The 144179-nt window shown below is 32.5% G+C and overlaps 1 protein-coding gene and 1 long non-coding RNA gene across 3 annotated transcripts; one reads left to right on the forward strand and one right to left on the reverse strand.

Moving 5' to 3' along the window:
* The first annotated feature begins 6862 nt into the window (after positions 1 to 6862).
* Positions 6863 to 95552, forward strand: LOC118762536 (cyclin N-terminal domain-containing protein 1-like). Of its 2 annotated transcripts, none has more exons than XM_036501216.1 (10): positions 6863 to 6930; positions 20768 to 20946; positions 29483 to 29586; positions 32977 to 33151; positions 34702 to 34864; positions 35959 to 36103; positions 37883 to 37979; positions 82401 to 82494; positions 93882 to 93926; positions 95459 to 95552. In XM_036501216.1, the coding sequence occupies exons 2-8, from the start codon at positions 20782 to 20784 to the stop codon at positions 82491 to 82493; spliced, it is 942 nt and encodes a 313-aa protein (XP_036357109.1). In that variant the 5' UTR covers positions 6863 to 6930; positions 20768 to 20781; the 3' UTR covers position 82494; positions 93882 to 93926; positions 95459 to 95552. The 2 variants fall into 2 exon arrangements, with proteins under 2 accessions (XP_036357109.1, XP_036357110.1); XM_036501217.1 differs by having other exon boundaries at positions 32977 to 33142.
* On the reverse strand, positions 89967 to 102539 carry LOC118762537. The gene is made up of 3 exons (XR_004998292.1): positions 102373 to 102539; positions 93223 to 93225; positions 89967 to 89977 (listed from the first exon to the last, which is right to left on the reverse strand). It is a non-coding gene; the product is annotated as an uncharacterized LOC118762537 (long non-coding RNA).
* Between the last annotated feature and the right edge of the window lie 41640 nt (positions 102540 to 144179).

Here is a 144179-nt window from a genome sequence, read left to right on the forward strand (position 1 = left end):
TGGCTGGAATATATTACGTCTTAGTTAACTTTAAAAATATTAAAAATACACGTAATGCTACAATTTGTACGTGTGTCATGTATTGTAAATAAAAGACAATGTTTCGTTTCATTGTTTTAGAAATTTGAATAAAAAGGTGTTTCTTTTTTCACTGATATATAAAGCCATCATACATAAATTGTGTACAAATCATGTAATAACTGATTGAAAATATTTTTTGCTTTATTAGTTTGTTTATAATTTTTAAAGAAAGCGTGACACTCCTTCCGAAAGTCGTTGTGAAAATCTTTGTGCTTTTGACCATAGACCTGTTCTTTCAGGATTGAGATGTGGTTAAACAACTTTTAACAGTTCTCCAATATAATGAGGTAATTTGAACTCAGCACATACAGAGATGTCACTAAATATTGGTTTCAAATTTTGGCACAAGGCCAGCAATTTCGGGGAGAAAGTAAATTAATTACATCGATTCCAATGCTCAACTAGTACTTATTTTATGGAGCGCAGAATGATGAAAGGTAAACTCGACGTCGGCGGAATTTGAACTCAGAACATAAAGATGAACAAAATGCTGTTAAATATTTTGTCCGGCGTGCTGTCGGTTGTTAGCTCGCCGCTTTGATGTCACTAAACATTGATTTCAAACTTTGGCACAAGGCCAGGGGTGACATCGACTCCAGCAATCAACTGGTACTTATTTTATCAACCTCGAAAGGATGAAAGACAAAGTCGACCTTGGCGGAATTTGAACTCAGAACGTAGCGGCAGACGAAATACCGCTAAGCATTTTTCCTCGGCGTGCTAACGATTCTGCCAGATCGTCATTGAATATTGGAAATGCGTTTAGTGCAGCGTTATTACATGTCTTCGCTACTCCACAGACAATTATTTTAATGATAACGAATGAAAGTGTAAATTTCCAGTGAAAAATCTTCAAGTTTATAATCAACCATTATTGCACTTTAGGGACATGTAAAGCTTGATCTCAAGAACAGTATCTAACAATGACATCAAAATAGCTATTAGATCAAAAGAAACAGTGATATAGATACACACACACACACACACACACACACACATATATATATATTACACACACACACACACACACATATATATATATATATATACACACACACACACGGGTACAAGGGTACGAACAAGGACAGATAAACGGATTAAGTCGATTATATCGACCCCAGTGCGTAACTGGTACTTATTTAATCGACCTCGAAAGGATGGAAGACGGATCTTTTCGGTTTGAAAGGCAGTTTTTTTCTAGCGGTGTCATATGAAATTGTCACCCATAATTATGACCCTAGTATCGATCTATTGCATTTCAATCTGTTTTAGGGTTAGGGTTAGAGTTAGAGGTGGGGGAAGGGTATCTTTTTTTCTTCACAAATGTAAATAAACCCAATCTGTTTCTTAAACGAGGGATATATTCATACGACACAGAATGTTTTCACCTCAATAGACGTCATTAATTAGTTGAAATTGCAGAAATTGAAGAAAAAAACAACAAATATCTTACAAACTATAGAATTTTCTCAATAAAGCCAAGAGAAAAAGATGATTTATAAACACATTCTACCAGTATACGAAGTTTAAAAGTGTTTAGTTACGTGGAAATTATTTTAAAAAACTGCCGGTCAAACCGAAAAGATCCTGAAAGACAAAGTCGACCTCGGTGGAATTTGAACTCAGAACGTAGCAGCAGACGAAGTACCTATTTCTTAACTACCCACAAGGGGCTAAACATAGAGGGGACAAACAAGGACAGACAAACGGATTAAGTCGATTACATCGACCCCAGTGCGTAACTGGTACTTAATTTATCGACCCCGAAAGGATGAAAGGCAAAGTCGACCTCGGCGGAATTTGAACTCAGAACGTAACGGCAGACGAAATACCGCTAAGCATTTTTCCTCGGCGTGCTAACGATTCTGCCAGATCGTCATTGAATATTGGAAATGCGTTTAGTGCAGCGTTTATTACATGTCTTCGCTACTCCACAGACAATTATTTTAATGATAACGAATGAAAGTGTAAATTTCCAGTGAAAAATCTTTCAAGTTTATAATCAACCATTATTGCACTTTAGGGACATGTAAAGCTTGATCTCAAGAACAGTATCTAACAATGACATCAAAATAGCTATTAGATCAAAAGAAACAGTGATATAGATACACACACACACACACACATATATATATATATACACACACACACACACACATATATATATATATATATACACACACACACACACTTATACATATAAAGAGGGAAAGAAATACACACATACACACAAAGACACACGAATGTTTGTGCATGTATGTATACACACCCGTCTTCGTCATATATATATATCAAGGGAGAGAGCGAAAGAAATATACGCAAATATTCAAACATGATATGATACTCTTTGTGAGCCTTCCTTTCATCGTCTGCAATACAAATTCTTTTGTGATTATTTCTATCTCTTCAGATTTATCTGTCACTATTTTTATTATCTTACTCTTTCTTCTTTTAGTCTCGCCGACTTTATCTTTTTTTTCCTTTCATCGTACAGTCTATTGTTGCATTTGAGAGTTTTAATTGCCGCGTTACTTAGTGTTACTCAAGTCGGTTGTGTGTTGAACTAAACCGAATAAAAGGTTCGGGGTTTCATTTCCTCTTATCGGCTTTGGTCAATATTCGTGAACGAAGAAACGTAACATCTGCTAGTTAATAACACTTAAAATACCTACTACGTATACAGATATTAAAGTTACTAAATTTAAGTCTCAATATTTTTCATTTGATTAAGGTAGAACCGTTAGCCCGCCAGTCAAAATGCAACGGCAGTAATTTTATTCACGCATCATTGATTGGTTGAAATTACCGAAATACGACAACTTTAACAAAAGATAACTTCCGAAATACAGAATTTTCTCAGCAACGCCAAGAGTAAAAGATGTTTTATGTGACACATTCTACAAGTATACGAAGTTTGAAAGTGTTTAGTTACAAAAAATTACTTTATAAATCTGTCGGTCAAAAGGTAAAGATCCCTACATAGGCCAATAAACCTTCATCTCTTTTTTTCTTTTTCTAAGACTGTGATGTAGAGAGAATTTGGTTGCTGTTTCTAGCAATTCCAGTGGCGGCGTGAAGGTTCTCTCGTCGAGTCGTCAAAATATGAATTGTACATTGAAATATGTTGAAAACTCAATGTATAGGCACAGGAGAGTGTGTGTAGTAAGTAGCTTGCTTACTCACCACATAGTTCCGTGTTCAGTCCCAGTGTGGCACCTTGGGTAAGTATCTTCTACTATAGCTTCAGGCCGACCAAAGCCTTGTGAGTGGAATTGGCAGACGGAAACTAAAAGAAGCCCATCGTATATATATATATATATATATACACGTGTGTGTGTGTGTTTATATGTTTGCGTGTCTGTTTGTTTCCCCAACATCGGTTGACAACCGATGCTGGAGTGTTTACGCCTTCGTAACTTAGCGGTTCGGCAAAAGAAGCCAATAGAATAAGTACTAGGCTTATAAAGAACTAGCAGTATCGCCCGGCGTTGCTCGGGTTTGTAAGGGAAATAACTATATAAGCATTTTTAGAGAGTTACTTCCTTTATAGATGCCAATTCGGGCTTTCTTAGCCATTTCTGTTTTGGTGTCTTCAAGCCATGAAGTCGTTGTTCTAAAAGAACGCTGGTCTCCTTGACAACGCTTTACGACGTTGATTTCCTTAAACTCCCTTCCCCACAGCTTCACGAGGGAGGGAAGAAGGGGGAGAAGCAAACACAGGTGCAGGTGTTTGAGCGTGAACGCCAACTCCGCCGCCATCGACACACGAAAAATTATGCATTAAAATGGAATAAAAAATTATGTTAAATTATTTTTAAAATCGTAGACTCATCGTAGAAGCGCGCTAATAGCCAGACGGGCTCGATATTAGTCACGACAATAAGATACCCGAATTTGGTTAAACTGCACCGCAAAATGTGGGAGGAGTTAGGAATCTAAATCGTAGGAGACAGACATTCACACAACTACAGTTTTATATATATAGATAAGTCCTGGGGTCGATTTGCTCGACTAAAGGCGGTGCTCCAGCATGGCCGCAGTGAAATGACTGAAACAAGTAAAAGAATTGGCGCAGACATGACAGTGTGGTTAAGAAATTCGCTTCGCAACCACGTGGTTTCGGTTCAGTTCCACTGCGTGGACTCCTTGAATAAGTGTCTTCCACTCTATCTATCTCTCTTTTTCTCTTTCTCTGTATATAAATATATATACAGATCACACATCAGAAACAAAACAAAAAAAAAAAAAAGAATTACACAAAATTCCACTGTGTAAGCGTCTATAAATATGTGGAAACAGCTGATTCAAGAATTTTCCCTTCTACAAATGCCCAAAAGTTGAGCTCATAGTACCGGAAGGCAATGGAAATATATTTCATCAAAAGATTCTTACCTAAATAAAACACATTAAAAAAAAAAAAAAAAAGCATGAGCATATGACATATCCTTCCTTAAAAGTTCTCATTACTGTTACTAAAATAATTGGGAAAATTTGCTTAAACAACTAAGACACACAACACACACACACGCATACTAGCAGTATCGCCCGGCGTTGCTCGGATTTGTAAGGGAAATAACTATATAAGCATTTTTAGAGAGTTACTTCCTTTATAGATGCCAATTCGGGCTTTCTTAGCCATTTCTGTTTTGGTGTCTTCAAGCCATGAAGTCGTTGTTCTAAAAGAACGCTGGTCTCCTTGACAACGCTTTACGACGTTGATTTCATTAAACTCCCTTCCCCACAGCTTCACGAGGGAGGGAAGAAGGGGGAGAAGCAAACACAGGTGCAGGTGTTTGAGCGTGGACGCCAACTCCGCCGCCATCGACACACGAAAAATTATGCATTAAAATGGAATAAAAAATTATGTTAAATTATTTTTAAAATCGTAGACTCATCGTAGACGCGCGCTAATAGCCAGACGCGCTAGATATTAATCACGACTATAAGATACCCGGTTTTGGTTATACTGCACCGCAAAATGTGGGAGGAGTTAGGAATCTAAATCGAAGGGGACAGACACTCACACAACTACAGTTTTATAGATATACAGATCACACATCAGAAACAAAACAAACAAAAAAAAAAAGAATTACACAAAATTCCACTGTGTAAGCGTCTATAAATATGTGGAAACAGCTGATTCAAGAATTTTCCCTTCTACCTAAATAAAACACATTAAAAAAAAAAAAAAAGCATGAGCATATGACAAATCCTTCCTTAAAAGTTCTCATTACTGTTACTAAAATAATTGGGAAAATTTGCTTAAACAACTAAGACACACAACACACACACACGCACACTCTCGCTTTCACACATACACACATTTAATGACTTTCTAAAACAATTTTGATAGGGTAATGTTTTCTACGGCTGGATAACATGGCAACTGCCCCCCCCCCCCAAAAAAAAAGAAAGACAAAAATACAATGACTAAAAGAAATGTGACCCCTTGAACTTCCATCAATTTCAACCATCTCAGAAAAGACCCATTCTCTTTCTTCCTTCTAACCGAGTCTCTAAAAATTGCCCCCCCCCCCATACACACACATAGAAGACAGATTTTCTCTAAAAAAAATCATCCCTAATGAATCTCTGAAATGAGATGAAAGAGCTAAAATTATCATCTAAAATTCTGACTAGCTTCCTTTTATTATTATATGTGTGCGCACGTGTGTATGTGTACCTATGTTTGTCCCGCACCACCGATTGACAACCGGCGTCGGTGTGTTTACATACCCGTAACTTAGTGGGTCGACAAATTTAACCGATGGAATAAGTACGAGGCTTAAAAGAGAAGTACTGGGAATCGACACACACACACATATACGTACATTATATATATATATATATATAATATAATATATATATATATATATATATATTTATATATATATGCATGGCATGTATACTTGCATATATACACACGCACGCACACACACACACACACATACACACACACACACACCAGTTTCTCTTCTTATTTACCTAAAATTTTATGCTAATGACACTAACATCTGATCTCTTTTCTTTCACAAGTGACAGACTTAATTCGTTCATTTTGGATCAACAAATAATAAGATTAAAAAGTTATCTGCTGAAATAAAAAAAAAGTTGCGTTGTTATTAAATGTCCATTACTCCATTCTAATAATTGTGTAGTGCAATCACGTCTAGATACAAAGTAGGTATTCGTTCACACAAGTCCTGTGTTAAACAGAATTATAATTCGTTGGACTATCTTTGAGAATTTATTCCCTTTAATCCCAAAGACACTGACATCAATCAAGAATTGACTAAATAACCTCTCGTACATGTCTACAAACACACATACTTATGTGTATTTATGTATGACCGTACACTTTTTTATTTGTATGTGTACATGTATATGTGTGTATATACATGTGTATGTATGTATGTATGACCGTACACTTTTATTTCTGTGTACATGTGTGTATATATATATATATATATATATATATGTGTGTGTGTGTGTATGTATATACATGTGTGTGTGTGTATGTGTATATTCATTGATCTACATTGTTATATGTATGTACGTATATGTGAACATATAGATGTGTTTATGTTGTGTATTCATTGATCTACAGTTACTATTTTTTTGTTTAGATACAAAATTAGAGTCTATATAATCTTATGCAAACAATTGAAATATTTAAAATGGTTTTAAATGACATCTTGACTATTCTTTATTATTTTTTTTGATTATTATTAATTTTTTTAATGTATATTTGTGCGAAAATAAATCTTTTAAACGTACAATCGTCTGCTTCATTGATATTCTTCTGCGTGTCGAATGTCGGTTGATGAAAACTTATAAAAGCAACATTTGGTAAGTATTCACTTTAAATTAGATACTAGAAACAACAAAATAATATTGATATTCCAAAACACTCCTTATATTGAAGATATTTCTACTGTATTTTTGTTAAAAACGTTTCAATTTTATTTTTGTATATCTTATTTCAAATTTCTTGTAAACTTAAAACGTTGCTGCAACACGGTTTGGGGATATAAAGTATTTTGTAAATAATATACTGTTATCTATTATTATTATTGTTGTGGTACTGTTTTTTTGACAAACGAAACGCTTAATCGGACAAAATTTTTTGAATTGGATGAAGATATCTATAATTTCATTAAAAAATGTTGACTGATTAAAACTCCATTTTTATCACGCCGTGATAAGTCTGCAGATGAATATAGACAACTAAATCCCTTACACAACTAAACTGGTCAAGATACCAGTCATCTATACAGTTATAAAAAGTATTGACTCTTTAATTTTATCCGATAAAGCTATATTTACAGAAAAACACCCCAACAGTTTAATACAACATAAGCAAAAGTAATGTATTCTACGACATATTTCAATATTTTGCGTATGAGCGTCATTGTTGTTGTTGTTTAACACCAGGCCAGTTCTGATTGTCCTGATCTGCGATCAAACAAGTTCCTGATTGGATCATCATTTCTTATTGTCAGACATAATACCTTTAAGACTATATTATTCAATGTTTTTTTATTTTTATTTTTATGACGGTACTGTGTGGTTTGGTGGCGATTTGGCTGCTATCTCTAGTAGCTACAAGCGACTATGTAATAGTTTTTTTTTTCATTGGCATCAGCGTTTGTTCACCTCACAATGACCTTTCCCGAATCAAACCAATTCTTGTAAGATAGAAACTGAAATCGCATCAGATGGACTGAAGCCTTTTCACTGTGTATATATATAATTCTTTTTACAATAGTGTTGACAGTGACTTCGAAGTTTCGGTCTAGCCTTCATGAGACAGTCTGATAATGAAGCCGGCCGAAATTTCGAAATATATATGCGTGTGTGCTTGTTCCCCATCACCACTGGTTCGACAAAAGAGACCGATATAATAAGTGCCTAGCTTAAAAAAAAAAAATTAAGTACTGGGGTTGATTCATTCGACTAATAATTCTTCAAGTCGGTGCCCCAGCATGGCCGCAGTCTAATGACTGAAACAAGTAAAAGATAAAAAAAATAATAACTCGACATCAACAAAACTGTATACACCTCTCTCTCTCTCCAAGTTTCAAAATCGTGGTTAGTTTTCAATTTATTTGTCTGACATCCTCCTCCATTTCGGTTTCACCAATCAAATTTTGGTGGTCGGGAAACTCGCTTACTTAGAAACTCTGCCATTCCCTCCTACCCATTTTTGCAATTTTTATTTTCTATATCTATATATATAAAACTCTAGTTGTGTGAGTGTCTGTCCCCTTCGATTTAGATTCCTAACTCCTCCCACATTTTAACCAAATTCGGGTATCTTATAGTCGTGATTCATATCGAGCCCGTCTGACTATTAGCGCGCGTCAACGATGAGTCTACGATTTTAAAAATAATTTAACATAATTTTTTATTCCATTTTAATGCATAATTTTTCGTGTGTCGATGGCGGCGGAGTTGGCGTCCACGCTCACAGCTGCACCTGTTTGCTTCTCCCCCTTCCCTCCCTCGTGAAGCTGTGGGGAAGGGAGTGTAAAGAAATCAACGTCGTAATGCGTTGTTAAGGAAACCAGCGTTCTTTTAGAACAACGACTTCATGGCTTGAAGACACTGAGTCAACGATTTAAAAAAAAAATTATCATTTTTTATTCCATTTTTAATGCATTTTTTTGCTATAACTCTCTAAAAATGCTTATATAGTTATTTCCCTTACAAACCCGAGCAACGCCGGGCAATACTGCTAGTACCATATAAACATGTACATCTTTTAGAACATTGTCATTTTATAAGATTTTGTTGGCAAATATTTCAATTCACATAAACATTTATTTACATGAAAGAAAATTACCGGAGAACTTTCATCTACTTCTTCCAAATCCTTCTGTTAAACTGTACTGAAACCATTAAAATAATAATAATAATGAAATTATTGTATACAGTGCTCAGGTGCACCACAACTTGTCAGAGTATATGCAGTAATGTACAAATGTCTGGAAAGCGAACAATGCATGAGTCAGATACATGCTTGTGTGTGTATGGAGGGGAGAAAATCAGGTGTAGTGTTGGCGAATCTCAGAAAGCATGGAAGTTTTGAAGGATGCAGTGCTCCGACAACTAACAACTGATGCCGGCAGTTTGTTCCATGCTTCAGCAACTCTCAGCGTGAAAAAATGTTTCCTGAAGTCATGGGAGCTGTGCTGTTTTCTGACTTTGTAAATATGTTCACGAGTGTTAGATGGGTGGAGTTTGAAAAGGTGCTCAGAGTTATTGTTATTAGTGGGAATATTTTATCACCACAACTAGTCGCACACCACAAGGTTTAACGGACCATACTAAAGCAAGCCAGCACGCCCGTAGTACGTAGTATTACTACGGGCGCCGTAGTACGTAGTATTACTACGGGCGACGGCGAGGCTAAGGCGTTGGGAAAGCCAAGCGTCCTCACGGCCATCACCTGACACCACGGTGAGGCGGGCTGCCAACGTCGACAAGAACTTCACGATTAGTGGCCCACTCCGTCCGAACGTCTCAAACGCCGCAGGTTGGAAGGGATAGTTCACTGTCAGGTCCCGATACTTCAGGGTTTTCTTCCGTTCGGCTACGGAAATAGTGACCCTCCCATTAATTGCTGCATCCAGTATATGGGAGGGAGCAAAGGAGTCGCAGACTGTGACGTCCCAAATGAGCCACCTACCTCTAACCCGGGACTGAGGGTAAGACCATTTGGCTTCTTTCCATACTTCTGGATAACCCCGACGGCTCCAGAACTGAGGGGGTATTAATCCGAGCCTAGGCCTGCTTAATGATTAGGTTTAGCTCGGTGTGACGAACGAAGTCAACAATGATAGGGGCAATAATACAAGCTGGGGTATACTTTTGCAATTGATTTTTTACTTAGAGATCCTGCGACGGCTTCCCGAAACTGGTGAGGTTAGTCTGGTTAATATTCATTTTCAACGACTGATAATCGACGACTGCAAGACGGAGGTGGGGGAAGAAAAAAAGGAAGACAAAGCCGGTCAAGAAATCCAGGATGTTAATGCTTTGATGGATCGTAGGACCTCATGATTGCATAGATAATAAATAAACGTTTTGTTACTTTCACCAATGAGAGAGTCTTTACATAGTAGTAGTAGCCAACTCATCACCAAATCATACATACAACTATCTTATGAATGAGAAGGCACATTGGATAATGAAGTTTTAAGCCATAAAACTATTATGTCTGGAAATAAGTGAACGATTGAAGGTAATAATGATAGGGGCATTAAAGGCAATGAATTGGCAGAGTCGTTAGCCGCTGAACTAGAAGCTTAGCAGCATTTCGTCCGGAATTTTAATTCCGCCGAGGTCGACTTTGTCTTTCATCCTTTTGGTGTCGGTAAAATAAGTACTAGATAAGCACCAAGATAAATGTAATCGATTCCCTACCCCACCCGAAGTTGTTGGCCTTATACCGAAATTTGAATTTAACAATGCTAGGGGCAATAATACAAGCTGGGCTATACTTGTAATTGAAATGGCGAGCCTTGACACTCACTGCGTTTTGTTGATTCTGGTTGAGGCATTATTTTAAGGATACAAATGTCTGGAATTCTGTTATAATTCAGTGAATAGTTGGTATTGTTGATCGAAGATCAGGAACATTCATCGTCCAAAATCAACTGAGTATCCATTAAAAAAAAAACATAAATTAAAAGATAATTGCACAACGATATATTACTTATTAGATATTCAATTTTAGGCAAAAAAAAAAGTGTGAATAGGGGACGGTTCTCCCAAATGTTAAATCGTTCTTTCTTTTTGCTTAGACTGGAATAAAGTAAAAAAAAAATGTCGACATTCGATTGAAGCAATTTGTGTTGGAAATCCTTTGATGATAGGGCTGTTCTGATCTACGTAGTCGCTCAACCTGCTGGAAAGAATAGTTGAATAACAACTCACACGCTACCATTTTAAAACGTATGATGTGATTATTTTTATTTGATCAGTTTGCAGGAAAGAACATTGCCCACGACCTACAAAGTTCCTTTAAAAGACCGGTGAGACCGATGTTATTAATGTTTTTGTTGAGCCTCTGTCAGTCAACTCCAGTGGAAAAGGCATGAGCAAAGAAGATTTCTAGAGGGTCGATATACTAGGAAGGAGTGGACCTAGTAAACAGGAATTTAGGCAAAAATGGCACAAGTGAAAAAAAAAACAGGTAAAAATAGCACAATAAGCTTACTGAAATATACACTTTTGGCCCATAGTCCGTATTTTACCAGTTTCATTCTTTACTTTATGCATACATACATACACACATATATATATATATATAGTTAATCCAAACAAGAAAGCACAAAAAACACAACAACGCGTGGACGTGGAACAAATATAGTATTATTGGACGCTCAGGAAAGTAGGAGGGTTTAACGTTTCGAGCGGAGCTCTTCGTCGGAAACATAGGAGAAGGAAAGATCCAGAGAAGGGAAGACACAGGAAAAAAAATCGCCAACGGTACACACGCGGTCACATTTTGAAATATATATATATATATATATATATTTGTAAAAAATGAAGTTCGAAAATGCTGCTATATTATACAATTTTTAATTTTTATATATACATTATAACATGTTTCAGTTCCTGAAATGAACCTTATCAAAAAAAGTTATATATAAAAAAAGACAGCTCATGCCGTCAAACACAAGAAATTCATTTATAATACACAACGGAGTCAGACATCTTAGAGTTCATGTATAGTTGATATATAGTTTGAAGTAAGTTCATTCATGCTATATGTTCAAAGTGTTCGATGCAGTGGCCCACGGTGGCGATACGTATTCAATACAAAAAACAGATCAAAGTGGTGGAAAGCAGTCAATACAGAAGATTGATGTTTCCGAAAGAGCGAGGAATTCATTTTTACCTTAAGCAATTGTGATGACCCATGGTGGGTGTTCGCTGGGTGGTTCTAGTGAGTCTTGTGAAGTGCTCGGTTTTATAATGCCTGTTAGGTGGTCAGTCCAGCGTAGCGTGACGTCATCAATGTTTTGACCAATCGTTTCATTAGGTGGCTTTAGTCAAGCAGAACGGGACGTCATCATCATTTTGACCAATCGCTGCATTATAACTGCCTCTTGTCTGTTTCCTGTTTTGACCAGTCGCTTCGTTAGTCAAGCAGAACGGGACGTCATCCAGATTCTGCCCAATCACGACTTATAGCTACATTAGATCTGCCCCCTGTCTGTACTTCTTAGGTGACTAGTCAAGCAGAAAAGGACGTCATCAATATTCTGACTAATGACTGTCCCCTGTTTGTATTCTGTCCATTCTAGCAGAACTAGGCGTCATCATATATATATAGAATAACAATGTGGAGGCGCAATGGTCAAGTGGTTAGGGTAGCGAACTCGTAGGATCGCGGTTTCGATTCCCAGACCGGGCATTGTGAGTGTTTATTGCGCGAAAATATCTAAAGCTCCACGAGGCTCCGGCAGGGGGTGGTGGCGAACCCTGCTGTACTCTTTCACCACAACTTTCTCTCACTGTTTCTGTTGTACCTGTATTTCAAAGGGCTAGCCTTGTCACTCTGAATCTCTCTGAGAACTACGTTGTGGAGTGTTCAGCCACTTGCGCGTTAATTTCACGAGCAGGCCGTTCCGTTGATCGGATCAACTGGAACCCTCGTCGTCGTAATCGACGGAGTGCCACGATAATATAATAATAACAATTTGAAATTTATAGAAAAACAAAAGACGAAGACATGTGTATGAACAACAACCAAGTGTATTAATTTGACGCTCAGGGAAAATGGAAACGTCTTTTACGTTTCGAGCCTACGCTCTTCAACAGAAAGGAATAAAAGAAAATAAATAGAGAGTGAATATATATATATAGATAGATGTGCTTCAAATAAAAATCTCAAATTCACAACTTGCCCACTTTACAAATTCAGTGACAGCGTAACCTTCACTCAACGCCAAAATAAAGAACTTTATTTCATTAGAAAATTCGAACCAAGTTTGAACATCCTGGGCCAGGAACATTAAAACAATACATTGGTCTTCCGAAAAGAAAAATGGAATTCTACCACTACCACGACGATCACTACGACTGCTGCTACTATTACTACTACGATCAACAGTCCTCCACTGCTGCTGCTACAACCAATGAGCTGCCGCAACCCCAACCACCACCACCACGGTTACTACTACTACGACCAACAGTTACTGTTGCTACTGCCATTTCATCCACTGACCATTCGGACACACAAGACAGCTAAAAACAACCACGTGGATTCTGTTGAGACCAGTAAGAAACAATTATGAACTTTTTTTTTATTACACTTAACTTTAAATTCACAGCTATTATGCTTACTCCCCACAAAACACCACCACGTGGATTCTGTTGAGACCAGTAAGAATTAATTATGAACTTTTTATTACACTTAACGTTTAAAAATATTTTTGATAAGGTTCGTTTTTTCAAGAAGAACCGAAACATGTAAAATTTCTCAAAAAATTAAAATTTATCTTATATAGTGGCGTTTTCAAACTTCTTATATATATACACACAGTGTCATATAAACATGTACATACATGTTTAGGTGTGTATACATTTGGTGAATGCCTTTCTGTATACGCCCATATATATATATATTCACAATGGGGAAGAGAGAGTGTGTGTATGTACATATCTGTGTGTGTGTGTAGTATATGACGCTATACATTCATATATCCTGATATCTGAATGTAGGTTTGTATATGTATATTTGCATGTATATTTATATATACATAATAAACATATACATACATATGTTTGGGAGTGTGTACAAGTAATGATTGTAAGCTTGTTTAAGCCGGTGTGTATGTATACATATACAAACTACTATGTAAATACTCTCTCATTGGTGAGCTACGCAGTCACGAGATCCTGCGATCCATCAAAATCTATATAAATGGTGACTATATGCAAAGTGTCATATAAACATTTACATACATACGTAAAAACTTCTTTTGCCAATAGTGTATATTTCAGTAAAGGGAAAGTTCACGAAAAAAAAAACATAAGACGAAGACAGGTGGTGTACAAAACAAACTGATGTATTAGTATAACGCTCAGGAATAGAAAAAGTCATTTACGTTTCGAACCTATGCTCTTCTACAGAAAGGGACACAGAAAAAAAAAACAAGGAGAGAAAAAATGTGTATATATTTCAGTAAGCGTATTGTGCCATTTTTACCTATTTTTTTGCGTGTGCCATCTTTACCTGTGCCTTTATTACCGTTCGCCAGTAAACAGTGCATGGCCCTGGTATGTGTGAGGGGCACAAAGGTGATGAGAAGAGGAGAGACGAATGGTTCGAGAAGTTGCGTGAGCCCAGTCAGTTCCGAGGATTATATGTCATTATTATAATAACAATGAAAATTGCAGAGAGGAGATAACACATCTGTGGGGCAGAGACTGAAGCTCGTCTGTCAGTGATTCGATGCTAGTCATATAGATGGTTCTCATCTGGATGGAGTTCAGGAAACCTGTGTGTGCTGCTGCAGCAGCACCGTTCCAGATGAGAGCAATACTCCATTGTGGGTTTCACCTGATTTTTGTTGAGTGTCAATAATTGTTAAGGGTGGATGGCTGATACATTCTTTTGGGCCTGAAGATACGCCATGTGTGAAAATGAAAAGATGTGATAGTCATGGCTGGAACATCTTTAAATAAATGCCAATTCAAGGCTGACCTGGGTTTAAATAACAAAAAACTAATTTTGCTCATAATCATTTAAATTTTAATGTCGCTTAGATATAACATCTTACGCTTGAAATATGCTCGCTATTAAATTATCACTATAATCCTGGACTAATATCCAACGTTTTCAAAATATAAGATGGCAATTTAAAAATATATGCATATTTATTTAGAATTCTGTAATTCATTTTCTTAATTTCATCTAGATATAAACGAGTTACTTGAATTCTAGAACTACAAAATATTAAATGTTGAAATTGACGATTATCTATTTTGAAGTAAAAAAAAAAAATTCATCTGTTTATTTAATTTGTTAGTGTGCATATGTAGGCAACATATATATATATATATATATATATATATATAGATAGATAGATAGATAGATAGACACACACACAACCACACATATATAGAGAGAGGGAGATATACGAAGAATGTGATTCTGTGTGTATGTATGTATGTACATATGTATATATAATCTTATCCAAAAGTAATTCATTATTTTGCATTATCAAAGAAATGCGCATATTATGTATGTATATGCGTATCTCCTCCACCGCCTCTCCCACTCCCTTTCTCTCCTCCCTCCCTCTCCTCCCTCCCTCTCCTCCCTCTCTCTCTCCTCCCTCTCTCTCTCCTCCCTCCCTCTCCTCCCTCCCTCTCCTCCCTCCCTCTCTCTCTCCCTCCCTCCCTCATCTATCTATCTATCTATCTATCTATCTATCTATCTATCTATCTATCTATCTATCTATCTATCTATCTATCTATCTATACATACGCATAGATAAATTAATGGATATGACCGACGTTTCTGCGTGTGCGCACGCGCACTGGGATATTTATTTGCATATATATATATATATATATATATATATATATATATATAATATACGCTCACACACGTATGTATGTATGTATACACTTATCTATCCATCTATTTATCTAGCTAATTGAAAAGTAACACAAATACATACGTAAGTACGTATGCAGGCATGGATGTATATGCGTGCACGCGTATGTATGCGTATGAGTCTGTGTATTCTTGTGTTCCTTTTCAGTAAAATGATGTGTGCCATCATTAAAGAAATCTAAATAAATTGGATTTTCTTCGACTTTGATATTTATTTATATATTTATGCCTTTTCTCTTACTCACCCCAGTTTATTATTTATTTTTTTTAAATTTCATGTCTTGTAACTCAGTTACACAAAAAAGGACATATTTAGACATCTCTGTCAATTTTTAGAATTGTATCTGTTTTGCAAATTTTTCTTTTCACTCAATATATATTTTTCCCCCTTTTTTTACTGTTTAAGTTTTTAATATATTTCAAGTCTGAAAGTATTTTAATGAGATTTCCTTAAACTTCAAGAATTCAATAAATTTTTAGTTTGTGTATATTCTTTTTCTGTATTTTTTTTTCCTTTCTTGATTTCTTCATCTTTCTGTCCGTTCTTTCAATAAGAATTGTGACATCTCTTCAACATTTTTCTCAATCGAAGAAATATTACTGGTTTATTACTCCTGTTGTCCTGGAGCAAATAAGGTTTAAAGCATACAACACAAATGAATACTGGTTCTGTGTCTAGTTATACATTGGAATTTATCATGTAGCTGTCTTCATGTCAAAATCCTCAGGGACTTCTTTCTAAATAAAGGTTTGCAAACATACAGAGGAGTTGGTTACACACAAACACATGCACCCCTCCCCCCATTTGTGTATATAATTCAAGCATTATGTTTATCGAAAAAATGAGTACTAAATGTTATAGACTATAGAGTTTACAGCAACAATACATTTATCTTGCAACTCGAGGTTTCTACTGCTGCAAAATTATACATACATACATGCATGCATGCATACATATATGCATACATACATGCATGCATGTAGACATGCATGCATACATACATGCATACATACATACATGCATGCATACAAACATGCATACATACATGCATGCATGCATACATACACACATACATATATACACGCACGCACGCACATACATAGGGGGAGAATTCACAAAAAAACAAAAGACGACGACAGGTGGTGTCGACAACAAACAGATGTATTAGTTTAACACTTAGGAAGTGAAAAAGTCTTTAACGTTTCGAGCCTACGCTCTTTGACAGAAAGGAACACAGACAGAAACAAGGAGAGAAAATAAAGAATGTGTAGTGGCTAGCATTCTATCATAGCGAATGCCAGACAGAAGGGTCACACAGGAGAGCTAGGAAGAAGGGGATATATATATATATATATATATATATATATATATATATATATATATATATACACTACAGTGTGTGCCGCCTGGGGTGACCCTCCCACTTGCTGCCCCTGGACCCCTCAAAAAACATTTTGTCTACAGTAAACCCAAAATGTGGTGCCCCTTTAAAAGTGCCGCCCGGGGTGGACCACTCCTACCCACCTAGCTACACTAGTACATATATATATACATATATATACACACAGATATACATATATATATATATATATATATATCCACATATACATACAAAGTATGGGGGTTTAGTTTACAGGTGATCTAAATGATTAGGCACACTAGGTAAGTGCTTAAATAGAGGTACTGCTTACTATGGACAAATAATTCCTCGACATCTCGCTCAAGGATATACCCATTTCATCTCAGAAAACTTTTCTCCGACTATCACAGCAAAACAAATGATTTTATCCGAGGAATGAGATGGAGGGCCTTCTTTTACGATAATGACCACAAATAGGATGAAAGCGATGTTAATAAATATAACCTTAGGTCATACCAAAACTCTACTCACAACCTCCACTTAGATAAATTCGATACTGATATCCTTTTCCCTCTTTGCCTCTGATAACAGAATATCCCATACACAGAGATATCCTAGAGACAGCTGTAAGACTTTGAATTTTTTCCAATAATAATAATGTATACGACTTGAGATGTTACTCTTGCCTTAACGTTTGTTGTCCTATTTAACAATTATATATGCGTGTGTGTGTGTGTATATACACACACACATATACATATACACACATATATATACACACAAACACACACACACACACACATATACATATATATACACACACACACACATATATATATATGTATATATATATACATATATATCAGGTCATCCCATGATTTCTGTCCGATTTTTACTTTTTTAAAATTGAATCAAATTTAATAGTATTTTAGGATGTTTAATGGAATTAAAAATTGTTTTTATGCATTTGCATACATTTAAACTAATTAAATATTATTTTACAGATTAACAGAATTAAAATTTCTTTGATTAAAACCCTTTCTAACATGGAAATATCCAAAGAGCATTTGAGGCACATAATGCTTTTTGAGTACATAAAAGGAAATTCTGCAACCGAAGCGACTCGAAACATTCACTCAGTTTATGGGAAAGAATGCTTGAATCAAAGAACTTGCAGAAGATGGTTTGTAAAATTCAGAAGTGGAGATTTCAGCCTTGAAGGTGAAGATTGAACAGGACGTCCAGTTGAGTTTGATGATAAGGTCTTAGCAAAGAAAAGCAAGTTTCAAGATGACATGTAATTTGATGCTCATTCAGTTCATGTGGTACCCACTTGTCTAGTTTCTTTACCTTGCGAATTTATTTCAGATGGCCCAATACAGTTGGAATCGAAAAATCAAACCTTGCTGCTAACTCATGCATAGTTTGAGATGTATCTACTTCCACTAGTTTCCAGCTCATCATTATCCACCTTGGTCTCAGTACTACAGGATTGATTTTCAAGAGTAAAGTCACCTGACCAGAACTTCTCAAACCATCAACGTACAGTGCATTCATGTACCATATCTTCACCAAATACCTCATTGATGTTTTGAGCTGGAATGCATTGGTTCCATGACAGAACTTATTCATAAACAACACAAATTTTTTATCTATCCATGGGTTCACAAAAATTCCTCACAATATAATCAGACACCATGAATTGCATTTTGAAAAGTGATGATGTAACTCTTCAATGTTGTAAAACAAAGAATTGTCAGGAATTAAAAGGTTTTTAAGAAATGTAAAGGTGGTTTATGAGATAAAATAAGAAAAGCTGGCAACACATGTAACTCAGGAGTTATGCTGGCCGGTAGTAAAACAGGACAAGTATAATAATTGAAATGTGGTAGTGGAGGCCATGAGTGAATGAAGAGATGGGAGTTATGGCGTGGGGAAGATGTAAGAATCTGTTTCAACACATTTTTGCATCAAGAATCTTACAAAGTAAACACAAAAAGCAAAATTATGAACATATAAACTTTGTTTTTTAGAGACAAATATAAAAATATGTTTTACACTTTGAACTGTTTAAATACTTTTGAAGTTGATGATTTTCATCGTTGTTGCCTTATTTTCATTGTTTTTCAAATATACCTTAATTTATTTTCCTTAATACATTTATATCCCTATGTAACGTGATTTTTGTCGTTGGGTAGCAACAGTTATTTCCTATTTGCTTACCACAAGAAACTATGTAAGATGGCTAATATTTCCTCTAAACTTTGCTTTCGTTACTTTTATTCAGACCCCAGTGAATCCCTCTCAATATATTGCTATGATACTCCCTCTCTACATCTGCTCATGACCAGAGATGCACATATTGACATGCTCAAGTGGTTAAGATCAAGCAACTAACAAGCAAATTTGTGGTATTGAACAGAATATTTGCTATAACAATATTACTGCTTCAGTGCTGAATATGTCTGAAATGTAATGGAAAATAAGTCAGTTTCAAAACATTGATGTTCAGGTCACAAAAGCAAAGTTTGAAGGGAATAGCAGTCATCTCCTTTGATTTCTAGATAGAAGCAAATAGGAAACAACGCTTACTGAGCAAAAACAAAATGAAGATAAAAATTTTGTTACACAGTGTAATTGACTATCTCTATTTATTTCTCTACCTTGACCTTCTCCCTTAATTCCTCTCTTTGTCCCCTCTTCCTTTCATTCCTTCTATTTTATTTTATAACTTTTATTTCTACCTTACTTTTTACACTTTATTATACAGTTCTGAACTGTTTTGTTTTCATTTTTTTTTGTCTGTCTCTCTCTAACTACTTGTCATTTATTCTTTCTCCTCTTCCTCTTTCTCTTCCTCCATATTCTTCCCTGTCGGTGATTCTTTCTCTCTCACTGTGTATGTGTGTGTAACATTCGTCACTCATTGTCTGCAACCAAGCCAAGTATGTGCACTCATCCTGCATGTTTTATGTTAACTCTCTATAGCATAAGAATTAACTTAAGATGTTTTATTCTCTCTCTCTCTCTCTCTCTCTCTCTCTCTCTCTCTCTCTCTCTTACCCCCTCTTGCACTGTGATGTAAAACATGACAGGAGAAGCCAACCAACCAACCAGCATTTATATTTGGCTATCATTTTATATGCTTACACATTTGTTTTTGTATGTATGTATGTATGTATGTATTTGTATGCATGCATGCATACATACATACATACATACATGTATGCATGCATGCATACATGTATGTATGCATGCATACATGTATGTATGTATGTATGCATGCATGCATGCATACAAATACATACATACAAACATACATGTGTGTGTGCATGGAAACAGATTTATATGGATATAATCTACATGCTTATGAAAGTGTATATCTGTATCAGAATAATTACATGTATATATGGGCCTACGTATGTTTATGTTTTACATAATGTGTATAAATTTATTCAAATTTACATTTGTCTGTACACACATATATCAGATTCTTTTTACTTCATGTTCTCAATTTGTTTTCATATCAATCATTTAATTCTTCTTCATAATTATTATTTTTATCTTGTTTATTTTATAAACAATGCACTCTTCTCATCCTTTATACTTAAACCTCTATTTTTGCATATTCCTTTATGACATGTGTATATTAAAATCCATCTATATTTGCTATTTCTTAATTTAGAATGTAAAGGAAATATGTCTGTTTCAAGAAGAAATGGAAGTGGAAATATATTTGGAAGTTCACCTGATATCTATTTTCAACACAAAATAACTGGTGTTACTAAAGAAATCTTGCTTGAATGGTTGTCCTCTCTTAATGATGAGAATGAAAAGAATATTTCTGATTGTTACCCATCAATGGTATATTTTTTTCCTGTTGTATTATCTTTGAGTATTTTGTTAATTATTAGTACTAAGTACTAATCTTAATGTAAATAGGGTTCAGGAAAAAATGGTTGTTTTCCCCAAGACATACTACATGGAAACTAAGTCTTCAAGTCATATCTCTTGAATCCAATAAGAGCAGTTATGGAACTGAAATAATTAAATGCACATTAATACAGAATAACAATCTTTTGCACATGGTACAATTGTTTATCTTATCATCAAGTTCAGCATTACCTAAGCAGGATTACTTGAGTGGTTACTATATCTTCTGTGAGACATAGTGGCATATATATATATATATATATATATATATATATATATATATATATATAGTAAGTCCCAAAAAGAACAAACACAAAAAAATAAAAAATTACATTGATTGTGTGTGTGTGTGTGTGTGTGTGTGTATGTATTTATGTATGTATGTGTGTATGTATGTATGTATATATATGTATATATATATGTATATGAATGTATGCATGTATATATATGTATGTATGTATGTAGGCGCAGGAGTGGCTGTGTGGTAAGTAGCTTGCTTACCAACCATATGGTTCCGGGTTCAGTAATACTGCGTGGCACTTTGGGCAAGTGTCTTCTACTATAGCCTCGAGCCGACCAAAGCCTTGTGAGTGGATTTGGTAGACGGAAACTGAAAGAAGCCCGTCGTATATATGTATATATATATGTGCGTGTATGTTTGTGTATCTGTGTTTGTCCCCCCAACATCGCTTGACAACCGATGCTGGTATGTTTACGGCCCCGTCACTTAGTGGTTGGGCAAAAGAGACCAATAGAATAAGTACTGGGCTTACAAAGAATAAGTCCCGGGGGCCGAGTTGCTCGATTAAAGGCGGTGCTCCAACATGGCCGCAGTGAAATGACTGAAACAAGTAAAAGAGTATGTATGTATGTATGTATATATAAAAGTATATATATGTATGTATATATATATGTTTGTATATGTATATATATATATATATATATATATATATATACGACGGGCTTCTTTCAGTTTCTGTCTATCAAATCCACTCATAAGGCTTTGGTCAGCCTGAGGCTATCATAGAAGACATTTGCCCAAGGTGCCACGCAGTGAGACTGAACCCAGAACCATGCGGCTGGTAAGCAGGCTACTTACCACACAGCCACACCTGCTCCTATTATGTGTGTGTATATATATATATATATATATATATATATATGTATGTATGTATGTATATATGTATGTGTATGTATATATGTATGTGTATATGGAAAATAGGGTCGGTGCCAGAACCATAAACAACTGGAACGTTTCCATCAGATTTGCCTCAGACGGATCTATGGCATTAAGTGGAAGGACCGCATCAGTGATCTTGAAATATTGGAAGGCTCTTGGTGTGAAAGTATAGAAGCTCTTGTGTTAAAGCAAAGGCTCAGATGGAGTTGTCATCTGGTCAGGATGAAGGATTCAAGGATGCCAAAACAACTCTTTTATGGAGAGTTAGCTAAAGGAGAACGACCTCCACATAAACCAAAAAAGAGGTATAAGGACTTGCTGAAGGCTTCCTTAGGAGATGCTTGCATCTCTCCTGACACATGGGAAGGCATAGCTATTGATCGTAGCAGGTGGAGAAGGATTGTGCATGAGGGGACAGCCACTTTTGAGAAATCTCGAGTTGCACATGAGAAAGTAAGGAGGGATGTCAGGAAGAGCATCGCTATTACACTTCCAGAAGGGAAGGGTCTTCCTTTGATGCTGACATGCAATGTCTGTGCAAGACTCTGCCTCAGTAAAGCTGGACTCAAGAGTCATCTTCGTAGTCATAAATCAAGACAGATGAGTGACAACCTGGCCACTGTTGGTGGTGGAACACACCATACTAATCATATCTGCCGGGCATGTGGAAGAGAGTGTAATTCGGCAGGAGGACTTAAACAACATGCAAAGGTACATGAAGCCCAGTTACAACTACAGCCGGCTATTACCGGTAAAAGTTTTAGTTGCCAATTTTGTACAAGACATTGTAGATCATTAGCTGGGCTAAAAAGTCACATTCGATCACAGCACCAGTAACAGTTAAGCTTCATGCAATGGCCATACTCGATAACGAGGGGGCAGCCATAATGTGTGTGTATAATATGTATGTATGTATTTATATATATGTATATATAAGGTATTTGAGGACATACCTTTTTTGGGTCAATGCTGCATTTTTTCTAACTCTGTCATACTGTTATTGTGGTTATAAAGGCTGAACATAGTGATCTATAAATATCTTGAATTTTAAAAGTTGCTAGAAGTTTCATCTACAAAGCTAAAGACTATGGAAAAGTATCACCAGTATCAAAGCATAAAAAGCATTCTAAACACTCTGAAATCATCAGAACACCTGAATTTATCCAGTAAGTTTAACAGACATTGATTACAATCCCAGAAAGTCCATGAGGTCAATTGCAAAAGATCACCATGTGTCAGAAGGAACAGTCAGAAATGGTGTCCACGAAGACATCAGATGGAAGTCATATATGATGAGGAAAGGTCAATTTGTCAGAAAAGCAAAAGAAAATCACTACATCAGATCTAAAAGGCTCTTAAACAAACTGAAAAATCCAGCAGATTTGATTTGGTTTTTCTCAAATGAGAAAAGCTATGACCAAGAACAAAAAGTTAACAGAAGAATTGACAGATGGTTATGTGCAGACCCTTTTGAAGTTCCAAGTGTTATGCATACAAAATTTCCTCCAACTGTCATGATTTTAGGGGTTGTCAACAATGAAGGACATGTGATGCCTCTTTACGTCTTTCCACAAGGCCTTAATGTTAACTCTGCCAGCTACATTGAGGTCCTGGAAATAATTGTTAAGCTCTGGATAGGCAGTGTATGCAACGGAAGGCCATATGTGTTTCAGTAAGACTCTGCACTATCACACATGGCTGAAGTAACACAGGAATGGATGGTTGAAAATTTTCATGATCACATAACACCTAACATTTAGCCTCCTAATTTCCCAGATCTCAATCCATTGGACTATTACATGTGGAGCATTGTTGCCATTGAGTAGATTACTAGAACTTTGGCTACTATGACTAAACTTGGGTTGAATACGGGATTGATTTCCCACTGCCTTCTCCAAGCTGGTGGGATTTGAACTTAGAATGTAGAGAGCTGGAATATATGTCATGAAGCATTTCTGCTGACATGCCAAATAATTTTGCCACCCTTCCACCCACAGAGCAACATGAAAGGAAGTATTTTGCTCAAGAACACAATGCACCACCCAGTCCAGCAATCAAACCCGCAATTTAGCAGTCATAAGTGCAACACCCTAATCACTAGGCCACGCACCTTCACACACACGTTAATTAGATGGAAATACATTTTTGAGTTATTTTTATGTTTAATTCTATATTTACAATTTTATAATACATGCACTGCATATACCTCAAGGTGGAAAAATCCTGGCATCTGTTAGTAGTTAAGGGAGGCTGTGAAGAAAATATAACATCTTTATAGAGAATAAAGGAGATTGAATTGAAGCAAGATCTTGATTACAGAAAAGTTTCTTAAAATTTCAATGTGGTATCTGATGATATAATCAGTGCCAAATCTTTCTAAGATAGTTTAATGATTTGTTTAACTTTATGGAAAAGATTTAAAAAAAAAAAAAATAATAAAAAAAATAATTAATAAAGGTACATATTTGTATGTAGTGATTCACAGGGACACAAAAGGTATTTCAAGGATTCCCCAAGCGTAAAAAAATGGTTGAGAAATTCTGATCTAGATTAGAATTTATTATTATATCAATATGAACTAACATTTTTAGCAGCTCTCTGTTGTTACATGTTTAATGCATTGCTATATCATATATGTGTGTGTCTTAATTTATAAACAAAATATCAACGTTGAAAGAGGAATTTAAAAAATAACATGGAACACAAAAACGGATAATATTTTTTAATGATTTCAGAAATGTTTTCAGAATAATTTTGAACATTTTCATCTAATAGGTTTCTTCTACTATATTGATTCTTTAATATTTGTGTAGATAATACACAATCACAGCAATAACAATGAAAATTACTTATATATTTCTTTCATCAGAAACTGTTTCATAGATATTATTGAAAATGGATTGTATTAAAGCTCCTGCAAAGCTAAGCAGGCTTTATATGTATGTGTGCATGCATGTATATGTGTGTGTATGGGTTTATATTCTCATATATGTATGTACATATGTATATATATATATATATGGATGTATACAAATATAAATATATCTGTTTACACCCTCACACACATCATCATCATCATCATCAACACTTACTGCCCACTTGGCATGCTAGCACGTGTTGGATGGTTTGATTGGAGCTGGCTAGGTAGAAGATTGCATCATGCTTCACTGTCTGTTTCGGCATAGTTTTTACAGCTGGATGCCATTTCTAACACCAACCACTCCACAGAGTAAATTGTGTGTGTGTGTGTATAAAACTTACTTGGAAGAGGATGCATGGTGTTCAATTATATGATATAAATGATATATATATATATATATGCATATATACGTACGTATATGTACATACCTACATCTATACATATATATATATAAGCATACATGGGCACAGGACGTCATAAAACATGTACAACAAAAATATACGAAGTATGAGTACATGGAACATAAACTATTCTTTCAGACAATGAAAGACACAAACAGGTAGGGCTGCTAAGCCTAAACAAGGTTGTGGTGGCCAACGTGTAAATCAAGCGTGGACAGGAGACAAAGAAAAACATGTCTTCCTTGTTCCAGATACAACGTGAGACTAGAAAAACAACCAACAACTGATGAAGGGTCGTTCTTTATGTTGTTTGTTTTGTTTTCTATTTGTGTCTTTTGTTGTTTGAAAGAATAGTTCATGTTCCATGTACTCGTGCTTTGTAATTTTTGTTCTACTTGTTGTATGACGTCCTGTGCCCATGTATGCTTCTATATATATGTATAGATGTAGGTATGTACATATAAGTATGTATACATGCATATATATATATATACACACACGCAATGTATGTATGTGTGTGTGTGAGTACATATATAAGTGTATACTAGATATTCAATGACAATTGTAAGTGATGTTGAAGTTTATAAATGCAGTCACTTTACCAGTCTAAAGTCTCTAGTTCGTCAGAATCAGTTACAATGGGGTGGTCTTTGTCATGAGGATGGATGATAATTGAATCCCCAAGCAATTCATATATAGTGAGCTAACCCTGGATAAAATTCCCTGAAAGTAGAATAGGCACATGCTAAACACTGACAACCCCTCTTGTCCCTCTCTGAGAACCACTTTAATTCCTCATTGTCATTCTCCAGCCATGCTCTCTCTCCTCTGCTAAACTCCATCCTCAGAACAACTCCCATTCCTCACTATCTTCCTCCAGCCATGCTCTCTCTCCTCTCAGCTATGCTCCATCCATCCATCCACCTCTTTCATCTATCTTAATGCCCTCACATATCTAACATATACCCTCCCTTTGAGCCCCTCCTTTACCTCTCACCTTCAATTACTACAGCTATTTCTGTCTCATCAAACCATCTCCCCTCACATTCTTATGAAAATTTCCCCTCTATCACTTCACCTGTACCCACCACTCCCCATGCTCTGAGGTTGTATCCTGACCTATCTACCTATATCTCTCTTACTCTTCCTATTTCTATCTATCTCTCTAAGTTTTCTTCTTCCTTCTGCAACTGGGATATCCTTGTATCTCTTCTACAGCAAGACTCCTATCTGTATCCCTCTATTATTCTTTAAACTTCTCATCAACTGGTATAAAGCCACCTCCCTCAATACTAATACCTCCAGTTAAGAGGACTTTGTCTTGCCTTGCATGGTACTTGGTGACCCTGCCAGTGCTAGTGCCAGGAAAAATAAATCACTCAGCATTCTCTGTAAAGTGGTTGACATTAGGAACAGCATCCAGCCATAGAAGCTATGCCACAACAGACAACAGAACTTGGCATAGCCCTCTGGCTTGCCAACTCTTGTCAAACCATCCAACCTACGCCTGCATGGAAAATGGATGTTAAGTGATGATGATGATGAGTTAGCCCTGGGTAAAAGACCAGCACACAAACTGGAACTAAGGTAGAAGGACAGCAAGAAGAATGTATTGGAGAAGGTGAAGATCTTTGAAAATGGATGGGGAGTTGGGAAACCTTGCTCTAGATCATTCACCATGGAGGATAACACTGTATAATGTGAGGAGAAAATTCAAACAAAATTGTATTGAGCATGGACATCTCAAGAGAGATGTTTGCAAGGATCTTGATGTGAGTTTGCTTGAGAATGTTGGCACACAGCTCAATTCAACAAGTGTCAGCATGTCTGTTTAAGTGAGACTGGCTTTAGAAGTCATCATTGGAGTTACACATACAGAGAAGTTGTTAACTAGGCATTATACAGCATTTCTACTTGAAGGAGTATGGAAAAGAATGTGTGTCAAGAGATGATCTGAAACATCATATGAAAGTTCATGAAAATGATACTAGAACATCTACTACAAGAGGTGTCCATCATTGCTATATCTATACAAAAGAGTGTAAATCCCTTGCAAGTCCGAAAAGCCACATCTGTGCTGCACATTTTTTTAAAGAGAATAATTAAGTGATGATAGTACTCAAAATTGAATTGCAGTCATCATATATATATATATATATATATATATATACATATAAATATATATATTATGTGTATATATATGTAAATGTATGTGTATGTATATGCCAATCCTATCTGTGGTATGTAGGCAGAGATAACTGTCACTGTTAAGTTGCATATAACTAGTCTCATTGCACACCTTGTCTACCTCAGTTACTTTATCCATTTCTCAACTAACAGTATGCCTACTCCAGTCCTGATCTCCCTATTACTCATTCAAAACAATTTCTGTTCTTGCTTGTCTGTGAGGAGTTTTGGTTGAGGATCTTTCTATCTTACCTCTTGTACACAGCACTCATCCACTTGTTTCTGCTCCAGTATTTCCACAATCTCACTAGACCTACCCTTCATCATGCCTGTATTTCTGGCTGTGGCACTAAAGTTATGGAATTTACAGGAAGTGGGCGATGAGTGTATCTCTCTAGTGGAAAGACTGTTTGTTTTTGGTTCATTGCTGCTTGAAGATATCTGTACCTGTGAAGAATAAGAAAAGTTATGTTTTGGTTTGCTAGCAGTTGTGCTTTGGCAGATTTATGCACATTATCATATTTGTCCTTTCATTTAATTTGCTATCATTCAATCGTTTATTCCTTTTAGAACACTTGTTGCATATTCTAAAATAAGTGCTGCTTGCAACTGTTATCATCAGCATTATTGTTTAACATCTGCTTTCCACATTGGCATGTGTTTGATGGTTTAACAGGAGCTGGCCTGCTGGAGAGCTGTCCAGACTCAAATTGTTTGTTTTGGCATGGTTTTTACAGCTGGATCCACTTTCTAACTACCAACCACTTTACAGAGTATGCTTGGTGCTTTTTACATGCCACTAACATGGGTGTGTATGTATAGCACCAGCACAAGTGCATCATATGTGACACTGGCACCTACAAAACAAAGACCTCTCAGCTGGGACAGGGAGTGGAGGCATGGCCATAAAGGACATGCCTGTATGTATGGATGGCTGAAGTAAGTATTCCTAATATCATTAGCATTACTGATGTTATGCATATTTGCTTTGATGTCTTATTCATTTTGCAACCTTTGGCAGAATGTTGATAGGAGACAGGGAAGTGGTACCCGGTACACAAAGAATATAATATATAGGAGAAACAGTTACAGAAGTGGGAGGTTGAGGATTTTATGTATCAGGGAGAGAAAAAGGAAGATTTTAAGTATGGTAGAGGGGGTGGGATTGCTGAGTGTATCATGCATAAGTGAGCCCCAAACTTTCATGACAGAAAAAAATATAGATTATGGGGTAACTTTAAAATAGTGAATGGATGTGACAAAATTAAAGATATGAAAACCATAAAATGATGCCTTCTTATCTTAGCAAGTACATAGATGAGTGTGTGTGTGTGTGATTAACTTGCTGTTAACTTTTATTTGAGCTTTTCACTGGGTTTGTAAAAACTCAGGTTAGTAAACGTAATAAATGTTTTTATGTCTATAGAAAAATATTTGTCATGATTTCTTCCATTAAACTCTTTCAACATACAAAGTATTCTTTCTATAAATAACAACTTCAAACATCAATTTTACTTCTCATTTTAAGATGATGCAAGTTTTACTAAGAATTCAGTCTCACTGATAACTGCTTTATGCATGTACATAGAGAGCTAATGCCATGCAACACGTGCACACATGCACACATACATACACACACATGCACATGCATGCAAGCGCACCCCCACACACTTAAACTTTAGTAATAGTGGGATACTAACTTGATGATTTAATCCATGTTGAACATTTCTGATAAACTGATTAATAAACTATCATGGTATTATTACAATTAAATTACAGGGTATTTTTAAATATGGTGAATTTGCTGAATTTATATTTTTGACATGTGAAAAGTTCAAACTTTCTGATGAAGTTCGTTATCTTGCAGTAGAATTATTTGACAGGTATGTTTATTATATTATTGACTTTTTATTCTTGATACAATGGTAGAATGGCAGGAATGATAGAATGCTAGACTAAATGCCTTAGAGTTTAATCATATTTAAAGTAGTGAGCGTTAAAAAGCTAATTAAAAATAACTATGTAACAAGAACATTACTTTGCTCTCCAAGTTAAGACACCCAGTGGAGTCATATTTCTCCAGTCATGTACAAGGATCAGCTCAATTGATGATCCTCCATGTCAAAGAATCTGTGAACTTATAATCAATGTGCAAAAACATTATTTATTGAACACTAAATAATTGTCAAATATGCAAATCATGTTTTGATTGAAGAAATTATTTCTAGTTATGTATGCTGTTTATATTGGTCAGATTGGTGTCCTCATCTTGATTCTTGCTCTCACTAGATTTTGACTGAAGTACACTCCAGATTTCTTCAGGTATCTTGTGTTGAATTCATTTGTTGTATCAAGATTTTTTGAATCTATAACTTGGTTGTTGTATTAGAATTTTGAGCACAAGACACCTGAAGAAGTCTGGGGCATACAAAAGCCAAAATGTAGTGAAAGCAACAATCAAGATGAGGATACCAATCCAACTGATATAAATGATATACATAATATAAGTTCCTTATTTCAGATATATAGAATTGTATTATTTTTAGTTATCTATATTCTACATCATGATTTGTGAATGATAGCTTTGTTGGTTAGAATACAGATTTCCAGTTGACTAATCACTGGTTTGCAACACTGATAAGGGATTATCACTTGATAATTTGATTTCTTGCTAATGTTTTTAATTTACTGATATACATTGGTGAAAGGTATACACATATATGGGTGCAGGTGTAGCTGTCTGGTAAGATGCTTGCTTCCCAACCACATGGCTCTGAGTTCAGTCCCACTGCATAGCACCTGGGGCAAAGTGTCTTCTACTATAGCCTTGAGCTGTCCAAAGCCTTGTGAATGGATTTGGCAGGCGGAAACTAAAAAAAGCCCATTTATATATAAATCTATATATAAATATCTATGCCTGTGTGTCGTTGTATCAGTGTTTGTCTCCCACTACCACTTGACAAATGGTGTTGGTTTGTTTACATCCCTGTTACTTAGCAGTTCAGCAAAAACGACCAATAAAATAAGTACCAAGCTTAAGTTAAAAAAAGTGCTGGGGTCAATTCATTTGATAAAAAAAATCTTCAAGGCAGTGCTCCAGCATGGTCGCAGTTTAATGACTGAAACAAGTAAAAAGATAAAAGATAAAAGATACATGCATGTGTGCATGCATACACACACACAAACACACACACACTCACACACACACATGGTGGTTGTCTGCTCCTTGCAGATCTTGACTTCTTGTTGCTATAATTGATCTTTCCTAGAGTGAGGTCTTAGATGACATTCTAACCCTGCAACAATGTTTCATTTCAGTATTTGCCCCATTTTATGCTTGTTTATTATGAATGTTCAATTGTTGCTTCAATTCTCTATGTGATTTGCAGGTTTTTTTGACAGAGATTGCATCGAAACTAGTCATCTGGAATGAAATTCCAATAGTTCATGTATGTCTCACCAACGTGGTCATGCTGGTGTGATCTCATACTAGCATGTGATATCCTTTTATTCTTTCACTTGTTTCAGTCATTTGACTGCAGCCATGCTGGAGCACTAAACAAATCGACCCCAGGACAGCTATGGGGATGTAAACACACTACCATATACACTCATTCACACACACACACACACACACACACACCTATATATATATGATGGTCTTCTTTCAGTTTCCGCCTACCAAATCCACTCACACGGCTTTGGTCAGCTTGAGGCTATAGTAGAAGACTCTTGCTCAAGGTGCCACGCAGTGGGACTGAACCCAGAACCATGTGGTTGAGAAGCAAGCTTCTTACCAGACAGCCACTTCTGTATCTATACATACTTTTGTGTGTAAGGAACATTTAAAGAAGCAATGAGAATTTCTTGCTTATGTACCCCCCCCCCCCCACACACACACACAGCAGGTCTCCACACAGTTTTTATCTACTAATTTCCATTTATCCAGTACTGGTCAACCCCAAGATTTCATTGAAGACACTTACACATAGTGCTGGACAGTGGGATTGGACCTGAAACCATTTGGTTGTGGAGCTTACTTCTAAATGTATGCTATGTTTGCACTCATACAAAAATAAAAGTTATAAAGGGCTTTTTTAAAAAATTTATGTTTGAATTGCATGACTATGATTGTTAAATTCCTTGCTCAGAAGAGAACTATAATACAATTAGAAATATACAAACCTATGAGCCAATTTTATTTATTTTTTTGTTTTGTTAGAAGAGTCCATGGTTCCATACAGCCTTTAGTTCTAATGAAATAGAAAATGGTTTACCTCAAAAGTTTAGCAAAAAATGTAGGTTAGATTTCTTTCTAACAACACAAAAACATTAGAAGCTTGATATTTACTGAGAAGACAAGGGAGAATTTGGCTGGAGGGGCAGGCAAGATTGAGTAGTGTGTATAGAAGGAATAGAGGAAATATAGCATAAAGCAAGTTGACTATAGGCTAATACTACAATGGTAGAAGATAAATCAGGTGAAGGAGAATAATGTTGTTTATAATGAAGAGCTTGTCTGTCCTGTTTTGTATGCAGTCAGTCACTTCTTTGGTAAAAATGTTTCATTCTCTTTGATAAGGTAGTAGTAATATACAGGAGACTTTGTAATTAATGGTAATAATGATGATGAGGGTGATTTAGGCATGAGGCCGGCAATTTTGAGATTGAGAGGAGGAACTAGATATTACCATCAATCCCAAGTACATAAAATACCAGTTAAGCATTAAGTACAAGGGTTAATGGTATGGACTTAACCCTCACCACTCAAAATTGCTGGCCTCATGCCTAAATTCAAAATGATTATAATTATTGTTGTTGTTTGGATTGGCAGAGTCATTAGAGCATAGGAAGAAATACCGTGCAGTATTTATTTTGACACTCTCTGTTCTCGGTTCAAACCCCACTGAGGCTATCATTGCCTTTCTTTCTACTGGGCTCAATGAAATGAAGTATCAGTCAGGTATTAAGGTGTGATTTAATCAACTAGCAGCTCCTTCTAAGTTTCAGGCCTTGTACTTGAATTAGAAATGATTATTAACAACAACAGCAACAACAATAATTATTGTGCAAACAAAAATTATACTTTTAATAGGTGTGCAATAACTGTAAAGCATCACTAAAAAAAAATGTAATAAGAAGACTTTTTAAATGTTATCACAAATATTTCTGATATTAAATATATATTGTTTGTATTTGATGATGATATATAGTTTGGTTTTCTTACATGAAAATGTAAATACCTTAAAAGAAGCCAATAATCACCATTCCAGATTTATGAATAAACACACTGAAGAACTTTATCAGCATATTCTTACTTCAATAAAGAACAAAAAGAAAAAATATTGGCATATTGTTCAAGAACGAATGCAGAAACAAATCCTACTGAGAATATCGTCCTGCTGTCAAATAGCTAGTAAATTAACATCACACTACAAAGTAAGATTGGTAATTAAAGTTTTAAATTTCTACAGATTCTTATGCATATTGGCTTAATTCTCTTTTATGAATTTAAAAAAATTCTTCGTATAGTTAGTTTCACACCTGGGACAAAGTTTTGGTCATTTCTGGTAGCCAGAATATGACAATTATCTGTATTACTTTTTCTTTCTTGTAGACAAACTGTAGCCATTGTTTATATATTAAATATATACTGCTTTTGAGATCGAAATTTTTTATTGAATTGCATTGATCAGTTCAAACAATTAAGTTCAGTCTTCATGGCTAACTTATATAGAAATAAACTCTGTTTATACAAATATTTTATAAAGTTTACGATGTCCCAATGCCAACCTTATAATTTAAAATATAATGAACTTGGCTGTGGCTTGGATAATGAGGTAATCTCGCCAAATGGGTCCTGGATAATATATATAGAAGTATATAAGTTCAACATGTCACAGAATCACTAAACAACTGGTTAGAATCATAAAGAAATATTCACCAGAAAGATATATACTCATCAGGCATGTTCATAGAAATTTTGTAAGAAACTGATGAAGGCCCACATAATATTTATTGTTTTGTTATATAAATTGTAATTAAATAATGTTATTTACATGCATGTGAAAAAAATACTTCATGTACCTACATTCATATCCACTAATTGTGAACTATGTAAACCTGTATTCTTCATTCAGTTTTACTCTAATATTAAAAAGCAATATTAATTTAAAAACTATATGTTGTTAATAATTATCATCATGGATTAGTAGAACTATTAATGTTGAACAAAATACCTTGTGGTGTTTAGTTATGGCTTTTTATTTTCTGAGTTCATATCCCACTGAAGTGAACTTTGTATTTCATTCTTTTGGGTTTCAGAAATGAATACTAAGCCAAAAACTGGGGTTGGTTTAATCAGCTGTACCTTCATATAATATGTAATCATGGCTATGTGCCATTATTTGAAAATCAATAGTTATTATCATCAAACAAATTACACTGTGTAACAAGAGTTTTATTTTCTTGTCTTTGGTCAGTAACTGTTATTTCCTATTTGCTTTTATCTAGAAATCAAAGAAAATGATTTTTATTCCCTTCAAATTTTGTCTTCGTGACCTGGACATAAATGTTTTGAAACTGACCTATTTTCCATTACATTTCAGACAGATTCAGCACTGAGTTGCTGAAGCAGAAATATTGCTATAGCAAATATTCTGCTCAATACCACAGATGTTTTTTCAGTTGCTTGACCATAACCACTTGAGCACATCTCTTAGTGGCTGACAATATATGTGTCTCTGATCATGAGCTGGAGTAGTGGGGTTGTATCATAGCCATGTTTTGAGAAAGATTCTTTAGGGTTTGAATAAATGTAACAAAAGCAAAGTTTGAAGGAAATATTAGCCATTTTTCATTCTTTCTAGGGGGTATGCAAATAGGAAATAACAGTTGCTACCCAGGGACAAAAATCATGTTACACAGTGTTATGTAATAATGTTTCTATTGGTATCTGTTATGAAATAAATCTACATATATGATTATTGTTACCTTAGGTCATAATAAATTCACAAATTAGGAACTTCTTATCAGAATTTGACCTGAATTACAGTACAGAAAGTATTTTACAATCTGAAATACGTGTTCTTAAAACATTAAATTATGAAGTCTCCACTGCATCCCCAGTAACATCTTTAGAAATCATCTTGGAAATCTTAGGTGAGTTATATTCAGTATGTATCACAGTATTTATTTAAAATATAGTAATTTACATTCTAGTAGACAACCAATTGAAAAGTCAGCAATTTGTGTCTACTTATATCCAGTCATCAGTGCTGTGTTGTATCTGTAGTTATTAATTACCAAGTCGGCAAGCTGGCAGGCTCATTAACACACTGGACACCATTTCATCTGTTTTAATGTTCTGAATTCAACTTCTACTAAAGTCAACTTAGCTCTTCATCCTTTTGGGTTTGCTAAAGTTAGTATCAGTTGAATACTGGGGTTGATGTAATTGACTTAACCCCCTCCCTTGAACTTACTGGCCTTATGCCAAAATTTGAAATCATTAATTATAAAGTCCTTGTGGTTCTATGTAGATTGTACATTTAACCTAATGTCCAATATAATGCCACTATCTGACCCTTCAACACCCTTTTGTGGCATCTAATTTGCTGGAAGTATCTAGACCTAGACCGATGCATAAAGAAAAAGAAGAAAAAATAATAGGCCACCCTAATGTATTGTTAGTTACCATGCAGCTCATGAGTCATTTTCTTCCTCCCTTTTCTCCTGAGAATTTATCACTGTAACCCAGCTCTTGTTGTTTGATAAATAAATCTTATTGTATTTACTTATATATTTATCTACATAGGTTATATCTCATTTGGTGTGCAATGGCATTGTTGGTTACATTTTTCCAAATGAACTAATCACTGGTCCATTGCATTTCTGACAAAAGTGATAAAGAAGTGTCTTTGCAACTAGTGCGGAACAAATATAATACCATGAATATGCACAATCCATACACAGGCACACATGCACACACATATACATACCCATATAATGAGGTTTTGCACAGTTTTCACTGCCAAATTTCACTCACAAGGCATTTATCAATGCAAGACTGTGTCAGAGAATACAAGTTGTCATAACTATTGTTAAATAAACTATTAACAATATAGAAAAGAATATTAGAATGTAAGTCATTTTTTAATGCTATTCACATTATATATTACAATTTATTTTTTCTTGTAATCTGAAGTTATTATAAATACTAAGATTTTTTTACACTTTTTTCTTTTATTCATAAGGTTTTGAATTTCCAGATTTAGATATAAAAATTCTTCATATGATATCTGTAAAAATAATGGATCTTGTGTATTTAGAACACAAAACTGCTTATCATCAGCTGTTTAAAAGAGTAACTGGTCAACAACATTTCACTGAATCAGAAAGGTAAATTACTACATATATATTTATATATATATATTTATTACCTTACATCCATTTTTTTCTTAATACTTGCTTGGGTTGGACAGTTCTTCTCCAACACAGCATCTTGCCACTTGTGTTCTTTATCTCCTTCACGAAGTCCATCTTCTTGAGATCAATCTTCACAGTTCTACCTATGCTTTTCTCAGTCTTCCTTTTCTACATGTTCCTTCCACTTAGGTTACTTGGCACATATCTCTGTTTAATTGTGATAATTCAGTTTCTGAACATATTTGGTAATCTTTGAGTTTTCTCTGTGAGTTCTTTATCTATTACTATAAATTGTTTTTATTAATATAAATTCATCAAAACTGATCAAATGTTTCCTGTTTTGTTTTTAACATAATAGTTTCAGATTTTAAAGTCATTGTATGCATGAACTTTGTGGTAAAATATTTTCAGGAAAAAAGTTCATTGGCTTAAGGTTATAGTTGGTCTCTGTCCAAAGATGGTATCTTGTGTATAATCTGGTCAAGTAGTAAGGTATCAGGTACTGTTGAGTGTTTTAGAGTGCTATTTTGTTGATTTAGTGTATCGATGTAAAAACATAAGGTTTCTTTAAATTAATACCTCGTAAGAGTGCATATTTTATCCTTACGAAGTTCTACTCAAAATATTTATATATGTATTTCTAAAGATATTTGTTGGTAATAGAGTGCAGTATTAAAAAGCAGATTTATTATTCTCATGTAAATATAAAATTAATTCATTGCAACAGAGCTGATGCATATTTATAATTTAAAACTTTAAAGGAACAAAAATTGCTGACCTTCTTTTAGTATCTATTTTCAAATATCTGGCTAATAACACCTGAGTTGTTTTCTCTCCTTTCATAATCAGAATGTAATAAAGTTTAATTTATTTATATTTGATTCAGTTGTAACAAAATTCAGGCAGTCCTCAAAACAATTGCATAATGTATCTTCAACATTTTTGCCCAGTTCATCAATTTTTCATATTTTTGTAGTATTTGTTCCAAGGTATTTCATTGATTATGTCAGGCACTGGCTTGTACAGCGTAAGTATATAGAACCCCACTAGCAACTGCAAGGATTGATTCTTTGTGGTTTTCTGGATTTGGCAATCAATAGTGATATTATGTAAGAGGTACATAAACGATAATTTTCTTGCATTAATGTTGATGAAAACATATTAGGCAATTTTAACCATTTGCAAACCGGTTTCAAAATACTTTAAAATTAAAATAAATCATTATTTGTCTTATTGGATGAATTTCTTCAAGTGCTTTTTTAATCTTGAAGGTTTCATATTGGAAAACACTTTTTGACAAATCAGACAAATTGGTAATAGATTTTGGTAATGGAATAAAACTATATCTTTAAATATTCAATACTTTTCTGCTGGCATTTCTTCTTTGCTTTTGCCACGGTTATATCTATAAAAAATTATATCATCATCAATATAATCTTTTTTATACTATTCTTTAAATAAGATCATACTATCACTGTTAGTGCAGGTGACAGTTTTACAAGCAACTATGAATGTGTATTCTCTGCTCCATTCCTCCCTCACTACCACTTGCCTTCCAATGTCCTATACCATGCTTTTGCCTACCAGTACCTCTTTTGAGGCTTTCATAATTCCTAACTGAATAGTAGGATCCCTTGGGGAATCATTGGTCTAGACTGTTCATTGTTTTATTTTATCATTTATTATATTGTTATTTTTTTATTTTTAAAAATATATTGCTTCCTAAGAAACATGCATATATCTTATTTTCAGAGAAAAATTTTTATCGGTTACAAATAATAAGATGTTCTTAGTAGTCAGCCTTATAGCAGCAGCTACATATATAATTGATAAAACATCTACTGATAAGGTTAGTTTAAATACCTTTATTTATGAATGCATACATCATACATATAAGACAGCTTATTTAATACTTGATGTTTGGTGTAATCTTTGTGTTCAGTATTATGATGGATGATGAAAAAAATTTGGTTTGACTTTTGAAAGCTGATTGGGCCATAAATAAGTTGACAAAATTCTATGCAGCTAGCAAATTTAACAGCTGAAGAATGGATTTATCACTACATTCTATTTTTTTTTTATCCTCTTATTTTTGAAGTCCAAAGTCTAAAAGTTCATTTGTTGTTGAATTACCCCTTTTCCTCTGGTTTCATTCAAAGGATCTAAAATTAAATAGCTGCAATTAAATTGCTTATCATTAGTTGGGACCACAATATACCAGTAGCTAGCAAGATATTTCTATGCTTAGTCTGCATGTGTGTGTGTGTGTGTAGAAAATAGATAAGAATTCAGTTATAGCCCAAATTAGAGATGTGGGTGTGTTAGGTGTATTAAGTGTTATAATGCACCTTTGTAAGTCATTGTATGAACTATCTAGATCTAATCAGTAAAAGTTAGGTATTGGTTATCTTCATGTTGGCTAATTATTGGTTAATGTTGGACTGCTCTTATGTTAAAATCAGTGCTGATTAAGTATTGATTAGTGTTGAGCTGCACTTACATTTCAGTCAGTGTCAGTTGTTGTATATAAGATGGACAACTGTTGTTCTTGATGTGTTAAATATATAGAAGGAGAACGCTTCTAATTTTGTAGCTGAAGACAACCAAGACAAAATTAAATAAAATAGGTGACTGTGGTAAAGATGATTTGAGAGAAGCAGTTTTCAGAAAACCATTCCTACAAGTATGGAAAAAAAATAGTAGAAAACAGTATTAAAGACTTATTGCGCTATTAACTTCATTTAAGCATTTTGTGTGACACTAGATTTTGATAAGTATAATCACATAATCTTCAGGTGGCATGTTTTTTGTACATTTGGAATGTAGAGTTAGGATTACTGCCATGTATTTCAAAGTTTATAATTGAGTTTTAATTATTTTATCCACTATGTTAATGTTATAGAAGGTGTTCTAATCTACTATGGTATTGTTTTAATGATAGTCGGAGACAATACTGATTAAAATACTGTGCAACTTTAAAAAAGGAAACAAAAACAAAAAGAGCATACAAATGCAAATATAGTCAAATTTTATTACTCAAATAATAATTTCTCTCAGAAAATATAAAAATGTCTGAAAAATATGCATGGGAATTGGAAATGAGTGTATAATAAAGATAAAATAAAGTTAAATATGTGTGAGATATCATTTAATGAATTTGGGGTTTAACTTAGCTATAATCTATTCCTTACTTGAAAAAGGAGTTTGTAAACATGTCACGCTATTTTGGAAAGGCAACAATTGAGTTCATTACGGTTGGAAATAACACTTCTGTCAGGTTGTCAGTATGTGTGATAGTGACATAAGGAGCTAGACATAGTGATTAATGAGCAAAGAAAAATATATATAGAAGGAAAATTAACTGCAGGATAAAATAGAAAAATGAAAAAAATTTTGATAAATCAGTAGTTAAAAAAAACAAAACAAAAGAAGAAAAAAAAAACAAAAAAAAACATCCTCATTTTTCTGAAAGTTTGAAATGTATTGAGATGATGAGAAGTAGGGAATATTGAAGAAGCAGCAGTAAGGAATGTATTGAGTGAATTAGTATCAATTACTTACATTTTAGGTGTTTGGGAAATAATGTCTGTAATCTATGTGTAAAGGTTCCTAATATAAAATGATTGATCAATAAACATTATTGGTAAATATCTTGGTGACATTAAAAATTGCATAATGATGAAAATTCATGGTAAATTCATGCAAAGAAATTTTGTTAATCTGATTGCAAATATGTTTCGTGTATATATAAAAAGTGAATTTTATAAAGTATGTAATAGAACTTATGTTCTGAGATGTAATAAACCTCAAATAATAAATAAGGAATCTATAATAGTAAACATATTTGAATATGCATAATGTCAGTTTTTGAAAGGAATGAACAGATTCAGTTGAATAACCCTCAGTGTATTACTGGTACATATTTTATTGACTTTGGAATATGAAATTCAGGATAAGGAGATATCAAATTGTTCACTGTGCCTTTATTATTGGTCAGCATACTTCAGCAAATAATTTGTATCCTGAAGTTATAAACAAGAGCCACAATCTCTTGTTAAATTCATTAGTCTAATGTGTTTTTATACATGATGAAATGATTGTATACAGTGCTCAGGTGCATTACAATTTATCAGAAAAGTAGCCAAAAGTGCATAAACACGACATAAAATAATGCACAGGGAGGGAACAGTGAATGAGTTATTAAAACACACACACACACAAAAGAGGGGGAATCAGATTCACTGTTGGTGAATTTCAGAAAGCATGAAAGTTTCGAAGACTAGTGTCCCAACAACCAACTACTGATGCAGGTAGTTTTTCCATGATTTAGCAATTCTGAGCATGAAGAATACTATCTTACAATCATTTGGCTGATGACACAGCGATGTTGAAACACTGGTGTTTAGAGTCCCCTTATCCTAATTGCCTTAAAGGATAAGTTGTCCTCCTTGACAAAACACAACACATTCACATTTGAATCTGCTGGAACATATTAATAGTAAAAATGCCAGTCATTGTTGTGGTGAGATATCAAACTGTACATCATAAAGTAATGAGTGGTTCTGTGTTATTTGCAGCAACTACTCAGTTTGCAAAGATTGCTTATGATAAAACACAAAGCCAGTTTTTAGATGTCTTATGTAATTTGTCAATTTGTATAGTGTGGTGAATTTTGCAGTAAGAATTCAACTAGATACTTTTACTTTATGGTATCTTGTTGACATAATAACTCTTTGGAGTTAAATTTATCTTGTGATCAATTTCAATTTTCAACTTTCTAAAATCAGTATACATTTAATTATAGGAAATAAAAGTTGTATGCTTAGAATAACATTTCAGTATAATTATTATGATAAAAGTAACAATATGATAGTAATCACTATAACCATACTGTCATATCTTTATTTGACTAACTCTCCTAGAAATAGTTTTGATGTTATATAAATATGTTTGTCAAATTTTGAAAGTTATTTTAAGCAATAATTATGCATTTTGCTGACATATTTATGTGTAAATTCTGATTTTGTTGTTTTCCTATATAAATTGTTTACGACCAGCACTCCACTTTGATGGTGTAAATTTTCCAATGTTGATGATGACGATGTTTCTCACTGACTTCATTTTAGAGTATTTCAAAGAGCCCTTAAAATCTTTCTCTCTTGTTTCAGTTGTAATGAAAGCTTCTTTAGTGACTGTGGTCATAGTTTCTAGTTGTCTACAATCTTGCTATCTAAATTTCTAGATATGTTTAGTTTTAAGTTTTTTTTTATTACCACTGAAAAAAAAAACAGATGCTTGAAATATATAACCTACTTATTTATTTATTCAATATTTCACAAATTTTCATAAAAAAAAAATAACTGATAAATTTTTAATATGTATTAAAGCATTGTTGAATCTGCAAATAGAAACTGTAGGCAATCAGATTAATTTGCTTAGGAAAGCTTCTAAATTTAGATAATTTCATATTCTTTAAACTATTTATTACTAATGAATTAAGTATGAAAATATTGCTCGTTGTCAATTGCAAAGAATTTAAATAGGCCAAAAATACTATAGAAGGGAAATAACTCTGTAAAACAAATTACACTATTATTGCCCTTGAATTGCAAATCTTGTCGTCGTTACGCATTTCTCAGTTTTATGGTGATAACGAACAAACGGTTTCAGTTCTTTTCTCGTAATAAGTTTCTTAAATTTACGTGTTTATATTTGTACTTACTCGTGATTTATAAATGATAGATGTGTTTTTGAGTTGTCATTCATTAAAATATTTCTTGTAATCTTTGAAATGTATTGGAAAATTATGAACTCATTTTGTGTCTTTGTAGTAATTTAATACTGCCTACTATAATTTTTTTGTCTTTTTGTGACGCTATAATTATATTTAATAGTTTTATCGTTTATCATTTAGTTTCCAGTTCTGGGGATATATATATATATATATATTAAAATTTGGATAAAGTACTTTCTGAAAACTAATAAACTATTATTTTTCTACATATTTTTCAATAAGGAATTTGCTATGAATATTTGAGCACATCAGATATTTGGTGCGGTATTGATTTCTAGAGAAGGAAAAATATTTGGTGTGTTATTAAGATTTCAGTTCGTTCATTCACTACTTGTAAGTTGAATGGAATTGGAATATCCTAAAATACACCTCAAGAATTTTCTAAAATGTTTTAAATTAGGGGATATCTTGAGATTTGTGAATGAAAGTTGACTAATATTACATGAACTTCAACAGTCTGTTTCAATCTTGTAACCGTTATAATTGTTTACTTAAAAATTTATTTATACTTACATTTGAAATTGTCTTTGATTATGATGGTAAAGAGAAGGGATATGGAAAATGATGAATTGGCTGTAGTATGCTAACACAGTTCTTTCAACCATTCCAACTGTGCATTCATGTCAGCAGTGCAAGCCAGAAAAAGCTAGTTATTTTAAGTTTAGAATATAGTGTTCTGAATCAATACAAAGAAAGGTTTATTTTAGAATTTTGAAGTTGAATGAATCAGCTTAATAGCTATTGTCAATGTTTTTCATATTTTGAACCATATTTTTCAATGTTTATTTTTCCATAATTAGTGCTTACTACTTCTAGGTATAGAATGGAAAATATTTTCACACACTTGGGTGAAGTATGTAAAAATTAAAGTGCCAAGTGTTGATGCATCTATAAAAATATTTCTACTCTTTTTATAGATTGCAATTGTAGACAGACTAATTTTAAATTAAGTACTACATTTTAAAGGAAACTAAACAAAAATATCTGTAGATTTTATAATTGTAATTAGAAAAAATCTGTAACGTTTAGTATTTTGGGAGGGTATTGAATTAGTGGATTGTTATGTTCAATTTTAAAAGGAATGATAATACATGAAAATGTAGCTTGACAGGATTCGTGGGTTTGGTTGCTTTCCTGTTTTTTTTTTAATGCTTTTTTTATGAGTGATTGATTCACCAATTGATGTGCAAGGTTTAATAGCTATTAAGTTAAAAACCCATGACACAATATCTTATGCAAAATATTAAATTGTGGAATGTATTATAGACTCAGGAAGCATAAATATAATTCTAAATCTGAAAAAGAAATAAACACCAAATTATCAGAAACTGATAAATAATTATACTTTCTCAAACCCTGTCTAAAATGAATAGTATTAAAACTATTGGAGCATATTGGTTTTGATATTAAGGTTCTGGGTAAAGTTAGACATTACTTGCTTCAACCTATCTGACTGTAAAATGTATTATTACCATTACTTCACAGTTGAGTGCTTAACATTAAGAAACCTCCAGTTATAAGAGCAATAGCTCTATTAATTCATGTACAAAAATCTAAATTTGCTGAAACATCCATTTTATCCTTGCTAGAAAATGACAGTCATCTAGATTTGACTCAGTGGGACAATATAAATTAATATCATCTTCTAAATATTTACTGATGAAATAGAAAAAAAGGAATGTTTTATGGAACAGGAGTTGTAGTCCTTGATGAGAGTCAGAAACTCAAAATGTTTTAGATAATGTTTCTCAATAATTGTCTCTATTGGATTAGAAAGACAGACAGGAACTATAATGGAATAAGTTTGTGACTATGGAAAAATGTCCAACTTGGGAATAATCTAATATATTTGCTTCTCATAAATATAGATTTATGGGGTTGAAAGGATATGAATAAAAGGAAACTAATGTAAAAGTTAGCAAGAGATTTGATGATGTCAGATATTAAGTACATTTGGTGTCATGGGTAACTACAACACAATTGGCAAAGATCTAACCACTTAAATGATTTAAATGACTTGAATATGTTCAGTATCATGTGCAGTATACAAGATTATGGCTGTGGTGTGAATATGGTCATTGAATGTCAATGAACAGTAAGAATAAGGAAACATGAGGTGTGAATGTTTATAAAGAAGTGAGATTAACTGATGTAAAGATAAATGAAGAAAAATCTTATGAGAATTTAGTTTAAGGAATTGGAACCAAATATTTAGGCATTCAGAGATGTAATGATACATGATCTATGAAGTGTATAGAGAAAAGAACCTTAGCCATAATAGAAAATGAGTGATTGCTAAAACTATTAATCATCCTGACAACATCTCAAATATAATAAACCATTGAACATTTTATCTAGAAAATATGTTTTGAAAAAAATCATGGCAAATATTTATTAACCATTCTGTTTAATTACTCATTTGTAACAATTCTATTTTATCATTGTGCTCTAAAAAATTCTCTAACACAAATCAGATATTAAATCCATAAGACCTAATTTGTCATTTAATTCATATTTTTCTTATATTGAACCTAGACTAATGAATATTTGAATATTTCCATTATAATCATTTATTTGAAATAAGATATCCATGGATAATTTTGTAAATATTTGTATTAACAAAATAATAATTTCCAGATTTGGCACAAGGCCACTAATCTTATAGGATCCATTCCTTAATTGGTACATATATAATTTAGTCTAGAAGAACGATAGGCAAATTTGACTTTTGTGAACTTTTAATTCAGAACATGAATGGGTTTATCTAAATACTACAAATAATTCAAATTGTAATTCAGATTGTAAGCTCTAGCATATTCCAACCATCCTGCCCAGACTAGGATGGTAGCATGGATCCATAAGTTCTGTTTTTCTTAATTTATCTGACTAATTATGGGCCCCCATCCCCACCCAAATGGAAACATTAAATATTTTGATTATTTATAAATTCCGATTCTTTCTCAATAATTTGATAATTTATTTTTTTTAGTTATCTATAATCTATTTTCTGATATGATTATATTATCTAATAAATTTGAGGATTAACTTCACCTAAGAAGAAAATAAAGTGTTAGAGGCAATCAATAAGTAGCTAAAATTTTAATGTCTATTGATTTTAATATTTGTTCAAAGGTTATGATCAGATGTGTTTAAATCTTGAGTCTGTGCAGTCTTTATTCATAAATATAGTGTATTATTTTCTTAACCCAATTTTCATTTTTCTTTATATTATTATAAATTTTTTTTTTTGAAAATTACTGAAATGGATTTTTTCCCTTTCTTTGGATTTTTTCTATTTCTTAATCACTCTCCATGATAACTATCATCACTTCTCTAATCATTGTCATCTTTTCATTTTTTTTTACTATATTGATAAAATTTCACTCAGATTTCATAAATATATCCAAAATAAATAGTTGTTACCTATTTAATATTTTAGCATTTAGTTACAGGTAAAAATGTTACAAGAAGAAAAAATTCAGTGCAAGGAGCAACTGAAATTAATCATTAATAAATGAACCAAATGAAATGAAAGTAAAAAAAAAAAGTTTTGTCATTGTTTTTCATATTAATAGAATCAAAGTAAAATGGCTAAGTGTATACAGTATTGCACTGCTTGCTCAAATGTTAAATCCACTTCAAACATTAACTGGGTATTTGGGCAGTAAACTTAACTCTATGTGGTTTAATTCACCCGATTGTTGTGAGTAGGTACCAGATCTTTTGGGAATGTTACCTGAATCCTTTGGATGTGGAAGACATTTTACAATTATTTGTGAAATAAAGCAAACCACAAATGAATATATATCTATAATATTACACTAAAATATAAGGTGGTGAGCTGGCAGAATCATTAGCATGCAGGGCAAAATGCTTAGCAGCATTTCATCTGTCCTTATGTTCTGAGTTCAAATGTCGCTGAGGTCAAGTTTGCCTTTCATCCTTTTGAGGTTGATAAAATAAGTACCAGTTGAGTACTGGGGTAGGGGGTGTCAATGTAATTGACTTAGCCCCTCCCCCGAAATTGCTGGCCTTGTGCCAAAATTTGAAATCAATATTGCTATATAATATACATATACAAATTCCAGTTCTTGTGGGGAGGATTGCGAAAAGTATTTAGTGTATATGGAGTAGTGGTCAAAGTTAAGATCAGTAGAGATGACTAGGGGTTTGTGATGTACATATTGCTAGTTTAGTTAAGCCATTGTAATAGTGGTAAAAGAGGCAGTCATAGGAAACGATACATTTGTGAGCCCATAATTTTTATGGATATGTGTGTGGATTTCACTAATCAATCAGAGGGTATGTTTTTAAAATTAAAAAAGTATTTCTCAAACAGACAAATTCCAAAATATTTTTTAAAAAAAAGTAAAACATTTTGGCACTTTTCTCCATCTTTACTAATGAAAAGACAAAAACCATATTACTATTGAAATATGCTGCCTTTATTTCAATTAATTTGAAAATGATAAAGCATTTAATAAAATAACTCTGTAGTCCTTGAACAGGTGTTTGAGATATGAAACTTTCCATCAAAAAAAAAAAAAAAAATTGATAGAAGATTTTAATTTAGATGAAGTTTGTATCATAGAACCATGGGTAGTCTCAAGCAGGCCAGTATCTGTAGGGTTAAATGAAGTTGGAATCTACCTAAATTTTATAAAACATAATGATTTGTTCTCTCTCTTTTCAATCATTACAGCTTCCTCTTCCCTATGAGAAACACTGATCTAGGATGTTAATGTACATAGCAGCAGCACAACCTCATATTGTGTATATGTGTAAAACTTCAATTGTGAGTTTTGCTTGAGTTTTGTTTAGCTGCTCATAAGGACTAAAGTGTTTTTTTCTTGAAGTAGAAATGTATTTTAGATGCAGACAAGAACCACTCCTTGTGCAGGTAAAAGGATGGAAGCTTGCTTGGTATGGTCACGTATTCTGCCACAACTCACTGTCTAAAACCATTCTTCAGGGCACAGTTGTTGAGGGTGGCTAAAAGAGATTGATCAGACAGAAAATTCTGATCCCAAAACATCAAGGACTAGACAGGTCACAACACAGCGAACCTGCTACACATAACAGAGAATAGAGACCAGTGGCAATGGCTAACTATGAAAGCATCTAGAGTGGCACCCTAACAACTGGCTGCATCAGTTAAGGAATCTTGATGATGATGATGATATGCATATGATACTTGAGATATAATCAAAGAAACCCTTATTGTTGCAACTGATGAAGTGCCAGAATCAGACTTTGTGATGAGTTTTATCTATAGTTATTTTAAAGGTTTAAATTGCATGATGTTCATGTATAGGAAGGATCAGGTATAAAACTATTTCCTTGAAATGTATAGTAATTATGTCTTGCTGTTGTTGAAGAAGTCTATGTTATTATGCTCCCATTGGAAGATATTTTCTTGATCACTTCCTCTGAATAGATGCCTAAGCTATATGTATAAGAATATAGTAATGTACCTGAAGATCTGTTCAAATTGGAGGAATAAGCACGATCCAATAGTTGTACAAAAATGAGAAAGTACCTTGACATCATGGGCATTAACTGCTTTTTTCAGAAATGATGACTACAGAAATATGGATATTTAATATTAATGGATGGTAAAGTGGTGAGCTATCTGAATTGATAGCATGTTAGCTTAGTGGTTTTTTTGTCTGCCTTTATGTTCTGAGTTCAAATTTCACTGAAGTCAACTTTGCCTTTCATCCTTTTGGGGTCAATAAAATAAGTACCAGTTGAACATTGGGGTAGATGTAATTGACTTACCCCTCCCCTAAAATTGCTGGCTTTGTGCTAAGATTTGAAACCAATATTAATGGATAGTGCATGGAAAATGAAATTGTGAGTTTAGATAGAAACTTAGACCAAAGAAGTTGGTAAACAGTAGTTATATCAGACCTTGCAATTGTAATGGTAGTAATAAGATGCTTGGAGCAATTTTGAATTATAGACCAAGAGAATCAAGCTAGCTTGGCAAACAGATATTAAAATGATGACATTGATTTATATCTGCTTTATATTTCAGTAATATCTCAATTATTAAAGCTCGCTTCTCATTGTCAAAAAAGATTTAATTCAGTTGACTGTAGAAAAAGGAGATTCTCTAACATATTAATCATTCTGACACAGAACTGACATAAAGATCTAGAAGGGCTTTGAGTACATAATGACATATACTTTAGTGCTGGTAACATATTTTTCTTTTCTTTTTACTGAGGAAGACTAAAAATGCAGTTTGTCCTGTTGCAGTCTCTTTTCTAACACATCTGGTTAAGGGAAAGTATATATTCAGTATAGTTTACTTCCCATCCTGTTATTCTGGGAATTCTATTGCATTCAAAGTAGCTGTGTAACTGAATATTATGAGAATACCATTGTCTGTAAGAGGTAAAAGAGAAAAGCATGTTTGTGCAAAAGATTATCCTAGATCCACCTAAATTCACAGATATTAAACTAAATTTTTCATGGAAATTATATATTTTACATATTTACTTGGAGTCTGTGAACTTTGCAAACTCTCCTAGATTTGTGAAGTAGATACAGTTGATGTTGTTCAGTATGAACATCTGCAATACATGTTAATACATATAGGGAAGACATGAGTAGAAGTGGGTGTGTGAGAGGAAATGAGGAGGATACATCAAACAAGCTTGGATGGAGGTGGTATTCATCTATCTTGTTAAAAGGAGAAAAAAAAACCCATCATAATATCAGTAGAAGAGGTTGAATGAACCAGAATGTGCAGCCAGAGATGCCATTGCCATGCAAACCTTATGCTCCCACCTTTGGAAAAAAAAGCCCTACAAGAAGGATCTGATTATAAGATGTTCATTTGACGGGGGTGTATTGTGGAGACAACTGACAAGTGAGCAACCAGTGTGTTGCAAACAGTGCCTGTGCATTCCTTTAAAACTCCTTGTGTGACCTATAACAAGAGAGTTACCTGTAACAAATGTAGATATGAGAAAGCAAAGGTTTATCAAAGTGAGTCATGTCCAGAAAAGGGCAAAAAATGTATAGTTTGTGGGGAAACAGGACACTTTGTGAAGATTAAGGTTTGCAATGACAAATGGCCTATCCATGAGATAGCATTCATAAAAGATCATGCTTCAAATGACAGCGACTCAGATTCCAGCAACTGCGACATAAACAATAATGTTGGTTGTGTACTTGTGAGATCTGTAGCTTCAGATATGATAAGGGACATTGGAATTCTGCAAATCTTTGTCAATGACAGGGAGATATTCAAATGAGTCAATTCTGGCTGTAGTAAAACTTTGATTAGCATTAATGAGTTCAAGAGAATGATTTGTGACAGTGAGCTTTCTCCTGACCAATGCTAAATTCACACCTTATGGCATAAAGCAACTGCTCCCAATCAAAGGTCGTGCTAATATAACACTAGATTCTGTAGATGGTGTAAAACATGGTTTACGGATTTACATCATTGATGATAAAATGGAATCCTTGCTTGGTTGTGAAGATGTTAAGGCACTTATTTTTTTGCTAATTTATCTAGATGGATTGGAAGCCTCTATAGTCAACTCTAACGCCTCCAGGCTACTGGGCTCCATAGAAAAAGATACTAGTGTTCAGATTACTCTGTCAAATTTAATGATTATTTATTCAGATTGTTTTGAATTAACCTTGCATTGTCTGATACTTTAAAGATTTCAATGATGTTGTAGTATTTTTTTTTTTACAATGACATTGAAAGGTAAGTTTGAGAGGCTGGATTTGGCTGGTTTGAACATAAAACAGATAGAACATTTGGGCCAAATATGGTCAATTTAAATGCTAAAGAGTTAATCATAAGTGAGTTTTAAGTATTAATCCTTTGACTTCTATGTCATTTTTATATTTATGTTTTCTTTATGAATTTCTTGATTTGGAAAGTTATATAATGCCCTATGTCTTGTGGGCTCTCTGTTCTATCACAAGTTTATGCTTTGTATTTTGTTTTTCCCAGGCAGCATTTAAATATTTTTCTGACACTGGACACTGTTGGATTGAATAACACTGCTTGGTATTGATACCATAATGATTTCCAATAGAGTAACTGATGAAGAAATTCTATTTAGATAAAATTACTGTTATGTATTTTATGTAGTTTGTACATTGCCCATTTTGGTTTGTTCTTTTGTGTGGTTTTATTGTTTCTGTTGTCTCTGGATTTGGGTCAAAGTTTTAGTTTGCTGGCAGTGTCAGTTTTTTAGAAATTTATTAGGTATTAGCTTGTAAGATGTATGATGATGATGATGATGATTATGATGATCATCATCGTTTAACATCCATGTTCTATGCTGGCATAGATTGGATGGTTTGACAGAATCCGATAGGCCCAAGAACTTCATTGTGTTCCAGTTTCTATGATTGGATACCCTTTCTGATGCCAACTTAACAGCATGTACTGAGTGCCATTTTTATGCTATTAGCACTAGTAGGCTGTCATGCAGTTTGCAAGACTATGGACTCTGAGGAAGATACTTTATGCTTGAAGATGAGGAGTAAAAGTATGAGAGAAGCGGGTAGAGCAGGATTGGTTTCTTGCTGACTACTCACATTTTGGAAAAGAGATTGATCAAGTGGAGACAGATATGAGGGTGGAGAATAGGAGACGACTAATAGTGCTCACCAGCAAAATAATAATGATGAAACGGTAGACAAGTGAAGGAGAAGAGAGGGATGATGTTGGGTAGGTTGCAAGAGTTGGTGGGGAAGAGAGAGACAGGTGTAGTGCATGAGGCAGTTGAAAGATATATGGTTGTTAGGAGGATAGATGTTGACTCATGGGGTGGTGGTGTTATCAATGAAAATGTGGGTAGAAAGGACAGTATTAATGGATGAAGTGTGGATAACAAGTGAAATGGTTCTGGGTAATAAGGAAAAGTAAGTACACACACACACACATTGTTTATAGATTCAATATAGTTACAATCAACAAAAAAAAATATTCCATCCAGTGAAAGATAAATATCAGTTTAATACACAACCGAAAGAGCAACTAATAGTTTCATGCTTTTATGATACTTTAACTAGGCATATCTATAAAATACACATGTATCTCCAAGCAATCTTTCAGGCTTTATTTATACATTATATATATTTTAAAAACAAGGATGCTGGACAGTGAGAAAAACCACAAAGAAGCTGAACCAGAATTTAGTTTTGCTGAAATGGTTGTGTCTTTACAAGAACTGCATATCATCAGTCATCCTAGTTCTTTGTCATCAACTCTGTGAGGTTCAAGGTCCTGAGATCAGTCTCATGTCCTTTTCTTTTCCCTCCTTTGCAACCTCCGTCCCCATAAAGTGATCAGCACTTTTTATACACCTTTACTCAACCATACACATCACAAGACCATTCCAATGCAGTCTTCTTTCTTATACACTACAGCTGATTCATTCCTGCTGCACTCAATTTTTCTCTCAGCACATTTGTACTGTCTTTCATGCTTACTTACATTGCACATAAATTGGAGTGTGCTTGCTTCATTTCTTTTCAGTCCTCTCAAATCTTCTGCATTCAAGGTCTAGAAATGTACAATTAATATATAGTTATAAGTACACATACATATGTATTGATATATATTATATAATAAATTTTATATAATGTATATTATTTAATATAATATATATTACATAATATTCACATATAAACTCATAGGCACTAAACAAGCTGGAGAAAATGGCACTTGAATACCAAATGTGGTTATAAGTTTGCTTCCCAGCCATGTGGTTCCAGGTTTAGTCCCACTATGTGGCACCTTTGGGCAAGTGTCTTCTACTATAACCTCAGGTCAACCAAAACTTTATGAGTTGATTTGGTAGATAGAAACCGAAAGAAGCCCATCATATATATATATATATATATATATATATAATATATATATATGGTAGAGGGAAACTGAAAGAAGCCCATCATATATATATAATATATATATATATATATATATATATATATATATATATATGGTAGAGGGAAACTGAAAGAAGCCCATCATATATATATATATATATATATATATATATATATATATATATATGATGGGCTTCTTTCAGTTTCTATCTACCAAATCAACTCATAAAGTTTTGGTTGACCTGAGGCTATAGTAGAAGACACTTGCCCAAAGGTGCCACATAGTGGGACTAAACCTGGAACCACATGGCTGGGAAGCAAACTTATCCATATGTGTGTAAGTCTTTAATTTGCTCTACTAAAACCCTTTAAGGTGGTGCCCCAGCTTGGCTATAATCCAAAAACTAAAATAAGTAAAAGAATAAATTATTAATATTATAAATATATTTATATGAGTTTATATGTGGGTATAAGTATGTTTCAGTGTATCTGTGTATAAATGTATATGTGTGTATGCATATATATGTCTGTGGGCAAATATATATACATATGCACACACACACACACACACTCACACAATTGGACATAGGAGATAACATGTTTAGTGCAGATGGAGTTGAATAAGGTGAGGTTGTTGTAGGATTGAGTGGGTTTGTTGAAAATAGAGGTGACTATGGTGGAGCTTGAGTAGTGAGAAGTTGACAGAATTAATGAAGGAACTGAACTGTTTGAAAATGCAAGAGGTGGCATTACTACACTTGTACAGATACAGATCATATAGGTTTTGGTTGAATCTTGTAAACTAGGAGAAAATTTGGACTCCAACAAGGCCAGTGAATAGTATCATATTATTAGGACCCTTCCTAGTACCTATTGCCACTCCAGTCATTAGTTGATAAAGCTTGTTAGCAAAGGGGAAATAGTTGAGGTACTAAGATATTTACATATGTACATGCATTCATACATGCATACATGCATGTATGCATGCATACATCCATCCATACATAGATACATACATATATATGTGTATGTGTGCATGTGAAAGTGTAAGTATGTGCATAACTTTTGCCAAAGAATGAAAATGTTGGCCATAACTATGAAATATCAATGCTTTTTGAAGGATGTCCTCTGTTGACGTTTCTACTGCATCAGTTACACAGGTACTCTTTTCCCACACTACCATGAGATATGGTGTGAACCAGTTATTAGTGTGCTGGACACATTGTAACCAATATAATATTGTTGTTCACAAAGTGAGTTGTATGATAAATATATAGTACATTCTCTCTGAAAGGTAGCACATATTAAGCTTGTTAGATATTGCTTACATAACCTCTAGAGTGAATGTACTAAAAAGGAAAAGTTATCTAAAATTATCAGAGATATATTTAACAGGGGACCATAAAGTGTAGCTGCAGTTTGAGGTTGAATTTTTTTTGTAATATTCTGAATGTCTTTCATTTTCAATAATTTTCTTTTTCAAAGTGATAACTGATTGGTCATTTGTGTTTGTGATAATCTCTACACTTAGATTTTATGTTTCTTGACTGAATATCAATTTTGCACATTGCTGTTAACTCGCTTTGTGGTTTAGTTCTTAGAACCAGTTCAGAGTTTGAAGTCTGGTACATTTGTAAACTAATCTGCAGCAGGTAGGCCATGGATTCCTATAGGTACATAGAAAGTATTATCTTGTAACATAAGTGGAAAACTACCATAATTAGTGAAGTAATTGAAACAAATCATATAATATTTATGAAGAGCTGTACAGTTGGTGATGTTGAAAATACTGGGGAAGCATGTTTTAAAAGTGACATAGTTATAATATTATTGATTATTTTGGATACTGAAAACAGTAAAATGTGAAAATGTTTTTGAATAAACATAAGATGGTTGAAGTGTTAACTTTTAACCAAAAGCTTCTTGAAATTGCTTAATTTAATTATATATTCTAAGACAATATATGAAAGCTACAAATTTCAAGAGAGCTTCCTAGAAATCATAATTATTTTACTCAACACACTAATAAATGAAAATCTAGTAAAATAAATATTGAAATTAACTTTAACTATTTGAAGAATCAAAATTTTAGAACTTAATTTTTATAACTGATGGGTTATTTTACACTTTTATTATTTCTAACTAAACTGTCAAATGATTACATTGGCAATTTGCTCAACTTTACATTTTGTATGGAAAGGATATTACTAAAACCACACATTTTAATAAATTATAGCAAGTACAAAGAACAAAGAGGTTATTGAGGGCAATAGTAAACTGTTGTGCATTGAAAAAGCAAGTAGATACATATTTTTTTTGTCAAAATTTAAAATTTCTTTGCAAAGTCTTACTTGACTTTGGGTTACTATTTCAGCTTGGATTATATTTTGAGTGCATGTTGGTTGTCATTTAGCACAAGAGTAATAGAAATTGAACTACAAAGCATGCAGCACATCCAACTTATGCTTGGTGGGGGTACCATATGAATGACTTTGAAATACTACTTGAGCTGTTCTTAAGTAACAAAACTCTACAAAGTAGATTCATTCAATACTGAATTTACTTGCTTGTTTTGGCAGTTTGGGTGGAATTGTATGTCAGCTTTGGGTAGCCCAACTTTGGATAGCTCAGGATTCCAGAAACAGTAATTTTATGTGAGAAACTATTGATGAATCATTCTAAATGCTAATTTGATTAATCATTTTGCTATTCCTCTAAAGAACACTTTTCTATTCTTTGAGAAAAGATACAAAGTAGAATTGCTCTAATCCAATTCCTCTCACCAGGCATCTTGTAATAACTGGAATCTGAAAAATCTATTGATTGTAGTATAATTTTGAAAGGTTGTGTGAACAAAATCTTTTACTTTTGAAATATTTGATAAAATTTAAGATGTTCACAATATATTATACATAAAGCTGTAAGTTTAAAGGCAACAAAACATTCATTCACTGCAAACAAAATGTGATATCTTCCCTAGAAAATATCAAATGTTAGTTTTATTAAATTTTAGAAATTTGTATTCTGTTTATGTATCAAAATATAGGTCATAGAGGATCATTGATTGGGCAAAAATAGGTTGTGGTATTAAAAGTTTGGGAATTGTTGATTTATGTGATTGCACTTTAAGTCATTTTCAAGAAATTTCTTAGGTACTCTAGTGATTTTATAACTCTGCAATGATCATCCTGAAGAACTCTTTGTAATTTTTTTCTGTTTTGCTTCAAGTTTTGCAGAATTTCTCTGCTCAAGTAAAATCAAATTTCTCTTCTTTTCTGCCAAGCAGAAATATATTGCAGCAGAGTGACAAATTTTGATTTATTGGTAGCTAGTCTTTCTACAATGGTGGCAATTTCAATGTTCTTCATTATAATTCTTGTTTCATTCTGAAAGCTATCAAGAAATTTTGATATGGTTCATGTTATTGCATGTACTCAACTTCAAGATTGTTTCTCTTTCCATGAAATTCTGCAAAACTGCACAAACATCTCTTTAAAACTTTCTAGATCAGAACTTCTGTGACCTTAAGTAACTTGATTTTGTATGAATTGGATCTGGTGGTGTATGGAAACAGCTGATAAGCTCCTAAGTACTGTGCATATTTTCTTTTTATCTTCAAATTTTCTTATTGATCCTTGTAAAGTTGTCTGTTGTTTTCTCTATTCTATGGTAATATTTTTGAAAGTGAAAATATCAAATTTTGTTTTGTTCCATGTTTCTCTTTGTCTTCATCATTAATTTTTTTCAATTTCTGATACAAAATGTAGATATTGCTTATTTTACTGAATAATCATAATACTTAATGAGAAACCTAATCAAATAAAAATATATTCAAGTGGCTTTAGTAAGTAACGATCGTAAGTATTATTAGTAAGTGACCTCAAAATATTTTGTCTTCCATATTATTTCAAAATATATAATTAAAAGAAGAAATTTGAAGAAAGTTTTTGCTTAAAAGTTAGAACTTCAAATATCTTCTTGTACATTTTAAAACATTTTACATATATTACTTTTCAACATTTATCGATTCTTCTCTCTCAGAAGTTATATTTACTGATTCTCCCAAATATTTTTATGTATTAGTGTTCTAAATTCTCGAAATAGTTGGTGTTAGTATATAGTGTTTTGCTAATTATGATGTGATTCAATCCAATCACATATAACTTTTCTTTCTACTACTTTTAATACTTGATATTTTAACTTGTCTTAGACCTTATATTTGATCATGTAAACTGAATGTCAAGTGATATTTTTTGTTCATTGATCAGAAGAAATATAATTGGACCATAATTATGAAATATCCTGTTTTATTAGATTTCGAAATGTTTTAAATTTCTTATGGGCTGATGAAGATTAATAGTATGGAAAGTAGGTAACTGGATTAAGAAAAAAGAAAGAAGTTGGTTTCACATTTTTGTGTAGCATTTTGGTTATTAATTTTGTTTATTATTTTTAAATTGAATACATTTCATCTCAGAATTAAAAACATTAGAAAACAGAAATAAATATGGTTCATATTGATGAATCAATTTCAAGCAGAAGAGACTTTTCTGTAAATACATTTAAATTTTAAAAACTGATTATGTATATGATTTTTTTATCTGTAAAAATAATTTAATCTTTTAGAATTAATCAAAATCATTTTTAAAGATTTGTCATTAAAAGTTCAGACCTAACTTCAATAGATACTATTTTCATTTTTTGGTTGGTTTTGAAGAATTTTATTCTGTACATTTAGATTTGCAAATGGTTATCTTTGATATTTGATAATATAACAAATTTAGTATGAAAAGTTTTTATCAATGATATTGACTATTCAATTTTTCTATGTTTGATTTATTGAATTAAATGAAATTAGTCAAAAGGTAAAAATATTTGATCCTAAATTGTGCATTAATAGTTATGAAATATGAATCTAGATATTGGATAATTGCATATAGTGCAAATTCAATAAACTTAATCCCCCAAAAGATTTTTAGATGACAAAAACAATATTGATAATTTTATGATCATTTTTATACTTTTTTCTTTATAAACTATCAATTACTTTTTATAAGCTATCAAATATATATCGTATAGTCATTTGTGTGTTTCTCATCTCAATTTTATGTATGACTATCCATCAAGTGGATGCTGGTGTATGACTTCTTTTAATGTAGGGAGATAGGTACACAGAATGAGAATATATTCTTAAAATACAGAGATGTAAGTTTAACAGTAGGAGTTCTATAATGATCAGAAATTCTGTCATTTGTAAATGTAACTATAAGAATGCATATAAATCTCAGAATGTAAAAATGTAAATAAATATATGTGAAAATCATAATGATAAAGTCTAACTCCACTTAATTTGGGTATCAAAAGAGAAGGATCTAGCTTTTATAGATTCCATCACACTGTTTAATTTAACAATTAATATTTTAGTGTACAAATTCTGCCTAGGTCAACTTTGTCTTTCATCCTTTTGGGGGGGATGGGTCAATGAATTAAGAACCAGTTGCCTACTGGAGTCGATCTAATCAACTGGCCCCCTCCCCCAAAATTTTTGGCCTTGTAGAAAAGAATATTTTAGTGTACAGAAAAGAGCAGAAAAGAATATTTTAGTGTACAATTATCATCATCAAGATCCCTTAACTTATGTAGCCAGTCATTGGGGCACATTGCCATTGCCCTTTGTTTTCTGCCATATATAGCAGGGTTACAGTTTGAAACCTATCTATTCCTTGATGTTGACAGACCAGGATTTCCTGTCTGCCTCACCTTTGGCCTCCTTCAACTGTATCCTGATGGATGGTTTTGGACAAGGAGTTGTTGCAGTATATGTAACTATACCAGGCAAGCTTTCATCCTTTTACCTGCATGCACAGTGGTTCCTGTCTACCAGCATATTTTTTGACTTGCTGTCTGTCAAAGCTGTTTGTTTTATGTTCTGTGTATAGGATGCATAACAACCTTCTGAAGCATTTTTGCTTCATGTCAGGATGTAAAATTCTATCTCTCTCATACCCATACAGAAGGGTCAAAGTCACTAGGAACTTGTACACTTTGAGTCTCATTGGAAAAGTAATGGAGTTGCTTTTCCATATGGTTTTCAACTTTATCATGGCAGCCAATGCCAAACAGTCTTGTTGTTATCTCTCTTTTTTTTTAGATTTGTTGTCCTTGGTTAGAGTGGATCTTAGGTACTTGACGGTAACAATATAGAATTAAAATTCTGTAAGAATCCAATATACATTACTATTACATTATTTAAACCAGGCATTGTTTTATTTTCATTTGATTTAATTTTTTTAAGGTAATAAATTCTATCAAATTCAATTTCAATGCACTAACCTTGTTTCAAGTTGTGGGTGTTTTGGATGTTTAAAAGAATAATATCAAATTTAAAGTAATAGTAACACCACAGACTGTTTATTATGTTGATACATGTGAATCAGTTAGTATTATAGATGATATCATTTTGATATTGATATTTTTACTACTAGTATTGTTTACTGTCACTGTACAATATATATAGCTTAACTAAAGTCCAGAACTGGAAAAAAAAATCCTTTTTCTTTATACTCAAATTGTGGTTCTTGCATAACTTAAATTTTCAAACATTTTATAAATTAGCTTACATAAATTTACTTCAGTGTTGAAATATTTTTGTTTAGCCTTAAATCAACCCCAAATGAGGCAACCTGTGATTAAAAGTATTTCTGCTGTGGACATTTTGTTTTTTACAAGGCAGAATAAATCCAGTACCACATTATCCAAGTATCCTTCCATTTTAAGATGGTAGGGTGTGATTTGAGGAAAAGTGGACTGTTATTTCTAGTAGGTGAACCATTTGCATACATGCTTGTTTATTGGGTTAAAGAACATTCTATTTGTTTTAGTAATTTTCTGAAATTGCACACTGTGGCTAGTCAGGATTCATTAAGGTCACAAATAGAGAAAGCAGAAAGAGTAAAAAATGATAGCATATCTTACATATACACATTTATACTTTTATATATGATTTCCATATATTAGGCTCAATTTATTGAATAATTTTATGGAGAATTTTGTGTTGCTTTAATAATTTATTTAAATAATATATGTTATGCTCTTCATATTCTTTTCAAATATATATTTTCATTTAATCAACAATACTAGAAATTTTTCTGAGAAGTAGAATATATTTGCTTTTATTAAATAACCTATCCATTTTTCCATTAAAATTGTGCTAACTATTGAAATAGGGAGATAATTATTTTTACTGAAAAATCAGAAAAGTAACAAAATAATGGATATATTATAACATTTTGTATTCCTTCACATTCAAATAATAAACTAGTACTAAATTATCAAAAACAAAACAAAAATATGGTGTAAATCTTACAACATGCTAATGCAATTAGAATTGAAAACAAGTCAGTTTGAACAGTTCCCAAATTTATATAGATATCTTTATTGAAAAAATGTTTTTAAAAACTTGCTGAAATATATCAATTTATATTTCCATTGTTTGAAAATATGGATTTTTAAAATAAATTATTGCTATTTAGAAATTCATTTGAAATTTGATTTCACTCTAAAAGGAAACACTGTTTATAATAAATTTATTGCAATAGCTTTTAACTATGAAAGATCAATTGTCCCAGAATGTTTTTAAATACATTACAAATATTGTTTTGAAGTTTTTTTAGGTAGTTTTTCATGCAATTTTCATTGCTTGATTTCAAAATATCTCCTGATTTGATTAGTTTGACTTCTTGCCTGTTATTCAATTGTTAAAGCAGAAAAACTTAGCTAATTTTAAATAAGCTATAATGATTAGTGGATAAAGGTGTATCATTTATTACACTATCATCTTATGTAACACATTTTGTACTCATATATATGTAAGTATGTGTTTTTGTGTGTACTACCTTAAACTGGTATTCATGTGTGTCTATTTAAGATACAATACAATATAGAAATGTCAGTTTAATATCCAAATGTATGATATATGGCCTCACCTTAAAAGCAATACATGCTACAGAATAATTGAAATCAGCATAAAAATTGCTTTGTGATTTGTCTCAGGTTTTATTTTTTGACCAGTGATTTCAGAATACAGATGATTTCAGGATATGTTTGTTTAGTTTAGTGTCTCTCACACCTCCAATTTTACATTCGAAGTTCAATTGATGTATGCTTTCTAGTTTCAGGAAGTGTTCCATATTTCCATATTCCCCTGTAAAGGGCTGTCTTAGCAGCATTATAGACCCCTGGGTTAAGTGCTGCACTGGACCCTATGGTATTTATTTATTGCCAGCATACATAGATTAGAATTGGGACCCTAAACTTGTAAGGCCCCTGGCCAACTGCCCTGTGTGCTAATTTACTGGACTATGCAATAGAAGTTGATCTGTGATTTAGGAGTATTTCCTATATGCTCAGCATATAGGAAATTTCTGATATTTCTATTGATGTTGGCTAGCCACTGTTCTGCTATAGCCTAATCTCAGCCTGTTTGTATATGTATACTGCTTTCTAGTTATATGACAGAATCTGGGTGGTGGTGGTTCTCATCACTGCATGTCATTTCTTCAAGACTCCTCAATAATGAAGTTTTCATTGACTGGTTTATAGAAAGTATTCCTCTTTTAGCTGCTATTTTGTGCTGGCTATTGTGCCTCAGTGACTGAAGTTGGAGTCAAGATTCAATCAAGCTGAAAGAGTAGAAGGAAAGTGGTAAAACTAAGATTAACCCAAACTCAGTGATTAAACAAGGATGTTTGTTCTGCTTGCAGACCCACATTTCCAAAGAATCAACATCAGAGTGAAGCAGATGATGCTACCACATGGATTTCATGTACGTCTATGAAGGAAAGACTTAAACTAAGGGAAAAGGAAATAAACTTTAGATAATGGAAGAAAAAATTAATTCCTGATTATTAGTAGTTGTAGTAGCAACAATTGCAGGTCTCTTAAATTATTCAAGTTCAATTATATTAAGATTTAACAAAAAAATTATTTAGAATCTGATGAAAATAGTAAAAAATTCTCTCAGATTCCTATAGCATAGGTTATCTAGTGTACACTAGTATCTTATCTAATTTTATTTTATCCACTTAATATGAGCATTATGACTTTTAAAATGACTGCTTTCTTTTATTATTGTATGTGAGCTTGAAAGTAAACAAATGTATGAAAATTCACAAAATTTATGTAAAAGAAAGTAAAATTGGTTTTTATATCCTGTATTCAAATAATTAAAATGCAAAAAATGTACTTGTAAATTTAAGTAACAAAAATATAGGTTGCAATTTGACATCTTAAATAACAAAGATATAGGTAACATTTTGAAATTAAATAAGAAGCATTATGAGACCTTGAAGAGGATAATATCACTTTCATATGGGAAGTAAAGTATAAAAAGAACAGTATTCTGATTCAAAAAAGTAATTTGGATGTACATTTCCATTAAATATTTATAAATTCAAACATATTACCTATAATTTATTATTTTACTTCTAACCAAATATCTAAATATCGTGTGATCTTTAATTGCAAACTGATTAAGGCAATTTGATAATCTTTTTGAAAAAAATTCCTAATGTAATATTCTCAATATTTATTTTAATGTAACTAAATTCTCAACATTACAAAGGTTGCAACCTAGAAGCTAAGATACTACTTCAGGGCCAGAATCTCTTTTGATATTTTGGAGTTTCTTACTCTGTTTTCTGTCAATTATCCAGTTTTTATTAAAGATTTATATTTTAAGGATAATACAACTTTTTCGAATAAAGCATAAGATAAATTGAATAATGAAGCCATTATATGATGAGAGAAATAATTACAAACAAGCTTTTGAATTGTTCACTGTTGAATTTTTCATTTGTCAAATAGCTTTATTGTTCCGATGAAGGCTGTTGTAAAATGGCTGAAATCAGTACAGTCATGCTTTTCATGACAAAAGCTATTCTTAGCACCCAGAATGAACAATAATTTTCTATAAAACAATAAGAGCTATTGAAAAGAAAAATTATATATATAAAAAAAATTGTTTTAGAACATAATGATAAGTGACTGAAATATAGAAGTGAGAATACACTTTCTCTTGTTACATTGAATAGTAATACTTTTCTACTATTTTGGTTTGCTCACATTTAACAACCTCACTCAGATTGTTATTCATGGCTATTTTTTAAAATTCTGTTTTATATATTATGGCTGATAATGTAGTGTATTTGTAACCTGCTCATTTGTTGTATTATATATTATGAAAAAGAATGTTAATGCTAAAGAATTAATTTTTTTAATGCAATGAGATAATTTAAATGTTTTCTGATATATATGGAATAAATGTTATTATTAGTATTATGTTATTCTTTTTTATTATGTATGAAATAATTGTATGCAAAGTTAAAATGAGATATTTCATTAGTAAAATTTAAGTTTATATTTTTGACATCATAGTTATGTTTCCGAAAACATTTTAATATGAAAATAAATATGGATAGGTTTATTATCTGGTTACATTACCTTTAGGCTATTTTCTTTCTGTGAATTAGATTTATTTTGCCTCATTTCATGGGAGTAATATTTCTCTTGTTAAAAATATTGATTTATTACAATGGCACGAAGTTACAAATTTGTTAGGAAACAGGTAAAGTTTATTGAATCTAGATATTACTAGTAGTTATTTTGTTAACCCCATAGGGATAAAGACAATGTTAAAATTGTAGGATTTGAACTTTGAACATAACATGACAAAATTATCCTGTTCAAGACATTTAGCCTGAAACTACTGATCCTGAATTAACCCTTTAGCATGTAAACTGGCTTTATATCTGGCCCAAATATTCTATTTATTCTATATTCAAAGTGACCACATCCAGCCTCTCACACCTATTCTACCATGTCACTCTAAAAATAAATAATCACATCATCAAAATTTCAAAGCTACAAGATAATGCATGAATAAATAGGCATTACATTTGACAGAGTAATCTGAATGCTAAAGGATTAAACTACACCTGTTTTTTATTTTTAAGAAAGCATTTGGAAATTGATGCCTATTTAAATTTAATATATTATGGTGTTAAATCATTATGATATCTACTCCACATGTTTTAACTTTTTGAAGCAAGTGGAAAACAATAACTTTATTAACACAACCTACCTTAGGAACCTAAGATCAATTTAAAGTAGTTACACTACAGTTTTTAAAGCCTTGCTTTTAAACATCTGTTTAAAGTTTCACAGAAAGGCTTTTGTAGTTTAACTACTTAAATTTATCTTAGGTTTGTAACTTTAATATGTTTTACGGAAACAAGGTTTACATGATATACTTAAACTTATGACTTTGGTTTTGTCCATTTTATAAATATTGATTTAATGAAATAATAGGTTTGGTGAAAATGCTAAATGTTTCTTTCCAAAGTTTAAAATACACAGACAATTTATGAAACATAAGTGTTTTATGCCCTAGACATACTTTATGTAGTTTGAAATTAAAAGTATATGATAAAATTATCAATATATCTGCTAGTGCCCTCTATGTATGAAGTAAAACTATTCAAAAGTGAAAAAAAAATTAAGTTAATTAAGGTAGATTTTCTTTTTATGCTGGAAGTAGTAAAAATATCATTTACAATCAATAATATTACAAATAATGATCAGTGACAAAACAAAATTATCCTGAGATGTAATTAAATAGTGTACACATTACTTGATAATAAGAGTAACTGCCTGTGTTCTGAGAAATTTATATTGGCCTCTAATTTAGTTAATTTTCCAAATTTGATTCAAATGTGTAAATTAGCATTAAAACAATAAACTTTTTCTTAAGCTTGTGATATTGAAGTATGCAAATAAAATAGGCATACATACATGAATATATGCATGTTTGCTTACATATTCTATAGTTTCAAGAGATTACAGAATTTATGATGATATATAAGTTATAACTATTATTTCAAGCAACCTGAGAGTAATAATCTTCCAACAATAATTCTTCCTTTTCCACACTATATACAAAATAGAGATTTGAGGATTGTGAAAGATTCAGTTTTCGCACCATCAGTATCAATATGGTATGAATGTAAGAGGCAAGAGTTATGAACATTGAAATTGTGAAGGATGATGATGATAAGGTGAAATGGATAGCAAGGAGAGATTTAGTCAAAGACTTATTGATAGTAGCTGAAATACAATTTGTGTGTCACTTACAGTCCTTGCCCTTGAGAAATTTAGCAAAAACAATATTTATACCCTCGATGTCAGCAAAGCATTCACCTTTGTCTGGCAAAAACTATCCTCTTATGGGCTTCATATGTCTCTCATCTTTTGGATCAGTGGTTTTCTCTTCTTTTCACACCTACTGTGTCCAGCCTAAGCCCCATGTTAATCACTTCACCCAGTCCTTCCTCAGAATGTTAGCTTCTTAAATTCCATCCCTGTTTTTCCTGTAGCTGTCAGTTTGTGTCTATTCAAAAATAATGTTAATTACTTTGATCTAACTTTTCTTGAATATGCCTGAGAAAGCCATATTTGTAACTCTTTCCTCCATAATGGCAAATAAAGTGTTCTGCTGGTGAATACTTCTACTTGTGAAATATTTACATAAAGCTGTTGGTCAACAGATTGAGAGCAGTAGTAGTGGAATGACCACTGGTCAAAAAGTTTCTTTGGTGCATCATTTAAAATTGTGTACTGTTACAGATGTAAAATGCTTTACTCATCTTTTTCATCATGTTTATCAAACATGGAATGTTATTTTTTCCAACAAAGGGCAAAGCTCCATAGTTCACAGATGTCTATAAAATAATGAAGTTTGGCAGATGAGTTTTGCCAAAGGAAATATAATTAAAAGAATAATTTTGGTCACAAATTTATTCTTGTTTTGAATACATAAACAGAATTATTTTATTCGAAAGATAGTGTCTCTCTGGTGAAAATTTTATAACTACTATGATTTCTTTACTTTTAGATTTTCTTCTTTTTAAATAACTCATGTATTGTTTGTGAGTTAGGTGTCCAGATGTTAGGGGTGATATGGTTGCAGAAATTGTCTGACAACCATGACTGGATTCTCCTGTGTGGCATGGTGCAGAATCCTGATGCCAGACATAGGGTCTTCCAGCAGCCACTCTCTTGACAACAGGGCGGCACTACCTTCTCCAGGCACTTGATACAGGCCTTTGTGTTGAGTCTGAGGCCATGTGGGAAGATGAATGGAGGCATAACGTCACTGTCACTAGTGATTATTCCAAACACCATGATGTTGACTGGATGTTTGATTTTTATCACTCTCAGTACATGTCTTCAGACTGCACTGTTCTCAGATTGACACCCAAACACTTTGAAATGTTTGTATTGGAGCTTCTGGCATGAACGCCAGTATGTCATTTCCAAATTTCTGGCAGAGTGAATTGTGTCATGATACTGCTTTTCTCACAGATGGTGCCCAACTGACCCTACCATACTGTGTAGTTGATAAAATTAAAAACAGCAATGCACATGCGTGAAATAAAAAAATATAGAATGGCAATTTACTCATCACACCCTGTATATATAAATAAACATACATATATAGGCACAGGTGTGTCTGTGTGGTAAGAAGCTTGCTTCCCAACCACATATTTCTGTGTTCAGTCCTTTGGCAAGTGTCTTCTACTCTGGCCTTGGGCTGACGAAAGCCTTGTGAATGGATTTGGTAGATGGAAACTGAAATGAAGTGACATTACACTAACTACATATTAGATTCTTCTTTAAATTTCTTTTTCATTCCAATTTTACCAGATATAAATATGCATATCGATGTAAGTATGTACATATACATATGTATATATGCATATATATCTTATTTATATTATTATATGACTGAATGCCACACATCCTCTTCTAAGTAAGTTGTATCCCATATAATTCATATATATATATATATATATATCACATATATATCATATATATATATATATATATTATATATATATATATATATCATATATATCATATATATATATATATATATATATATATCACATATATATCATATATATCATATATATATCATATATATCATATATATATATATATATATATATATATATATATATATATCATATATATATGTATATATATCATATATATTATATATATATCATATATATATATATATATATCATATATATATATATATATCATATATATATATATATATCATATATATATATATATATCATATTATATATATATATCATATTATATATATATATCATATATATATATATATCATATATATATATATATATCATATATATAATATATATATCATATATATATATATTCATATATATATATAATATATCATATATATATATATATCATATATATATATATATAATCATATATATATATATATATATATATATATCATATATTATATATATCATATATAATATATAATATATATCATATATATATATATATATTATCATATATATATATATATATATATATATCATATATCATATATATATATATATATATATATCATATATATATATATATATATATATATATCATATATATATATCATCATCATTATTGTTTAACATCCCTCTTCGATGCTGGCATGGTTTGGATGGTTCAACTGGGATCTGGGAAGCCAGGAGGCTGCCCCAGGCTCCAGTCTATCTGGCAGTGTTTCTACAGCTGTATGCCCTTCTTAATGCCAACCACTCCAAGAGTGTAGTGGATGCTTTTTACATGCCACCTGCACAGGGGCCAGAAGAGGCTGGCAATGACCATGATTGGTTCGTGCTTTTTACATGCCACCAGCACGGAAGCCAGCCAAAGCCATGCTGGCATCAGACACATTCAGATGGTGCTTTTTTGTGCCACCAACACGGCGATCATGACTACAATTTCTATTTGATTTTGATTTTGGTGTACTTGACTCAATAGGCCTCCTCATGCGCAGCATGTCACCATACGATCCAAAGTACTTTTGAGTGTGCTGGTTATGTGACACTTTTGTAGGTTACAGCTGTGAACTCACTTTTTTTGCTGGGTCTTCTCAGTCACAGCATATCTCCAGAGGTCTCAGTCTTTCATCATTACTGCTGTGAGGCCCAACGTTCGAAGGTCATGCTTGACGACCGCATCCCATGTCTTCATGGATCTCCCTCTACCCTGGATTCCTTCAAATGTTTGGGAATGGAATTTTTTCACACAGCTGTCCTCGTCCATCCGTAGTACATGACCATACTAGTTATTTACATTATTTACAATTTATGGATATTTGTCCTCATCTTGTTTGTTGCTAACACAACGTTTCGGCTGATATAACCTCCAGCTTTCATCAGATGTCTTGGGGAAATTTCAAACCTGAGTTCTCATTCCTAAAGTATTTTTCGACATTATTATTATTATTATTATTATTATTATTATTATTATTATTATTATTATTATTATTCAATTCACTGTCTGGAATCGAACTTGGAATCTTGAGGTTAATAGCCTGTGCTCTTAACCACTATGCCATATGCCCTGAATAATAATAATAATAACAACAACAACAACAACAACGACGACGACGACAACAACAATTGTTGAAAATTGAGTGGTATTTATGTTCTTGGGGGAAGTGTTTTTCAAATAATTTAGGGGGGTTCCTATTTGGAGGGGAAAAAGTGGATTGAACCAAATTATATCCTGTTTCCTAGATTTCTTATTATCATTTTTAATATTAATAGTAACAGTCTGCCTATAATTCACGTTTCTAAAATCATATGGTTTATGCACATATTGCTTATTTGGGTAATTTATCTGGTTGCTTATTACTGACTTATCTTTGTTTAATTTGTTTTTAAAAATTGTACTAGATATTATACTAGATACAGGCATAGTAGTAGCTATGTGGTAAGTAGCTTGCTTACAAACCACATGGTTCCAGGTTCAGTCTCACTGCATGGCACCTTGGGCAAGTGACTTCTACTATAGCCTCGGACTGACCAAAGCCTTGTGAATGGATTTGGTAGACGGAAACTGGAAGAAGCCTGTTGTATATATGTATATATATATGTGTTTGTGTGTGTGTATATGTTTGTGTGTGTGTCTGTGTTTGTCCCCCCAACATTGTTTGACAACCAATGCTGGTGTGTTTATGTCCCCGTAACTTAGCAGTTCAGCAATAGAGACCAAGAGAATAAGTACTAGGCTTACAAAGAATAAGTCCTGGGGTCGATTTGCTCGACTAAAGGCGGTGCTTAAGCATGACCACAGTTAAATGACTGAAACAAGTAAGTAAAAGAGAATATACTATAAATTTCCTGGTTAAATCCACTATTTCTGAGTGCTTGATTATATAGAGGGGCATGATTATTAAGTATACTTTCATTACTAGACAAGTTTGATATTCTAATGGATACCCCATACACATAACAATACGATTCAAAAATGGTTTGCTTTTATGCCATGACAACAAAGAACAAGTTTCAAAATGATGTGTCATTTGATGCCCATTCAGTTCATGTGGTACCCACTTGTCTAGCTTCTTTACCTTACTGATTTGTTTCAGATGGTTCAATACATTTGGAATTGAAACATCAAACCTTACTGCTAACTCATGTTTGAGATGTATCCGCTTCCACTAGTTTCCACCTCATCATTATCCACCTTGGTCTCAGGTCTATCATGGGACTGATTGTTAAGAGTAAAGTCACCCAACCAGAACTTCTCAAATCATTGAAGTACAGTGTGCTTATTTGTCACATCTTCACCAAACACCTCATTAATGTTTCAAGCTGTTTAGGATGCATTGGTTCCATGATGGAACTCATATTCATAAACAACCTTGATTTTTTTTATCTATCCATGGGTTCACAAAAATTGATTTACAAAAGAAAACTCACAATATGGTCAGATACCGTGAATTGCAGTTCAGAAAGTGATGGTGTAACTCTTCAATGTTGTAAAACAAAGAATTGTCAGGATAAAACATTAGCGTTAACAACTGTCAAACTTGGTGCATAAGAATATCAAACATTTCACTCTTAATGACCTGATATATATATAATTAGAGAGGAAAATGAATTCTATGCCTTAGGTTTCATTATTTCTTGGAGCATATCATATGCTACTCATCAGATATCACACTGCAGTTTATTAATTAAGGGAAAAGGTACTAGTCTAATACATAAAGAATATATCATTTTGAGAATTATATCTTAAGATTATGATTTCCCTTCACTAATATTAGAATAATATTTACAATGATTCTGACAATGCCAACATGGTTAGTTATATGTTAGTTATATAAAACTTGATCTAGATTTAGTTGAAATTCCTCTTGGCTGCTTGCATTTAAAATTTTTTAATCAATGTTAAAGTCTCTATTATATCATCATTCTTTATTTTGGAATTTAAAATAATATATTGTTTTAAAAGAAGTATTTTATCCTAAATTAGAATATCTGCCATCCCATATTAAGATGTCATTTATTTGAGGGTTTGCTTGGATGTGTTGCAGAAATTTGTGAAGACATGGTGTATAGCACAATAGAATCATTTGATAGCAGATTATTCATTCTTCTTATAGAATGCTGGTATTATAACAGGATATCATTAATGAGTGGACATGTTTTTTCCTGAAAGCAGATACACTCTATCCTGTTGCCACCAACTCCCACCTTTTTTTATTTAGTTTCTTTTTAGCTCATGATTTCTTAATTTATTATTAGTGAACATTTTTTATTTATTAATTTCAACTACCAAATCTGGAGATGCTTGTAAAACGTTTGTTTGTTTTATCGTAAAAACAATTTGTTATTATTACTATATTATGAATGCAGTTGTAGCTGTGTAGTTAAAGAGTTCACTTTGCAGCTTTGTGGTTCCAGTTTTAGACAACTGTCTTCTACTATAGTTTCTGAGTGACCAATATCTTGTGAGAATTTCATAGATGACATCTGTGAAGAAGATCCTTGTATGTGTTTATGTGTGTGTATCTTTTTCTGATTTATATTGATATAGAATATAAATATTAGCATGGAAACTTAGAAAATCCCTCCAAAACTGCTTTACAAACAAAGTCCTTCACGCTGAGTTTCTTGTTACTCTTGCAATAAAAAATTGATGTGAACCAGTGATTAGTTCATTTGAAAAGTGTAGCTGATGATGCATTTGTTAAAAAAATATAAAATATATCTAAAAAATAGTGATAATATCAATCTTGAGTGATATTCATGAAAGAGAAAAATAATTTTAGTAAGCTAATTAGTATTCTTCCACCCCAACTTCATTTTAAAGCTCAGTCCAACCTGATTATATTTTAATTTGACATACATTTAATCTAAGGTTCCCTTCTTTACAATAGTATTTATATCAACACATTTTGTATAATTAATTCTCAACTACTCATTTCTTTTACCTACTAAATTATCAATTTGATACAATTGACAATTGACATTATATCAAGAATATATTTCTTTTGATATATTTAATATATGTTTATTTAATTCTTGATATTTTTTTAGGGAGTAAACTTTATTCTAATCATCAAGAACTCAAATTCTTTCAAATTACTCACCAATATAAGACCCTGTCAATAAAATTTCCAGATATCATTATCAAATAAGTGATTGATAGTTACCTAAGATTATGAAATCTGAAGAAATAACATTCTCTCTTAAGAAACATGGTGGGTTTATTTGCTGAAATCTTCTGTATTGACAATACAGATATAATCTAATGAGAGGAAAAAAAATTATGTTATATTGGACAGATGTGCTACCTCAACATATCAATTGAAATCATTTATACTCCATTTTACGGATCACATAATGAACTTAAATTCCTTAATCTTGACCAGATTAAAATTCTTGATAGTTATGTTGTCAAAAAAAATGAAGGAAGAAGAAAAACTACAAAATAGTTATATTTGCAGTGTAAAGATACTCTTAATATAGCCTTTTTTTTAATGTCTTTGTCTGGAGGAAGGAGTTGCGCCCATGGCCTTCATGGGCCTTCCAAGACTGGTGGGATTGACATAGTTGGTGTTCCTCTTCAGTAGTGGAAGCTGATGGCTGAAAAAGCACCCCCCCCCCCCGATATTTCCTGATGGATGACATTCTGAGAATAAACGACTTGGTAGAAGGTTGGTGTACATCTGTGTGTGAGAGATAACAATAGGGATGATAAAAAGAGAAAAGGAAAGTGTACCAGGAGGGCCTGGAGTGGAGATTGCTAAAGATCAACAAGTTCCATGGGAGAAAGCCACTGAAATAATAATAAAAAGACAATGAGGTTGGTGAGGAAACAACATATCAGTGGGTCCATGCTGGAGTGTATTGAAGAGTAGCTTCATGTCAATCAGGTGGAAATTTTTGAAATGCATTCTAGAATGTCTTTGTGTGTAGTTGCAGTAACATCCCAAATATGGAAACAGTATTCAGTTGTAGATTTCACCTGAACTTTGTATAAGACTAGTAATTGTTGGGAGCTGACGTATCATTTGATCCTAAAGAAGGTTGCCATCCTTGTGATGGACTGGCAGCTATATAACAAGGGGTATGTCAAAATTTCAGAATCTCTATTTTCATACAATCTTCCTTGATTGACCTCTTCCAATTTTCTCATATCTAGTTTCAAACACTGCTATAGTATCAATTATCAAACCCTTGTAAGATTTCTATTAAAAAGTAAACTATACTGTTTTGATTATTTTTCTGCAGAAAAAAAGTTTAAAACTGTATTACACTTGTACCAAGACTTCTGTCCAAATTTAGAAAGCTCTCTTGCACTAGAATGAAATGTATTTCTCTAGGTGCAAAAAAAGGAAAAGATAAATGAAAGAAATCCACATCAAGAGGAGGATGCAATAGTTCAAAGGAGAAAAAATAGCTAATCAGAAATGAAAATAAATAGATTGTAAGCTAATAAAAAAATAGATAGAAAAATAATGATAATGGAGATAAGACACTGGAATATTACAAAGTAATTTTTAAAAAATAAAGCAACTCAAACTGTTAAGTATCCTTTGAAATCTAAATCACTTTTATAGTAATTTTCACATGTACAAATTCAAACACTGACCCTTTAAAAAGAAACAAATTTCAAGAAATTGCAACTAATGTAGCAGGATGCTTTACATAATGGTTCCTATTTTTGAGATGATATAAAAATCAAGCATGCAAGTTGCAAATCACTCAAAATGCATGAGGTTGATATTACTACTGATGTTGAGGAAAAATCAGTTCACATTCCTACTACAATGTTTAAAAAGTGTAAAAATCAATTTTGCACACTCGAGCAAATATACTAAAGAAATATATGTAGAAGGGTACAAAAAATTTGCCTTATTTCTGAAGAAATTCTGTTAATGTATTATACTGTTAGGTGTGAATTGATCTAATTTATAAAGTAGTTTGTCAAAATAACTTTTTGGAAATGTTGACATGGTATACATTTGCATTTACTGACAATGAAATTTAAATTACTTACTGGAGTGATAATGAGAATTTTCTCAATATGAAGTATTAATGCTACAATGCAGTTAAAATTGACTTGGAGTTTGAATTACTGGAAGGTTAATAGGTTTTGACATTATTACTAATACTACAAAGATACAAGCACAGTGTATTTATGTGTGTTTGTGTATCTATCCATCCACACAGACACACACATGCACACTCACATATGTATCCATCCATCTATAAATATATTTATATCTATATATATCATCATCATCATCATCATCATCATTGTTTATCATCCAACTTCTATGTTGGTATGGCTTGGACAGTTTGACACTGTGTGGCACTTTAGGTAAGTAATTTTACTCTAGCCCTGAGATGAACAAAAGCTTGGCAGTGAACATTGGATTTGTTAGATGGTGAAAACTGAAAGAAGCTCGTTGTATGTGTGTGTGTGTGTGTGAGTGAGTGAGTGAGTGTGTGTGTGTGTGTGTGTGTGTGTGTGAGTGAGTGTGTGTGTGTGTGTGTGTGAGTGTGTGTGTGTATGTGTACACCATATCACACAGCATTATATGGTGGGCTCTGAGGAGTCTAGGGATAGATGAGTGGCTGGTGAAAGTTGTACAGGCCATCTACAAAGATGCCATCATTAAGGTGAGAGTTAACCATAGATACAGTGAAGAATTTGGTGTACAGGTAGGGGTTCATCAAGGCTCAGTCTTCAGTCTCCTCCTTTTCATCAATGTCCTATAAGCTATAACAGAGGAATTCAAGACCAGCAGCCTCTGGGGACTACTATATACTGATAATCTTCCCTCATACCAGATTCCATATTACACGTAGGTCATTGAAATTGTATATGATGATAGAGTAACTCTTCTACCATAACTCTCTTTCCTGTTCTTCATTGGAAGCAGATTAGTTCCAAGTAGATGGCTGTTTGACATCTGCAGGAGACAACAGGTTGTTTACATAGATGTCACTGTTAACAAGACATAAAATTTGAGGAAGAGGAAACCAGTATTGAAGACAAACCATACTGCGACCATTGACATGAATTGCTATCAAGTGGATGAATTGAATAGATTTGAACAGATGTATGAATAACAATCTGTGTGATTGCTGTACAGCTCGATTGCAGTCACAATACATTACAGGAAATCATGAAGACTTTAGGTACTGAAAAGTGTGTGCAAAGTGCATACCTTGGCAGTTGGCACTAGATTTGAAGAAGCAAAGGGTGAAAGTCTTCTGATCTGCTGTAAATGTCTCAAGTCAATGAAGACATATATTTTTCCAATCTGGTGACAGGAAATGAAATGTGAGCATATTTTTATGATATGAATACAAAGACTAATGGCATTGCACCTCTTCTCAAAGGCCTAAGAATTTCAAGGGCAGTGATCAGTACAGAAAGTTAAGGTAACTATTTTTTAGTATGAGATGAGTGTTTGGAGCATGGTTGTACCATGAATGGTGATTGGTACTTTGAGACACTCAAAAAGCTTAGAGAAGTCAATCAAGAATCTGGAAACTGTCCATATTCACCAAGATAATGTGTGACCACTTAGATCTTTGACAATTGACAAACTTAGTTTGTCAGTGGTTCCCTATCTAACTTTCTGTTACACTTTGACTTCCATATATTTGGTTCAATGAAGAGCAGTTTTCAGAGACAATGATCTGATGACATACATATTGTGAAAGTGACTGTAAAGATGTAGGTGCAGATCCACAGTTGGATTTTTTCAAAGAAGATTTGAGAATTGGGTTCAGGGATGGCACAGATGGTTTACATGTGATGGAGACTATTCTGAACAGTAAAAGATACTTGCCCAAGGTGCCACACAGTGGGACTGAATCCAGAACCATGTGATTAAGAAACAAACTTCTTACCACACATATCATGTATGTGTACTAAAGTTGCTAAAAATAAGAATAAAAATCTGAGAATGTAAGGAATACAACAGGTGGATCAGATTACGATTGTTTCATAGCTAAAACAATGTTTGTTGCATAACTTGTAGCATACATAGAACCAGCTTAGCTAATCTTCAAATCCTATTATCTTAAGTTGTTTACATTGTTGTGTGGAGATGAACAAATAAATTATCAAACTAGTCACAGCATGAATGGAAAGTTGAAAAAGAAAAAAAATGAAAACCAAATGACCAATGAAAGTAATAGTTAGTGGGTAGGTTGCCCTAAAAGAGAACAAGATGTGTGTGTTTATAGATGTTGTTTGGTCATGGGAAAAGGATGCTAGGTAGAGGGGTAAGGGAGGTGAGAAGGACTGGCAATAAAATTTCTTTACACTTAAGTTTCATGGAGATAGTAAGAGACAAAGAACAGATAGCATAAAAATTTTAGATAGCTAACTTAGATAAGGTATTGGAACACATTAATAAGGAGGATAACAGGCCCACCAAGGACTAATAAAAGCCATATATAAAATTTATGTGAGAAAAAAAGATACACACACACACACAAAGGTGTAAATAAACAAAGAGGATGGAGAAATATGAAAAGTGAAACGTAAGGAGATAAATTACCTTTATTCTATAAAGGTAATTTAGCTAGCATCAAATAAATATGATCTGTAAATATATATGTGTGTGAGTGTAGAAGGTTGAATAGGAACACGAGTTGATATGTATATAAGGAAAATAAGACAAGGTAGAAAATGCTAAAGTAATTTTATCATGAAGAACACTTTAGTACTGGTTTCAGTCTTTGGAAAGAATATGAATTCTATAGATGAGGTCAGAACAGTACTGGAGGAGTATTTTTTATGATGGACAAGTGAATTTTGGAAGAGGAGCCTTGCAATCTACCAGAGAGATGGAAGAGCATTGCAGAAAATGAAAGAGAGTATATCTTAGATTAAAAAAGAACTTTGTTTATCTTAATTTGGAAAATAAAAGAAGTATAAAAAACCACATTATTTATGGGATGACCCAATACACATAATGTGTGTGTGTGTATATATATATATATATATATATATATATATATATATATATATAATGTGTGTGCATATATATTATGTATAATATAGTGTTTTATATATATATGTGTGTGTGTGAGTAAATGTAATCAGCTATTTCTGGGAGGAACTCAGCATTTGAAATCATTTATTTAATGAGTGCTATTATTACTCATTACTCCTGTGCATCTGCCCTGTTGGAAGTCCTATCCATGATCCTATTGTATCTCTTGTCTTTGCTAGATTTGCTTAACAGTCTTTCTGTTCTAGGCCTTGTTTTCACATTTTGAATTTAATTCTTTGACTAATTCAGCTGTAAAAACTAGGTACTTGACAAACAAAAGTTCCTCATCTTAAACTCCACTATTATAATCTGGAAAATTATAATAATAAACAAGTGAAGTCTGTTAACTGAGCCCTAATAAACATGTACCTGTTCAATAAATTTCTTGCTGCATTCCTGTTTTAAATTAGGAAAGGACATAGTGAGAATGCAGTGGAAAATTCGAAGAAGTCATGCATTTGATATTGATTAACTGTTAATAATATTTACTAACTGGCTACCTGTGTTGATAAGAAAGGAAGCTAGAAAATTTTAGAAATTGATTTTACTCTGGCCTTGACTTGTTGGGAGAATAACAAATTAATTTGAAAATATATATTCAAAGCATAATATAATTATAAGAGGTTATCATCTTCTGTTTTTAGACCACTAATAAAGGTAATTATTAGAAAATAGAAATGAATAAACTTTACCTAAAAGTTCTATTTGTGATTATACAAATCTGTGTAAAATTTACTTAAACCCAAATTACATGAAATAAATTAATCATCTTATATTCTGTTTCTATATTGTTACTATTGGCTTACCAAAAGAATAATAATTTGCAAAATTTTATTCAACTAATTATAGAGAGGTGAATATTCATGATTATTTGACATCAATACCTGTTTTAAATCATGAGCAGTGTAAGTAAAGTCAACTAACTATTACTGAAAAATGAAAAATGCTGGAGAAGGGTTGAGTGTCTTGTAAAAGCAATAGTAGGAGCAATTTTGCATGATCACCCATCCCAATATACCTGATTAACCCTTTCGTTACTGTATTTATTTTGAGATGCTCTGATTTTCTTTCAATTAGTTTAAATATAGCAAAGAATTTAGCAAAAATAACTTAGTTATCTTAAGCTAGTGTTCGGAACATTAATTGTGACTAAGGTTTGGTGGAAGATTTTAATTCAAAACTTATGAAAACAGTACATTTGTACTCAGAGCCACAGCCAGTTTCAGCCAGGTTGATAACAAAAGGGTTAACAAACAGCAATAACAAATGCATGAGTAATTTCACCCAAGTATACTACCACCTTAAAATATAAGTTAATTTTAGTAATTTGAATCCAGTTATATATAATTTTAAAGACATTTGTATATTCTTTTGTATGTTTCAGCCCTATGGCTGAGGCCATACTGGGTCACTGCCAGTAATTGTATATGTGTATGTGAGATAATCTAGCTAAGCTAGTTAGATAGATAGATAGACAGATACTTAAATTGATAGATTGATAAATAGACAAACAGATATATATTTATATATATATCATCATCATCATCATCATCGTTTAGCGTCCGCTTTCCATGCTAGCATGGGTTGGACGGTTCAACTGGGGTCTGGAAGCCAGAAGGCTGCACCAGGCCCAGTTTGATCTGGCAATGTTTCTACGGCTGGATGCCCTTCCTAACGCCAACTACTCCATGAGTTTAGTGGGTGCTTTTTACGTGCCACCGGCACAGGTGTCAGACGAGTCTGGCAAACAGCCACGAACGGATGGTGCTTTTTACGTGCCACCGGCACGGGGGCCAGGCGAGGCTGGCAACGGCCACGAACGGATGGTGCTTTTTACATGCCACCGGCACGAGGCCAGTCGGGGCAGCGCTTGCAACGGCCACAAACGGATGGTGTTTTTATGTGCCACCGGCACGAGGCCAGTCGGGGCGGCGCTGGCAACGACCACCTTCGGATGGTTCCCTTACGTGCCACCGGCACTGGTAACTTAGCTGCAATTTACATTGATCGATTTCGATTCTGATTCTCACTTGCCTCAACAGGTCTTCACAAGTAGAGTTTTGTGTCCCAAGAAGGGAAGGTATGCATAAGTGGGCTGGCTACATCCCATGTAGAAGGCCATGGGTTATGATCTCACTTGTCCTGCCGGGTCTTCTCACACACAGCCTACTACCAGAGGTCTCGGTCTCTAGTCATTTCCTCAGTGAGACCTAAAGTTCGAAGGTCGTGCTTCACCATCTTGTCCCAGGTTTTCCTGGGTCTGCCTCTTCCACAGGTTCCCTCAACTGCTAGGGTGTGGCACTTTTTCACACAACTATCTTCATCCATTCTCGCCACATGGCCATACCAGCGCAAACGTCTCTCTTGCACACCACAACTGATGCTTCTTAGCTCCAGCTTTTCTCTCAAGGTACTTACACTCTTTCGAGTATGAATACTGACATTACACATCCATCGGAGCATACTGGCTTCATTTCTTGCGAGCTTACGCATATCCTCAGCAGTCACGGCCCATGTTTCACTGCCATGTAGCATGGCTGTTCGTATACACGCGTCATACAGTCTGCCTTTTACTCTGAGCGAGAGGCCTTTTGTCACCAGCAGAGGTAAGAGCTCTCTGAACTTTGCCCATGCTATTCTTACTCTAGCAGTTACACTTTCAGCACACCCGCCCCCGCTGCTGACTTGGTCACCTAGGTAACGGAAGCTATCAACTATTTCTAGTTTTTCTCCCTGGAAAGTTTCAGTGTTTATTGTTCCTGAGCATCTGCCACATTCAAAAACCATCTTCCTAGTTAGCCTTCCTTTGACATTGCTGCACCTCTTATGTGTCCATAGCTTACACTTGGTGCATCTTATAGAGTTTCTACCTACACCTTTTCTACAGATCGAGCAGGGCCATCTACCTGAAGGCGTTTGTGATTTGTCTACCTTCCTACTGATTACGACTTTGGTTTTAGCTAGATTGACTCTGAGGCCCTTCGATTCTAATCCTTGCTTCCACACCTGAAACTTCTCCTCCAGTTCTGATAGTGACTCAGCAATTAGAGCAAGGTCATCAGCATAGAGGAGCACCCTAGGGCATCCTGTCTTGAATTCCTCTGTTATTGCCTGGAGGACTATGATAAATAGGAGGGGGCTGAGGACTGAGCCTTGGTGGACCCCTACCTCTACCTGGAATTCTTCACTGTACTCATTGCCAACCCTCACCTTACTAGCAGCGTCCCTGTACATGGCTCGCACAGCTCTCACTAACCATTCATCTATCCCTAGTTTCCTCATTGACCACCAGATAAGGGATCGGGGGACCCTGTCGAAGGCTTTCTCCATGTCAACAAAAGCCAAGTACAGGAGCTTATCTTTGGCTAGGTATTTCTCCTGCAGCTGCCTTACCAGGAATATAGCATCAGTGGTACTTTTCCCTGGCACGAACCCAAACTGCATCTTATCTAAACTAACTCTCTCTCTAATTAGTTGGGCTATGACCCTCTCCGTAACCTTCATCACCTGATTCAACAGCTTGATACCTCTGTAATTATTTGTATCTAGGGCGTCACCTTTACCTTTGTAGCAGTTGACTATTATGCTGCTACACCAGTCATTGGGTATGACTCCTTCGTGTATCACCTGATTAACTATACGGGTGACTAGACTATAGCCGACACTACCAGATATTTTGAGCATCTCTGCAGTGATTCCTGATGGGCCTGGGGCTTTCCCTGTCTTCATGCTTCTAATTGCCTTAACTACCAAGGAACTGTCAACTCGGATAGCTGGTCCCTCTGTTGGGTCAACATTCGGCAGACTCTCTTTATCCCATTCATTTTCTTTATTCAGCAACCTTTCATAGTGGCGTCTCCAAACCTCTCTCTTTGCATCCTCATTTAGCGCAAGTGAACCATCTTCCATGCGAACACACTTCTCTCCTGGCACATCACAATTCTCTCTCACACACTGTCTTGCAACGCGAAACACCTCCAGTCTTTGCTCCTCATGGCGCAGAACATTGGCAAATTTTTTCTTATCTGCTTCCCCTCTGGCTAGATAGACCTGTCTCCTAGCTTCCCTTTTGGCAGTCTGATACAATTCCCTGCTACCACCATTCTTCCAGTCCTTCCAAGTCTGTCTCTTTTCTCTAATAGCCCTGTCTACAACACTGTTCTACCACCACGTTACCTTGGGACGAGAGGGGACTATATATATATATATATATATATATATATATATATAATATATATATATATATATATATATTTCACTCATATTTTGAAATAGCCATTAGCTGCATCAATTTTAGTTTATAACAACTAGACTCAACAACATTCTTTAATAGAGTCTCAGTTTTTTATAAGGATAAAATATGTGTATCCAAATTTGTTATCTACTATCTCCTTCATCAAGTCCTCTGTAATAATAATAATTTTTGTTGTATACTACTTGCACTGAGGAGAACAGTCATATGTAATTAATTTAATTTAATCAAATTAATTTTAATTATTCTACTATGTTATGAACATGTTGATATCGCTGTTTGAAATGATTGTATGCTTGTATTAAAATTCTTTTAAATTTTAACATCTTCTCTTCTCCATCTTTTAACCTGCTTGTTGAGTCTCTATAGGCTACCTTTCCATAAATTCTCAAAACACACAAAATACATGTAATAATTTCATATTTGCAAAAATCTTACGCTAGTAAGCTACCAGCAAAATATGAAGAATCTTTGTTAGAAACTGCCCTTTGGAACCCTCCAAAGTAAAGGATGAGATATAATATAGGTGAAAAATTTGGGGGATGATTCCACGTGGTGGTAAATATAAAATGAGATTTGAGGTGAAAAAGCACAAAAATCTTATTTGTGTAGGTAAAGATTATTTAATCCATTACAATATGTACAGAGTTAACTGGTTTCACTTCAAAACTGGTCAACTCTGTATGTATTGTAATCGATTAAATAATTTTTACCTTCACAAACAAGAGTTCTATGCTTTTTCACCTTAAATCATATATATATATATATATATATATATATGTCCAACCCGTGCTAGCACGGCAAACGGACGTTAAATGATGATGATGATGATATATATATATACATGTGTGTGACATAGATGATATATATAATTACACACACACACATACATAGAGAGTGAGAGAGAGTGAGAGCAATGGAAGTGCCTTGGTCTGATACTGAACATAACATTGACAGTATTTTATGTTAAAATGTTTACTATCTATTTACTATCCTGAGTCATCTGCTACAAGACTTTATTATTGATTATTCACCCAACAAACTGAAAACAAAGATAACACTTAATCATTTCATCTAAATTAGCCGTTGGAAATTTTTTTTTTAGAAACACCATTTAGGGGTGCAAGGAAAAGAAGCTTTAGTAATGTAACTTACATGATGGGATTTACCAATCTCTCAGGAAATTCTTTCTGTTTTTGATAGGAAAATATTCATGAAAGAAGTTAGTCAAAGCATCTGCCTACAGCTGACATTTTCAGTAATAGATTTGTCTGGTATCAAAACACATTTTTTCAGTCTTCTATAAAATATTCTTTAAGTATTCTAAGGATTGGAATTAAAAGACACAAATATACTTTGTTGGGTGTAGTCATTTTAAATATAAACAGAACAAAGCCTATATAGCCCTACAATTACACTTTTTAATTGCACTTACAGTACATTTCAATTGAAACATTTAGTAGATATTTTGTGATGTGTATATTCAATACTTCTCACATATTTCTAATGGAAATTATTTTTCAAGTGTTATAAAACATAAAAGACTAGAAACTTCAAGAATGTGAAATGTTCTTATGATGCCAACATGATAAAAGACCGTAATTTTCATTGTTATCATCATAATGATACTAATTTTAGCATGTATTTTTCTATGCTTTGCATGGGTCTATGATACATCTCTTTCTATAATTTTGATCTTGTCATCTCTGCTCTTTTTCTACACTATTTAGCATTAAGTTATCAGTCATTTTCAGCAGTATGCATAATCTATTCACACTACATATCTAGACCAGTCCAGTCTTGTATCCTCCACAGAGGACCTAATATTTTTGATGCTAAACCAATTTCTCAAAACAATTAACATTCAGTTTTTCTGTTGATGATGTTAAAATATTTTCAAATGTATTACTTGGTACAATATCAATCTTAAAAAGTTTCCGCATGCAGCTGGTTTTACTATATCTTGAATTTAAAGATGAAACTTATTCAAAAGATTTTCTGAATGCTTTATTATTTATGAAATAAAGTTGAAACAGATGTTGCTTTTTATTCACATCAAAAACAATTCAGTATTTTGTAATTTACATGAAATTCATTTAAATTTTCTTTTCTAATAAACTTTTAGCTACATAATCCAAGACAGAATTTATTTGTATAAAGAACACTGTTACTTTCAATATATTCCTACAACTATGAATAAAGTAATAATTGTATTTTTCTAAAATGTGTAAAATTTAATACCTACAGTTTTACAAAAAATATCAGTTTTGAAATTAATAAAAAGAAAAAATAAGAAGATATTCTGAAATTTGACAAAGGCTCATTTCATTTTAATATTTTGCCTCAAGATATCATTACAAAATAAAAGGCTACTTTCTTATGCTGAAACAGGAATTTCATTAATCTTTGAAGTTTTTCTTGCTCTGAAAATAAGATATTGAAATATTCTATTAAAATTGAAAAACTGCTGAAAGGTAATCATTTCTATGAAGGTTTCAGTTGTTAAATAAAAAAGGTGTTTGTATCCATGTATTTTTTGTTGCTTATTTTTTTTACTATTTGTAAACTTGATATTAGCATATCCAAGATATGATGAGATTTTTCTTTTCAACATTATTTTCTTTTATTATTATTGATAGTCAACATTTGTAACAAGCTAGGTGTTATGATTTTAATCTGATGAGATTTATTTTAAGAAAATTCTTTTACATACATATTAGCTAAATAACTATGTTAAATATTTCAATATCCTAATCTCTGCAACAGTCAAGTCAGTTTAGAAATATAATAAATCTTATATTAATTAACAATTCAACATTTTAGAAGTTATTTTGATTATTTATTATTTTGTGTCTTATTTCAGATTATTGATAGATTGTGTATGATAACAAGTATTCCTATGGAAGATATAGTTGATTTTACAGTAATTCATTTACAGAGAATTTCCAAAGTATAAGGTAAAACTGAAATTAAACTATGAATTTCAAATCTTCCTTCAAAATTATTAGAAACAGCAGATAACATTGTTTAAGCATCTTCTTCATGTTATACAAACGGTTTCATTATATAATAAAAGTTGTTTTGCTTTTGTTTCACTCTGTATTTTTGTTTTTGTTCATTGTTTGTATAAAATTGTAAAGTGAAATTAAAAATTAAAATTTAATCAACTTTTAATATGGGTATAGACTTAAATTAAGGAACCTAAATATTTCTGTTTGTTTTTTGTATTTTACACATGAAGATGGAAGCCCAATTTTTTTTTTTACATTTATAACTATGTATTAAGTATAGATAAAATAGTGAAATAGATTAATGGAAAGAAATGTTTCTTGGACTGCTATTATAACAGGTGAATGAATCTGTTCTTTGGAAGGTGAAAAAAAGAATGATCATTCTTATAGATTAAGAAAATATCAGCAAGACAAAGATAATTGTAAACTCTCTTGACATTGTCCATGTGGTATATAAAAACACAACTTGGGTGGTGACAGTATAGTTTGAACTACATAATAGAACTACTCAGGAAAGATTTATACTTGATGAGTCAGAGACTTCTATCAGAATGAAATACTCATGTTTAAACAATTCAAAAGTGTAATAAATTAGTTTGCCATAAATAGATGGATCATTCTAATATTTTGGGCATTGCCCTTTGTGAAAGGGATTAATTTTCTGTTGATAACAAAATTGATGGATAGGAATTCTTCTTGTGACAAATAAATTTATGTCAATGTTTATAGTCACTAATTGCTGACAAACATCCCATTACTTTCCTCGGGTTTTACTGCTTTAGTTTAAGATTGGTGGTCCCTGAAAAAAGATTTCACATGGTAATATAGGTGATTATTTACGATTGCTAACTTTAGTATAAAAATGTTGAAGATAAGACTGATAAGTTAGTAGTTGCTAGTATTGAATTGTTGTTATGCTTATAGAAAAGACACATAGTTGACTGTTACATGTGTTCAAAGAAAAGAGAAAAGTGAGAAGCATTACTGTTTGCAAAATAAAGGCTGGAATGCTGCCTGGTTCCTATTTGTTGTGGATTTCAGCTTCTTTTATGATCACAAGTGTTTATGGTTGTAATTTTTGTGGAGCCTTTTTGATATGGAAAGGAAATGAATTGAAGTATCAAGGAATACTAAGCAGAGATATGTATGTGTGTGTAATAGTTTAGAGTTCAACAGTATTTAGGTTAATCAAATCCTCAATCATAAATGTAACAAAATAATTTAGTTTGTACAAATTGCTAAGAAGTTTTTGTTAATATGTTTTCAGTGGAGTAAGGACAGCATCTATGACTTCTAAGATTTTTGTGAGTTATGCTATCAAAATACAATACAAACACTTACAGGTTGATGCGTGCATCATAAATATGGGCAGGAAAGAAACCTCAGTGGATGCAATCTGGAGATTTATTGGGTCTGTGCAAGGTGAAATAGAATAAAGATGAAGGCTGAAGAAGTAGCAGGAATTAGGGTTAGGATTTGATGCTTATACAGCTTGGTAAACAAATGAGAAGCCACAATTAAAACAATAGGAGAAACAAAGAGAAGAAACTGTAAATTTGGAAGGTCAGGAGTTGTAGCATTGTTAATTAGTCAAATGATCATTTTTTTGCATCAGCTCCATATCCCCATAGTTTTATTATACAAGCAGTATTCCAAGGTTCATTACACCTGACCTTTGTAGCAATACAGCAGCTAAAGTATTTCTAGGCAATGTGCCAATCAGGTGTTTGTATGATTGTGTATAGAAGAATATATCAATCATTGAAACTCCAACTTAGTCTGATTTTCATGTTTTATTATTTCCAATTTTTACAATTTTCATAATTTTACAATAATCATCATCATCATCATTGTCATTTAACGTCCGCTTTCCATGCTGGCAGGGGTTGGACGGTTTGACTGAGGACTAGTGAGCTAGAAGGCTGCACCAGGCTCCAATCTGATCTGGCAAAGTTTCTACAGCTGGACGCCCTTCCTAACGCCAGCCACTCCGGGAGTATTGTGGGTGCACAATCATCAGTTTGTGTAGTGACAGTTGCATTCCACAATTGACAACTTGCACACAATTGTCAATAGTGGAACATGATTGTCACTACATAAACATGATGATTGCATAATGCATGAAAGTACTAGTTTAATTCAATATTGTAAAACTGTAAAAATTGGAAATAATAAAACATGAAAATCAGACTAAGTTGAAGTTTCATTGATTAATATATATATATATATATATATATATATATATATATATATATATATATATATATATATATATATATATATATTATATATATATATATATGCATGTATGTATGTATGTATATGTATATATATATATAAGTATGGTATTCTATATCTCTATTTGGTTGAGACTACCTGACCAAGTAAATAAATAGGAGATGGTGTATAATGACAATAGGAACATGATGATTGGTTAAAGTAATTGAGAATATGATCATGAAAAGTAATTGGGGTGGGTGTGATGGTGGTAGAGGTAAGAGTAATATGGTAGAATTATAGTGCAGGAGGGAGTAGTAGAAGAGAGGCAGTAAAGGCAGGTATTTGCATGTTACTGTGTATGAGACTGAAATAGACAGAAAGTAATAGAAATGATTGATAGTAAGAGAGAGTTTCTGATATCAACTATGATGAGTGGTCTAGAGGTTGAGAGAATGTTGGCTAGCAGCACAGAAAAGGTGATGGTACTATGTATCTGATACAAACAAATCTGATCTGATCCCACATATATAGGCGTCTTGATGAGAGGGAGATAGCATGATGAAGACTGGTGGAATACCCTCAGGTCCTATGCTATCCCTTCTTACATAGTGTGTGCACATACACATACATTCACACTTACACATGCATTAACACCTGAATATTTTGAATACTGACTCAAATCTTATTTTGCAATTGATAATTTTATTAAAAGAATGACCTGCATAATTACCTGCAATTGATTAGGAATTTACTATTTTGTGATATCTTCTCCTCTCATTTTATATTTACCAGATATATCCAGAAAGGCTGATGTTGTGTTTCATAGTGTGGGAAACGATCAAGTTTTGTGTTTGCTTAGTTGGCATTAAATAAGATCTGTGTTTTTATCATGGCTTGTGTATTAGAGAAATTGTTTTCCAAATTATTTTCTTTCTATACTATTTGATTTGTCTGATTTTCTGTTTCATTTCTCTCTAAGTGAATTTGAAGTTGTCTCTACTCTTAGATTATGTTAAACATGACATAGTGTAAGAGAACAAGTATGTGATTCAGTTAATAAACAACCAGCTGCTCTCTTTATATGTTATTATTGTAAACAAACCATATTAGTATTACAAAACAATCTGTAGTCTAACAGTGCTGAGGAATAATGCAATGCTTGTATCATGATTAATGAATATATCAAGGTGTAACCTATGGACATGGATTTGAATATATAGGTCACCAACTTTATTTTCTGATTTTTTGACTTGCACATGTCATCTGAAATATATACCACTAAATTCTTTTCAACAATATTCATATATAGGGCACATGGCCTAGAGGTTAGGGTGTTGCACTCATGATTGCAAGATTATGGTTTCAGTTCCTAGACTGGGTAGTGCGTTGTCTTCATGAGCAAAACACTTCATCTCACTTTGCTCTGCGATGACTTTGACACCTGATGTTTGGTACACTGTGCATCTGTTCAGGCAACATCAATTTGATGGAGGGAGTCATCAGATGTATGGCACATACATTTGATCACTATAAACATATCATTTGTGCAGGCTGTTCAGCAAAAGCTGAACACTCATGCCTTTTTCGATGGGAGCATCCATTATCTGTTATATACGTTTGTAGTACCAGTTATTTTTTCCTCTCCCTTGAACCACTCCCTTTTAAAATCCAGACCTCATTCTGAACATCATCCCTTCCCAATTTATCTTTCACTAATCAATCCCTCTCTCTGCCTCCAGTTATCACTATCCTTCCTTCTCTGAACTACATGTATCTCCTCTATAGCAAGACACCTGTAAGGCATTTGTATCTGTCTTTCTTATCAGCTTTCATATAAAGCCCTCTTTCTCACAACTATATATATGTGTGTGTGTATGTGTATATATGCGTATATATTTGGCGAAAAATGTGAGTGAAGATGTGTATGTTTTCATAGTGACGTATAAGTACGCACGTGGGTTCACGAGCAGAATTATAATACAGTAATTTCCCTTTATATAACGGTATTTTTTCATAGCGTTTTTTCAGATGGCCAGATAACCGAAGAGTTGGTGTTGTGGATTTCCACTTCGACATCTGAAACTCAGAGTTTTATCTTGACTATTGAGTAAATGTAACATATTATTATTATATATATATATATATATACACACACACACATTATATACGTTTTTAGTACCAGTTACTTTTTCCTCTCTCTTGAACCTCAGTTGAGGGGTCTTCTTCTTTGTTTTGTGAGTTACTTGGCAATCCCATGATCTGTTGTCATTGAAAAAAGCATTCAGTATACTATATAATGTGGTTGGTGTTAGGAAGGCTATCCAGCTATAGAAACTATACCAAAACAGACATTGGAGCTCAGCACAATCCTCTAACTCATTGGATCCTTTTAAAGTGTCCAACTCATACCAGCATGAAAGATGGATGTTAAATGATAATGATAATGATGATGATACTTTCAATTAGTAAATTATTTATGGTTTTTTCTTTCCTTTTTTCTTAGTTTTCTTTCTTTTCAAATGTTCTTTTTCTCCAATGTATCACTGTTAATAGTGATTTTTTTCACAATTGTGATTATTTTATAAAATCTTTTTCATGTTTTATTTTGCAAAACCTAATTATATTTCATATAAATCTATGCTGCATTATTTGCTACTCTTTACATTATTTAGGAGGAGGCATCACTTATCAGGTTTATTGTATTTTTATTTATTGCAAATCTGATTTATATTCTAAGAGGGTAAAGTAAAAACATTTGAAATACAGTTCCTGTATCAAATATATGAAATATCCAATGCTGCTTATTTATTAGCTAGATGAATTCTTGTAACATCTTTATTTTGAGGTAGCTATCAGATATACCTGAATGTATAGAATGGTTTTGGCTGTAAATTAAGAGTAACTTCAAGTGACTGCCTGAGTGAAAAAAAAAAATTGAAGATAAATATTAACTTATGTTATCTTAAACATTCAGTAATAGTTAAGTTTTACTTGCTGGAAGATCATCCACAAGGTATTAGCATACTTCTTCTTTGGAATAATGTTCAAACTTTATAGTATAGTGTGACATTTTAACTCAGTTGAATTTTTCAATCTATGAAGTTATTAAAAGTGATTTAAAATTTTTTCAATTAGATATTTTATTGATGATATATTGTCTTCTGAATCAAACAATGCTATAATACACTTACTGAATCAGATATTTATTTTTGTTTTTTAAACTAAGTTTTTCTGTTTTTAAGAAAAGTATTCCACATCTAATGTAGGGTTTGTGGAAAGAATATTTATGTAATGCAAATATTTATAAGAAATTTAAACATGGATAAAGAATCAAGATATGTTCTAAAATAATAAAATGAGATGTAGAAAGTTTCTTTTAAGTGAATATTTTTGGAAAATAAGACAATCTTTCCATTACACTTACTGATTTATTTTAAAAAGTTAATCTAAAATACATTTGCCAAGACACAAAAAGAACATCGAGCAAATGTGTTTTTGTAATATAAAGAAATATATTCAAGATAAAAGATAAAATTTTGATACATAAAAATTTATATACAAGTAGGTAAAAAATGTTTGAAGGCATTAGAATTAAAGTAAAAAGAAAAAGTGCAAATGTCTATTCTCTCAATAATTTCAAAATTACTTCAGTGTATTTCAGTTTTGATTGCTTGTAAAAATAGAAGTTACAAATATTCTCTTCTTGTTAACATTGTTAATTCCCTACTTCCTGCTTAAAATTTAACCAGAAGAAATGATATCTTTAAAAATGAATTTTTAAAAAGTATTCTTTGTTAGATATCAATTATTAGTGATTGACTCACAATTAATATTTCTTCAATAATACTGATATATTTTTTGACATAGAAATAAGTGAATAAAAATAGAAAGTGTTGGCGATTTCTATATTAAAATCTGTGGAATTATATATCTAAAACATATTAGACTGGCCAAAAGATGTTAAATACCTATTCTAATATATACTTAAAAAATATTCATATATTTGGTATTAAAATTCTAGAAATTCTTAATGTTAATAATAATTTGAAATTTTGTTAATAAAAATTTAATTCCATGTTTCTGGTCATTTAATTTCTATCTGAATAGAATGTAACTTAATCTTTTTATTAGAAATTATATGAGTTAATGTCTTCATAGATGCAATATTTGCAGATTTTATAAAATCCATTTTATAAAATTTAAAGAATTTTTATATATCTCTGTTGGAACAGAAAGTGTATGACTAACTGTAAAAGATATAGAAATCATATTTCTACAAGCTTCAGTGATAAAAATAAAATGAAGAGAAATTATATTAGTCTAAAATGATGTCAGTGGGATATGAAGTAAATCTATTCCCTTCTAGTAGATCTGATTGCATATTTTTTCATTTGAATAAGAAAATGATATGGATTTAGAATGTTCAGGTTAGTTGTTAATTTATTAAAATAATTCAACAGAAAACACTTTTTTTTTTCATTTTATAAATACCTGAATAAGTATTTCACTGGGTACATCAAATATAGCATTCACTTGTGCACATGTTTGTGTGTGTGCATGTATGTATGTGTGTGTGCATGTATGTGTGTGTGTGTGTGTATGTGAGTGTGTAAAATTTAGGTAGGCGAACAGAATAGAGAGAAAGAAATAAAATAGATAACGGATTCAGTGCTTATGAAGGCAAATTCATATTTTCAAATGGTGTTATATCAAATATGCATTACTTAAAATACTATTATTTGTTTTCTTAAACAATAGATTTTAAAGCTAATTTTCTTTCTGCTAACCATTTGACCATATGATGTAAGCTACAGCTGAGAATCATAAAATGTTTCAAGTTTCATAAGATATGCATATATACATGTATGTCCATATATAAGTGTGTATGTAAAATGAGTTGTACTATATATGTTTTAGGTATTTGAGAATTAATAATATGACTGTGTTCCAAAGAGTTTTTATTGTAGCTTATACTGCCAGTTAAATACTATACTCAATAAAACATAAAATACTCACCACAGTATAAAGTAACTTTGGCAAACCTTGGAGAAGGAGCATTTGTAGTAGAGAAAGCTTGCATAATGTTCTTCCCTTACAGTATTTGAAAAAAGATAGTAACATCTTTTATCATGTGGTGAATAAATTGATGTTTCTACATACAATAGTAATATAATAGTAATTTTTCACCCAAGATTTTCTAACTTAGGAACTTGATTTTTATGATATCAGCTAGTGTTTATAACTATTTTGTTTGTGCATGTTCCAGTATTTTGAGTATGTTTCACTTAATATCAAGATTTTCAATGTCAAGCCTAATATAGTGTTGTCTTCATGTTTTTTTCTGTCATTTTATGTTTAAAGTCTGAATTAATGAATTATCATATCAGGTGTTATGTAATGCCACTAATCACCTTACCATTGCTATCATAGTTTGTATATAAGACTATGGTTGTCATAAAAATTCAGCTGCTGCATTTTGTCTGTTGTTTTCTATTTTTTTAAGAGCTAGGTGAATTTTCTGTATACCTCTAACTATTATTTTCCTTTAGTTAATGTCTGAAATAATAACAAGAATTTTAATACTGGCTTGTAAATACACATTTTACATGCTTACTTTTTCATTCTTTTACTTTGTAAAGCCTATCATAGAAGACTCTCTCTTACACAACATAATCCTAACAAAGTTTACATATTAAGAAGAATATATAATCTTATTTCAGACAATGTTCTTTATTACACCAAATGTAATTTGTTTCAAAAGTATTTTATAGGAACAGATATATCAAAATAACAAATAATTAGTTAATTTTGTAATTTGTAACTATGTGAGTTCTTAACATAAGATATAACAAACTATTTCTAAAATTTTAACAACTAAAAATATAGTAAGTTATTGATGTTAGTGTTTGTTTTCAATAATTAATTACTGATTATGTAATTTTCTGTATACCTGTTATGGATTGAAGTACTCCATAGTAATTACATGTATTTTCTATTCTATAGTGATTTAAGTGCAACACTTGTTTTTCATCAATGTTCAATAACTTGTTAACTTGATTTTCCATTATCAAGTTGTTCAAAATATTTTAAGAACTTCAAAATTTTAAACTTTCCTTTCATGCACCTTTAAGTAGAAATACAAGAGCAATTTTTATTGTCTTCTCTCATTATATTCTTTTTAAATAGTAATCTATTTGACTGAAGGATAATTGATTGCAAGGACCAAATGAATCAATTTACAAAAGCAACACAACTTGATCTAGAAAAAATTTGTATGAGTGAAAACAGAATAATGCATTCATTTGTTTTATTAGGGTCAAATATGGATATAGAAAGGACAATCACAACCTCGAGTAGATCTCCCATTTTAAAAATGTGCACTTTAAATATTAAAATAAAAAACAAACATATAAAAAATATAAATGGTATTATATTTTCATAAAATAGATTTTATTAATGCATAATCAGAAACTATCAAATGATTTTTCCTAATTGAAATTTATTCAAATAATAGTTGCATTTCTATTTCAATCAACATTTATAACTTTTATCTCCTAATTTAACATTTATATGAAATTTTTATCAAAGAATACAATAACATTACATAAACAACACATCAGGATAAAATAAAATGTATAATGTCTATTTCTTAAAATTTTGGAGAGTAAATCTTAAATAAAATAAAAGCATGAATTTATTTAAAAAATTAACATATTTCAATTTGAACATACACAACTTTTTATGCACTTATATTGCACAAATGATGATTATATAAGCATGTTGTTTAAGGATGAAAAAAAGCATTAAAATGGATTGTACCAATTATACTACCCATATCTGTGCTAACTTTTGTTAGTACAGATATAGGTAGTATAACTTTAATTTATGGGTAGATAACGTTAATTCTATTTAGGGCAAATATATGAATATTTTATTCATATTCTTCAATGACCTTTAGTAATAGTTCTGTAATCTATTATTTTGTTGTTGTTGAAAGCAAATGTGTTTATATAGTTTTGAATGCACTTCAAACAACCATAATATTACAATAAAAAATATTCATGTCTCTTATCCTTATGGTACAGGACATTAGCAAATCTTTTGTTTCTGTCTAAAGTAAACTTTAAATCTAACTTTTTGTCTTTTTCTCCCTGATATTGTTTCTTGTTAACACTTTTTTACATTCCTTTCTGGCCTGTCACTTTACTATTATGTTGTGTGCTATCTGGCTCCAATCAAAGAACTGGTTTGCCTGATATGGTTGGTACTAGAAAAAAGAAATAACCATTTCTCTTTTTTGCTTTATCTTTCTATCTTTTCTTATCTATCAGAGTGAGCTTCATAGTTTTGCTAACTAGCAGTTATTCTCTTTGGAAGGCTATTTAAACTCCCACACACTTCTCCTTGTTGAAATTTGTGTTAATTTTCTATCTGATCTTGCTTATTTCTCATCTATGATAGGAGACACATTCCTAAGCAGAGATACAGCATGTTCTATAGATTATTTCTGTTTTCCTGGTCATGATGCAGTGGCATTGGGCAGCATTTTACAATTGTTTTTTTTTTCTGCTGGTATAAGTTACATGAGTCTCATCACTTGCTGTAGTGCACATCATCTGTCACATGCAGTAGCAGAAAAAGTGGGTCCATTTTATGTTACTGGTTCTTGAGAGGTTGTCCCATGTAGGAGGACTAGATAGTTTCCTTTACCTTGTATCAGTTTTTGTTCAGAGTTAACCATTTTATCATGCTACCAGCATAATAAAATGGTTATTCCATGTGGAAGAACTAATGAGTCTTCTCTTCTCAGTATTGGTTCTTAATCTCATATAGGTGTGTGTGTGTGTGCATGTCTGTGCACATGCATGTGGTGTGTGTGTAATGCATGCAATGTATGTGCATGCATGCATGCAATTGACAAAGATGGGATTTCTTTTTATGTTGCTATTAACTAACAGAGTAAGCTAGGTGCATTTAACATGTCTTATTCACTATTTATTGGATCCAAAGAGGTTTCTCTTTCCAACATCAGGGATTGTTTGAACTATCCATTTTCGTTTGTTGCAGTAAAAATTCACAAAAAATAGATCATGTCTTTCCTAGATGAGCACAATTATTGACACAAAGGCTAGGTGGAACCTATTTAGATATTACTACTGTTGCACATATTCTAACTACATCCAGAAAAGAATCTCTCAATTGCTTGGCATAAAGTTACATACAGAAACATTCTAGCTTCTAGTTGAAGAGTATGAAGTTTCCTCTTTCTGTTTTTTTCTACCACTACTATAATGGCCTTTGCATCTTGGAGTTGGATGGGCTCATGTTACCTTCATTTAGGCATTCCTAATCCACTTATCTCTCCTTCTCTCAGCACTATTGTGTCAAACACCTTGTGCCCTGCACTAATCCCTATGCTTAGACATTCTCCCTAGAATGTCTGCCATCTGGGACTCCCTCTTTTTCATGTCTTTCCTACAGGTGTTGATTTGCATGGCATTAATCTTACTCATCTTAGAGAGCATATGAAGGCCATGAAAACTACCTCTTCCTCTCGAATCTTCAAGTAAAAAAAAAATATTTCTTGTTTAGAAGCAAAGTATCACACAAATGGATATGGGACAGGAAATTGTTAATCAAGAGCTATAGACTGTAATAATTGTCATTAAATGATGATTAAGCTCTTGACATTGTGTAATCTTTAAATACTGATATTGTTTGACAATAAAATAAAATGAAGCAAAACAGCTTCACTACATTTCACATTATGTTCTTTTTATATCCAAAATACAAACATCAAGAATTACCAAAAAATATTTACATGAAGTTATGATTAACCCTTTCATTACCAACCTGGCTGAAACCAGCTCTGGCTCTGAGTTCAAATGTCTTGTTTCCATAAGTTTTGAATTAAAATCTTCCACCAAACCTTAGTCAGAATTTATGTTCCTAACACTAGCTTAATGATAACTAAGTTATTTTACTGAATTCTTTGTTATATTTAAAGTAATTGCAAGAAACACAGAGCATCTCAAAATAAATACAGTAACGAAAGGGTTAAGTATATGATAAAATAAATGATAGGGCTAGAGACCTTTGTTGTTATGTTACAGGCATTGAATAGACCAAGTTAGCTTGATTACAACTGTGGCATTAAGGTAAGTAGTGAAACATTTGCAAGTTATTCATTCAACTACTACACAATATATACTGTTTTGTTTTAAAGCATCATACTTCCCATGTCCATCTGAAATTGGTCAGTCATGTTTGGTAATGGACTATAAACACTGCTCCACCTTACCAGACTAAGTAATAAATATGTCAGAAAATTATGATTGGGTTGAATTGAAAAAAGAAACAGAGTTCAACTCATTCCAGCTCTTATGCTCAGTAAAGGCTGACTGGAGCTTCAAAATAACAACCCTTGCAGAATGATGATATAAATTAAAACTTTCAAGTTCCTTTATAACATTACATACAATTTAAATGTTCAGAAATTTCAAGAAATTTAACTTTAAAACAAAACATTAGTGCATTAACCAATTCAAAAAATATTGTATAGATAAAAATGGTAATGATTATGAAAAAATACAAAATATGGATTGAAAACGATGGAAATAATTATAATTTTCAATAGCATTCTTTTGTTATTTTAATAAGAAAAAATTTTTAAGTCCAAAATTTCTGAAAATAAATATAGTACTAGAATAATAAATATAAAATAGATCTTAAATTTTATAAAAATTGAAGTAAAAGTAATCACTATAGTATTTTTCATTTCTTTTAGATAAACAGTTTCATACTAAATTTTTATTGAAAGTTTCATCTGAAGATAAAATACTTTTTTTATAAATCTAAATTCTATTAATTTAAAAGATGCATACATTATTTCTGAAACTAAATAAGCAAAGTCACTAAAATATGTTGTAATTAATCAGACTATTTTTTAAAGATGTGAATAGATTTGCAACATTTTTAATACCAATGTACGAATGAATTCTTAATTTCTTCTATCACTGCATGCCCTAGGTACATTATGATAAAGCTTTCTCACCTTTGCACTGTGAAAGAATAGAGAATGTTATAAACTGTCACACTTTTTAAGCGTAATCAATCTTAAAAAGGGTTTTAAAAAAACTTATAAAGAAATCAGCACTTAACATTAAATAACTGAGCACGTACGATAACACATCTATGACATGCTCATGTAATAATTACATATAATTTTCTGTTTAGATAACATTTCAATGTAACTGACTTAAAACAAATTGTGAAGAAGAAATCTATTTCATGAATATTCAGTGTTATTATTTATATCTTTGGATTTCATTATATTTCGAGATAAATGGACATTTTGGAGCATTTCTGTCAGCTATTATTACAATCTGCAAATATGGAACCAGTAATGCATTTTTAATAACGTCTGCAAAAAGATTCCATCATGCATTATGCTATGAATAATTTGAATTCAAAATCTATAGTTAATTTAAGTTATCTCACAAACATATGTTTAAAACCTGCAAAACGAAAACAGGAATACAAATATAAGTACTAACTATACTTTCTTTCAAATTATTTTCTATAAAAATGAGCTAAAAAAATATTTTTACTTAAATTTAAGTTTTAGCATTTGTTATTGACAATGATAAACAATTTTTCTCTAAGTTTGCTTTCTTTTGTTTTATTTCAGAATTTATTCTCATTAAATTAATGATTATCTAAGTCTTCAATTAATTGAAAATATAATTTGTTGAACATTTGAAAATTGAAATATTATCAAGTGATACTGGTATTTATAAGTTTAAAAAAAAATTTTCTTAGAAATTCCTATACTTGGAAAATTATTACCACAGCATTTAAAAAGGTATATATTAAAGGTTTTATTTGAAATGCTATAAAACTGTTTCTTAGTTTTCCAATAAACCTTAAAAAAAAAACCTTTGAATCAAACAGTATTTTGCATTTAATGAAATTTGTATATTGCTTTTACATATGAAGTCAAATTCGAATGAATTATTATCATCTTTGAATTACTCATTTAATAAAAGAATTAGTCATGATTTTATTAAGTACCTATCATTTGCGATAAGAATCTGAATTTAAAAGTTTATTAAACTTTGCAGCATATTGAATTCAGAATGTAAAAGTCTTCTTTAATTTCACTCTTCTACAATATAATCTTGGTGAGTTCAAATATAAATTACTTAGGGGTAAACTCCTTGTACTTGTTGAGTACAATCTAAGTTGTAGTAAAGAGTAATAAAAAACTCATTCAACATAATAGTTGATAATCTCAATTTACAACAAAAAATAGGAAAATTAATGTACATATTTAAATTAAGAACACAATGCATACATTTTTCTGTCACATTCAGTGGCTAACTTATTGAATAAATATTTACAACTGCTAAAAGTCAAAGAAGCTAAACAGTATGATGAGTAAAGGATAGGTTTTTGGTATTGTATATCATTAATAAACTGACAATAGAACTGTGAAGTGGCGCTTAAATTTTAAGTAAAACCTGTTCTAAACCATTAAATTATTTTCAAACCTAACAAAACCATACTATAACTTATATTACATTAAATAATATATTTTCTCTAATTCCATGAATATGTATGTTATTCTTCATTGAGCACTCCAGCTGTGTAATTTAACACCTGGTTACTATTGCTAGCTCATTCTTTTATTGTTTTAAGTTGACATTTTCTGTAATTCAGCTCTTGACTAAAGGAAAATTCATTACATTTTAAACTTATAGTTAACTAATGCATGTTGGGTTAGGTATTTTGCTGTTCTTGGTTGATAAATTTAATCTTCTCACCTTGGATTTTTTTAGTAAGCTTGTGGGCCAGGTCTCCAGTCTAAGTATAACTTTCTCCCTTCTTCCCACCTGTCTTAGAAAATGTAAGGGCACTGCTCTTACTCCTTTTACTGATTCATCTGAAACTTTAAAAGGATAACTACAGAATTGGTGCCACTATTATAATATTTCTTCATTCATGGTATCTTACACAATACTGTATCAGTGTTTATGAAAAAAACTATTGTCAGAGATGATGTCTAGAAACCTATAACAAATTTCTTTTAAGTTTTATTTCTTCCGTGTAGTTTTTTAATTCTTTAGTTTATTTTATTTCTTGTGGCTAAGGCCATACTGGAGAATTGACTTCATACTGGAACACAGCTATAAGAATTTTTGTAGTATTCTTATATTTATTTTTTTCCAAAAATTTCAATGAAATAGTAAAATTATTGTATTTTTTAACCAACTTTAATTCTTGAATTCTTGAATATTTATTATGTCTGTTAAAGAATAACTGTATGATTTCTTGATATTTTATGATATAAAAAAAGAGTTACAAATAAAAAAGGACATTTTAGTAGATAAGGAATGTATGGCATTATAGTTATTACAAATAATAACATAAGAGAAAAAATACATCAATTCACATTTACTTCATTTTCTTTATTCTTTGATATAATGAAAATTCTATTTTTGCTTAAGGAGTTGATAAGAAAAAGTGAGTTATTAGAACAGAATAATTAGTGGAAAGATTCCATGAGTCTTTCCCCAATTATGAATCAAGATCACATTTCAGTATCATCTTTGGACAGCAAAGTATAATTTGAGATGAATACTGAAGGTTATCAGTACAATATGACATGAATCTAATAAAGACAAAATTAAATGTGAAAAGTTGAAGAACCTGCTTCTGTAGGAATATACCCTAATTGAGAACTTGTCTCAAAAATTCAGATTAGCAGTATCCTGATCCTAAAAACAGCTACATGAATAATATCTAATAAAGATATTTAGGTGACCAAACAGATGACAGATATTTAGTTAGAATACATTGCTATTATCTTGTAGTTTTCTGAAAATGAGCTGCAAAGCATCAGTTATGATTTAAAGTTTCTTAAGAAATTTGGAAGAACTAACAATATGTTATTGTATATCTAGGAAGGTATGTATATATTATGTAGACTATTGCAATCAATGTCAAAAGATAAAATTACTAAAACACTGAATTACAATATTCTTAACATTGTACTAAAAATGTGAATTAGGCTTTAATTTTCAATTCAATAGTATTACATTGTAAGAATAGAATATTGTTGAGTGTGGATAATTTTTACAATTCATCTTTTAATCTCTTAATCCAATTTTTTGTTTTTAGAACAGAAACATGAATACATTTTAAATAGGTATTAGGTTTCTGCTATTTCATTAACATCTATCAATTTTATTTACAGCATTAATTAGTCAATTATATAACAATAAAAGCTTCAATAACATTTTCTATAGTGATTTATTAATTGTGATTAGAAATCAATAATTTTCTTTATTTTTTATTCAGTTGCATTTTCTATTATTTTTTACAAGTTTATTATAGTATAACAAGTATTTATTATTTCATTTTATTTTAACCCTAATTAACACTGTATTTTCACAACCAGATGTTATTAAAGAGCAGTTTGGAAATTTTAAATGAAAAATCATATTATTTTGATTAATTAAGAATATGAAAATGTATTTTTCTATAGAACTCTTGTATCATTATCCTGTCAAAGGAACTTTTTGATATGAGAAGAGTTGTGTATTATTAATAATGCTATTGTTTTGGATCTGCTGCTATAATTCATGTAATTAATTCAATTTATATCTTAAACACTTTTTAAATATTTATAAGCATTACTTTAAAATAGATCCATATCAAACAGCCCACTACACAAAATTGATATATCAATGCTTTGCTATTTTCTTTTAGTATTACATACATTTAAATCATAAAAGTTTATACAAAGGGCTAAGGAAATGATAAATGAATTAGCCTATTCATGTAATGCATGAATATAGAATCTATATTCTCTTCAAACCATTTGTCTCACATGGACACTAGTAACAAGAACTTCCAGGTACTTTGGCTCAAAGTCCCTGTTTATCCACTCTTCTAAATTCTTTTTTACTGCTTATGAAACTTCAGCCACTAGAGGCAATTCCCTTATCTATCTCACCTCTCGCTGAAGTGACTACCTTGATGACTTCAGTATATGCAAGCTTTCTTAGTCCACAAATATCCTGAACTGTCTGCATTAATTAGTATCCTTATGTAAATTATAAACCAAAACAATGCCTACATTTCTTTAATCCATTCTTTTCCCATCAGATCCTCTGATCATTGTCTATTAATATATTGTGCAGCAACACCAGGATGGACCTTATCTGATGACATTTCTCTTAGACATTAGATGCAATTTGAGAGAGATTTTTCTGTCATAGTGAGTTCTCAGAGAATCCATTTTTGTTGGTGGATAAACTCAGGTTACAAAATCAATTAAGTGAGATAACTATCACTATTATTACTATTATCATTGTTGTTGCTTTTATCTTTTACCTTCTGTAGACACAGTAACAGTGTTGTTGTTATCAGCAGTGTTATTGTTGTTCCTTTATGAGTTTTTAGCTGGTATTGTTTTGTCTCTGGCTAGCCACAGAAAAAATGTGGAGTGGGATTGGCAGATTGTAGTTATTGTTTCTTTTTGTGCTGTTGATTTTGTTGTTTTTGTGTTTGAGTTACCTTTTGTAGCCATAGTGAAGGGACTGGCTTTGCTGTTATCATTACATGGGACAGCAGCAGTAGCAGTAGCAGCAGCAACAGTAGTAGTAGTAGTAGTAGTAGTAGTAGTAGTAGTAGTAGTAGTAGTATGGATGGTTAATTAGCAGACAGTCTGGTTAGCATATGTGACTACAACTCTCCTCAGTATTTCAACTAGTCAATTTGGGCTTTTTGAAAAGTTCAAGAGAAACAAAAGAAAACAATCATCTGGAAATATATGGAAAATATATGTGAACGCTGCACCTTTTACTTGATCTTACAGAAACTAATGATGACATTGCATATTGTTATTGTTATTACCATCATTACTATCATTATTATCACTATTAAAGAAAACTGCATGTTTACATATGTGGTGGTATGAACCTATTATTTCAATCATTAATTCCATGTAATTATCAAAAGTAGCATGTAAAATAAAAGTCGTATTACCAGATTTTTGTGCATCTAACATCATTTCTGCCAGGTTTTTGTGATGTTATCTAATTAATTTTTCCTGTTTTGGCGAGCTATGCTTGTGCACAATGCTTAGTGATGTTTCATCTGTCTTTATGTTTTGAGTTCAAGTTCTGCTGAAGCTGACTTTGCCGTTCATTCTTTCAGCATTGATAAAATAAATACCAGTTGGGCACTTGGGTTTATGTAATCAACTTATGTCCTCTCTTGATGTTGCTGGTATGGGTGCTATTAAGTGGCATGGGTACTTTTTACATGGCATATACTTATATGGCCTGTGTGTGTGTGTGTGTGCATGTATATATGCCTTATATATATATATGTATATATATATATATATATATATATATATATATATATATATGTATATACAAAATAATATTATTATGGAGGCAACACAGGTGAAGTCTAAAAGAACATAATTGAAATATGCATCCAAAACTTATATGAATACATATATTCTCCCTAAAATGGAAATAAAATTCCAAAATACACAAATATATATAAATAGACAATATCCATGCAATGCATAAAACACGACTGAATTTAAGAAAATATTATTTGTAAGTACATTTAAAATCGCACATTGTATGAGGAAATTAAAAATTTAACTTGAAAGGATTAAGTATTAAAAAGACATATTAAAATCAACGAAAGAAAAACTATAAACAACACATCTACGGGCTGTTTCAGAGATGTGCCAAGGAATATGACATATTTCATATTATTAATCGTGGCACTCCCCTCATCAGGATGTTACACACAAAGATCATAAATACATCTACATACCAGTGCCGGTCAACTGTCAGCGGCAATGTAAGATCTTAAATTCAATCGTGTTTTATGCATTGCATTGATATTGTCTATTTATATATATATATTTGTGTATTTTGGAATTTTTTCCACTTTTTTAGAGAATATATGTATTTATATAAGTTTTGGATGCATATTTCAATTATGTTCTTTTAGACTTTGCCTGTGTTGCCTCCATAATAATATTATTTCAATTAAAGCTCACAGCGAGCACTACATTTTCCTTCTGTGAGTTATTGTTAATAACAAGCTCTAATTAAACTATATATATTATATATATATATATAATATGGTTTTTGTATTTGATGGGTTTCTTTCAGTTTCCATCAACTGCATTCACTTACAAGGCTTTGGTCAGCCTGGAGCTATAGTAGAAGACACTTGCCCAAGGTACCACACAGTAGGACTGCATCTGAAGCCATGAAGTTGGGAAGCGAATGTCTTCACCACATAGTTTTATAGTTTCCTATATGTTTTTTTTTATTTCTTCATTCTTATATGTATTCATTTAGTAAAACACAGTAAAATTTAAATTCTGTTGCATTGATGGTTGTTTGTTAAAATAAAATCTTCCATGCAATGATCCATATTAGTTTGCTGATGATTCCTAAAGCAGTGAGCTGGCAAAATCATTAGCATGCTGGGTAAGGTGCTTAGCTGCATTTTCTCCATTTTCAGGTTCTAAGCTCAAATTCTGCTGAGGTCAACTTAGCCTGTCATCCTTTTGGGGTTGATAAAATAACTATCAGCTGAACACTGGGGTCAATGCAATCAACTTATCTCCCTGCCACCCAAAATTGCTGGCTTTATGCCAAAATTTGAAATAAATGTATTGATGATTCCTTTATTTTGATATTAAGGGCCATTCAGAATACCTGTGTTGTTAGAAGCTTGCTTCCCAACCACATGGTTCCATGTTCAGATCCACTGTGTGGCATCTTGGGCAAGTATCTGCTACTATAGCCTCAGGCCAATAAAAGCCCTGTGAGTGGATTTGGTAGAGGGAAACAAAAAGAGACCAAAAGAATGAGTCCTGGGATTGATTTGTTTGACTAAAGGTGGTGTTCTAGCATGGCCACAGTCAAATGATTGAAACAAGTAAAAGAATTAAAGAATAAAAGAATAACAACCAAGGTCAATTGTGGTTAGTTGAGTTTTTAAATGTATGCCTTATCTTCACCTCTCTCTATCTCTCCTTTACTCCTACCTCCTCACCATAGCCTTCACCTACTTCCCCACTACATTTATATATATCTGTTAAATTCCCCTGACTCCTGTCCCCCATCTCATTGACAGTCACAGGCTCAGGGATTCCAGAATAGCTGGTATATGTCCCCGCCATATATACTGCCAACCATTCTGACTACCCAGGCATTTCAACTAGGTACACTTGGACAATTGATCAGGATTGCTTTTATATTGTGCTGTTTTGAAACATTTGATAGTTTTGAAACAATTGATACTTTTCTAAACTATATGAATGCACGCATGCACGCACACACGCACACACACGTATATAAATAATTGAGATTCAGTTGAATTAGGTACTTAAGTAGCAGCACCAAATCAGTCCAATACTATCTGTACAGCTCGAAGTAAGGTGAATAAAATCAAAATAATCAACAGGATATCAAGAAGTGATGCAGTACGTCTGTTTCAAGCGGCTCCATTTAATTGAACAATGCAATCGTTACATCAATTTAAATGCAGAACTTTACAAGCTATGAACCTAGTGGGTTTCATGCCTTTCTTGGAAGCGTAGCCTATTCTTAGCCACAATAGAAACAACATGGATTTCTTCCATCTTCTTGCTCTATTAAAGTATTTGAGAAAAACTATACTAATGTGTCCAACTGATTAAAATTCTATTTATTTGTGCAGCTGATGATAGGTCTGCATTTAAATTGATGTAATGATTGCATTGTTCAATTAAATGGAGCCACTTGAAACAGTCGTACTGCATCACCTCTTGATATCATGTTGCTTATTTTGATTGTCATTGCCACTACCACCTGACTGGCCCCCATGCCGGTGGCACATAAAAGCACCCACTACATTCTCGGAGTGGTCGGCGTTAGGAAGGGCATCCAGCTGTAGAAACTCTGCCAGATCAAGACTGGAGCCTGGTGCAGCCATCTGGTTCGCCAGCCCTCAGTCAAACCGTCCAACCCATGCTAGCATGGAAAGCGGACATTAAACGATGATGATGATATATATATATATATATATCAAACAATATTTCCAACAGAATAGTATTGAAAAATATATAGAAAGGAAATTGTAATAATGTAAAATAAAAATATTATATATCATTTAAATACTAAAGGACTTCTGAATCCCTTGTATATTTGATGTTTTTCTTCTTTTTAACAATATTGTATCGTAATCATAGTATTAACCATCAAGATTAGAATTCACTTGTAATTTTGAGTGATATGGTGTATTCTGTATATTCATATTTTTGTGCCAAAATTCATAATTATATTATTTTCTATTTACTTAACTGCTTTACATTCTTTGCCTAGACCCATATAATTTTACATGGACTTATCAATGTAATTCAGTAAATTGTATATATTTATATGTGGAGAACATTTATATTTGTATTAAATCATTTTAGTTAATACTTCTTTCAGAATACCTATTTTTCTTTCGCTGGTGTCTTGCCACTGCTTAACAACACCAATTGTATTGAACTTAAAATGCATACTCTTAAAGAAAAGTAGTATGCAGTGGCATATATTTCTAAAAGTTCCTGTTGGAAGCAAAAGGAAATCTATTAGAATAAGAGGTAACTTTTAGTATAGTGGTATATACATTTTCTTAATATCATGTCCCAAAAGGGATGGAAATCTGATATTTATTGTCATGATTTACAAAGAAAAGAGATTAGAAGTCGTGTAACTTTAAATGTTTGCAATATTTTTGAAGAAAGGGTTGTTTTTATTCACTTTTTAATGGCTTCTGATACCTTTAAGAGCTGAAATGTTTGCATGAATACATTTCCAAAAGTTATTGAAATCAAGCAAGATATTTAACCCTGTAATTTTGAAATATCTACATTTGTTATTTCAAACATTCTGTAGATAACTGAAGATTAAGAATGTCATTGAATAAATGTGTATGAAAATGGGTTTGATAGTAGATGAGAAAATATTCATTTGTATAATGCATATAAAAACGGAAAATTTTATTCTTTATTAAGCAGGTAATGTAATGTATCCAGTTCTCTGAAGATATATCTGCATAAATTGCTTCTGATTGTATTAATAAAATTGTATGGAAACTTTACTTCTAAAAGCCTTCAAAGTAAGTGCCTGAAATAATCTTGGTGTGAAACTTATGGTTAGAAAAGTGTAAACTTTTGCAGCTGTTTCTTTGCCTTCAATTTTTAATATAAATTTTCCACAAGTTTTGCTAAATATTTTATTTAACTAAAGTAAGTTTAAGATGATTTGATCTTATCTAAATTTGCACCTACACCCACCAAAAAAACCTATGTGAACATAAATAAATTATATTCTAATGGTATTAATTTCCAATTTTCTATGAATTTGTAATTTTACTATAAAGGGATTATATTTCAGATAATGCATTACCATATGATGACTATGTACCTAGTTTGGAATATATAAAAACTTAAAATTTATTAATATATGCTTATGATCAAAATATTTTGCTATTTTTGTTTGATCCAACTCTGATTTCCTTAAGTAAATCCTATAAATGAAAATCTCAGCAATCTGTATTTACTCAACAAAAGCCAATAAAGGCCATAAATTGTAGGTTAGGGGAAGCTCTAGTGTTAAATAATGTCTTAAATGAAACTCACTGCCTGGCCCTCAAATCCTTTTCTTGAGTTCACTCTGTTGCAAACATCCTGATTAGGTATCTTGATTAAAATTTACTTCTTGCCTTCCACCCTATGTCTAAGAGGAGCTAAAAAATGGTTATTATCATTGACGTTTCTCTTCTAAGTTATAATAATGAGATATTTGATGAAATCTTTAAGAAAACATTTAGAGAGGAACTTTAGTTTGGTAGATCTGTAAATGATATAATGTTATATTTCTATCTATACTTAAGACAAACCTAATTGAGCAAACTTTATTATGTATGTATGCCTTAAATGTAGAAGACCCTTAATAACAGTCTAGAAGGGCTGTCTTAAACTGCAAATGTTAACATTAACAATTTTTATTTAATTTCTTTCTTGAAATGGCATCATTACTGCAACCAAATGTTGTAATTAAAAAGCTGGAGCCATATTTTATTCAACAATACATTTACAACCACAACTTTACTGTAAACATGTACCTATGTCTTTCTCAAAATTTCCTCTCAATATCTCATATGTTACAGTTTATTTATTAAGTTAGAATCATGCTAAAACTTTAAAATTATGTATCTCCTAAAATTATAAGTCTCTGAAAGATGGTATTGGTTTCAATCATAAACAGAATAGTGATTTCTAATACTGAAATAATTAAAGATTCTATTATCATATAGGCTTCTGTGGCATTGTGACATTTATGCCTTTTCCAAGGACATGCACTGTCAGTAAAACCATCCTTTAAATTAATGTGTTAATTACATCAGTTTGATTTAATCTTTCATTGCATAAGTCCAAACCTGAAAAGAATTTCTGGATTTTGATCATAAAACAAACAGACGAGAATTTATTGTTCTTGTAACTTCCTCAGCTAAAGTTTGCAAAAGGTTTGCTTCATTATCATCTATGCTTTTATGAAAGAAAATTTTGAAGAAAAAAGAAAAAAACTCAAAATCTATATACATTTATATTTTGGATGTTTGATAATTTAAAATTTCATTAGTTTCAAGAAAAATCTATAAAAAAAATAGGAGAAAATATGTGATTATGTTTGATAAATAATAAGAAAAACATCATTTTTCATTATAATTGGTGAAAATTAGATTTAGGCAATATTTTACTTTTCATTTTAATATCTTAATCATTTTAATGCCACAGTTAGATATTGTTGTAATCTAAAATATGGTGTTAGTATAAAACAGAAATTAATGCAAAGAAGGATTGATGTATTAGATGTTTAGTAACTCTGATTACTTTATTATGTATTTATACAAAATATTATCAAAATGATACTTTGATGACATTTTGAAAACAGGAATTTCTTATGGCCAAAATGAATCACTACTTTGATTTATATCTATTCTATTGAACTGTAAAAATAATATACATTGCAAAAACTTGCTTGCCAAAGTATAAAAAGAAAATGTGTTCCTCCCTCTTTTTTAAAATTTTGATTGTCATCATCATCATCATTGTAGTTATTAAAAATAGTGGTATATCAAATTAAATGTTCTGTAGAATCTGGTTTTGTTTCTTTTTGTTCTGAGTTCAAATTCCGCCAGGGCTGAGTTCCAATTCCACCTTTCAATATGATAAAATATCAATAATGTACTGGGGTTGATTTGCATATAATTCATTGCTGTCCTCCATCTATGCTGTTGTTGTTGTTGCTGTTGTTGTTGCTGCTGCTGTTGTTAAAGCAGTGATCTGGTAGAATGGTTAGCATATTTTGCCCACCTTTATATTCTGTGCTTAAATTCTGCCAAGGTAGACTTTGCCTTTCATCCTTTTGTGGGGTGGTACCAGTTGAGCACTGGGGATGATGTAAATGATTAACTCTTCTCCCACATAATTTCAGAGGTCTGATGCAGAAGGTAGGGAGGAAGATCTCTTTATCCACATCCTGTGTGATATTATATAATATATAGAGATGCAGGAGAAGTGAAAATCACTCTATTGCTACACTCAAATGTGAGGGGTTCATTTTTAAACCATTCTATATGAATGGGCAGATGAGTGGCAAAGGTGATGATGGCGAATGTGTTATTAGAAATAGCCTATAGTTGCTGTTTTGAGTGCTCTGAGGGAAAAAGGATGTGAGAGTCCTTTAAGTGAATGAGCTTTACCAAGAAAAGTAGTTGGGAGCTAGAAGGAGCTCTTAATCCTGATAGAGAAGTTCAAATCAATCCCCAAGTGTATATCAGATGAGAAACCCCACACAATAAATGTAACAAAACAAAGCACAAAAGGCATCATATCAAACCATAAACTGACTCAAGTAATATATTGTAAAAATGCTAAAATCCAAAACAGACATACCTGATAACAAATTGAATATGATCATTATAATTTGTAACTTCAATTCTGAAAGTGAAAGTTGTAAACTTGTCAATTTTCACATTTACATTGGCTTTGCAAACACAGCACTCTGTCATAGACTCACCATGCCATTTACAACACAGAACAATTGCAACACAGTATACCACACATCTTAAAATAGAACAAGATAGAAAATTATTAATATATCTATATAATATAGAATTCCCTACAGAAATAGATAGTTAATTATATAAGTAATACTTATATTTAAAACAAAATTAAAATTAAGACACAAACTACATATATACATCACAAACAAGATAAACTCCAATGATCAAAATATATATATGATGACAAGGAAATGTAAATGACAAATTTTGGTAGTAAAGTCCGCATTAAAAAAAATGTTACCCACTATCAAAGAAAATGTAATACAGGCACCAGCACTGCTTCACATACTGATAAAGATGTTGAGTTGATCTGTAAACATTAATAAAAATGAATGTTGGAACTTCTCTGTAACAAACTACCAAAAACTAACTAAAAAGATTAAACTGGAAAATAGTCATTTTTTAACTATAATATTTTTAAAAGAAAAGCTTTATCCATATATAAATGTGAGTGTGTGTGTGTGTGTGAAGTCATGTCACAGCTTCAATACAACAGATGTGTGATTAGAATGTCACAGGAAATAATTGTAAGATAGATTCTTCAAGCTGAGCCAACCAGTAGGAGAGCTAAGGGTAGACCAAGAATGAAATGGTTGGATAATATCCATAATTTCAGTTGGTCATCTTTGGGAATCCAACTGGAGAGTCTAATGACAATTGCTTCTGATAAGATACTATGGAAGAAGCACCTGAAGATTTCCTATCAACCCTCCCAGAAATAGTGGACAGAGAAGATAGATGGATGAATGGAAATTAGTGTTTGAAGAAAAGTAGTGAGTTACAATATATTTTTGTTAATTTGTTTTGGATTATGAAGAATAATAATAGTTTTAATTTTGGAATATAGGAAATAGAAATAGAATTTTGGAATATAGAAAACCATTTTGTTTATAAACTATCTCTTTATTTTAAAATGTTTTCTTCATTTTCCTTTTTGCATCCATGCTAGTAACACTAAAAATATACAACTAAATTATACACAGGTGTGGACAGGTGGAGGCTGGCTATGTGGTGAAGAAGTTTGCTTCCCAACCACATGGTTTCAGGTTTACTCCTACTGCATAGTAACTTGTGCTTGTGTCTTTTATTATAGCCTTGGGTTTACCAAAGCCTCGTGAGGAGTGGATTTGGGAGAGGGAAACTAAAAGAAGTCAATTGTATGTGTGTGTGTGCATAGGTTTGTGTCTCCTTGTCTTGATATGATGTGATTGTTGTAAATGTATAGCATTCATTTCCAATATTCTGTGAAAAATCATGTCTAGCCACAGGGAAATATTACCTTGCGTGGAATCAGCTGAGGGTTGATGATAGAAAGGATATCCAGCTTTAAAAATTTACCTCAATAGACTCCATCTGACCCATGGAAAAATGGGTGTTAGATAGACAATGATGATGATGATAATAATAATAATAATAATAATAATAATAATAATAATAATAAAAGCACATAACAATTTCAACTGATGAATACATTGCAAATTGGGCATAACTTTTAAAATCAATCTCTAGAGTGAGCTTGCTATAAAGACAAGCACTTTTCCAAACAAAGCATATCTACCATTTTGTTTTCAACTGAAGTTTATTTCTTTTAACTCTAAATTAATTTTATTTTTGAGAGGCTTGATTATTTTTGAAATTAAATATGAAATGAGTCTAGTATAAGTGTTTTAGAATGTAACTTGAAAAAACTCCTCACTATACTTAATTGCTTTTTATCTTTCTTCAAGAAGAAATAACTAGTAATGCTAATAAATTGTTAGCATGTTCTTAATTTGAACAACCATCTACTTAATAATATCAGAATATTGTATAAAATTGTTTCAATATTAAAAACTAGCTAAATTATATACAATCTTGAAGGAAAAGAAATGGAATCTACTTTCGTCAAGTATATTTTGAACAATGTTGATTGTAAAGTACTTTATTTATTACATTGATTATTTGCTAATCTCTTAAATAGTCATTTTTATGTTAATTGTTAAATAGATATATTAAATTGGTGTAGTTTCTTTACCAAAAAGGATAAAATTTTGAGAGTTAACTCCTTTAGTTTCCCTTTAAAATATTATTTATATGTGGGAAAAATCTTATTTTAATACATCAAATTTTCTTGATTGTAATATTCAATTATTCCTTTTAGAATATTTTTTTTATGGAAACAAAAAAAATTCACATTGTTAATTTGTATGCTTATAATTCAAGAATATATGGTAGGTTTCTTTAAACTAATTTTAGCATTATCTAAAGAATTATGTGCTTTAAAGGATACAAGTTTCAATTTCAATAGTCTTTTAAAAATATTTTTCATTCAGTAAAGTAGAAAAATCAACTAAATTTTATTCAGTTATTGAATATTTTACCTTTTGCTTATTTCAATTGCACCTTATTCTTTTCTAGATGTATTTAAAGTGATTGTTTAATATGCTTAAAAATTCAAATTTAATATTTTATGCTTGTCCCGGAAATATCACCAGTCTATTATAGAAACCCTCTTATGAAATAGAACAAATTAACACCCAGTTTCAATAAAAATACTTTTCTAAAAACCTTTAACAAAGCAATTAATTATAAGGCTTTATTGGGTTATCAAAAAACAGCTAAAGAGGAATTTCATTTCCTTATTGTTTAGGTTAACAGGCTCTTGTCAAAACATTTTCATAGCATACTGTTAATGAAAGTTTAATAACTACTTCTTTTATTGGACCGTTGTAGTCTTTCTGTACTGTCTAAATATTTTCACTTCCTTTCTTCTTCTTCTTCTTCTTCTTCTCCTCATTATTATTATTATTATTATTATTATTATTATTATTATTATTATTATTAGTTTTCCTTGTGTATAATATATTTGACGATATATTCATATGTAGCATGGAGGAAATAGTCATTCAGAATATCCTTCATTGACAAAAAGCTTACTTGCTTAGTTTTACAAATATAAAAAGAAATACAGCTAAATCAGAAAAAACTGCAACTCATCTAAGCTAACTTTCTGTTAGTTGTGCTGTGATTAGCTCTGCTATTTTCATAATCTGGTCCATCTATTTGATGCCTTAGTAGTACTTAAATTCTCAAGTTATGTTACGAACAACAAATATTGGAGAAGTGAAATAATTCTGAAAAAAAATCTGACATAATGTAGAAGGAATGCTTAACCTGACAAATAACTTTTCTAATAACATGGCACGATAAAATGCACCCAGTTAAAATACTGTTAAGTAGTTGGTGATAGGAAGAGCATCTAGCCAATAAAACCATGATAAAATCATGACAACCACAAATTTGATACATAAAACTATGTAAACAAGACTAATTTTATCATGTTAATGCTGTGCTTAGGTGATAAGGGATGAACCCTACAACTGTCATCAATCACACCAGTTCTCTTAATTTCAAATCCCCGAAAACTGACAACTAAGTACTCACTCATCACCAGAAACTCCCTTTGGTCTTGTCAGGTAGAAAGCTTCAGAGTAGCTGCCATCAATGTTTGCATTATTAAAGGTAGGTCTAGACTACAGATGCTTAAGTAGAGGTGAATAATTGTGGGCTCTGTTCAAGAGGTAAAATGGTTATTTTAAGAAATAATAAGAAGGAGGAGCTAGAGATTTATAACTTAAGGGAGAATTGACTGTTGCTTTGGCACAAACAGCTGTGAGCTGCAAACCATATCTGTTGATAGATTAGGGTTCTTGCTAGACTGAAAGTGAGATGATTGTAAAGAAAACCTTGAAAACTTATGAAAAGTGAGTTTTTCTAATCAACAAAATTTTTTAAAATATTATTTTTAATAGGTGTAGGTGTAGCTGTGTGATCAGAAGCTTACTTCCCAGCCACATGGTTCTGGGTACAGCCCCACTGCATACTACCTTGGGCAAATATCTTCTGTTATAGCCTCAGGCTAACCAAAGCCTTGTAAGTGGATTTGGTTGACAGAAACTGAGGGAAGACTGTTGTCTGTATATATATCTAATATGTGTCATCGTGTCTGCATTTGTTCCCCACCACCGTTTGACAGTCAGTATTGGTTTGTTTACATCTCTGTTACTTAATGGTTTGGCAAAGAGACTGATAGAATAGGTACCAAGCTTGCAAACAAAAAAAAAGCAATAAACAAAAACAAGAGTACTGGGATTGATGCATTCAACTAAAAATTCTTCAAGGCAAGTACCCCAGCATGGCCACAATCTAATGACTGAAATAAGTAAAAGGAAAGACAAAGGATTAACAAAATTTGCATCCCTAAAGCAATCTTTTCATTTCAAGATGGAAATTATTTCAGGGATGATCAGTTGCTAACATTCTATAAGGCACAAGAATGATTCAGATTGGAGTACTGCTCACATATCTGGGGAAGGTGCTGCTGTGACACACTCAAAATTAAAACTCTTTCTACCAAAATAAAATTAAAAAACAAAACAAGATAAAATATTTTGCTGATTAGAAAAACTCGTCAACTTTATGACATGATAATTCTTCTCTCTGACATTTCTATCTCTTAATACTAATCACTCCTATCTTGTCTCATCTCCTGCTTACCACATTAAGTATTTTCTTCAGTCTATTCTTCCTAGAAATGCATCTTACTTCTTCTCTCCAAACTGTTTTGTCTCAAATCAACTTTGAATGATCAGACCTATAATGAAAGACATTTCAGCTGTGATCTTCCTGTCTTTTTATATAATATAATACATGATATAATGCCTCTCCTTTTTAATGGTCATGAGGTGTACTTTGAAGGAGATTTGGCTGTTGTCTCTTGCAGATCAATCAACTGCATTAAGTCATTCCTTGGTGACTTAACATATCCGACCAGAATATCAGTGCTCAGACTACTGAGATCTATGAAGTTCTTCAATTTGATTATTTGTAAGTTGATGCGTGTAGAAAAATAATTTGTATCCATGTCTATTTTTTCTATAAGTATCAGCCTTCAAAACTTCAAATGGAATATCTATTGTAGGAGTGGAGAATCTAAGAATTTGGGGATAAATTGTGAGTGTATAAGAACCTGTTTTGGTCTTAAAGCTTAAGGCTTTTAGAAACTTTGTTAGTAGATAGATTCATATTTGAGATAATTCATATGACTATATACGCTTTTTACAGAATTTATATGGTTTATCAGAGGAATTTTTCTAGAATTGAGATTTATAACAACAAATATTTAAATTCATGAAAGTAATTTCTGCTTTAAATCTTCATTACACGTCAACTTTTTTTTCACTACATTACTTATAAAAAAACTGATTAGTTAATTTCAAAATTTACAAGAATTCATTTATATTCTGTTAATTTATGCTTTCAGAGTCCTTGATTATTAATTTTCTATAGAATACTAACAATATCCTATTCACAGTGGATGTTAGAAAGGCTTAATATTTCATTTGCATATTTTATTTATTAACTTCCCTAAAATAAAATAAAAAATATATATATAGAAAAAAAAATTATATGTTGGAGAAGACACATATTTTTAGGAATATTTTATTAATTCACAACTTTATGAAGGTTTTCATCATTTTAGAAAACTAATGATCAATTTATTTTCAAATAGAGGGTTTAATGCATTATTGATGCTATTTCAAAACCTTTTCTGAGTAATCATGTACTATTTTTTCTTAATATCTTTATATGTATGATCTGTTCTCATTTTAATAGTTTATTTTTCAACATGATTTCTCATTTTACTACACATAATTTCCTTTGATCCATTCCTTTACATTCTACTCTTTATAACTAGAATGGTTGTCATAGAGCTTCATTTAAGTTCTTTTATTTTTATAATCATCAAAGAATTCTTTAATTTTAGATAAAATAAACAAAATAAAATCCTTTTTTAATTTGAGATTTAAAATTTACAGTGCTGGTTTTTCTTGATATTTTTTATTGAGAAAATTCATTATAAGTAGATTTGTTCTTTTCTTGACTCAGCTTTACTTGATGAAGTGTTCAGTTTATTTAGGAAGTATTTAAAACATAAAGAATATTTTGGTAAATCTCCTATTGACACAAAAAATAGACATAATTAATTATAAAAATGGGAAATCATGTGCAAGTAGCATTAATTAAAATTATGTTATGTAATAATATATACACTAACCCAAATATATACGACAGCTATTTGACATAGATGTTATTGTACTGCATAGATATTATAGTAAAATATGTATTTTCAGTACATATAATTCTTGAGAAATTTTAATATTTTAAACTTCTCTTTCATTTTTACAAATCTCTTAAAATAATTTTTCTAATTTTTTAGAAATCTAGATTGAGATACACATAATGAGAGAGATGTCAGTATGATGTATTTTCAAAGCGCTTATAGATATTATGCCTATACACTATTTTTTAGAAATATACTTATTTCATATGACCTACTACCAATCTCATGTGTGTATTTCTTACTTCTTTTCCCAATCAATTTCATCTAACACTCATTGCTTTATGAAATAATTAGTGTCTTATAAGTCATTAGTTACTTGGGACATCACTTTATTTGTAATATTAATAAAAATTCAAAAACAAAAAAAAGACATAAATGTCACAAAAGAACCTCATCACCTCTTCCTATAAATTACAAGCCTCAGTCCTAAATAATTTGTAAAAAATTTCTTTTGATATTGTATCCATGTATTAATCTTGGTATCTTTCATGGCTAGTCACTTACGTACTACCTTTAACAGTTAAGTCACAAAATACCTTCAAGCCCCAGCATCAATTTTTCATTTGAGTTTATTTTTTACTTGAGTCTATTTAAATGTTTTATATTTTTACATCATATGGGCATGGACACAGTGAAACTCCGACGTCTGGCAGCTGACTTGGCAGACACCCGTAAAATTATTAACCATCTTACAAACAATAACTCTGAGCACCTTTTCAAACTCCACCCGTCTAACACCCGTGGACATATTTACAAAGTCAGAAAACAGCATAGCTCCTATGACTTTAGGAAACATTTTTTTACGCTGAGAGTTGCTGAAGCATGGAACAAACTGCCGGCATCAGTTGTTAGTTGTCGGAGCACTGCATCCTTCAAAACTTCCATGATTTCTGAGATTCACCAACACTACACCTGATTTTCTCCCCTCCATACACACAAGCATGTATCTGACACATACATTGTTCACTTTCCAGACATTTGTACATTACTGCATATACTTTATATGCACTTTCTGACAAGTTGTGGTGCACCTGAGCACTGTATACAATAATTTCATTATCATTATTATAGTCATTAGATATATTAATTATATTAAAAGGATTGATTCAGTACCAGTTTTCTCTAGTTACCTCTACATTGTTGACACAGTCTGCATAGAAGTAGTGCTGTCATTCTATGATAAATATACACAATTCTGTGTATTTACTTAGTAGTTTAATCACTAATACTCTAGCAGCTAAAGTGGCATTATACTGTTGCTGAAAATCTCAAATGATGAAGCATAGAGTTATTTACCATCTTTACCTGGGGAAAAAATATTAATTACCTACTAAATTGATATTATGTTTTTCATTGCGTAGTTAGTCTAACTTTAGCATTTTAATATTCCAAGCAATAAAATTACTTTCATGTACATTACTAAATGGACCAAATTAAGTTCTTGGTTATACTGCATGTGCAGGCATTTTGTGTGCTTAAAAAGCTTTCTTCATAATCATGTGGTTTCAGGTTCAGTTCCACAGCTTGACACTTTGAACAAGTGTATTGTCATAGCCTATGAAATTGGATTGATGGAAATGTGCAGAAGCTTGTGAGACTGCCTGATCCTGAGTGACAGAGCCAATCCTGTAGTTAGTTTAACACTGTGTGCCTATAGCAGAGTCTGCCTTGCAGCAATCCTTTGGACCAGGCCTACAACCTGAGAATAACTTGATATCTAAGTTCTACTTCCTACTGGAGTAACCTGTAAGGAATGTTTTTTACTTTTTGTTCTCACTTTCAATAAGCCCTGCAAAGATCGTGGGCACAGATTTTTCATCCTCTAAACTTGGAAAATAATGTGAATGCAAATGAAGCAGCAATTAATCTGAGTTAAATTAAACTCTTTCTTCCATGCTATAGACTTTTGCAATTCTATAATTTACACCAGTTATTTGAAAAAAGAAATAAATAAAAGCAAAATCAAATCCCTCTATATAGAAGTATTTCCGCAAGATTGAATCTACTAAGAAATTTGTTGTAGTACCTAAAGAATTATTGTTAATATACTTTAAATATTTTATCAATTTTTGTATTGATATTTATTTCAAAATAAAATAATGGAATAATGTTGTTATAAAGAAATAATTAGAAAGCAATCTTTTGTCATTTTGTGCTACTACTTACAGAAAACATGGTGATTATATATTCCAAATATGCCTTTGGACTTTAGTACACACATGTGTGGGTGTGTGTGTGTATACACGCTGAAGTCCCAAGATTTTATACCCTCACATATTCTGTCTAAAACTGCATTATATACTTTAATCATGCAATTATTTCTTTTTAAAGAAATAATTGAATTCTTAATGAACAAGTGTAATGATAAGAATATCAAATCTACCGACATACAGCAGGTTTGAATGGTTTAGTTTTAAGCTGTGCATTTATAACATGGTTTGATTAAAACTGATCTTCTTGCACTATTGAAAAGATTAACTGATTTAAGAATTAGTCTCTCAGGCTCCATTCAGCGAATACATTGAACTGCTTGTAGTTCTATTTAATGTCTGCTTAACAAGATTGTATTGAAAGTTATTATTTAAAAGAAAACTGTATACTATTGAAAACATTGAGAGATTTTAAAACATTTGGCTATATTCATTCTAAATTCTTTACAATTCATCACCAAGCGCAAAAACTTCTCCAATACCACAAACCCTATAAGGTAACTGGCCCTGATAATGTTTCTTGAATTTCTTTCAAATAGTGCATTCCAGAACTAGTTTCTATTCTCACCAAATTCTTCAGTCTTCTCCCAGAAGACATGTTTCAGTTTTTGGAAACATGCAATAGTAGATTACCTTCCTAATAAGTGCAGCTTCCCCGTTCCTGCTATATACTGATCAATTGTTCTGTTTTTTAACAGTTCATATATGTATGTAAGTATATATGTATGCACCTGTGTGTGTGTGTCTGTATATATATATATATATCTATATCTATATATATATATATATATATATATATATATATGCATAAGTATATATATATACTTGTATGTATATCTGTATGTGTGTGTGTGTGTGTGTATATATATATATATTATATATATATATATATATATATATATATAATAACAACAGATGGATTGTGGTTCACCACACCTGTTTGAAGCATTTTAAAAATTTATGAACAGAAGTGTTACATCATGCAAAAAACTGTTTTCATCAGGTGAATGCAGGTAAGAATCAACAATTAGAATTTCTCAAGAAAAGGACATAGTGCCAGATGACTCGATCAACTCAAATTCAGTCAGAAAGTTAAGATATCTGGTGGAGTACGATATAGCCTAGCCACTCATATAGTCAGTCAGGTTGTATAGGAAGGCACCATCCCTAATGATTCCTGTACTACTCCATTTATATTCACCTACATGTACCTTGAGGGCATGACCTGTCACATCACCATCATCTTCCTTTCTCTCTCTTCCCCACTCTCTCTCTCTCTGACTGGGATAACTATGTATCTCCTCTACAGCAAGACACCTGTTTCTGTTTATCATAATTTAACCTCATTATCTGGCACAAAGCCACCTCACTCAATTTCATTCCTCTTCTTAGTTGAGAGATCTTTGTCTTGCAATATACTTGGTGACTTCACCAGTGCTGGGTGATTGGCATTAGGAAGGGCACTCAGCCATAGAAATCATGCCAAAGTAGACAGTAGAGCTTGGTGCAGTCCTCAGACTTGGCAGCCACTGCCAAACCAGTCAACTCATGCCAGCATGGAGAATGTACATTAAATGATGATGATGATATACACGTGTGTGTATGTTTTATATATATATATACACGCATACATATACATATAGCATATGTATGTATGTATATAGGTGCAGGCATGGCTGTGTGGTAAGAAGCTTGCTTCGCAATCACATGGTTCTGGGTTCAGTCCCACTGCATGGCACCTTGGGCAAGTATCTTTTATTATAGCCTTGGGCCGACCAAAGCTTTGTGAGTGGATTTGGTAGACAGAAACTGAAAGAAACCCATTTGTCAAAATGATCTGGATGCTTCTGATGAGAACCCAATAAGGTTTGAAAATTGATTAAGGTTATTCATCCTTTTTCAGTCTGTGGAGAAATGGCTAAAATTTGCCCTGTTTATAATTATACCATATGTTACATATATTTTACATCATACCTTGATACTGTGTGGACTAAGATCCCTGTTGACAGGCTGCCAGTATTTATAGAGTGTTAAACACTTTTGGTATGCATATTAGGAACTCCTTCATAGAGTAACTGCTGCATTTGTTGAGTATATAAACAGTTTGGCTGGTTGTTTCTTTGGAGATTGTCAAAATGATGTGGATGCTGCTGATGAGAACCCAATAAGATTCCAAAATCAATTAAGGTTGTTCAATGTTTTCAAGCTGTGGAGAAATGACTAAAATTTGCTCTGTTTATAATTATACCATAAGCTATATATATATATGACTTACTGGTTAGGGTGTTTCACTCGCAATTATGAGATCATGGGTTTGATTCCCAGATTGGGCATTGCATTGTGATCTTGTCACATCACTTGACATATGACACATGGTGCACATGCACAGACACTGTCCATTTGATGGAGAGAGTGAGCTTATGTGTACAGAAACATTTGAGCACTATAAACAAATTATCTGTGTGGTTGTTCAACAAGAAATTGCCAAACCCTCATACATCATCTAATGATGGGAGAGTCCATGATGTATCTATATGTATATCTTTGCATTTGTGTTTGTCTCCCCATCATCACTTAACAACAGGTGTTGGTGTATTTACATCTCCATATCTCAGTTGTTCAGCAAAAGAGACTGATATAATAAATACTTAGCTTTAAAAATAAGTCCTTGGGTTGTTTTGTTTGACTAAAATCCTTCAAGGCTGAGCTCCAGCATGACCACAGTCAAAATGACTGAAACAAGTAAAAGAAATATGATCCTACTCTTCACTTAACAAGAACAATTTCTTTAACCCTTGCTATTTCTAGATTATTACCTTTAGTAATACATATGATTTATTTTGTCCTCAGCATCCAAATAAGTAACTTGACACTCCTATATATTCCTTAATTCTACAAAACAACAACCTGCATTATCTCATCTGAAATTGTACTGTTATTGCTGTTGTACAGGCAAAATCAACCTTCAACAATAGAAGAAAATCCTCCATTGCTCTCAGATTGAAAGATAAATTTATCGATCAAGAGATAACTTTGGGGTATTGCATGATCAGTTTCTTTTTCTCACTCTTGGTCTCTCAGTTTTAACAACATCCTTTCATCTAAACAGGCTAATACATGGAAGAAATTCCCCATTAACACAAACATCTAAGTATATTTAATGCATTCAACTCTCATTTTCATCACTTTTACCTGGTGTTACATTTCTATAATATGTTTTTCTCTCCAGAACCATGTACTTCTTTCTATTGGTTTTCTTCTATCTACTAAATTACAACAATTCAAATAAAACATCAGTTACACTAATCTTATTAAATGATGATAATTTCTAAGCATTAAGGGATATAAAAAGGATAAAAAAATCAATTGTCTTGAAGGAACCAATAACTAAGTTTCTCAACAGAAGCATTTATTTTTAAATATCACTATATTTAGAAGGTGATCTCCAGCATGCACTGAATGGGTTTGCTTCTGAATGCTACAAGGCTGGGATGAGAATAAGAATTGCAATGGCTAAGCCTCTTAAGTGAGTCTCTTCAGTATACTCTACATGTTAGTGGAACATCACTGAAGCAAATGAAGTTTAATCCTTTAGCATTCAAACTGGTTCTTGGGAGTAATGTTACTCAATGGGATGTGTACTCAGAGATCAGGGAGTCTCTCCAAATTGAGCCACTACTTCCCTGCATTGAGAAGTCACATTTCATGCATTATAGATATATGATTAGAATGCCACAGGAAAGAATCACAGGTCTGATTCTTCAAGCTGAGCCAACTGGCTGGAGACCTAGGGATAAACTAAGAATGAGATGATTGGATAACACCCACAGTCTCAGTTGGTCATGCTTGGGATCCTAATGACAGTTGCTTTTGATAGGATGCAATAGAGGAGGTGCCTGAGAAATCTACCCCAAAGACCATTCCTAGAATACTGGGCAGAGAAAATGGATGGATGAATTGCTGTAAATTATCTATTATCACCTACTGCCAAATAATTGACAATTTGCTTGATTTTGAGGATTTCAGTCTATTGACTGAACTATCAGAATATTATATCCCTCTAACAGTAAAGAACTAACAAAGATACTTTAATCTTTCTGTAATTATATTTCTAACTGTTTCAATTAATTCTAAAATAAACCTGAATTTTGACTGGCTTCTGAAAACAATTATAACTTTATTTACTATATAAAAGTAGTATTTGGAATACAAAATATGACAAAATTTTTTGATTCAAAATTATTGTAATTACATGTAAGTACAGGTAAAATCAGTGTAGTGTAAAATTACTTAAATTCTATTTAAATAACACCATATGAAATTAGTTATTTGCCAATAGTCAGCCAGGATAAATAACTGATTTGTAAAAGAAAACTTACATACAATACTGAATTTCCAATTGAACTTAAGGTATGCATATCGATAAAATTGTATGAAATGCTATAATTTAGCAAAATATTTGAAGAGAATCATCATCATCATCATTTAATGTCCATTGTCCATGCTGGCATGGGTTGGATGGTTTGACCAGAGCTGGCAAGCTGGGGAGCTGCACTAGATTCCAGTTTGATTTGGAATGGTTTCTACAGCTGGATGCCCTTCCTAATGCCAACCACTTTAAAAATATGTTGGTTGCTTTTTTGTGGCACTGCATGGGTGCTTCTACATGGCACCATATGGGTGCTTCTATATGGCACCACATGGGTGCTTTTATATGGCACCACATGGGCACTTTTATGGGGCACTGTACAGGCACTTTTATGTGACACTGCATGGGCACTTTGGTTTGGAATGGTTTCTACAGCTGGATGCCCTTCCTAATGCCAACCACTTTAAAAAATGTGTCGGGTGCTTTTATGTAGCTCCACATAGGTGCTTTTATTTGGCACCACATGGGTGCTTCTACATGGGTGCTTTTATGTGGTACCACATGGACACTTTTATGTGGCACTGTACAGGCACTTTTACATGGAACTGCATAGGTGCTTTTATGTGGAATCACTATGAGTGCTTTTTATGTGGTACTGGCACAGGACACTTGCAGGTCAATCCTGCAAGACCAGGAGGACTGGTCTTAACACTTCTGCTGTGGAGTAAGGGTCTTCTTGAACTCAGCAAAGTGCCAGGCATCTTGGTCCTTTATCATCTCAACAGAAAAGTTTAGCATCCTGAGGTTGTTCTTCAGTACTTCATCCCATGTCTTCTTGGATTTCTCACTTTCACATGTTCCAACTACTTTGAGAGATTGGCACTTCATTTGGAGTTGTTGGCATCCATCTGCATCACATGACCAAACCAACACAGTTTTTTCTCTTGCACACAGCAACTAATTCCTCTTATGCCTAACTTCTCTCTTAGAACACTAGCACTTTGTCAAACATGTTCACCAATGGAGCATACTAGCCTCATTCCTTTCTAATCTTTGCATATCCTTTGCATTAGGGCTCATGTCTCACTACCAAGTAGAATTGCTCTCTGTATATATGTATCATATGATCTTCCTTTCACTCAGCGAAAGAAACCTTTCATTTCTTCCATCCTGTTCTTATTCTAGCTAATTTCCTCCATCATACATGCACATATACTAATGCACACACACACACACACACACAATGATGGACTAATATAAGTTTCAAATTTTGGCACAAGGCCAGCAAGTTCAGGGGAGGGGGCTTGTTGATTACATTGTTCAACAACTGTTACTTAGTTTATCGACCCTGAAAGGATGAAAGGCAAAGTCAACCTTGGCAAAATTTTAATTCAGAATGTAAAGATGGATGAAACATGATGGACTAATATAATTAAACAGAATTAGTTATTTAGCTGGTGAATTAAAAATCAAATATTGGGAAAAAATATTTTAAAAGCTTTTGCTACATTTTCCATCTGGAATCATTTCACCATTATGTTCACGAGTTGCTCTCACTACAGAGAATTGAACCATATAGTTTAAAGGCCACCCAGTGTACCTCGCAGTTTTTTCTTTTCTACAGTTGCTTCTTCATTTGAAAATCCTTCCTATTCAGAGTCATTATTACTAAATCTGAAGTTTATCTCCACCACCACCAAAACCACCATAATCATTTAAAGTCTGTTTTCTATGCTGGCATGGGTTGGACAGTTTGACAGGAATTAGCCAGCCAGAGATCTGTCCAGACTCCAATTGCCTGTCATGGCATGGTTTCTATGGCTGGATGCTCATCCTTAGCACTTATAAATTTTAAAGAACAGTAACACATTTTGCAGATAAGTAATGTGAAGTATGTGAGGAGAATAGCTGTAAAAATCCAATAACAAAATTTATCAGAAATTGCACTGTCATTGTTGTTGTAAAGGCAAAAATCAACCTTTAGCACTCGAAGGAAGTCACTCATTGATTTTGATATCAAACTGTAAGAGAAGTACATAGGCTCAGAGATAACTGGGATATTTCATGACCTGTAAGCTTCCAACCTTTTCCAAATGCATCTGTTCAGATTCCCCTGTCTGTCTGTCTGTCTGTCTGTTTCTCTCTCTCTCTCTCTCTCTCTCTCTCTCTCTCTCAATAATTTCAACAGCATTGAAACAAGCTAATATTAGGAAGATATTCTGTTGCATGGTATACAACAAATGTTTACCTAATCAAAGTCATATGTTATTAAAAAGGTAAAAAGAAGATCTATGTTGATATTTTGGTTTAAATCTGAGTGACTTCAGAGGCTTTGGTAGTATATGACTAAGTGTGCTTTTAGCATTTTGGAAATGATGGAGTTGGGTCTTCTCACTTTGATGAAAAGGTGCAAACCACTACTATAATTAATAAATATTTTATTTGTTTACAGTCTTCAGCTGAAAGCTTCTCAGAGGTGTAGTGCTACCAGAGTGCTATTCTGACACTTCTGTTAATAGTGTCACTTCCAAAATACAAATTTATTCATGTAGATACAAGAAAATTTGCGTGAAGATTGAATCTTCTTCAAACTTTTATATATCTTTAAAACTAATTTATCCCAAGTGAGGTGTTTGTATGCATTTCAGCAGATGTTTGATGTAGAGAATGCTTGCTAATTAACTACATTTGTTCTTATCCACTGTTTCCAAATCATCTAATTTTGTTTATAAAATTTTTCTTTTCAACACTTCCACTTGTATACTTTTGAAATCTTATTGATAGTAACAAGCAGAAAAGATATCAGAATTTGTGATGTTGTATCAGTAGAGCAGCTTTTACAAATGGTTATCATGGACTCTGATAGTAAGGATGACATATCCAATCAAGACATTTTTATGAACTTTTTCAATCTGTGTGCACTGTGGGCCCTGTTGTCTCCTCTGACTCAATCCCATTAATAAGATTACATACATTTGCAGTGAATGATTGTCTGTAGCATTACTGTCTGATACAAAAGTAAATTTTTCTCACAACTCTAAGCTATTATTATTGATTTCAAATTTTGGTACAAAACCAGCAATTTTGAGAGAGAGGATAAGTCATGTTACAACTAGTACTTATTTCGTTGATCCTAAAGGATCACAAGCCAAGTCAACCCTGGTGGAATTTGAAATCAGAACATAAAGAGCTGGAAGAAATGCTACAAAGCATTTTTTCCAGCATGCTAAGGGTTCTGCCAGCTCACCATGAAACAGGTAAATGGCATTGAATGTTTATAACAAGATTCTCAAACTTCAAAACCTCGAAGTATGTATAAAATGTGTGTCCTCAGTAAAGGCTACTGGCTTGCTGAAACATCACCTAATTATGGAGAAGGTTTAATATCATCTATCTGTAAAAGCTGTAAGTTTTTCCTTATATATTAAATGCCTTTAGAGCTTATGTGAAGAATCATAAACATTGCATCCTTTTAAGATATGTCCTCTTACCGAGCAAATTACAACTTACATCTATTTGTCCTGTTGATTACAAGAGGGGATTCAAACACATGAACATTATTGCAGCAACAATGCTTGATAAATCTCATAAACCATGTTTTTTTAAATCAGAGTGAACCTCCTTTAGTTTAGTGATCCTCTGAAATGTCTATAACATAATGATTGCAGTACCACAGATCAACAAATAACATTAGAGTAAGAGATGGTTCTGAGCCTAGACACAAATTACACCTGATCCTTTTACCTTTTAGCTATAACTTGTTTCAGTCATTAGACTGCAACCATGCAGGGGCACTGCCTTGAAGAATTTTTAGTCAAATGAGTTCACTCTGGTACTTTTTTTTTCAAAGCTTGGCACTTATTCTATTGGTCCCTTTGCCAAACTGCTGAGTTATGGGGATGTAAACACACCAACACTGGTTGTCAAGTGGTGGTGGGGAGAAACACAGACACAAAGTCACACACACACACACTTGATGGGTTTCTTTCAGTTTTTGTCTACGAAATCCACTGAGAAGGTTTTGGTCAGCCTGAGCTATATGAGAAGACACTTGTCCAAGGTGCTATGCAATGGGATTGAACCTAGAACCATGGGGTTGGGAAGCAAGCTTCTTATCATACAGCCATGCCTGCGCCTCTGTGGAAATTTTTGTAACAATTCTCTTTGATGGTATTTGTTGATTTACCTTTATATTGGTAAAATGTAAAACACCTAATTACCTGCTATTTTTAATTGCCTGCTAATTATATTTTGTGAGCATCTGACAACTTGTTCAACACGTTGTCAATAAGTATTACTACTTATTGTACCACTTATACACTGAAATCTTGTTAACATTTGAACTATCAGTGATAGTTGGGTGTATAATATATACAGAGGGAAGATATAGGAAATGCTAAGCATTTTGTCAGATCTGTCACTTAATAAATTAGTATTGCACACTTAAAACTTCCTTTGGGTAATCATGGAACAGAGTGGTATTCCCTTACCACATCACGCTACTGCATCTAAAATTAAAGTAGTGGATTAAAGGACAAAAGAATATCATACTACAGAATACATGTTTTTAGTAAATGAGTGATTTTAGTATTGTATATTCTGTAGTTAAGTTTTTAGCAGGAAGTATACTTTATAAGATGATTTAAAGATTTTCTATTAAGAGATGTCTGCAGACTGTAATTATTATTAACGACACTTTCTAAATACTGCTTATGTACAAATACTCATTATTTATCCACTAATAAGTAAGTTAAAATAAAACATGTTATGTTAAAATTAAGCAACAAGGTTTGATACTTTTAACAGTAGCAAAAGTAAACATTTCCAATGAATAAAAATTTATACCTTAGTTTGGAGAACTATAATTTCATTGAAATACATCCTGTACCTCTCAGGTGACTATTCAGTCTCATTGCAGATCTGCATGGTTTGAAGCATAGGTGACAAACAAAAGTAGAAGCTTACTGTGTGCTTTTCACTGGTTATTTCTGCACAGGTCACCACTCTTCTTATGCCAAAACTCTTGCAGTAGAGGGAATGAGAAATGAGGTGATCCTAAAGAGACATCTGAGACATCTGTACATCATTGAACTGTAGTGGCAAAGGCTTATACGACACAAGAAGTACTCACCCAGTTTCTATGATTAGTACCTAGTGACAGTCTGAAGTAAGAGGACCAGCAATCACATGAAACCACAGGTTTTATATTAGAGTATCCCTGTGACAACAGCTAGGGGCCATCACAGCTAGTGGTTTTACTTTTTGCCATAATACTAACCAAGAGTATTTCCGTGCCTCCATGCTTAGGTGGAATGTCATCATGTATGCTAGTTAGTCCATAGCTGGGATCTGACAGGTGCTACTCCTCTGGGTCAGAGTAGACCTGGAAACAGTAGTAGTTAAGAAGTGGTTCCATGCTCCTCAAAACCCTGCAGCTCCTGAACCAGAGGCCTACAACTAGATGCAGTCTAAAGACATACTCAGGACTGGCAGCCAGTATGTTGTAGCTCTGAGGAAAATGAAGAAGATTCTCTACTTTTTTTCAATTGATTGATTATAGATTGATTGCTAAATGTGATTAATTTTATTAGAAACATGTAATCTAAGTAGAATAAATGTACAAAAATCCATTATATTCACTATCTGTGTGCATTTTCTGTATTACTCTGTAGCAACATACCAATTTTACTTGGTGACTATATCTCAGTTTTACAAATTGGACTGGTAACAGCTTGTTAAGTTCAGATTACCTGGATTCCTACATCTATTACAAGACAAATTGTTAGCCTGGTGTACCTTCTTGTACAGAGAGTTTATTAAGTATATCACCTGGATTATTAATCTTTCTTTCCTTTTAATATATATATATAAATAAAGTGATGTAAAAGGCCAAGCTGAGTAACCTAATGGATACCATCACTGTAAGGCAACAGAAGCTGCTCAGTATGTGTCCACAAAATGATCAGTGAGAGCCACTCATGGGTTGAAACCAAAGCGGAAATGTAGGAGGTGAGACAGACCTGTTAAGACAGCTGAATACTGTAGAGAATGACCTTGCAGATATGAGCAAGCTTGGTAGCAGAAATTGCAACCATAGCCTTAGTTCTTCCCATTCCTTATTGGGCTTTAGGTGATGAGAGATCTCTATTCAGCATAGTTACAATACCTGCTACCAAACTTGGCTCTTATCTGCAAGGTTATCTTCAACAGTATTCAGCTAGGTATTGACAGGTCTCCTATGCTTCTTCTTTGGCTTTGAACCAAAAGTGGCTCTCACTGGCCACTTTGTGGGCACACACTGAACAGCTTCTGTTGTCTTACAGTGATAGTATCCATTAGGTTATTCAGCCTGGCCTTTTACATCATTTTATTTGAGATGTTGTCACACCAAGAAGTTCTTAACACGGTCTTCAGGTATCACCTGTGGAATCTATTTGCAGTTCTATAGATTCTATTGGTCTTTGCCCTCATTTCACAAATACAAGCCAGTGTTGGCATAATAATGGACATATATAAGCAAAATTTGGTATCTTTGTTGATGGAGGTGTTGTACAATACAGACTTTAGACACTGTTTCCATTGTTAGTGCTATTACTGCCCAGGCATATAAGCAAAGGCAGTGATCTCTGGAGTTTGGTTCTATAGCCAGACATGTTTCTGTTATGCCTCACCAATAATCATCACTTTCAGTTTCCCATTTCTGATCTACAGACCAACCTTTGAACTATTGTTGCTGTGACTTGTCCTCATTTGTTATAGGTGCTGTACTATAGATGTGTTAAGGAGTTCCTGATTGTCAATATAGTCAAGGTCAGTGATTTTTCCTGACCTCTTTTGATATTGTATACTGGATCCCATATGGAATTCGTGATGATGAAGTCTACCACCAGCAGAAACAAAAATGGAAATGTACACATCCCTGATTCATCATTATGATGATGTTAAACCCTTCTTATTTCTTTCCCATTTTTGATTCTGATGCAGCACCCTGTTCTCTGGTAAAGTGATTGCATAATGTTGATATAATATGTATGCACTCCATACAGTATGACAATCTATTATAGAGGTTCACTATGTATGTTGTCAAGATGTCAAGGACCTTCTTAGAGTCAATAAAGCTGGCTACAGATAGCTGCTGGAACCCTTGACTTAGTTCAATGATGTATGGTGTCGAGATATATTTATTGCATGACCTTCTACTCCTGAATCCCACCTGTTCTTCTTGAAAATGTTCATTTATTGTCTACTTCAGATGGTTAAGGACAGGGCAGAACTCTTCACCAAGGGCATGCAACAGGTTGTGGCAGTTGTTGCGTTCACTTAGAGCTCCTTTCTTAGTAATGTTACCCTCCCTCTCATCCCCATGCCTCAGCTATTTCCTTTTAGTGTCATATTAAGTTGTAGATGTATCCCAAAATCCACTAAAAGCCTCCATTGTGTGAAGTCAGAGATATAAACTACATCCAGCCAGTTCAGAACTTGGAAATATTCCATCCATTGGTTGCTGCTCCTTCTTTCTTATCAATGGGTGACTAGCCTTACTCTTTTGGTACACATGAACCATTTCTTGCTATTGTCAGCTCTTTCATGACTCTCTACGGACATTTGGTGTCATTTCCCACTGTTACCTTTGTGCCTTTCTTCTCACACCATATACTCTTGTCCCTCCTACAACTTTTCATACACTGAGCTGTTTATTAATTCTGTTTTGTTGTTTACATGTGCATTCATCCTTTGCTTGGTTCTGTTTAGTTTTTACTTCTTCCTTCCTGTTGATCATGTTTCATAAGGATATAAAGATCTATCATTCCTGAATGTTACTTTGCTTGCATCCAAGTAATTTGCCAGCATTTAGTGTGGTGATCTGTTGAAAATGAGTCCCCTGTCCCTCATGATCAGAGTTTCTCTAAAGCTTGAAAATTCTTCTTCACCTTTTCAGGGAACCTGCTCAAAATTACTGCCTGCTTGAGAGCTTCCATTGCATGGACAGCATGCTATAATATGACATTAAGCTGGTGATGAATAAATTCATTGTTTAACTGCACAGTGAAAGTATATTCTCCATAGTGAGACCTCATGGTTTAGTCACCATCAACACAAAGGTATTGTGGTACAAAGGCAGCTGGTATTGAGTAGCTGCTGCAGGCTCAATGCTGGTAACACTTTTCTGCCCACAAGTGTATTCACAATGCATCAAGAATGAGTTTGACTACATTATTGTTAATATTTGGTGATGGCCATTCTTGTAGGATATTCACACTCACAGTGGGGCAGATATTGACTCAGATGGTTGGAAGGATCATCATCACCATCACTTAACATCCATTTTCCATGCTGGTAGCATGAGTTAGATGGTTTGATAGAATCTAGCAAACTGCAAGGTTGTGTTGAGCTCCAGTATCTGCTTTGGCACAATTTCTATGACTGGATGCCTTTCCTGGTGCCAACCACTTCATAGCCTGTACCAGGGTACTTATTTTCATGTTTCAGCACTAGTGAGGCTGCAGTACAGCTTGCGAAATTCTCTATTTCTTATATTTATAGGGAAAGTTTTGTAATTTCAAGTAAATATTTAACAATGACATAATATCAGATTTTGGAAAATACTTATACTTTTTAGAAATCATTTTATAGTCTTTTTATATTTGATATGTTACACTTCAGTAAATTGTAAAATAAATGAAAGAATTAAAATTTCAATTTCAGTTTCCATAAAAATTTTCAATCCATATCAAGTAGACTCTTCAAAGCTAAAATTTTATCATTGTACATTTTTTTTATGTTGAATGACAAAAAAGTTATGAAGATAGTTTATAAATTCTTAGCTCAATGAAATCATTGAAAATATTTTGCTTTAGATGTTGATTATTTTAAATATCAATGAGGTTTCAGGGAAAACAATAGTATTATATAGTATTATAATACTTCTTGTATTCAGTTTCTTGTAATTACTAAGAAATTAAGAAAGCAGCTGAACGTTAAATATACTTACATTTAAAACAAAATGACATAGTGCCAAAGTCATGCACTTGGTGTTTTGTTTGACAGAACAAGAATATTTTCTTTCATTTTGGGATTTGGTTTGAAAGATTCTTTATGTGAGTTCGTGTGTTGAAGCATGTTCTGTTGTGTCTGGGGAGAGTCATTCTCTTTTGGTGCCTTATAATTTAACACACTCACAGTTTTGAAAACTATTGAACAGGTTGCAAGATGCAATGAAAACTTTAGAAAAATAAAAAAGAAATAAGTGGAAATTTTACTGGTGAGTGTGTTAAAGGCACCAAAAGAGAACGACTCTCCCCAAACACAAAAGAATATTTTCCTTTATTGTATTTGGAATAAAAATGTAAACATATTAGAGCTTTAATGCAAATGTCAATCTAGGGTTAGAAATTTAAGTATCATCTAATTATTAAATATTGTAAATGAGAGACATTTTTTTAAAGACAAAATCAATACTTTAAAAAATTTTTATCTTTATCATTTTAAAAAAGTAGTGTTTCATGTGAAAAACAGACAAGATTTTAGATTCAAAAATATTTTCAATGAAATTTATATATATTGTCACCATAATTGCAGTGCCCTAGTGTGGCCACAGCCCCTGGCTGAAACCAATAATAGAATAACAGAATGATAATATATAACTATATGTAACTATGATTATGAGGCTGATGTACTGCAGACTGCACTCTACATGGTCCCTTGACCAGGTAGCAGCAAAATCTTGCTCAAATTACATTTTATTGTTCTAAATAAATTACTATATGGTTGAAATACTTTTCATCTTTGATTTGGTTGATTAGAGTTGATGTGGATTAAGCAAAAATTACAGCTCTTTTTACTGATAACACCTAAAATGTATATTTTATATTTTCTTTTTTAAAATTTCTTGCAGGCAAAATCTAACAAGTACTTTTAGTAAGTATGTGCAATGAATAACTCTTATTAGATAATAGACTAAAAGTCTGTATGATACATTGCTTTGTCTGAGAAGTTTCAATATAACAACACTTTTAGTGAAGACATTTTGTTTCTAAATATTGTGGAAAATTGCCACTTTCACGAAACATATTGAGAGAAGTAGATGAAGATAATTCTCATTCTAAATTGAAATATTTATTGCATATGTCTGGTTTACAGTGTTATCCAATTGAGTATAAGTTCAAATCAGACATAATAACACACACATTTTAGTCTACTGACAGCATTCCTATCTCTCAGAGAATTGTTGAAACTGCAACCCTGTATTCCAATTGGTCAAGTGCAATTCTTATAGGTAATGTTTCTATTGAACAGTAACAATTTGATTGTGGCAGCGGAAACATGGACAGGAAGGAACTATAAGACAGCCAATATTTTGGAAGAAAAGACTACACTGAATGGTTTTTGTTGAAAAGTGTAACATACTTCAAGATGTTAAAAAAATTGGAATTCTGTGACTATGTAGACCTTTGAGTAAATTAATGCTAAAATATTCCAATTTCACACCAAGATACAGCCCAAAATACTAATAGCATAGACCATTAGTCTTAGCCATTCTGCAGCACCAAATATAGCTGTAATTCTCATATGTTTATTGAACTACACTGCCTACTTGTCCAGCAAACATAGACAGCTATTTTCCAGGATAACTGACAACAAAGTCATCCTTTTCAAATAGGATCCCTCTGTCCATTGATGGCTTGCCAGTTCTACATTGTCCCATGTTCCAACCATTACCAACAGCTTTTAACAAATAAATAAAATTGATTACACACTCTGAGTACTCATTCTCCCATTTGTTTACACACACATGCACACACACTTGATTAGATATATGGTTGTAACAGTTAACACTTCACATCTAGTTTTTCAAATATCATTTTCCCAGTCATCAGACTGGATATGAATATATGATAGGTACAGGCAGCATGACAATGTAGCTAAGAGGTTTGCTTCTGGACCACCCAATTCTTGGTTCAGTCTCACTGTGTGACAACTTGGATAAATATCTTCTATATATTATTTGCACTCAGTAATACACCTATTGCTATCATCATCTTCTCCTGGGTTTTTATTAAGATCATATCAAAGCAGCTTTAAAGACAATGAAATTAAGAGCAAAAACACCTGTTCTTTTGCTTTTATTGTTGATAAAAATGGCATCATCTGTAACTCTTCTAGGACTAAAACCAGCCTGACATTCTGTCATCACTTCTTTGGCTTTACTTTTCCTTATGTTGATGAAGATTCTACTAAACACTTACAAGCTATTCTGTAGTTTTCAAGGTTTTGCTTGCAATACTTTTTTTATATGATGGTGTTATCTGTATACAGGCCCAGTCTTTTGTTCTCTTTTCCTGCTTTGCACATGATGTTGAACATTGTGTGTAACATATTAACTATGTTCTTTCTTCCTGCTTTTAGTACTTTAACACTAATATCATTTACAATAGGAGCTTTAAGTTTTAATTTTTTATTACCTTTCCTATTTCTATTTCTTCTTTTGTTATTTCTGCATGAGTATCCACACCAGATAGACCGTACAGATTTCTGATATTGCTTCCGGGTTGTGTAGGAATTTAGTGTTAAGGTGTTGTTGAAAACGATCTTTCAAATACTGAAGTACGTCAGCTGTGTTTGTATGTATGTTACTGTCTTTATCTTTGATTGCACTGTATATTTTTCTGCTCTTTCCTTCCATATCATGGACTGACTTAAAAAGGTTGTGACTATTATTGTTCTTGAAATCAACTTCTAATAGTTTTATTTTGTCATGTAGGTTTTTGTTCTTTTGTATTTTAGCTGCTGTTTAGACTGCTTTGTTCTGTTCTTTGTAACGTTTGGCTTTGACAATATCGTCTGGGTTGTTCAACATTTCTGTTCTTGCATTTCGCTTTTGTTCACAGCATGTCTTTATTTCTAATAGTTGGTCTGTCACTTGTTTTGGAGCTTTCAAGCTGGCGGGATTTCATCTGTTATTTTGTTTGTTGTTTCTTTCAAAGATGCATACACTTTGTATATGTGTGTGTATATGCATATGTTATATATGCATGTTTAGATCAATATGTGTTTGTGTGTGTGTGTATATGTGTGTGAAAGTATATATATATATATATATATATGTTTGTGTGCATCTATGTGCATCTCTGTCTGTCTTTTTCTATTTGTATGCATATGTATGTAGGTGTATGTTTTGCCATATGTGTGTAGTTGAGCATGCACATGAATGTTTGCGATTCTGTATTCACATGTGTCATGAGAAGTTCAGGTATGTGCATGTATATCTCTGTATATATCCTTATGTGTACAAACATATGTATGTGCATGCATATGGGGTTGCTTAAGAAGTTCACTTTCTGGCCACATGGTTTCAGGTTTTGTTTCACCTTGCAGCAAATTGGCAAGTGTATTCTACTATAGACCTAGGCCAACCAAAACCTTGTGAGTGGATTTGGCATTTGGAAGCTAAAAGAAAAAAAATTTATAAATATAAATTAAAAATTTTTAATTTAAATAATTTAAATTTAAATTTTATATTTTATATATTTTGTATATTATATTAATTATGTTTAGTTTTATGTTTTGGTTTATGTTTTTTAATTGTTTGATTTGCCTAATAGTGGTTTTATTTCTAATTTAATTTATATTTATACTGTGAAATTGGATTTAATCCTAAATCTAATTTTTCCCTGTAAGTTTGGATTTACTCCCTAATATTATTATTATTATTATATATATATATATATATATATATATATTGTCCAACCAGTTGCCATGATTGACCACTAACTCCAAAAAGATTTTATTCTCTCTCTGTTTATTTCCTTATGTTTCTTTCTGTTGAAAAGCATAGACTCTAAACGTAAAAAACTTTCTCATCTTCTTGAGCATCAAAACTAATACACCTGCTTGTTGCTTATACACCTGTCTTCGTCTTTTGTTTTTCTGTAAATTTCAACTATATATATATCTTAATATATAAAACTGAGAATGTGTGTCAGTCTGTGTGTCTGTCTGTGTATCTGTCTGTCTGTCTGTGTGAATCCCTAAACTCGAGAACTACACTACCAATTTCATTCAAATTTTACACATGCCTTACTTAGGGTACATGCAGTGTCATGGGCCAAAAATATTTTCAACTTCTTGCTTAATGCGAACCTGGAGCAATCTCTTATCTCTTACACCATTTCAGTATTATGTGTCAAAAGTGAAAGAACACCTCTATTGTAATGTGAGATACTTTCAGTTTAATAGTTTCACTATTAATACTGAAGCTATTAAAGCGAAACTATTATCTCACATACATATACACACATATATTATGTGTATATATCACATATATATGTATATATTTATATATATATATATTGATGTATATGTATAGATGTATATGTATATATATGCATGTATATATGTATATATATATATATATATATATATATATATATGCATAAATATATGTATGCATGTATATATGTATATATATATATATTGATGTATATGTATAGATGTATATGTATATATATGCATGTATATATGTATATATATATATATATATATATATATATATATTATATATATATATATGCATAAATATATGTATGCATGTATATATGTATATATATATATATATATATATATATATGTGTGTGTGTGTGTGTGTGTGTACATATATATGTCTGTATATATAGAGACAAAAATTGAGTGCATAAACATTGAAGAAGATGTAATGCTGGCTATAGATGAGGTTGACACAAACTCAGCTATTGGCCCTGATGGAGTTCCAGTGGTCCTTCTCAAATCATGCAAGCAAACCCCTGCAAAACCACTGCAGCTTCTCTTTCAGAGCTTCCTAGACAAACTGAAGGAAGGAATAATATGTCCTATCCATAAGGGAGGAAGCAGGGCAGATGCTAAAAATTATAGGCCTATCTCTGACTTCACACATCAGAAAAGTCATGGAATGAATAGTTCACAAGAAACTAATCGTGTTCCTTGAAGAAAATGACTTGCTGACTGACACCTAGCATGGATTTTGGCCAGGTAGAAGCTGATTAACACAGCTCCTGCAACACTATGACTGGGTGTTAAAACAGCTGCTGAATGACTCAAATGTGGATGTGATATATCTCTACTTTGCAAAAGCCTTTGACAAATTCGACCATGTCACAAACTGCATGATCTCTGCATTGGTGGAAAACTTACAGAGTGGCTGCATAACTTTCTAAAAGATAGACATCAGGCAGTGGTGGCCAATGAAGCCACCACCAAAGAAACACAAATAGCAAGTGGTGTTCCACAAGGCACTGTCTTAGGGCCACTGCTCGTCATAGTAGCCCTCTCAGACATGCCCTCAGCTGCTCAGATAGCCACCCTTGCTAGCTATGCAGATGACACAACAGTCTCATAGATAATACAAAATCCTGGAAATATTGCACATCTACAATGGGAGTTGGATGCAATATACAGGTGGGCTGACGACAACAACATGCAATTTAATGCAGGAAAATTCCAGGTCCTACTCTACCAGCACACAAAGCTAAATGATATGCAGTCAGGATACATGGCCAAGGAGGAATTGAAATCCCTGAATCAAAATAAGTGCATGACCTGGGCATTGACATGAACAATGATGCAGCTTTTCAAGTGCTTATTACCAATTTGATAATAAAATGCAGATGGCTGGCTGGCTGGTTGGATGCTCCAAAATTTCAAAACAAGAGAAAAGGAAACATCGATGATCCTTTGGAGGACATACATCCTCAGCTACTTGGACTACTGCTCCCAACTATGGTCACCACACACTGTAAAATCCATGGTGGAACTTGAAGCAATCCAATGAAGCTACACTAGGAAAATCGTTTTGATGCACTGTATCAGCTACTGGGAAAGACTGAAAGAATTAAAACTTTTCTCCCTAGAATGAAGGCGGGAAAGATATGCAGTGATATATATCTGGAAAATCCTAGAAGGCCTTGTACCAAACTTTGGCATTGAAAGTTACTCAAACTGCTGAATGGGGTGCCACTGCATAATGCCAAAGATCCCAGCATTGCCATCAAAATACGGGACCAGATACTGCAACAGCTTGGGCTTCAAAGGCCTACAGCTCGTCAATATTCTGGCACTTATTCTATTGGCCTCTTTTGCCAAACCACTAAGTTATTGGAATGTAAACAAACCAGCATCTGTTGTCAAGTAGTGGGTGGGGACAAACATAAAAATTGCACACACTCACATATACACACATATATATATTCATATATGCACACACACACACACACACATATTCATGTATATATATATATATATAATGCATGTGTACACACATACACTCATATTTATATATATATATATACAGCATATATATGATGAGCTTCTTTCAGTTTCCATGTGCCAAATCCACTCATAAGGCTAGAGCTGATTGAAGGCTATAGGAGAACACACTTGCCCAGGATACCACACAGTGGGACTGATTGCAAGACTACATTGTTGGGAAGCAAGCTTCTTAACCACATCACCACATCCATGCTTATATTATGTATTAGTCAGAGTGAGGTCTTCTGAAGAAGAAGACTGGAGCAAACACAGCCAAAAGATAGTGAAAAGCAACAACCAAGTTGAAGAAATGATTCCAACTATTTAATACATAATATAAAAATTCTTCATCTCAGAAATACAGAATTGTACGTATGCTTTTATATATATGTAACCATCCCTTTACGAGGTTAACTTGTCCTCTAAGCAACTTTAGTATATTTGTGTATATATATACATACATATATACATATATATATACATATGCATATATATATATATATATAAATATATATACACATACCTACATATATACATATATATATATATATAATGTGTGTGTGTGGTGTGTGTGTGTACATATATATGTCTGTATATATAGAGACAAAAATTGAGTGCATAAACATTGAAGAAGATGTAATGCTGGCTATAGATGAGGTTGACACAAACTCAGCTATTGGCCCTGATGGAGTTCCAGTGGTCCTTCTCAAATCATGCAAGCAAACCCCTGCAAAACCACTGCAGCTTCTCTTTCAGAGCTTCCTAGACAAACTGAAGGAAGGAATAATATGTCCTATCCATAAGGGAGGAAGCAGGGCAGATGCTAAAAATTATAGGCCTATCTCTGACTTCACACATCAGAAAAGTCATGGAATGAATAGTTCACAAGAAACTAATCGTGTTCCTTGAAGAAAATGACTTGCTGACTGACACCTAGCATGGATTTTGGCCAGGTAGAAGCTGATTAACACAGCTCCTGCAACACTATGACTGGGTGTTAAAACAGCTGCTGAATGACTCAAATGTGGATGTGATATATCTCTACTTTGCAAAAGCCTTTGACAAATTCGACCATGTCACAAACTGCATGATCTCTGCATTGGTGGAAAACTTACAGAGTGGCTGCATAACTTTCTAAAAGATAGACATCAGGCAGTGGTGGCCAATGAAGCCACCACCAAAGAAACACAAATAGCAAGTGGTGTTCCACAAGGCACTGTCTTAGGGCCACTGCTCGTCATAGTAGCCCTCTCAGACATGCCCTCAGCTGCTCAGATAGCCACCCTTGCTAGCTATGCAGATGACACAACAGTCTCATAGATAATACAAAATCCTGGAAATATTGCACATCTACAATGGGAGTTGGATGCAATATACAGGTGGGCTGACGACAACAACATGCAATTTAATGCAGGAAAATTCCAGGTCCTACTCTACCAGCACACAAAGCTAAATGATATGCAGTCAGGATACATGGCCAAGGAGGAATTGAAATCCCTGAATCAAAATAAGTGCATGACCTGGGCATTGACATGAACAATGATGCAGCTTTTCAAGTGCTTATTACCAATTTGATAATAAAATGCAGATGGCTGGCTGGTTGGATGCTCCAAAATTTCAAAACAAGAGAAAAGGAAACATCGATGATCCTTTGGAGGACATACATCCTCAGCTACTTGGACTACTGCTCCCAACTATGGTCACCACACACTGTAAAATCCATGGTGGAACTTGAAGCAATCCAATGAAGCTACACTAGGAAAATCGTTTTGATGCACTGTATCAGCTACTGGGAAAGACTGAAAGAATTAAAACTTTTCTCCCTAGAATGAAGGCGGGAAAGATATGCAGTGATATATATCTGGAAAATCCTAGAAGGCCTTGTACCAAACTTTGGCATTGAAAGTTACTCAAACTGCTGAATGGGGTGCCACTGCATAATGCCAAAGATCCCAGCATTGCCATCAAAATACGGGACCAGATACTGCAACAGCTTGGGCTTCAAAGGCCTACAGCTCGTCAATATTCTGGCACTTATTCTATTGGCCTCTTTTGCCAAACCACTAAGTTATTGGAATGTAAACAAACCAGCATCTGTTGTCAAGTAGTGGGTGGGGACAAACATAAAAATTGCACACACTCACATATACACACATATATATATTCATATATGCACACACACACACACACACATATTCATGTATATATATATATATATATAATGCATGTGTACACACATACACTCATATTTATATATATATATATATACAGCATATATATGATGAGCTTCTTTCAGTTTCCATGTGCCAAATCCACTCATAAGGCTAGAGCTGATTGAAGGCTATAGGAGAACACACTTGCCCAGGATACCACACAGTGGGACTGATTGCAAGACTACATTGTTGGGAAGCAAGCTTCTTAACCACATCACCACATCCATGCTTATATTATGTATTAGTCAGAGTGAGGTCTTCTGAAGAAGAAGACTGGAGCAAACACAGCCAAAAGATAGTGAAAAGCAACAACCAAGTTGAAGAAATGATTCCAACTATTTAATACATAATATAAAAATTCTTCATCTCAGAAATACAGAATTGTACGTATGCTTTTATATATATGTAACCATCCCTTTACGAGGTTAACTTGTCCTCTAAGCAACTTTAGTATATTTGTGTATATATATACATACATATATACATATATATATACATATGCATATATATATATATATATAAATATATATACACATACCTACATATATACATATATATATATATATAATGTGTGTGTGTGTGTGTGTGTGTATATATATATGTATGTATATATATATATATATATATATATATATATTATATAAAAGGGCTTAGTAAAATAAATTACTTTGCCGCATACTGAACTCATTAGAAATAGCAGCTAAAAAACTTTTTTAAAGCTATTTCTAATACTTAAAGAAAATCTCTCTCATATATAGTGTTTGCTTAATTCAACTCACAACTCACTTTTGTGAGTTGAATTAAGCAAACACTATATATGAGAGAGATTTTCTTTAAGTATTAGAAATAGCTTTAAAAAAGTTTTTTAGCTGCTATTTCTAATGAGTTCAGTATGCGGCAAAGTAATTTATTTTACTAAGCCCTTTTATATAATGTGATAATTTGAATTCGCCTTGAATGGTCCCTTTGCATACTGAACACTTGGTGAAATTGATTAATAATTAATTAATTTTGCCCTCAATTGTTGAAATTATATATATATATATATATATATATATATATATACTTCTCTCCCACTGCAATTTTGGTTTAAAGTTTATGTGTGTGTCATGGCAAGGTAGAATTGAGATGTGAAGCAGCAAAAATTGTTATTCAGAAATTTTTGAAGTATTTAGATACATCCTTTTGCATTTCATTTTTCAAATTTCACCAGAGCTAACTTTGTCATACATCCAACAAATGTTAATAAACAAAAGATACCAGTAATATACTGATGCATGTTTTGCTCCTTCACATTGATGACCTTGTATCTGTGAAAAATCAGTGTAAGTTCTAATAATTAACAATTCCATAAAATTGCAATTCACTTCATTTATTTTGGTCACAATATTTCAACAAGTTACATTGTATAAACAAAGTAGAGAATAAAATATTTTATGACTGAGGCTCTGCAATAAAATGCAGCATTGGTGACAGGGCATCAAAAATCCATTGTAGTTCTTGTAACTGAAGCAACAAAGCAACAGCAGTAAAAAAAAATTAATATTAGAAAAACACTTGTTCTGAAAATAGTAATTTACATAGACCAGGAGCTCTAATCTATTTTACAAATCCTCATTTGGAATATTTCATGTAGAAATATCTTTGCCTGGAGCATAGTGCAGAAAAGGTCTCACTAGAGCTTGTTTTGGTTTATATGGATTTATGATTAAGTGTGACAATACTGAATGGATATTGTCAAGTGGATGTCAAAAGTAAGAATTTGTACATATTAAATGGAACCTTATCTGTTAAACCTATAAGTATATTGATGAAATAATAGTAAAAGGGGTGTTTAATTGAATCTATGACAGAATGATTATGTCCTTGGTTTGTTCCCATTCCATAGTATCTTGATAAAATTTAGTTTTCTACAGCTTCAGAGCAACTCAGAACTTGTTAGTGAAAATTGATAGTAAAATAAGCTGCAGAGAAGCTCCTTGGATGAATGAATTGTACATTAAGAATTATCTTAAGAGTGTGTGTGTGTGTGTGTGTGTGTGTGTGTGTGTGTGTGTGTGTGTCTGTGTGTGTGTGTGTGTGGTGTGTGTGTGTGTGTGTGTGTGTGTATGTATGTATACATGCATATATCTTTTAAATTTGTTTATGGGAAATGTTTTGAATATTCAAATAATGCTCCTATTCTATTATGTTGGCCACAGTCTAATGATACTGAGTGGTGAATCAGTTTTTCAGGGTTGCATTGAGATGTACTGATATATTTATAATAATAATAACCATAATCTTTGGATGGAATTTATTAACATTTAATGCATCACTATACACATTTCCACAAACCACATGTCTCTTATGATCACAGTCCTTATTCCTGGGATGATTACAGTGCAGTCTGTAGTATACATTGATATCGGGTTGATCATCATCATGGATGCGTTAAATGTTTATAAATTCCATCCAAATATTATTATTATTATTATTATTATCATCATCATTATCATTATCATTATCATTATTATTATTATTATTATTATATGTATGTGATTATGTGTGTATGGAATACTCAGCCACTTACATGTTCAGTCAGGAACTGGTAATTCAGTTGGTTGCATAACTGAACTCTCATTGCTGAAGAATGGATACTCGCCACCATGTTTAATATTTGCAACATTTAATATGTCTTCTTGCTTCTTGAAGATATGTAAACACATTATTTAAAAAGCTATTTATTAACAATTATAATATACAAAATATTTATGTAATATCATAATAAATAATTATTGTAAATTTACTAGCACTTTTGTAAGTATTGGTGATTTGTACCCATTAGAATTTTAAATAATGTGTATTTAATACAATATGTTCAAAAATTGGTTTCTTTTTCATTTCAAGAATTTAATTAAGTAAAATTTTAGAAGTTACCTAATAATAAAAATGAAGCCAAAGATTTTTATGATTTCTACTTTAGTTTTCATCTTTTTTTTTTTTCAATTAGTAATATTTAGTTTAAAAGTAAGATAACATAATATCCTTTATTTAAAAACTTTTATTTCAGAAGATTCATGTTCCAAAGAGATAAAAATTAGAAATACATGCCCACTCAAATAGATTTTTATTTGTCATATTGTGTATAGCTGTGGATGTGCAAGCTTTTGTATATAAATCATGTGTATTGGTGTAAAACATACCTAATAAATTCATACAATATATATAATGTATCTATACAGATACGTAAGTATAAGTATTATATATGCAAAATATATATAAAATATGATATTATATAGATAATGCATGTTCAACAATTGCATACATATGTACACATACATACATACATACATACATACATACATATGTGTATGTATGTATATATATATATATATATATATATATATATATATATATATATATATATATATATATATATTTAAACACATATATATACATACACACATACATACACTGTATAAATGTAGTAAATGTATGTTTTTGTGTGTGAGTGTGTTTGCATTTGTAAAAAACAAACAAATTCTGAAAATATTTATTCAATTTGATTTTGAAGGTTTCAGAAGATATGTGCAGTCAAAATAGCTACTCTGCATAAAGGACAATAAAATTATAGGTTGATGTCTAATTTATGGCATTGTTTCTCATCATTTCTTTTTATTTGTTTGTATATCATTTGTGCTATTCATCTAATAACTTTAAAAGAGAATTCTGACTTGAATATTTTCTTCAGTAAAATTTGAGTAAAAGATTTCTTTCAAGAAGAAAATCAAATTTCAATATTTATTTCTGGGAAAGAGTGAAATTGAATTTTCATTTATAACCATTCAGTTGATTTTTTTTGTGTGTGAAAATTGATTGCTAATAGGGAAATGTATATCAACATCGACACCTTTATGCATATAGATGTGTTTAGGTGTTTGCATGCTCAATACTGAAGATTTGTATAGGTTAACATTAAATTAGAAAAGAAATATTACAGCTTTAGATGCAATACTAGATTTAGTCAATGAATTCTATATGTGGTTTATCACCATTTCTCTTTTCTTTCATTTGATTTTTCTTTTCATGTATATACATTCTATAAGAACACCTTTTGGTTTATGTTGTAATGAATTAAACATGAAAACAAGGAAAAAAAAGAACATCACAAAATCTCATGAAAAACTTGAATTGAGCAATATATTTGTATTTCCAAATATTTCCTAACCAGAACAATGTGATATATTTGCAGAGAAACAATTGAAAAGTAAATATATATCTTAATATTTCACAGAAGCTACTTCTCTTTCAGATATTTAAAACTACATGTTATCTGAACATTTCTAAAAAATAATCTAAAATGTGTTACACTGTCACATCCTTTCTTGGTTTATGTGTACTTCATATATATGCTTCTATGCCATTGCTTTTCATTTAAGCACCATTTATTCCTATTATATGTCTATTCCAGACATCTCTCTTGAATAATGTTACCAAACAATTTATCAGGATATTTCAGGGGTGATTATAACATTGGATTGTTACTTATCTCCTGGAGTATAAGGAACCAAAGACAATGGCTGGCCTAATTGCTACAAAATAGCAGGCAAATCTTTGTCAGATTACACCCAATTGATTTTTCAAAAAAAGGAAGAACTGATTTGCTAATGTAGTCCTGGATTTACATAAAATATTGCAATTACTTTCTTTGGAATACTTCAACCTCCTTTTGCCACCACCCTGTTTGGAGTCTGCTAATACCATTTTCCAAAGGTAACTTGCCAACGTAGAGAACAATAGCTCATTTTTCATCTGAGAACTGTTCCCAGTGGTATGAAAACTTACTTTTAATTTCTCTAAATATGCTAGTCATACTTCTGCACGTGTTTGTCACTCTTCATTGTCATATGTGCTTTTTGTCTGGTGCTAGTCTGTGTGTCTGTTACCAACCTGCTTATGCCATACTTTACTCACATGCTACTTACATCAGTTGGTTGCTTTGCCTTTACTGCATCACATCTCACACCAATGATCTTTCTATTGCCATCTCACCATGACCCTTATTGAGTTACTTCCTCATTCTCATTTCAACCCTACTAACCCTACTTAAAATATTCACTTCTCTGTCACTTCCATTTAGAAACTTGTACTTACTGTTTGGTAGGAAAATGAGGAATATGGGGGCATGTATTGTAACAACATCTTGCTTACAACTTTTGGTGGATGATGCCTTTTCACCACTCAGCTGAAAACTCTCCAACCCATGGGTCTGTTTTGGGTAGTTGTTGGTGGTGAAAGTTTTACAAGGTCAGAGTGCAAACCAAACCCAACCACTTTTAGTTGCCTTTTACAACATGCCAGTTCCTACACTAGAGCAATGTGAAATGAAGTGCTTTGCTCAAGAACAAAACTCGCTGTCCATTTCAGGAATTGAAGCCACAGTTTGGTGATCACAAGTGCAACATCTTAACCACTAGGCTGCATGCCTTCACAATACTAATTCAGGATTGAACTTTAGATAAATAAATATAGGGCATGATATGAAGTATTTAATGATTTCTGAAAATACTTTGTATGGTTAAAGAAATGACCAGTCTTCATGTTTATGTTAGGTTCCTAGATGAAAGTAATCTCTTACATTTACTTTTACTTATTTACTTGTCTATTTTATTTTATTTTTATAATTTCAGTTAGTATTTTTTATAGTTTCATAATGTACAATATGAATGCTATGTGAGTAGAAAGCTTTTTAATTAATTTTTTTTTTATAAATGTTTAATTGAAAAGAAGTAAAGCAAAATTTTGATTCAGAGGGAATCACTCATGTGGCTTTCTAATGCCTGGTAGTAAATAAAGGATTAGAATACTTCAAGAGATTAAACAAATCATTAAGCTGTCTTTAAAAGGTTTCAAAGTGTTAAGTCCATCAAATGTCACAAAACAGGTTTAAGAAATGTTGACTTAACTAAGACCATTTTTTAGAACAAAATCCTCCTACAATTCCCGGTTAAGAGGTCATTTTTCCCAGTGGATCTCTTTACTACCTGCAGAGGTTAGGGTATTCCTACCATAAGGTATATATGTTTCACATCTATGACAAAATTATGAATATAAATTTAAACTAAAAATGACTCAAAAACCTTTTGCACACAGCCTATTTATCACAATTTCTCATGGAACTCTAGGGATCCAGTGAACCCCCATTAGAAAATTGACGAGTTAGAGCATCAGATAGAATACCCTACCATATTTGATCTAGCTCTCTATGATCTGAGTTCAGGTCCTTTCAAGATCAACTTTGTTTTTCATCCTTTTGGAGTTGGATTTGCAAAATGCTAGATGAGCTATCTTGTAGTATTGTGTGGATTTGTGCAATCTGGGTTCACATTCTACCTCATGTCATTAGAAAAATGGGTTCCTATTCTATCAGTTTCAGTTACTGAACTGCTAAGTTACAAGGGTGTAAAGAAGCCAATACTGGTTGTTTAGTGGTGGGCATGACAAACACATTGACATGCATACACGTACATATTATATACATACATTTCTGTCTACCAGATTCACAAATGAGGCACTGGTCAGCTCAGGGCTAGCGTAGAAGACATTTACCCGAGGTGCCACATAATGGGACTGAACTTGAAACCATGCAGTTGTGAAGTGAATTTCTTAACCACAAAACCACACTGGCACCTTTGAACTTCCAAACCATGTAACCATAACTCCTGCCAGCATGGAAAAACAGGTGTTAAATGATGATACACACACACACACATGTATGCACACGCACACACACACACACACATACTCACATACACACGCACACACATACACATGTGCACATGCACACACACACACACATTTTTTCCATAATATAATGTATGAATACATTGTTAAAGATTTTAAATGACTATAGAAATGACTATATTTATAAAAAATATAAAAAATATAGTCAGTTTTTTCCC

This window comes from Octopus sinensis, linkage group LG3 (assembly GCF_006345805.1).
Source record: "Octopus sinensis linkage group LG3, ASM634580v1, whole genome shotgun sequence".
Taxonomy (NCBI): Eukaryota; Metazoa; Mollusca; class Cephalopoda; order Octopoda; family Octopodidae; genus Octopus; species Octopus sinensis.

Excerpts from the sequence above, each read along its gene's own strand:
- LOC118762536 (XM_036501216.1), top strand. The coding sequence starts at position 20,782 with ATGTCTGTTTCAAGAAGAAATGGAAGTGGAAATATATTTGGAAGTTCA. Across the intron at positions 20,947-29,482 it reads CTGATTGTTACCCATCAATG|GGTATTTTTAAATATGGTGA; the intron begins GTATATTTTTTT and ends ATTAAATTACAG. Across the intron at positions 29,587-32,976 it reads GCAGTAGAATTATTTGACAG|ATTTATGAATAAACACACTG; the intron begins GTATGTTTATTA and ends TCACCATTCCAG.